We start from the raw sequence: 139,193 nt of genomic DNA, 5'->3' as shown, positions 1-139,193 counted from the left end.
AATGTTACAAACAAAAATAAAAAAACAACAGCCCATTTATACAATTCCAGAAAATAAAAGCTTTAGCTGATATTTTCAAGAATTGTATAAATAAACATTTGTTATGAAGATCCGCCATAAGAGTGCTGATGGTCGTTGAGGGGACACATCTTAATGCGTTTAACTCATAGCAAAGAAAAGCAAGACATAGGCCTACAAAGAAAACCCCACAAAAAAATCCTACCATTGGCAAAGCCATTGCAAGCGGAACGCATCAGGCCTTGCACGACTCACAAAATAGTTAGGCTACAACTTGACGACACAAACTGATAAGAGCTTTCAGCGAAAGGGCTTATTTTTAATTTTATATCAGGCTCAGGATGTCATCACATTTATTACCGTACCGTACCTCACTTATTCTCACTGCGTTATGCAAGAGATAACACAATCGATCGATACCGTTTTTAAACTCTGCGGTTTGACCCGACCTTGAATCGATCTGAGAACTAGGCAGTGACGTAATACCAAGGAAGGGCGAGGGCCCAAAGGGGAAATTGCCCCCAATGTAAAATTCCTTGCCACCTCTTGCAAAATGCAGCTAATAGGCTAAAACGTTAATCAGGAAAAACTGTTTATAATTAGAATTCTGTATTTCATAGAGCAGTAGGCAACAATAGTTCGCTTTTTTTAACTAGATTCGGTTGAATAGCCTAATATAGGCTAAGCTCAGTAGCGTAGCCAGGAATTTTGAAAGGGGGGGGTTTTGACTACCCAGCGGCGGGGGATCTGGGGGGCCTCCCCCAGAAAATTTTGAAAAATTACTTTGAATTTGGTGCATTCTGAGAGCATTTTCAACAAAAATGTGGGTACGAATATTCCTGTAAAATGGTGCTGTCCGGTAGCATAGCAAAAGAATAAGATCATGTTTTCTTCGGCATTTTTCGGAAATAAAGCTAAGTCTCTGTGTTTTCTTGTTGCTAATTCCTGGCTGAGATGTTTTAATGTTTGGTATTGGCAAAACTCGCTCTTTTAATGCAGTTTTGTTTAAAATTAGGCAATTTTTTTTTAGACTGAAAGCATCATTCTCCATATCGTGACGTCACACGCGTGCCAAAGGGGGGAGTTGTAACCCCCAAAACCCCCCCCCCCTTGGCTACGCCACTGGCTAAGCTTATAACCGTTTTCCTTGATTCAGCTGAAAAAATATGGCACAGCAGATCACAGATGATGATGTGTTATCTTGATTCAGCATATTCGTTCATTGCGTCGCTTTTCCTAGAAACTATCACTTGCATCACTTTTCTTTCATTTATAACCAAACCAAAATCAGCAAGTGCAATTCGTATGACTGGGGGCGTAGTCAAACGGAGCAATAATTGTCCACCTCCCCCAAAATATTTTTGTAGCCTATACTGTCTATGAACCGACTTACAGACTGTCACTTGTAGGCTAAGCTATTGAAAAGCTGTAAAAAAAAAAAAAAAACTTTCCCATCTCTATTACAGCATTAATTGACAAATTTTTACTACTGGTTTAGGCTGAAAGGACTCTCAGAATGCGCAATTTCAAAGGTTTTTTTTCAAACATTTCTCGAGAGAGGCCCCCATCTGGGTTTGCTACCGTACCGTACTCATTTACCTTTCATGAATTATTTTGCTGGTTACGCCCGTACGTAGCCTATGACCAAAGCTTTACATGTCAAAAGCTTTATCGTAAACTATGGTTTAACGTTTATAGCCTACTGTCTTTGTTTATGAAAATAGCCTAGCCTACGTTTACTAAAATGTTGCCCCCCTCTCTTGAAAAAAAACTTGCTTTTTTCTCCCACTCCTTATAAAATGGTTCTGGTTATGCCACTGGATCTAGGCTATCACCCCAGACATAGCCGTACGAGACCAAACCATTATGGGGGGGGGGCAGAACGTAAATTTGCCCAAATCTCCCAGCTAGAAAGCTACGTATATTACACGTTGATGTTTGGTTGATTTTAGGTAGTATGGTATCTTAGGTAGAATTCAGGTGTTATTAAGGAGTTTGTGTACACCAACAAAAATTTACTTGTTTAAAAACATTTTTTTAGAGACATATTTTACCTATCATTTAGTATGACTAGTGTGTAAATATGATTCTAGAAGTTTTATCAGGGATTATTTTGTGAATATAACTCTTGCGAAAATAACACCTGTTTTCCACGTATATTACACGTGTTCAAAATCCTATGATTATTTGACTAATTTTTAAGGTATAGGCCTATAAGGTAAAATCACACCCAGAAGAGGGTATACAAAAGAGAAAAAATGTTTACCCCAGCAGAAGGATGTTTTACAGGAATTTTTTGTATGTTGATTATATGTTGTTTCCACGTGTATTGCACGTTTCCATCTGTTGAAAAGTAACACGTGTTTTCCACGTATATTAAACGTGTTCAAGTTCTTTCGTTCATTTGGGCAATTTTTAATCTGTGTTAGGTAAAACTACCTCCCAAGGACGGTATAAACAGAAAGAATTCTCCACTCAAGTGGATTGGTGTCAACCACGCTCCTCCGCATTTTTTAGGATATAAGTTAGATTATGTGTTTTTGTAGGTGTCTTTACACGTTTTTATTACGTTATGTAAAAAGGAAACTTCATGACATTTTTTAGTCGCAAATTAATGTGATCTTTTAACGATAGTTCTTAGTGTAAATTTAAGTGGTCTCGCTTACTGATATTAAACAATTACTTACTAAGGTTTGGTACGGTAGCCACTTTAACAAGTCGAAATTCTGCCACTAATAATGACTAGAATGAAACCGCCAATCAATCATAAGCTCCGGTTTAAGTGACGTAAAAATGGCGAAAAGAAGATGATACAAAGCAAATTAAGTGATGGATTTTTTGTCAGCTGGTTGGCTTAGGGGTTAAGGTTAGGGCTAGAAAGTAGTCATTTCATTGACGCGGGTTCGATTCCCACCACTGCTATTTCTCTTTTTCTTCTCTAACTCCAAATAAAGTTCAAAACAAGCATTAACTCTCCGAATGAGTGCTAGAAGGGTCACAACTGGACAGTAGCCTCTTATAACAATATGTGTTACACAAATGTGTTAATTAAATACAAATGTGTCAAATTGTTGATTTCAGATACGGTGCGCGGAAATTAGGTAGAATGTGGGTGTAAAAACACGTAAAATCCACCACCAAATACACGTGAAATAGTGTCGACACTTATACGTGAATTATACGTGAAAATTAACGTATAATCCACGACCCAAGGAACGTAAAATCTACGTGTCAGATACGAGGAAATTAGGTGTAATGCAGGTGTAAAACACGTAAAATCCACCACCAAATATACGTGAAATAGTGTCGACACTTATACGTGGATTATACGTGAAAATTAACGTATAATGCACGACCCAAGGAACGTAGAATCTACGTGTCAGATACGAGGAAATTAGGTGTAATGCAGGTGTAAAACACGTAAAATCCACCACCAAATATACGTGTAATACACGTGAAATAGTGTCGACACATATGCGTGTATTATACGTGAAAATTAACGTATAATACACGACCCAAGGAACGTAGAATCTACGTGTCAGATACGAGGAAATTAGGTGTAATGCAGGTGTAAAACACGTAAAATCTACCACCAAATATACGTGAAATAGTGTCGACACTTATACGTGTATTATACGTGAAAATTAACATATAATACACGACCCAAGGAACGTAGAATCTACGTGTCAGATACGAGGAAATTAGGTGTAATGCGGGTGTAAAACACGTAAAATCCACCACCAAATATACGTGTAATACACGTGAAATAGTGTCGACACATATGCGTGTATTATACGTGAAAATTAACGTATAATACACGACCCAAGGTACATAGAATCTACGTGTAATACACGTGAAATTTCTAGCTGGGCTGCACGCTTTTATAGAAATTGCCCAAATATTATGTATGCGGTGCATGATAACAGTGAAGAAACTAACATAACAAGATCACTAGCTAGATAGAATTTCTTACCAAAGTAATCAAAATAGAACAACTGAATTCATCTTGGAAGATATCTTGCTTGTGCATTGCTCAATACTTCTGCACTTTGGCATTGTGTAACAAAATTGAACAGTAATGTATAATGTGCTGTGCTGCTTGAGGTTCGCCACAAGCGCAGACTGGTGAGTCACACAAACCCCAGAGAAACATGTTGTACTTGAAGCAACCAACACCAGTAGGGAGGCGATTTAGTCAGACACTGTTCAAGTTGTTACATACTTCTTCCTGATCATTTCACACACAATTTTCAATAGAAGTATTATTTTCTGCTTCCTGGCTTAAATCCATAACTATTGATTCTTTGTTTATAATCCCGGCAGATAATCCTTCCTCATGCAAATTATGATCTACTGTTTCTACATTTCTGGCAGATGTCAAATTTACAGTGATGTACGCGCATACAAAAAATATTGACGCGTCAGCGTAAACGCAAACGTTCGAGCAAACATACGCCGTATGCGTCAACGTAACTTGTAAAAAAAGTTGGCGGCGTCAGCGTCAGCGCATACACTAGCGTAAACTCATTTTGTTTGCTATAGGTGCCAAACATTCACACGGTATAAACCACTCGAAACAAACAAGTTTTATTTTGAATTTCCACGCAGAAACACTAGCATCTGAAAGTGTTCATCTGACATTTTTCTGTGTTTTGGTTCCGATATGTCTTTGCCCATTGAAAACATTTTTTCAACTGCAGCGCTGGAAGGTATTGGCGTGTTGTAGAGAAAAAAATACAATAAAAAATATGCGTTGACGCTATGCTCTAAAAAACCGCGAAAACTTTACGGCGTAGCCTCAAGCTCAAACTATCCAAAAAAATGTGGCCGCAAGCGTTAGCGCAAACAAAAAGTCTACGCCGCAAGTATGCGGCGTAGAATTTGCGGCGTATACGTACATCTCTGCAAATTTACAATTGATACATGAGTGGCCTCAGTATTTTCCACATCCTTATCAGTGTTTGCTTCATTAGCAACCTCGGCTATTGTTGATTCTTCATTTGCTCTAAAGCTTGTGTCACTGCTGGAAACATTCTGAGCTCTTGTTGTACCGATACTGAACGTTAACTGCCGTTGCTTTGGATCTTCATTGACTTGAATAAATTTAATGTTATACTATCCTCACCGTGTATCCTCTTCAGGTGTTCTTTTTTGTAATCAGAGTAAAACCTTTTTTGCACATTGTACATTCTACCTTATATCTGTACGATCTTTTTCTAGAATCCATTCTGCTTATCTTAACAATAACTTATCTGTATTAAAACACCTCATTGAGTATGCAATGCATTCAAGTGCTTTAATTAATTCTCCATTGTATAAAAATTATGCCAATGAGGTAATATCAAAATTACAGTAAGATAGGCATACACATCCAGATATAATGTTTTAGGTATGTTGCTCTCCAGTCAAATTTCTGCAGTATTGCAGGCGCTTGCTAACTGCTGACATCAGAACCAATTAAAGGGCTATACATCTGCAGTAAACTATAGTACGGTACACATATCCAATGCGTGTCATCGTGCAGCAGTAACTGTTAAATGCTTGAGCTAAAAACTATAAAAATATGCTTTCTACATCATCACAAGAAGCACTTTTTATGCATGCCGCTTGCCAACAATTTTTTGCAACCAGAAAAAGCAGGCCAAGTTAATGCAAACAACTGGATCTGTCTCCACAGAACAGAAGTCAAGATATTAATGAAAAAAAGTGGAGCTGCCATGTTTCACACAAGATCTTGCAAAGCAAATATTTTGCCAACTTGCATGGCAGGTATTGAGTTTGGAAAGCTTTGAAATAAATTAATATATTATGATTGGTTTGAGATTATATATTTCAGCAGTAGCATTTTAAATGTTGGTGAAATTAACATAACACAGTTGCATAAAAAACTAAATATATATATTTTTTTTGGGCGCAACTGCATGATTTTAATTTGGATAGTTTTATAAAAGTAACCAAACAAAGCTAATCAACACCACAACATTAACATTACATTTAACAGGTATAACATTTTTTTGTTAAATGTTGTGGTGTTGCTTAGCTATGTCCGTTTATGGTTAAAAAACTACCGTAACCTCTCCACTCGAATTGTTTTATAAAAGTATTCACCAGATTTATATAAATTCATATTTTGTAGTTGCCCAAATCAAGATGATGCATTTATGGATGGAGCTATGCTCCGTTGAGCTCTCGGGCTTTAGCGGCTTTGGGTGTTCCTGCTCGTGGGGTAGCAAAGGTGGCTAGAAAAGTGGCCTCCCTCTCAATCGAAGGTTCCCTCCGTGTCTGGAAAGCTTGGAACGCCGGGCTCACTCGTGGAGGGGCTACGTCATAGAAAAGACGATTCCAGCGATCAGAAGCTCAATTTTCCAACAACAGAAGCTCTGCAGTAAGCATCCGAGCGCGCAAGACAGCAAACCTCAAAACCCGCCAGTAATTGTGTGACGTCATAGTATGTTAAATCCATTGTTTCATTATCAATTTACCTGTAAACAATTGTTGTTTCATCAGCATGCTGCAGCTCAATGAAGAATACAATCATCATCAATAAAATAAAATAGCAATATATGAATTAAGTATATATTGCATATCGTGAATGGACTCATGTCATCTATCAATGACGTAATATCATTAACAACACTGGATCTGTATTTTCATATTTCAATATTTTAGACTATCACACACTACCTTCTCCCGATACGCTGCTCTTTCCCGCTCGGATCAACCTCGCGTTGCTTTTAACTCATCGATAAACATGATTTCCTGATCAACTCGATGCAACCTCCAAAGTTTCATCCCACTATTCTATATTTTTCCTGGTAACGTAGCCTAGTCATATCTACGCTTCGATCGCTAGTGCCCCCGACCCATCTGGGCGAACCTGCCTCAACGTCTGGCCAGTGCACATCCGTGCTCGTTGGTTCAACGTCAACACTTTTTCGGTAGGTAAAGCATACAATATATTCCCACTTACCATCTTTTTTTTACACCAATTAATTGAGCCTTTGCTCCAGATTTTATATAATTTTCGTCTCCCACGAGTATTCAAATCGTCCTTGTAGTCAAGCATCTCTTCCTCGTGGGAGACCCCAAAGTTTATCCGGTCTGCCTACGGGCAGACCGGGTATAGGAGTTAAACGTACCTGTGTTACAGTCACGTGATGGAGACGTGGGCGCTGCCTGGCTTTATAAAACTTCTGTCGCCCGGCCCGTCGTGAGCTGACCTTTTTTGCGTTTGCAGAAAGCAAAGCCCGTTTCCCTGGCCCGTTCCGCCATTCTAACTTTTGCGGACGAGTCGCACAAAATTCTCGATCCACACTTTCCTTCCACAGGTACCTTGACTCCCCAGCCTGGCCCCCGCGACCTAAGCTGGTGGACTTCCCTTCCGGGTGCATCGCCACCCCATAATCACGCCGCTCCCCGCCTCCACGGGGCGTGGCAGGCCGGTTCTTTAAAGTCTCTGACCTGGCTATGTTTATTGTGTTCTTCTCGCCGTGTCAATTATTTTGTACTCGTGCGTCGTTGATCGAAATAAAACAGTTCATCATCATTGATGCCGAGGCAACTGCATTATGCCAATTTGGGAAGTTTTATAAATAGACCAGAATCAGATAATTTCATATTTTTTTGTTGCCTAAATCTATACGATACAGTTATGTAAATGGGAAAAATTAATGAATTTTTTCATTTTGTGGAAACTGCCTCACGCTAATTTGGGCAGTTGCATAAACAAACTAATCAGTTTCATCAAATAATTTCATGTTTTCAGCTTCCCAAATCAACACGACGCAATTGTGAAAATTAATAAAATTAGCTGTATAGCAAATTTTGCGTTTTGATTTGGGCAGTTTCACAAAAGTATTAGAGACATATTTTGGTGGCTGCTCAAATTGGCATGATGCAGTTGGTTAAATGTATTTCGTACTACAGTTTGATCACCATGCAATACAATACATCAATACGGGTGTGTCAAATGAAAATTTTGCGGCACATTTCTTGTGCAAATAAGAGACTGTACTTAGTTTGATGGGTAAAAGATATTAATTTATAGTTTTTCTTAAGTCATGCAATTTTGTAGCTGGCTGGTAGTTTTATGATTCTTGGGGCCAAACCGTTCCTTCCAATTTTTTGCTAATGTAGTGATGCGTTCTACCATGTTCTGTTTAAAACCAGAAAAATTACATTTATTCTGTAGTCTTCGTAAAGAGTTGAAAAAATCTTCATCCAGCTCGTTGAGACGTCTTAAACGTACACATTCACTAAAAACAATAGACTGGAAAATATGTGGGGGGTGAAAAGTTCACCGGTAAGGCCCCAAGAATCACAAAACTACCAATAAACGCACAATTTGGGCTTCTTCATTTTCCACTACCATGAAACTTACTGCCAAAGAAAAAGCCCTACAACCGACAGCATGCATTGTTTATAAAAGACCTCTCACTCTTGGCAACACCCTGACCAACTACCGTTCCATTGCACTTTCGGACAATCTTGAAAAGACACTCGGCTGTTCTAAACCATGTGGACATTGTGCTTTGTGCGGTAATTTCCGGAACCATAATAAAAATATGGTTCCTTGGACCCGGGTAATACAATCTAGGGATAGTGTAATCAAACTTCGGCAAGACCTTAATTGTAGCGACTACGGGATATATGTTGCCTCCTGCAAACTCTGCTCGGAACAATATGTTGGCCAAACCTCTAATCGCTTTTCTACCAGGTGGTCCGGCCATAGGTCTGCATGGAACACTTTTGACACCAGTCCGGGGGGTGATAAGGCGGCATTACTCAAACATTACGCCTCCTGCCACTCTTTGTACATAAACACAAAACTATCTATTGCAGACTGTTTCACAGTAACATTTGTTGAAAAGCCACCCGTTGCAGATTTGGACATGTGCGAAGATAAATGGGCATCACTAATCAAATCTTCGATTAACATTAAGAGAATGATTTTGCCTCTTGTTAAGTAGAGGTTTCTGATCGCTGGTCCTGCTTTTCCAGCTTCATTTTATTGCGAATTTATCGCTGCGCTATCTTATTGATTTGCACTTAACACTTAGGTCATGGACCCATTGATTTTGCTATGTTCTGTCACTTAGTTTTATTTTGACATGCTATCTTCACACAGTTTCATTTTGTACGTATTGCTTTAGCCATTCGACTCTCATCAACCTTGGTTTGTTTTTGCGCATTGTCATCATTATTTTGTCATAGTAGTTAGATTCGTGTAGTTTAGTTTAAATATAGTTTAAATTTGCCTATAAATATTTTACGCAGCCAGTTAATATTTACGCAGTATTCTACCAGTTAGTTTTGGCAGTTAGTCTTGGTCAGTATCTTAGGCTACTGCAGATTCATTTATTTATTTATTTAGTGACAGTTTTTAGGTTTTGCTTTCTTATGTTTGCTTTTTAGACACTAAAGATGCTCTAACGTTAGAGCGAAATGCATATGCCAATAGGGCTCTGCTCATTTTCCATGTATTTTGTAATAAAGAATGATTATGTTGTTTTTTGTTTTGTTATGTATGTCTTTTAGTTTCAAGATGTTCATTTTGAAAAATAAAAAATTAGTGTGAGCATAGTAGTGTGAGCAATTATTCTTATAACCTTTTTTTGTAATTTTATTAATGGATCCAGTAGGCTACATTGTCACAGGGCTATCCCCAACTTGCTATACAATATTGCAAATGACAGTAAATCAAAGCGTGATACACATCTTTTAAAGTGTCTGTGTTGACATAATTTCTGAGTTTTAGCATCGCCCATGAACCTTTTGCTACTTTTCCGCAAATTTTGTCTATGTGATATTTCCATGTTAATTTGTTATCTATGTAAACGCCAAGGTATTTTATTTGATCTTTTTGTGGAATGCTTGTGTTACCAGTGTTAACGTTAAAATTTTTTATTTGTTTTTTATTTGTTATTAGCATGTATTCGGTTTTTGAGAAATTTAACGATAATCTATTAAGCTTCAACCAGTTGTAAACTTTTTGCATTTCTGCATTCACATTGTTCTGCAAATTTATTTCACATTTGTCGCTCATCGTTAGATTGGTGTCGTCTGCAAATAGTTTAACATTCATGTTTGTTGAATTTGGTAAGTCATTTATATAAAGTAAGAAAAGAAGGGGTCCCAATGTCGACCCTTGGGGCACACCGCAGGTAACCTGTCTTGAGTTTGAAGAGATTCCCTTGACGACCGTGTGCTGTAGACGATTGCTGATAAAGCTTTTTAACAACTGTAATGGAAGGCCCCGAAAACCATATGTTTGCAGTTTCTGTATGAGAATAGTGTGATCAACCGTGTCGAAGGCTTTAACTAAATCAAGAAATACAGAGCAAGTTGTATTTTTATTATCTAGGTTAGTTAAAATGTTATCACAAACGTTTGACACAGCTAACGAAGTGGAATATTGTCGTCTAAATACTAAATCCAAACTGATGTGGTGTGATCAGGTCTTTTTTTGTTAGATAATTGTACATTTGTTCGTACAGGCATTTTTCGAATATTTTGGTGAAAGGGGACAATAGTGATATGGGTCTGTAGTTAGAACAATTTTTCCTGAAGCCACTTTTAAAGATTGGGGTAACTTGAGCGACCTTTAGTACGTCAAGATATACACCTTTATCGATGCACTCATTGAAGAAGTTGGTGAGGAAAGGGGCGATTATTAGTGAGGATAGTTTGACAAATTTTATAAGAATTCCATCATGTCCTGTACTTTTAGAGACAGAAAGATTATTAAGATGTTTTAATGGTGCACGGTCGATTGGTCGACAAACATTTGGTCGACAGGACAATTGGTCGACAAGACAGTTGGTCGACAGGACGTTAGGTCGACGACGATTCATTTTAGGGTTAGGGTTAGGGTTAGAGTTAGAGTTAGAGTTAGGTTAGGGTTAAGATTAGTTAACTAACCCTAACCCTAAAATGAATCGTTCTGTCGACGTAACGTCCTGTCGACCAACTGTCTTGTCGACCAATTGTCTGTCGACCAATTGTCCTGTCAACCAACTGACCGGGTACCGTTTTAATACATCTTCTTGATTGACAGGTTTTAGGAAAAAGGAGAATGGGACACTTTGCAATTTCAGTAATGAGCCAGGAGACGGTAGAGGGATTTTAGATGCCATGGAAGGACCAATTTCTGTGAAATAATCATTAAAACAATTATACTTATTTGTGCAGGGTCAGATATTTTTTCATTGTCAGTGCTAATTATTTCTTCTGGTATGTGAGCTGTGTGCTTATGTTTGTACTTGATGATGTCATTTATGATTTTCCATATTTTTCCAATGTTGTGCTTGCTTTGCGTAATAATAAAACTGTAATGCATTTTTTTTGCTTGCTCTTTGGTATGAGTAAGTACATTTCTGTACTTTTTGTATGTTGCTTATGCAGAAGTGTTTGTTGGGTCTTTTATTTTTAAGTGATACAGTCTGTTTTCAGTTTTGATGGAGTTCAAAATTCCTTTTGTTAGCCATGGTTTGGTCTTGAGTTTTCTTTCTCTTCGAGACAACAATCGTAAAGGAGCATGCTTATTTAAAATTTCATTAAATGTGTTGATGAAATGACAAAATTTACCATGAACTGAATCATTCCTTTTGGTATAATGGTTGGGCAAGCTATTTTGAAGATCACAAACGAATTCATCAACAACAAAGTTTTTCATATTCCTTACTTTTTGTGTATATTTTTCTTGTTTAGGTTTTATAGAGTTTACCACAACTACAATCGGAAAGTGATCAGAAACATCGTGAATAAGTCTAGGCATTGAATGTTATTTGTTTGGTCGTTGCTGTAATGATCGATTAAAGTTGAACTTGTGGAAGTTACAACACGGGTTGGGGATTGCACTAATTGATTGCAGCCTAAAGAGAGAAATGCATCAGTGCATCACAATAATTTTTTATAGCAGAATTTTTTGTCTTAGCTAGCATATCAATATTAAAATCACTACATATGTAATATTCTTTTTTGAAATTATTTAACGAATCAATGCACTCAGAGAATTTGTTTTGAAACTCAATTATATAAATATAAAAATATAAAAATAACTATTGAGTTCAAGGTAGGCTAAAGTGTGAAATTAATCACAAAAATTTAAACACCAGTAGAAAAGAGTAAGAAATCAGACAAAGAAAAAAAACTTCCATCTTATATGTAGAACTTTTTATATTTCAATAGGCTACTTTAGCGTGGTCCAACTGCAGGCCTGCGGGCCAAACTTGGCCCGCATGCTCCGTTATTTTGACCCTTGAACTGATTGTCAGCTTTGCTTTAATCTAGCGCAGTGGTTCCCAACCTGAGGTCCGTGGATCCCTTGGAGGTCCGTGAAAAAGCATTTGGGGGTCCGTGATTACCTTGATGAATTTTGACCTACCCATTCTTGGCAAAGCAAGCGATTATTGTTTTGCAACCATTTATAACCACTTACCTTTGCGAGGCAGGATTCTGATCAGCTCTTGTTACAATAAAAACTAAACATCGAAATCGTCTGGATGTTGAAGATGACATACGTGTTGCATTGTCAAAAACTCAACCAAAGTTTAGTCGTTTAATTCAGGAAAGGCAAAAACAGCCCTCTCATTAAATTTGCTTACGTTGAAAAAGTTTCAGCATGACACTATGGGTCACCTTAACATTCAAATACTGCTGACATTTCTTGAACAATTCATTTTCTTATTTGAGCAACTGTTCAGCCTGATATTTGCCGCAGGAGTCATAGCGGCAATGCAATATGACCAGAGGTGGGCAGTAACTAGTTGCAAAAGTAACTAGTTACTTTTTGAGTAACTGTAACGGTAACTTCGTTACTATTTTCCAAAAGTAACGAAACGCGGTAACTAGTTCCTATTTTAGCACTTTTTCAACAGTTACAGTTACAAGTTACTTTTGTATTGAAATTTTTGTTTCTAATTGCCGTCCATTTCTCTGCATATGTTTGTGTCATGCTTTATGCGTGTTTGCTGCGCGTTGCGCAATAATGCATTCTTCTCGCAGCTGTATCTGAGCAGCACTGCCCATGCGCGGCGCTCTTGGTTTGTGATCTTAAGGAGCAGGATTGCCATATTGGCGAATTCATCTCCAAAATCCAGAAATCTGGCGATTTTTTAAGACGTTTGGCTTCATATTTATGGTTTGGCGATTTGGCTCTTTTTTGGCGCTTTTTGAGAACTGATTTGGCTAAATTAATTGCTTTTGGTGATTGATCAATATGTGACTTTCTATGCAATTTTTAGCAAAAGTGTTTGGCAACACTTGATAGCTCAGTTCATGCTTGTCGTAGCCTATAGCTGCCAGAGGTGTACAGGAGCCGTAGTTTTGGAGTATTTAGGACCCGGAGTCTCGGTGTTACGTTCACTGTTCGCAACCTTATTACATCATTGTTTTTTCGATTCAAAATCGGAAATCGATGTCTAAGTAACTTCGAGTCATAGCAGGAAAAACAAATTATTTCCTTTGTTTCGAGCATTTAAAGAAAATATAGTTTCGGGAGAGAGTTTGCTTTTTTGTACCAAAGACAGGAAAAACACAACAATACCACAGGGTTGAGCATTACAACAATATATTTTACATATTTACAAGTAGTTTAACAGTCAAACGTTTTCGGCTTAACTTAAGCCCTCATCAGGAATCTGAAAATATGTATAAATTGCAAAAATCTAAACCTTTTGAAAGTACCGGTAACTAACTAACTGACTATAAGCATCAAGAAACACGCAACGATTATAAGCAATAGTGTGGAAAACAGACAGACGGAAAACAAATTACATTAGGAAAAGGCAACTGCGTAACTAGAAAAGAATTTGCACCACAGGGTGCGTGATAGGCCTATATCTAATAAATATTGAGCATGGATGCGCCTCCCGCAAATAATTGTTTGTTTAAATTTGGATTACAGCGTTTATGTTGAGATTTATGAGTAACTGAAAGTAACCAGTAAATGTAACTAGTTACATTTTTGAAATCGGTAACTGTAACGGTAACTCAGTTACTATTTTGGCCAAGTAACTGTAACTCAGTTACTTTTGAAAGTAACTTTGCCCACCTCTGAATATGACACAGTATAGTAGTTGAGGAGCATAGTTATTACAATAGTCAGTAGTATGTTAATTGAGTTTCAAGCAAAATTTTGGTAGGGGTCCGCAGAATTAATAATTTGTCTAAAGGGGTCCGTGACAACAAAAAGGTTGGGAACCACTGATCTAGCGTGATCTAGTAATATCACTTTAATTTTTGTTTCTTTGTTATTGTAATTGACAAAAAAACTTTGTGAATAATCTTTTGTGATGCATAACAATACCACTTTGTTCAAAAATTTTTGCTATGGGCGTGAGAGTTAATACACACTACACAGCCCCCCAGAACTTCGACTCCAATTAGGTGAACTTCAGAACGATCCGTTTTTGCTGTCAAAGAAAATGGAAAATTCTGCAAGCTTTTAGAAGTCAGTGTCAAAGGAGAAGTTTCCCCTTTTAAAAAATACTCTTTTGAACCTGTAGGGCGTATAGGCCACTCGATATTTGGAAGTAGGCTACATACATTTGCGAATGAACAATATCAGAACCAAAAATCGAAATCAACTTGGAAACGAGGCTCTTTACGCTTGCGTTCGCATGGCCACAACTACGATTCTCGTGGATACCAACGCTATTGTCTAAAATTAAAATTTAAAGTTGATAACGTTAAAGATAATCCCCCTTTTAGGGTGAAACAAGCTGTAGAAATTTGAGAGTAAAAACTATATTCCATATAGGCTATGTATAATTTGCCAGCAATAAGCCTATAAATCACTATTTAAAAACATTGGCCCGCAAGATAAAAAAAAAGTTTTTGGCCCGCGATAAAAAGAAGTTGGACCACGCTGGGCTACTTTATTAACCACATAACTTATTATTATGAAAGCTTTATAGAATAGAATGCCAATCGATAGTTCTATTTATTTTTTAGGGAAAAACATATCAGCACGGCTAAAGCCCCCATCACGTCTATCATCTCAACAACAAGACAACTGGCAACGTGTTTCTCTTGATTGAACTAGATCTCTTCCGATATGACTACTTTCCCATAGCCTACTTGAGAGGACACGGATCGGAAACTTATGCAGGACACAAACACTGCGATTCAGTTTGTGCTAAAAAATCAATCACAATAACATTTTGGGCAAACTTTTTTGGTAGGCACTTTGACATAGGACAGTTTTCCTTGCGAATCAGCTGATTTCAGTCATGCCATTCAGCACGTGATATTCTGACCGATCTACTCGAAAGATTTTTGATACAAAGAAAATTAAGTGAACGTATCTCCACAAGCAGCGTGGCCTCATGGGTTAAGGTTAAGGCAAGAGAATAGTCATTTCGACTACGTGGGTTCGATTGCCACCTTCTGCTAATGTTCTTTGTTCTTCTGCAACTGAACTGAGTGCAAGAAGGATCTTAATGCTGTAATCAATTGAGTTTATAAGGAAAATTGTCCTACCTTTCTTAACCAATGCGCCGCGGCGCAATGGTGGTAGCTGGTTCGCACGGAAAACTGTCCTATGTTAAAGTGCCTACCAACTTCTTTGCAGCACGAGATTCTGGATTTCAGGCGCTCTGATTAGCTAAAAATTATCCTTGAAGCTCCACCTCTTTGGTATTTTACAGCAATTTTTGAATCTGTTGGGGCTGCACCTGCATGGAAAACAGCCCCACCTAACCGAATAACCTTACAGACTTTTTAAAGTTAGCTTTTATTTCGCAGAGTAGCGATGAGCCATAAGTGTTAGCTGTAGAGCTAGAGTATTCAACAGGTTATAGGAAGTGCTAGAGCATCTCAAAATCATTTGAACTTTGTATGCAACGGCTAGGCTAGTCAAGACTAAGCTCAATAGCCTACGCTAATAGTAAAGTTTGTCTCCAAAGCAATAGGCTACTGTTGTTTTTTTTTAAATACAGCTTAGGAATATATCAACTTTTCAACAAAGTTTGAATGCATTTTTTCAAAATTTGGGGTAAAAGCATGCTCACAACGCACAAAAATTAATGCAATTTTTCAAATTTTTCTGGGGGAAGACTCCCCAGACCCCCCGCAAAAGCGTTTGCAGCCCCACTGCTCACAAACAGCACCAGCCGCCACTGGACATTAAGATCGAAAATCTCAACGTTGCGCACCAATGCCTTTGTAGCCTACTTGTGTAAAGTTTTGTCACAGATGCTTTTGCAGTCTGGTGTAGCAGGTAGATTTGAGCATGGAGTGGAGTCGGAGTTTTCCCGTTTTTTTTAGAAAAAGGAGTGGATTCGAAGTTTCATTTTTCACAAAAGTTTTCGAGTTGAGTGGATTCAGAGTTTAGTCTACCAATTTTTCATTTTAGTGAAATAAGCCCGGCTAGCCTATATACTTTTGTTTGTTTACAAGATAATTCTTTGCAATGGCAGGACTTTGCAACTCTTATGAATTCTGACTATTGAATAAAATTAAATCAAACTGTTTACCAGACATTTGATTTAATTTTATTCAATAGTCTGGTAAACATGATGCGCTGTTCTTATTCTTCTTCTTCTTCCTGCGTTTGGGGCCGCTGCATGCCACGTTGTTAAATCCAGACACAGCAGCAATTGATTATGTGCTCGCGTTGTTAGGTTCACATATCTATCCTGGGGTCGGCAGGCCTAGGCTATAGGGTAAACGACATTTGTTTTTGTTTGTTTGTTTATCTTTATCCTGCATTGCGGAAAGCGGACTTGAGCGCTATGCATCGGTGTACGCTTTCCGACTTAGACTACACCTGACCCACGCTGCAGCCGACTGCAATGTCTGTTTCCGGTTGTCTACTCTACTTATGACCATGGCCACCTGGAGATGCGGCCTGATTTGTCACATTTTGCAGATTTTGATTACAGCTACTGCTAGTGTTTGACTGACATTTTTTGAGATGTTTTTACTTTTTGCGGTTTCCTAATGTTATAAAACTTTTTGTGGCCTTGGGGAAGCAATAGCAAATAAGAAAAAGTAAGTTGAAAAACGCTCAATCAGACTGTTATTGAAAAATTAACAGTCTGACTAAAATCTTCAAAATCCAATTTTCTTTGTTTTTCAACATGTGAGGATGTTAAAACTTATTGTGTCATCTGGGGAAAAGAGTAAAGAAAGCGTAAAAATATAATTTTCAGAAAAATTTATTTAAACGTTCGCCCAAAGTTAGAAAAACCTGGAAATTTCTGCAAAATGTGACAAATTAGGCCATATCTTTAGGTGGCCATGTTATGACTTAAATTTGGTACTGCCCATTACTTGAAATCAATCACTGGGTAGAGGCAATTATCGTAAAGTTTCTTGCTCAGAGAAACAACAGCAAGTGCGGGTGGCTGGAGTCGAAAATGCAGGCTCTCGACTGCGAGCCCAACGCGCTAACCACTCTGATAATGGGGTATGCAGTCTGAAAGTCTGAGCCATGCACAAGATGGTGAGTCGACAATGCCCCATTGAATCATGTTATTATTGAAACGGCCTACCCAAGTTTGCAAGCGATTGAGCTTAACTCATTCTTTCCGAGGTAGTTCTGCTTCAGGTGGTGTATTGGTATTAATAAGGACTTAATTGAATTGGTCTCGCAACTTTTTCCATTCATTGTTCCAAACTACTGTTTGTAGAAATGTGGAAGTTGGAGTTGCAGAAGTGCGAAAAAAGGGCGTCGAGATTCCAAGCGCTAGGGACCTTTGGCAGGGCCAGATTTAGCTGATGGGGGGCTCGGGGCACTTTTAGACCGGGGGGCCCCCGTGCAAAAAATTTTTTCAAGCCTACGGCGCGTAAAAACCATCTCTACGTCTACAGTAGCATCAGTCCAGTACTGCACAGCATTTTGTAGAAACTTTAAAGGTCAAAAGAAATAAATATAACACAAAATCACATTTTTTTCCACATAGAGGGGCCCTTCAAAAGTCGGGGGGCCCGGGGCAACTGCCCCCTTTGCCCCCCCTAAATCCGGGCCTGGCCTTTGGAAGTGTGAGTTAAGGGAACTGGTTAAGGAGGACATATACCTTATTAGAGGACATAGTACCGTAGCTTGTAAAACCAGACTAGGCTACATACGTAATTTTCCTACGTAATCTATAGCGCGGGCAATGTTTGATAGGCCTACTACCAACATATTAGTTGTTTTATACGAATGTGGTTCGGTATTCTGCCATGCTTAACAGGCTTGCTAGTACGCCCTGTTAGCTCAGTAGTTGAGGGGCCAACTTAATTAAGATCAAGTGGTAGCCTACTGGTTTGGCTTTCCAGGTGTGCGCTTGACCAACTGATTTCAGGACTGCCTTTTATTCAGCGGCATTTAGTCGATCTAGGTTGGCTAAGCGTAGCCTTTCCAGCGTCAAAATTGCTCTGCAAGTATGCAAAGCTGTCAGGAACCTAACCGAGGCTTTGTTAGTGCTAGGATAAAAATTCAAATCCAAAAACCAAACACCAATATTGCCAGATTTAATCACTAAAATTTGTACTTTTTTACTTACCGGGTAACGTTTCTCTTTGCTGTGCGACAGTGTTATAAATTTGTCAAGTTTTAAATTTTTACAGTAGTTTATTATTTATTTGCATCAGACACAGCTGTGCATATCCAAGACAAGGAAACAATGCACAGGACAAACTGCATATGCACAAAAATCAAAAAAACACTTTTGATGTCGTCAGTTTGAGAGCTCACTGAACATTTAGGCTTAAGCTACCGTACTGTTACCATGACTGTTACCGGTATAAACTCTTGTTCCAGACAATTGTTCACCTAATCAAACGTCATATAAAAACCGTTCAAGTCTACTGAATCTTACGTCATGGAAATTTCTAAAACATGAGCCAAAATTGCACCATCGTTCGTAAGACTTGTGTCAAACCTGTTTAAACCTGTTTCAGTTGGAAACCTGTTTAAACATGAAATATTGCGTCACACTACTGCTGACGTGCCTTTGAGTTATCACAAATTTTTCTGATTCATTCTTGAAGTTGTTTGTTGGAAGTCGGTCGCACATTTAACTGGTTTATTTAGTGCTTGCTAGCTGGACAAATTTTCCGTCTTTTATCCAAGTAATCTGTTCTGTAATGACAGTTTTAGAGGTGTACGGCGTTGCATCTCGATTTCGGTAGCCGCGGGCTAATTTTACAGGAATACACTTATTGAATAGACGTTTCAAGGAGTGTTTCTTTTTCGGTCGATACATACAGACGAACGGATTTGGGAATCTTATGTTACAATTTTCCCACGAAGAGATTATGGTTTACCGCTGTGACCATAAAAAATAAAAGACGATTTTTGTCAGTTGGTAGGTCAAGAAGAAATTAAAGCAAAAAAAAATAAAAGACGATTTTTGTTAGCTGGTTGGCCAAAAAGCACTTGAAGGCATAAAAATTAACGACGTGTTTGTTGTCAGCTAGTGCAGAAGAACTACTTAGAAGTACAAGAAATAATAAAAAAAGATTTGTTGGTTGGTAGTCTACACTCTTACAGAAGCAAAGAAAAGTAAAGACATTTCTTCTCAGTTTGGTACTGAAGAAAAATAACTTTGACATTCATTGGCAAGAAAGAAGATTAAAGACAATCCATCTGTGCTTGTAGATTCAAGTGGAAGAATCCAAGCAAGTTTTGTGGACTTTAGGACTTCATACCCGTACAGCTACGGTATCGTGCATACAAATTCTTTTTTGTATTTTTACGGTCTTTGCAGTTAAATTTTTTATAACTACTGTAGCCTAATAATTTTGTGTGTTTGTATAACTTAATTTTTTTAATTGTTAATTTAGCCCCAACATTTAATATGTCTACACTCGGTGGCGACAGGGACTCGACCGCCGTAGACTCGACTGAGTTTAAGCCTGATGATGTTCTTTGCGGTCGGGCAGACCATTCTGGGGAGGGACCCAGTAACGATGAGGCTAAGTCAGTTCGAGAGGCCCGGCATCTTAGAAGGGATATTTTGACTGAAATTGGGAAACTTTCTGTAGCCCTAGGTTCTTTGAGTGATAAGTAGGAACTGTTAATTTTTAAATCTAAGTTATCTACTTTAGAAGAGGAATTACGGCATTTCCATGCTCTTTTGACTAAAATCTTTAACTCTGCAATCTTGGCAGAACTTCGTGATAGGGTAGATCCCGAATTTAACTCGTTAAAAAATAACTTTGAACAAAAAGAAAGTGAGTTCTCAGATATGTTGAATGCTGACATACATCCTGAGGATAGCGCCTCAAATGTAAGCACTAGGATGTCTAGGACTTCGTCTCGGATAGTGGCACAAATTAACCTGCAGCTAAGACGAGAGGAGCTCCAGATACAAGCTGAGGCCGAAGCGAGAGCTGCTGAGGCTGCCGCGAGAGCTGAGGCCATTCGAGCTGAGGCTGCCGCGAGAGCTGAGGCCGAAGCGAGAGCTGCTGAGGCTGCCGCGAGAGCTGAGGCCGAAGCGAGAGCAGCTGAGGCCGCCGCGAGAGCTGCTGAGTTCGCACTCAAAGACGCTCAGTTGAGGGCTGAACAACGTAAAGAGGTAGTTTTAGCTGAATATCGATCAGAGGTGGGCTCTCGGCGTAGCTCTAAGAAGGGCTCTTCTAGGCATTCCAGAAATGAACATCAATCGCAGTTTAATTTACATAACCTTTTCCAAACGCCCGTTCAACCTGTGAGTGGACCAGGGCAATCCACACGTTTTCCAGCTGTTTCAGGAGGTCTCGGGGCCGCGGCTAAGGGTCTTCCGAATGCTGTAGAGCCAAGGTCTGCGAATTACAACCGAACTCCTCCCCCAGAGCGTACAGGTCACGGGGCCGCCATTAGTAGTAATGCTTTGCCCCCTTCACAGTTTTCTGCGCCGCTAGGTTTTGATCGCTCAACTACACGTAATTTGGGTGGTTGTGAGAGGCGTATCGCGTCTCCTGATTTTAACGTGTGTGAGGATTGTGATCGGGCTGTGCACGTGACTGAGCCCACTCAGCCCCTTAAGGGATATGGCTTGTCTTCTCCCGCTAAATCGAGTTCTCAACAGCAGGATTGCTTTTTTGAATACCAAAATAGTAGGACGTTTTTCGATAAGGCGGCCTTGATTGGTTACGATGGTAATAATATACCATTTATCTTCTTTAAAAATCGTGTTACGGCCTTGATGGCAGCTTCGCCCTTTAAGGGGACTCGTTTGACTTTGTTACAAGCAGCTTGTGTTAGGACAGCTGCGCAAACGATTGCTAATTTGGTTTCTGACACCCCTGGCTTGTCAGAGGAAGACAGGATAGAAATGTCGTTAGCTCGCTTGTCCCAGCGTTTTGGGGTTCGTGGAGGTCTTTTTGCAGAACCAGAAATTAGAAAGTATCGCTATGGTAGCAAATTGACTTCGACCTCTTCCAGTGATCTGAAAGAGTTTAAAGATGAATTATCGCAGTGTTTGCTTTACGCGCAAGCTTATGGTCAGCGTGAAAAATTGGAAGGACGTTTTGTTTTGGATTTGGCTAAGCGACTCCCGTTTGACGCTAAGCAGCGTTATCTTGACTTTTTAGGTGATCAGTATGGTGGCACTAATGAGCCTACTTTTCAGAGTTTGTTCGATTTTGTTGTACGAGAGGAAACGCGTAAGTCGACTGATTTTAGCATTATGCTAATGTGCGATTCTGGTGAGTCGCAGCATTTTAAAAAGTTTGGCAAAGGAAAATTGCCTTCATGTCCGGTTAGGCAGACGTCCGTAAAACCCCACGATGATGTGATATCAGGGAGTTCGCAGTACTCGACTGTTGTTGGCGCACCGCGCGGTGGTGAGGCTAGACGTAAAGACCTGCCGGCATGCATTTGTTGTTCGTCACGTGGTCAAGTTGAATATCATTTTTTGTCTAATTGTAAAGAATTTTTGCGCTTGACACCTAAAGATCGGAGAGATGTCATTGTGAAAGCTGGCAAATGCTTGAATTGTTTGCGCCAGCATATGGTTAGGGATTGCGTTCATGCAAATAACTGTTGTAAGTGTGGGCCTAACAACGATAGGAAACACTATTTTCTTCTGCATGATTTTTATGTGACGTCACGTGATTCTCTGGATTCGGTTGGGAAAGATGATGCTCGTGCCAGAGTTCCTGTGTGTAATGTTAAGATTGGAAATGTTAAAGCAGCCTTTAACCGCGTTACTGCTGCTCGTGTTTTGAATCCAATGACTGGCAAATCGAAGTTGGTGTATTGTCAGCATGATCCTGGTTCGCAGTTGACGTTTGTTTCGAGTGATTTGGTGTGTGAACTTGATCTTAAACCGTACGATAAAGCGTCGTTTAAAATGGATATCCTGGCTGGTCAGAAACCTACTTGTGCTGACCTTGTCAAACTCAACATCCAGTCGTTAGAGACAGATGAACTGTTTTGTGATATAACCTCGGTGGTTAACCCAGCTTGGGCTGATGATGTTAAAACTTTACCGCATAAACAAGATTTAAATGGTTTCCGTCATTTTCATGACGTGAATATGTTTCATTTGAATGATTGTAGTACTGTAGATGTACTGATTGGCAACGACAACGCTTATTTGATGTGTGCAAAAAAAGAGCGTGTTGGTGAAAATCGTAGTGAACCACATGCTTTGCTCACTCCTCTCGGCTGGTTGGCTTGTGGTGGTAAGTCACCCTTAGATGAAAGCGTTGCTAAAGTGTGCAGAGTGCAGACGTCTTCAGAGTCGGATGTCATCTCTGGCTTTCAGCGTAAAATTGAGTCTCGTGATATGGAAATAGCAGACCTGAATAAAGTCATTCAGGATTTGACCTTGCAAAATGAAACCTGTGAATTGTCTCGCAATGACATTTTGGCTAGAGAACTTGTTGAACCGAATATTGAGTTGAAAGATGGTCGATTTGAGATACCTGTTCCGTTGAAGGAAGATATTGATCTACCTAACAATTTTGTGTTGGCGTCAGATAGAGTTGCTGCTTTAAGGAAGAAGGCTTTAAAACAGGAAATGTCAAGGGATTTGAATGGTATTTACCATACTTTGTTACGTCACAATTAAAAAAGCGCATTGTTTACGATGGCAAGTCTGAATTTCGAAGAACTTGTCTTAATGATGTAATGTTTTCGGGTCCTGACGTGTTAAACCCTCTGGTAGATGTCTTGGCTAGATTTCGGCTTGGTAGATTTGGTCTCATGGCTGATGTGACTAAATGCTTCTTTCAAATAAAGTTACCTGAGTCGCAAAGGAATTTGTTTCGTATATTGTGGTTTGAAGATGATGACCTTGAAAATGGTAGGATGGTACCATTTCGTTTTTGTGTACACCCTTGGGGAATAAAGAGTAGCCCGTATATCGCTTGCTTGGCTATAAAGAAAATGATCGAGCAGAATCCCAGCAGTGCTGGTGAATTGACTCTCTGCAATATTGCAAATAATATGTACATGGATGATTTTATATTTTCGGCTGATAGCTTAGAGCAGTGGTTCCCAACTCGTTTTTAAGGCGACCCATTTAAAAAAAAAATTCAGTTCGCTAAAATCTTGCGACCCAAGCAAATTGTCGTAATATTTTAAAAGCCATACAAGATTGTGTTGCAAACAAACAGCACTACAAAAGCAGTAACTTTTTCCGAAAATAATATGTTTATCAAATCATTAATGAGATAGCTGTGCTGGCTTGCTGTCAGTGAGTTTTTGAAATCGAAGCGTTATTTTGCTTTGGCATAGCCGCATGTCAGCTTTAAATTTCAGCCGGTTTCGCTGTTCAGTTTTCAATACACACATGGCGCTAAATCCAATCTTACAAAGCCAAGTTGTTGCAAATGGAATCTGTTTTTGAAACCCTAATTGTGAAACTGTGGAATACACTTTGTAGCCTACATGGAAGCCCAAAAGTGGATGTTTGCAGAATCTTTGGGGTATTTGTCTTTGAAGGACGCAAAAGAAATACGGTTTGCTACTTCTGTCGTTATGTCCATAAACTGTTCTGGATGGAACATGGATACATGGAAACATGGATGGAAAGTTGAGGCAGATCTTTTCCAACCAATGGATCAATTATCCAATCATTTTAGTTATTAAGTGTTAGAGATTCTCCATAGTAGTGCACAAGCTTTTTGGCAAGCTGTTCCAGGTGTCTAATTATCGCTTGCTTAATATCAACTTCATTGCCACAGATATATTGCGTTAGCTGAGGAAATATATCGTACTCATCTCTGGTGACATAACTTTTTCAGAATATGAGTTTTTTGTGTTAAGCAGAAAGTTTTGCGGCGCGATCAATCACTGTAAAACCGTTGCCTTGCATATATAAATTTAGAGAATTCAGAGAGTCAAATATATCGGCAAGGTAAGCAACTTTTGCCTTGGAATCTTCTTGCAAAAACTTCTCGCTAATCTCACACAGTTCTGTTGCCTCAGGAAGATAGCAATCTCCTCTCGCAAATTACAAACTGGTTTCAGGACACGACCTCGTGACAACTATCGTACTTCTGTGTGCAACAGCAATGCTTGATAATAATCAGAATCCACAAAGACGAAAACAAATGCCGATTTGGTGGACTTGTTTTGATGAAGTTTACACACTTCACATCATTCAACACTTCGTGCAGCTCTTGAGACAGCTTTTTTGCAGCAAAGGCCTCTCTGTGGAGAAAGTAATGAGTCCATACACCACTTGGGGCTTTGTCTTTGATGCGTTTTACCACACCAGACTATGCGTGATCCAACGTGTGGAAAACTTTGTCATAGTTTGTCCGACATAGCGTTCGTGAGATATAGTGCACGTTACAATATATATCCCGTAACTTTGTCAAGTTAATTTATGTTTGAGACTGAAATTTTTTTTGGGTTTACATTTAATAATAATAATAACAATAATAAAAGCGAAAATTATTAAAACTTCTTGCACTGCGATCATGCTACAAAGCCTTCCGATGTCTCGACATGAAACGCTTCTTGACTTGTGTGTATATTTTCCAGTTTTGTGATCGATCTTTTCACGTTTTTAATTTTTTTTATTGTTATTTCTTTCGCCCAAGATACAATATGCCTGAAAAACAAGCGAACCAAAAAAATTATCAGGCGACCCAACTTTGGGTCGCGACCCATGAGTTGGGAACCACTGGTCTACGCGACAGAAGTTTTGGATCGCTAATGGTAATGCCTCCGTGAAGAGGTATCTTAATGATTGTGGTGTATGTGCGATTGAGAAAACACGGCCTATAAGGCAGCTCATGTCTGATTTACCTTTGTCTCGCACAACTGCGCATAGGAAACCATTTTTTGATTGCGGCTTAGACTATCTTGGACCTTTAACCTTTGTTGAAGGTAGAAGTCACAAAAAAGCTTGGGGACTCTTGTTCACATGTATGGCATCTCGCGCTATTCATGTTGAGCTGGTTACGTCATTGTCGCTGAGTGATTTTTTACTTGCCTTTACAAGGTTTACAGATTTACGTGGGCAGGTTAATGCTATCTATTCCGACAATGGAAGCACCTTTCATGCAGCATCTAATAAGTTACCCGAGTTGATAGAATCAGCTGAATTTCACAACGCCCTGAGACAGAGAGATTTAACTGGGAATTTATACCTCCGTATGCTCCGGCGCAAGGTGGCGCCTGGGAGGCAATGGTTAAACAATTTAAAATTGCATTTTTTCACATTTTGGACTCTTCAATTCGTAAGCCCAATTTTATTGAACTGCTTACGTACACAGGCAGTGCCGTTCGGATGGTGAACGAACGCCCTTTGGTACCTTTGAGTGACGACCCTAGGGATTTTACTGTCATCACCCCTGCCTCACTTTTGACCCCATACTTAGACCCATACTGTGCTGTTGGGCAACCACATGATCGTGACTAATTAAGAAGGGATTATCGGTTCAATTTGTCACTTTCTCAGCAGTTTTGGAGTAAATGGATCGATTTTTACTTGCCAGGTCTTCAGGGCCAGAAAAAATGGCTAAAAATGGCCGAGAATTTGGAGCCTGGTCAACTTGTAGTGGTAGGTTCTCTCCAGGACATTGGTAAACGTGGGAAGTATCAACTTGGGAGGGTGCATGAGGTAGTTCCACAAATTAGGAAAGGGAAGCCTGTGGTTCGTAGAGCTAAAGTTGCCGTCTGCAACTATGATGAGAGTACGGGGAAAGTGAAAGTAGACTATGTGTTGAGGGATATTTCGTGCCTCGCCCCCGTAAAGAACACCTAAGTGTTAGGGTTTGAGCCTGGTTTTGTCTGCGGTGGCCGACACTTGTCTGAGCCCAGAACAGTCGGTTATTATCGCAACCATGGTATATAGCGTCATTTTTTGCGTGTACCTACTACCTATGGTACCAATTTCATGTATCGTCGTGTTTATTCTTATTGCTGTTCATTCTTTGCATGCCCTTTGCATTTGCGTATTAACTTAAACGTGAGTGATTCAAACAATTTGTGTATCATGTGTTTTTATTCATTGGCTCACAATTGTCGTCAATTCTTTTTTTAGTTATGCCATGTCAGACTGTCATAACTAGGGGCCGCTATGTTCCAGACAATTGTTCACCTAATCAAACGTCATATAAAAACCGTTCAAGTCTACTGAATCTTACGTAATGGAAATTCCTAAAACATGAGCCAAAATTGCACCATCGTTCGTAAGACTTGTGTCAAACCTGTTTAAACCTGTTTCAGTTGGAAACCTGTTTAAACATGAAATATTGCGTCACACTACTGCTGACGTGCCTTTGAGTTATCACAAATTTTTCTGATTTGTTCTTGAAGTTGTTTGTTGGAAGTCGGTCGCACATTTAACTGGTTTATTTAGTGCTTGCTAGCTGGACAAATTCTCCGTCTTTTATCCAAGTAATCTGTTCTGTAGTGACAGTTTTAGAGGTATACGGCGTTGCATCTCGATTTCGATAGCCGCGGGCTAATTTTACAGGAATACACTTATTGAATAGACGTTTCAAGGAGTGTTTCTTTTTCGGTCGATACATACAGACGAACGGATTCGGGAATCTTATGTTACAATTTTCCCACGAAGAGATTATGGTTTACCGCTGTGACCAACTCTAGTATTACAAGTACGCTATTCTGAACGACAATCAGATAACATTAGGCCCCGCATTAGTTCTGATGTGAAATGTTTTAAGGAGTGAGTGCAACGGTTCTTCTTTTGCGTTGTCGCTATGTAGACTATCAGCGCACCCGTCAACAGATAAGTATTATTCAGTTCATCTTGTTTTTACTTCTGATCATCACAACAAAAAATAGTGTATGCTAAAAATAGCATAGGTCTAGAAAAAAATTAGAAGCGACAAAACGCGGACGTCATAACGTGCATGATACCTTGATGATACCCAAGCAGGACAATCAGTAGCCTACATGGCACGGTCGCAACATCTTAAATAGGCTACTTAATATTCGTTACTTGATATTTACGGACACTGACATAACGAGACAAATTTTGCAATATTTTAAACGAATCATTGTAAGCAACACGTAATCCTTTTATGAGGAAGATCTAAACTTGTTTCATAACTGTGCGATCAATCGGTTGAAATACAATACTTTTTACAGCGTGTGAGCATTTAGTAAAGTGAGATTTGCATCCTTGCAAAGATTTTCAAATATTAATCTCTGTGTTTTACCAAATTACCACAGTGAAAAGTTTAAAAAAATTTTAAATATTTTTAAACATGGAAAAAATTGTCTTTGTTCAAGAAAAAACAGTCATTGTAGCGAAATACTATATTAATTGATTTAAAAAATGCTTGTCCCCCACTTTTTGCAGTACATTTCATGCTTCATGCTTCACTTAGTTTACGTCACAGCAAAAAATTACATAATACCTTTTCTCTTCCTGAATCTTGGGTTACATAACTCTAAAAATTGTTTCATAAGGTGGGAAGGAATTAAAAGCACTGAACCAGTGCCAAAAATGAAAGCTCAAGTAGGTTGATTTATTCTATTCTGAACAAAAATGGCTGAAGTGTCCTGTCTGAAACTGAACATATCGCTAGTAATTCAGCTGGTCACAAATAAGTTTAGGTCAGTCAAGTGCATCCTCAGCTGAGGTCTAGGTGGCTTGTTAAGCAGCTCACTCAAAAAGCTGGCAATTTTGGGCAGATCTTTTATTTACTTTGTGTATTGAGTAAATATTGTTTTTGCACCTGTTGCAAAGCTTCATTTTTAGTTTTAACAACTTTGTTAGCATATGACGTACTGTAATCTACAATAATTATCAGTCTTTGCGGCAGTGTTAATTATCTAAATTCTTGTTTATTACTGTAAAATTAAAAAAGAAGCTAGGCCAGTGTATGTAATATTAATATGCTAGGCAGTAGTTTTGTAATGTTAATAAGGGTACGGTATCCTAGTGTTTGATTACTGGATAAGACAGACTGCTTAGACTAGTTAAGAACAATTTTTAAAACAGTAATAATTTATGTCATTTGCTGTTATATTATATCACTGCTCATAAAATGAAAGCAGCAGTCTTTATTTGTATAAAAAATATAGGCTAACAATTTTTAAAATGAACAATAACAAACTAAATAAGTACGGTATCTCAGGCCAAGCTGCTTTGATGATTAATCAGAATGTACCTAACTTAATATTGATTATTATACCTATTTTCTATGAGTCAAGCGTTTAGTTTATAAACACTACCTGCCTTTAACGTACTACTGTTTTAATAATCTATCTACTCTTATACATTTAATTTTCAAAATGGATTATTGCATTTTTTTATAAATCAGGTTACTACTGTCTGAGTGTGTATTAAAGAAAATGATAAATCGTCATACGCACACATTAGCTGTTAAAAGGAAACTGATGAATACAATTACAGTTTTGCAACAATACACTGAAGGCTATCCAACTCTGAAATCTGTCTTGAACAGCATTATTAAACAGGTGAGCATTAAATTTGACATTGTTTGGCATAGTTTTCACTGGATTTAGCATTGTAGCTGTTGACACTAAAAGGTAGTGGGTGACCAACTTAATGTATAAATGTAATTGAATCTAATTTGAATCAAATCTAATCTATTTGAATAAGTTCCTTCTGATGTTTCTATTTAGGTGAAACAGGCTGTTAAGTTTTTAGTGAACTAGTAACTAATTTTAATGTAATTTGCTTTGCTTGGCATTGAGCACTTTTTATAGTACCGGTACCATATTAATAGTGTTTATTGTTTAATGTATAATATATAATATGTCTTTCACATAGATAGTTTCAGAGACAACTGAATGATTTGTTTAAAAAACAATATTGCTTTTTAACCTGTGTGGGGTGAAAACGAGAAGGGAAAAAAGGACTGAAGACTTGTTGGATATGCTAGAGATGAGAGAGACCATAGACCAACTGGCAAGGGCAAATGGAGTAAGATGGTATGGACACGTGATAAGGAGGGAGGAAGGAAGTTTTATTAGAAAGGCACTAGATCTAAAGGTGGATGGGAAGAGGAAACGCGGTCGTCCAAGAAGAACGTGGAAACAACAAGTGAAGGATGAATTTAAAAAAGTCGGACTGAAGGAGGAAGATGCAAGGGACAGGGTGAAATGGAGAAAAGGGATTAAAACAATTGCTGCGCGGAAACAATCGGCCACCCCCACTAGTGGGGAACAAACCGACGATGGATTATGATGATGAACCTGTAAAGGTTCCCAAACGATTGAAGATAGCTGTAGATTGAAATGAATAAATGAATATAGCTTATGACTAGTAGTCACTTATTGCTTAAGTTGAGTAGCCTAATCAATACAACCTTGTGTTGGTGTAGTCATTGTATTATATTGTTTTTATAGATTTCTCCATTTGAAACTACATTGAGCACAACGACATGCAATCAAACGATATCACTGCTTACCAGACGTTTATCAGAGTTTTTGCTCAAAACTTATGGAAATGTGGATTTACTACAAAGTTAGTGTAAATTGTAAAAAAATTAATGCATACGATTGTTGCAACTAACAACTTTATTTAAGATTTTGTTCATTAAAGTTACTATGCTCAACATAAGATATTTGACTATCTTTCTGGGACAAAAACCATAGCAAGATATTTTATTATCTATATCAAAAAGTTAATTTCATTTTTGCAACTTAGGTTCTTCATTGACCCTTGATGACTTTTCGTGCCAGCGGTGTTGTGAACTTTTGTATGAACCTGTCACCATTCAATGCGGACATACATTTTGCAACAACTGTATCCATGAAAAGGAGATGAATGAATGTCTTGTTTGTGGTATACCAATCATCCAAGAAGAATTAAAATTTTATAGGTAAGATAAATTTGCTATGCTGCAAATATTTTTGCACACATAGCTACTTATCAAGGTTAAATTATATTAGTGAGTTTGACTTGAAACAGTCATAACAATTGTGAATAATTGGAGTAAATACTTGTTTGAGGAAAAAAGGATACAAGAAAATAAAGCTTTTACATTTTTGAAAGTATTGTTGCAGCATTTTGTTAAAGTATTGTGTGCTGTGCATTGAGTTATAATTTATTGTTTTTACTTGATGTCAATAACAAGTCATTGCTACTTTTAGAACCAACATAAATTTATCCAAAGTCTGTAAAAAGTGGTGCTCAGTGGAAAGTGCGGGAAGAGCTTTGGTGATCAGAGGCTTACTTTTTTTTAATGATGAGCAATATCAGGAAGCCATTGAAGAATTTACCAATGCTTTAACTTTTGGTAAGTACACTTAAACAATGTCTGAAAAAAATCAAACATATTTTTTAAAATGTCCTTTATTTGTGGCATATTTATTTGGTCAAAGTTTTAAAACAATGGAAGTGTTTGCACAATGCGAAACTGAAATGAAAGGTTGCGATTGTCAATAATCATTCAGTTTTTTTCTTTTGTTACTTTCAGCACCAAATAGTCATGTTGCATTGCTACATCGAGCTGAAGCACAGTTATTGTTAGGAAATTTAGAAGCAGCCATTGATGATGCAAGAAGAGCAATAGGAATATCCCACAAATGGTCAAAGGTACATAACTTGATTCTATCTTTCAACCAAACTGCATTTATCGAATAAAGTTTGCAAAACAAAGTCGAATCGTTACTGCTCCATTTCAATGGCCTGGAATAATATGTACTTTGACTGTTTCATGTTTACTTTTGTTATTTGCAATCTTGTATTACAGTTTATTCAACTCAGCCACAAAGTTTTTTTTAAGTTGATCTATTTCAGTTAATTTATTTGAATTTAATTACAAGTTGTTGTCATCTTGTAATTTGCACTATTGATCTTTTACAGTCTCATTTTATAAAAGCTGAAATCTTGTATCGTCAACATTCCTATGAAGAGGCTTTGTTTTCCTATTTAATGGCGTTGGTTCTTGACCCAGACAACCCTGTGATCACACAAAAAGTTAAAATTGTAAGTGAAGTGTTTGTGATGCAGTACTGCAGTAACATTTATTTTTTTATAGACTAACAACGTCTTATGTTTTCTAAAAAAAAAACTTTTAAATTATTCATAGTTAGGTTGGGATAAATGAGTTGCTTGACATTTTTTTAAAAACTTGTTATTGTTGATTTGAAACGTGACAAATAAATTATGTTATGGATTTTGTTTTGCAATGACAGGTTTATTTTTTTCTAGGTTATTTGCAAACTCGTCTCAAGTTTATATGAAGATTTTTCCCCCACATCAGAAGTTAGAGAAAAAAAGCGCACAAAAAGCTCATCTCCTGTTCATGACGTGGAAAAACCAAAACTGCCTCGCAAATCGAGCATTAATTTTCACAAGGTTGAACTGCAAAGCCACAAGCTTCACTTTGAAAACCCGGGTCTGGGTAAAAGTGAAACAATGGTTTCATCTCTCTGTTCCGTGTCAACCCGCAAAAGAAAGTCACAGGAAAAAGATTCATACGTACCCTACTCGATCGTGGATGTCGCGCACCAACGTAAAGGTAATTTCATTTTTTTTCAATTTTTCACTCAATAACTTGTTGACTTTGTTGTGTTGTTAAAACTATTTATAACTTTTTTTTGTTTCCTTAGAAACACAACACTATTCTCCTTTGTTGGATGAAACCACGTCAGCACTCGACCGAATATTTTTTTCCCGCCTCACCTTCAACGGTGAATTTTCCTTCAGTAAAAAGGGTGAGCTCCCACTTTATATGTTTATATCAGTTTGTAATTATTTGATTTAGTGAACTTTAAGGACAGTGTTACATTATATTATTTTGTAATTTGATAGAACTGAGTTTTATGACAGTTTACTGATTCCGACTTTGTTATCTCCAGATTCCGAGCCTTTACCTCGCCTTATCGAGTCGTCGGTCATCGACTCAACGGACTTTGAGTGTAGCCTTTGCATGAGGTTGTTTTACGATCCAGTGTGCACGCCGTGTGGTCATACCTTCTGCCAAAGCTGCATTGAGAGGTTTGTTATTCGAGCAATCAGTTTTGCATCACATCATCTACGGTATTTAGAAACAACATAAAATTTATGCCGAAACATTCTGTGTGCCTTAAGATTAAGAATCGTTCAGAGTTAATGATAATGACGAATTGTTGTGTACTTGTAAAACTGTGTTTTACCAAAAAATTGCACGCTTAAATATTTTGAACAGACTTCGGCAAAATGTATGATTAACGTTTGTTATTGAACAAACATCTTTTTCCTGAGTTTTGCTGGTTTTTTAATGCGACATTTGTCTCAAAACTGCGTCTTCTAAAAAAAAATCCTTGTTAAAAGTTTTGTAACCATGCTCTAGTTTTTAGTTAAAGTTCACTCACAGCTAATTTTCATAAGAGAATTTGACCAAGATCTCTTTGAATAAGTGAACGCTTGTTCAACGATACTTTCTGTAGTATACGACCACAGACCGTTTCAAGCATTTTACTTCTTTTCCAGGTGCTTTGACCATGGCACACAGTGCCCTCTATGCAAACAATCCGTTCGCGATTACTTCTCCAAGTCGCTCGGCGTTGTCCATCCTAACTGTGATTACGTAACCAACGCAATTGTCAAACGGTACTTTCCAGTTCAGTACGAAAAAAGAAAGAAACAACACGAAACCGAAATATCTCAACTCTGGTGAGGTTCACCGCTATGTCAATTCAGAGTGCTTGTGCGGTAAAGACTCAGTAAACTAACATTTCAATAAGTTTTAATACTTCGTATTATTTGTACGAACGGGTCGGATATATTATAACTAAATTCTAATTATTCTTTTTATTGTGTTGATTTAGCGAGACCCAGCCGATTTTCGTTTGCACGCTTGCCTTCCCTGCCGTTCCTTGTCCTTTGCACATATTTGAACCCCGGTACAAGCTGATGCTTCGTCGGTGCTTAGAATATAACAACAAGGCATTCGGCATGTGCATGCCGAGTGGCAAGGAATCACAGAGGTAATAACATTTTCTAGCCAGACAAAGTTACCTTTGTTACATCTTCTCAACACTATTGTTGTTTCGTTTAGAATACTGAGCTATGAACTACCTTGGTTGAAATTTGTAAGGCTTGTATTGCTTTGCGAAACTTTTGAATGGCTTCGTCGTAACACGATTTCAATGCAGTTTTGAAACATAACATTAGTTCAATGTTTTTTCAACCTTTTGTTTTCAGGCACGTTCAAATTGGAACACTGTTAAAAGTGCGTAATGTTCAATACTTCAGCGATGGACGGTCCGTAGTAGACTGTGCGGGTATGCGAAGGTTTCAAACTGTTGAAAGCGAAGTTAAAGATGGCTATGTCGTAGCCAAGCTCAAGTACATTGTTGACTGCAAAGTTGAAGACCCCGAGGCTACTGCAAGACTTTGTACTCAAGTGAGTTTGAAATATCTTTAAGGAAAAATGTAGGTTAAGCTACTGCTCACATTAGAACTGTTTTTCTTCCAAGTGTGCTTTTATTTGCAGACAAAAAAATCAGTGCGCAAAAAATAGGTAATGTTTCATTTTTTAAATTCAAGTTTGCTATGTTCTGACCTGATCGCAATAGTTTAACATATTTGCTTATCTCATACACCTAGTTTTTGTACAGCCAAATAGACGGAGAATGTTCAGCCCCTCAGGCATTTTCCCATTACATAACAACCGAACGGTTCACTGACTTTTAAGTTTTTTGTATAATGGTTTCTTGCTTCCAAGCTTGAATGCAGTATGAGTTGCACAAGGCCGCTTGGCTGTTCTTTTGTTATCCTTATTGGGCCTTTGAAAAGCTGATTGTTATCCAAAAAAACGTTTTGTCATTGACACTAATGACAACGATCTGGCGCTAGAATCGGCGAATGCAGCGCCGCTTGTGTTTTGGGCTCAAAATATAATTTATACCGGTACCCCTAGATGTGCTTTTTTGAGATATTACTGATTTGTCGTTAAAAAGCTTAATCTGCACTGAAAGATTTGAAAGTTGTTATTGCCTGAATTTCATTAAAAAATGACACGAATCATCAGCCAGATTTAGCGCTTTGTTTCGTAATGGTTACTCGACGCTGTCATAGCAACATGAGAAAAGCAAATCGCTTTAATACCGTCTTAACTCACACCGCATTATCTCACTCAGTTGGATGAAAAAAACTTCAAATGCGCAACACACGGTCTGTTACATAACATTGACATGGACGTATAATGAGTCATTGCGAACCAGGCCCATCAAAACACATTTTTTCTTGATTCAACGTCAGCAAACGTTAAATCAATGTTCAATGACAAAATTTGATATTTATTATTAACAGCCATAGCACCCTCAGATAAACTTCTGTTACAAGGCATAATTTTAGCGATGAACACAAAAACATCGTATGTTAAAATATCCTCAGGCAAAGCATCTTATTACGCAACAGATTGTGACTCAATCGGCAGCTAAGCATGCCATCGCCTCAAGGCTCAGAACAAAGACATATGCATTGGCGATCAACCATCGCTCTAGTGGAGCTTGTCATTTTGGTTTAACGCTGCTTTTCTCTACGTCAGTATAACGTCACCAGACTGAGTATTGTTTCAATTGGCGTAAAGAGTCTTGGTTTCACTTAGCTGGTTGTTTAGATTTAACTGACCTGTTTATTTTTCAGGTTTACGACGAGTCTCGACAGTGGTTTGACGATTTGGACGCGACAATGAAAGAGAACATTTTGAAGCACTTTGAAACTTTTCCTTCAATGGACAATAATTTTAATGTGAGTAGGCGGCTGTGCCATGTTGTCACAGAACTTAGATCGAAGATAACAACCCGCAACTTGCTTGGAGCGGAGTTTTTGTGCTCTCCGTAACAAAACCACTCGTATCCGAGTGCAAAAATATATTTCAACTATGGCTGAGCTGAAGCTGTCAACAGCGGATTTTTGTTAGCTCGCACTGTGCAGTTGGCTCTTTCATCGTTTGTGACACGAAAAATCTCCATCACATTTAAAATTATGTGTTTAAATTTTTTTTATCATGTTTGTATTTCGTACTCTTCAACGGAGAAAAGACTAATGACAGCATTCCATCTGTCGCTCTAACAAGAATCAACTTACTGTTACATCACTGTCGTCTGATAGTTTGTGTGTCCTTTCGATGGCGCCTTCCTTGGCTTACGTAACTTTTTACGTAACCATAAAAATGTCATCAAAAGTGGTAGAACTGCTCTTGTGTTGGTGTATCTCGGATTGCTCCTTTCATAAGCACTTTTCTTAGAAGCTATTCTTCAACATCCCTCGGGATATCATATTCCGTTTGTCGTGATTTTAGCGTTAACTCTTAGTTACGATAAAAATTTTGCAAAGCAAACAATAAGAATGTTAAACTTCACTACTGTTTGCTTTTAAATAATTAATTTATTTTTGTTTTCTGCAGTCCGAAAACGGTCCCGATTGGTTATGGTGGGTGCTGGCCCTTCTTCCTGTTGAAGACCACATCAAAGTGACCATCTTAGGAAAAATCTCGCTCCATGAAAGACTTGTAGTCATGCACAGAATATTTACATGCCTTCAACGAAGAAAAGCAAAATAAAGTCTTTATTATGTTTTTGTTTCATTTTTTTGATATTTGTGTAATCTTCCAGTGATTTGCATGTGATTTGTATTTTGGTAAGTGTTTCCAATGGCTTCTTCCTTTCAGCGAACGATGCTTTTTTTAAGAACACGCTCTTATCAAACGTATTGCTTGTTTCAAAAACATACCGGCAGTTCCAGCTACCGTGACACTGTTTGCCCGCGTTAAATGGTCGTGTCTGGCAGGTACGTGGTTCGACACTCCTTGAAAGCAACGGTCTCACGCAACCTAGCAGTACATACCATAGTTAAGGTGAAAACAATACTTGTTTGTCTTTTGTGCCATTTTATTTTTTATCTTCATCATTGAGTATTTGTTTCCTAGACAGCAAAACTTGTCATTTTTACATTGATTCAACGTCTGCAGACGTTAAATCAATGTAAAAATGACTGATTTTGCTGGCTGGGTCGTTGTCAATTCGATCCAAGCTGCACCATGCGTTTTCGTTCTGATAGCTTTACCCGTGCCCACTCAAATCCCTAAAACGCCTTGTTTGCTAGTATGCCCACACCAAATAATTTAACATTGTTTTATGTGAAAAGAATAACTTAAGGATTATCACAAATACACATTATTCAAAGTGATGGGTGTTGCGATACACTCCGTTGTTGCATACTTCAACTGAAAAGCACGCAGCGGAAGTTTTGTTCATTGTTCTTCAAACGATTTTGCATACATGCAAGTTTGTTTTCAGCTGCAGTTCAAACAGGGATTACTTTATTACTTTCTCGAACAAGGCAGTTTGGCTACTTGAAATTCCACGGTTTAGTTTACAATTGGCGTCTTGCTTTCCCCGTGCAATTGTTTTACGTTTAAAACCTTCTGTGAAATAAATGTCAAAAAATCTTATGCTTATGATTGGTTTGCATGGTGTCGCCGCAAAGTCAAGTGTATTGGCTGCACTCGCCGAAAAAACTCCTTACGTAACCGATAAGCATCTGGATCTGTTTTAAGATATCCATCTCAAGAGTACAGCCTCAAGGCTTGACAATGTTCTTTTTATATTCTAGTTTGCATTTCAAATGCAACTGCTCTTCGCGGAAGACGAATTTATTTCAATTTCTAGGTAAACACGTTGAAGATTCTTCACAGCGTAGGCTATGCATTAAAAAAATAAATATAAATGAACTGCAAGACTTTCAACATTTACAAGGGTGTGAGACGGAGTGTATTGTGATAGCTAAAAATTTCGGTTAATTTTCTGAAGAAAAAATCTTAATTGCGATTGGTTACATAAGTGCTACACACAACACACGTGTTGTTATCACAGCCTTAGATTACCTGAGGAGTGGTTAACCATGAATTTGTTTCTATCCAATATATGGATATAACTCTGTTGACTGGACTTCGAGAGTAGGAGCTTTTCGGCAAGTTTGATGACTTTTCCCTTAGATTTAGAGGCTGCTTATGAAGCCTACACTCTAAATTGGTTCGAATGCGCCATCAAATTACTTAAAATATTGACTTTTATTTTGATCGATCCGTTGGAAAATTGGTTCAGTTATAACATCTGTACAGCAGATATTTGAACTCTTTTGGATCATCATATTAGTACCAGAAGCTCAGTAGCGTTAACCGGAAGTCCATGGGGTAACTTTGGACTACAGCCCCGAGTCTTTTGAGAGGCTCGTGGTGCAAGACAACGCCGCGTTCTTGTTCTCGCGTATCTTCATGCAAGACATCTAACCATGGACGTAGCTATAGTAGCCTAGCATCTGGACGAAGCCAAACGCTACTGCCCAAGATGAGGCTTGAAAAGGATTGCCATGTTGGCGGTTTTAGCGTTTGGCGTTTTTTAATGTATTTGGCAGGCTATTTTGAGCTAGGCATTTTGACATAATTTTTGTTTTAGTGACTTTTTATATTTTTTTAGCATTCTAAATAGTTTTGTCAATTTTCAGTAGCCTATTTACAAAACATCAGGTTTGAAAAAGCAACTTTTTCGAATTCAATTGATGCTTTTCATAATGTTGCATTTGGGCTGATTTTGTCAGCAGCATGATTAGCCTATCATTGTCTAAGGCAGGGATGTCCAACCTGCGACCCGCCGGCCACAGTGCGGCCCGCCTGAGATTTTTGTGCGGCCCGTTAATCATTTTCACTCTAAGTAGTATTTTGAACTTTGAATCTTAGCCTAATTAAAATGAACCAGTCAGCTCTTCGGGGCGCAGTAAAGTTTGAAAACTTTCCGCGGAGAACACACTCTTCCTTTATTTTATAAAGAATAGGCCTAACGTTCATGTAATGAATTTAATAAATTAGTTAATTTGTCCAGAAAGCCATTGTGCATGTGGGGCAGCACATATTGTTGCGAGCAGTTAGTTTCATCCATAAAAAACATCAAAACTGAAGAAAGAAACAGACTGACCGACAAACACTTAGCAAACATCCTAAAAATCAAAACAACGTCCTTTCATGCAAATGTTGATAACATCTTAGCTGGAAAACAATGTCAAAAATCTCATTGACTTTGTATTGTAGAAATACAGTTTTGTTTCTTTCTCTCTCTCTTCATCCGTTCAGTCGTTTACGACTCTCGGTCACTCTATATGTCATCTTTCTCCACATCTCTCGATCCCACGCCGCCTCCTTCAATTCATGCACTTCCATACCACTGTCATTTACGATTGTGTCAAGCCGTCTTGTTTTTGGGCGCCCCCTTCCTCTTCCTCCGCTGACCAAACCAAGCATGATGTCTTTTTCCATTGATTTTCTTCTCATTATGTGGCTAAAATATGAAAGTTTCTGCCTGACGATTCTAGCTTCTAGGAATATGTCCGGTTTTTAATTGTTTCTTTATGTACCCATTTTTCTTGAAGTTTTATAGGTTCTGCGCCCATTGAATTAAGTTGCAATGTGGCCCACTATAATAAAAGGTTGGGCATCCCTTGTCTAAGGTGTTGCGAGGCGACAGTATCATACTTTAACCTGAGAATCCATAAAGAATCCCAAATTTCTTAGATTTGTCGTTATAACCGCCAATATGGCAATCCTTTTTAAGGCTCATCTTGGACTGTAGCGTTCGGCTTTCAGTTTAGATGTTATTATAGAGACTTCTACGATTCTAACCATACCCTGGAAAGGACTTTTTTTTAAGTTGTTCGCCACCTTTTCTTAGAAGTGTCCAAATATTTGCTTGGGACAGAACCGATCTTTTTCTCTCAATGGCCTATTGGCCATGTAGACTAGAAGCCAGTAGAAGCCTACCAACAACAAAATAGCCTATGGTCAAGGATTTAAGTAGCCTACCGTACATTAAAGGTTGAATGGCAAGATTTCACAAAAGTATAAACATAACTCATAAAAACAAATTTTAAAGCGTAGTGTTGTGTAACAGATTACAAAATAACTTTCTTATTATCAGTGTAATTGATTTGCATAGAAAAGTTGAGTAAGCTTTTTAAAGGATTGTGGTTATAACTAACATACCAATCAAACGGCAAACAAACCAAGCGTTACATAACAACACCTGTTACTCATATATGTGAAGAGTACAAACGAACCGTGGCATACGTGATAACTGATAACTTGTGATTTAAGTTGATTGTGCAGTTATTTTTATGCTTATCATCGTAAAAATAACTGTAAATTTTAAACAGTATAATAGCCTTTGGCTGAAATAAGGATTTGTAAGCTTGCTTTGTTGTAAACAATTTACTGTGTGTATTACATAACTTATCGTTACGTAAGCATAAACTATTTTACTTATCGACTTTTTACTGCGGTTGAGGAAGCACAACTCTTCTCAAGTTAAAGCGTGTGTGACGTCAAAATGGTCTTGAACTGGCCTAGTGTTTAGCTTTTCTGAATAACTTGAAAATGCTGGATGTGGTATAAACTAGGGTTCGGGGATATAGATTAAAATTAACGATGGAGCTGGAAAAATAAACGTCAATGTAGTTGAGCTAACTGTTGCGCAATAGGCCGGGTTGTAAAAAATGATTTCATAGGCAATGCTCAAAGTTATAAGATAATTTAACATTACGTAGCCTACCCCTACAGTTGTCATGATGTGACATCAATTTCAATGCTTAACAGTTAACACTACATTCAAAAGTATGATAGGCCCTTACCTATTTTTTCTTGTTTTTAGTACCCCATCCAGGCAGTGGCGTAGGAGCATATGCTGCCGCCCCTGGCTTTCGTTGAAAATGCCGCCCTAAGTAGACTGCAGCAAATTTTGAAATAGTTTCATGTTTAAGCAATCTTTTCAATAAAAATAATTACAAATAATGTGCCACGTCTCAGAAGTTCTATATTGCTTGAGAAAGAAGCCTCACTGTCTCAGCGTTAAGGCCAAAAATAAAAGACAAAAAATGGACAATAAATGTATTAGGCAAATAAAAGATTAATAGCCGCCTCAAAATTGAACTTTTCGAGCTTTCGCCGAAGCAAAATCAGCGATAATATCTTCCAAATCAAGTTTTTGAACGTAGTCTCTTTCTATAAAAAAAATCGATAGAGCTGATAGCCGATCATCATTCATGGTAGAACGTAAATACGACTTTATCATTTTGAGCTTTGAGGTGTGCTAGCTGTCTCTTTGTAAATCATTTTCTTGTTTTACTTTTTATTTATTTTTGTATTACTTCATTTCTCGTGCTGTGTGCACTGTGCAGCCTCATTTTGCCGCCCCTTGCAGCCTGCCGCCCCTGGCGTAGAGCCAGAACCGCCAAGTGGCTGCTACGCCACTGCATCCAGGAGAGGCACTTGATCACCTGGCTCCACAAAAGAAACTAAAAAAATAGGTCTGGGCCCATGGTCTGGGCCACGGGTCGGCAACCTTTAGCATTGAAAGAGCCATTTGGTCTCGTCTCCATCAAACTAAAACCTGCTCGCACCATCTAATTGACTGTTTACAGCAAAAACCTAACGCTTACAGAAAAGCCTTTTGTTCGAGTTATTCTCTTCTTGCATTTAGCTATTATTTATGATTAATCAATACAAATCTATTCAAGTAATGTTAAAATTAAATATTTAGCTACAATATTTAGCTATACTGACTAGCTACAAATTACCGTTACTAGCTGCAAAGCAAACCGTAGCTACAAAGGTAAAGTGTTGCGCCTCCTTGTCGCAACTATTGGGTTTTTGATTATTGCACTACAATGGTTTAATTGTGATACGAACTAGTACAAAAAAAGTATCACGTGAGCCAGAGTGCAAAGATAAAAGAGCCGCATGCGGCTCCGGAGCCGCAGGTTGCCGACCGCTGGTCTATAGTCTAAGCCTAAGGGTCTCAAACTCAAATTGCTCTGAGGGCCAAATGAATACTTGCAAATTAACCCAAGGGCCGTAATACCTTTTTGCATTGAGGAAAGTTAAACCTGTGTTCCTGGCCCGTTTCGCCATTCTAAATTTTGAGGATGGATTTCATTACTACATTTCTGGTGGCGGCGAGATGGAGTTCACATGGCAATACAGAGTGCTGACAACCCACAAATCCAGCTTAGTTTTGTTGACAGGGGCTACAACCTACGAGAGGTAGCTCGCTTTTGAATTGTGACCTTCAATGATTTCAAGGTTTTTAACCTTTCCATGAAAGCCGAAAAGTTGAAGAAAACGCTGCACAGGTTTTTATTGTGTTTGTGTATTTGCTTCAAGTTCATTACTGTATGTCGAAAAGGCAACTTTTGCTTTGTCGTAGAAAACCAACTCCTTCCTCAATGACCTAGGTAGTGGGATGCTTCCCCTTTTCATTTCAGGTAGTCTCACTTCTTAAAAGGTATCTTGTTTTGAAGGGTTAGGATTGTCATTGCTACTGGACACCAATCAATAGCCTCTCAACAGCTGCTCTACACAAATACGTTCAGAACGTACAAGCAATTTTGAAGTAGGCTACAAATGAGCTAAATGTGAAGATCTGAAACAAGAACCCGAAAGAAATCGAAATTGCAACTGTGTGGAAAAAACGTTGACTTTCAGTTCAGTTCAGTTTATTTTTTGTTTTGTTGGCGAAAAAGAAAAACACAAAATTCAGCTTCATCATCTACGAGTATACTGTAGCTTATATAGACAAGTGCTAATGTGACTGTTTTGATTCTCTCTTCTCGCCATGACATTATGTAGGCCTACTGTATTCTCGTCAAATGATTTTGGGTAAACTTACGTAAAAAATTTAACTTACATAAGTTCAAATAAGTGAGCTATGTTGATACATAATTGGTCTAGACGATTTTGAAACCCCAATGAAATCTTTCAGTAGTTTACTAGCTTTAGGCGTCATCAAACTACTGCACTCCTGAAAAAAGCTTTGACTTTTCAGCAAAGAACCAGCTTTAATGGCCTAGCCCTAGTGGGTATCGCCTTCGGCTCTAGCGATGGTAGATCTGAGATCGATTCCAGGTCGGTTAAAACCGAAAACTTCAAAATTGCTAGCGATTGTATTCTTTCTGGCATAACGCAGTAAGAATAAGTCAGGTAATAATGTGATGACCTCGAAAAAAACTGATATAAAATTTGAAAATAAGCCTTGTCACTACAAGACCTAGGCAGTTACTGGACTTGTGTTATAATAAATTATTATCTCGATTAGAATTTTCTTTAGAACAGTTGAAACGTTTTTTGTCGAGATAAAGACATGTTTTTTCCTGACCGAAGTCCTGCAATTGTGCATTGTACTACCGCGATGATTTTGATCATTACTTTTATGGCATTTCTCTTAAAATAAATTGATTTTCTAAAATATAGCTTCTGCCAAGTTGGCCTTCCTTTCATTTTAGCATAAGATATGTAAGCTACGGGCTACGGTTGAGCCTACGCTGGAATATAATGCAGAAACTGATATTCCTGTGAACCTCCCTGTTAGAGCGACCTGCAAACCATTTTGTTTTGGGTCAACAACACGATCCAAAAAAATGAATTGATACCTGTTGACTTCTCTGTGTACAATTTTGAATAAGCAAGTTTGTGGTGACAAAGTACAGTCATGCTTGTCCAATTTGCTGATTGCGAATTGAACTTTGTGCACGGACTATTTTGTGCTGATAGTAAAATCATCTGTGTTCTTAACAGAGAGATTTTCCGATGAGCGCATACATTTAGTGTTTTCGTTTTGACAATTCTTGTAGTAGCATGACAACAGCACAACATAAAACTGTTAAATAAATGAAAAATCGAAAATACTGCATGTTTTTTTCAAGCGGCTTAGAGGACCCTCCACATATGGTCGTATAGGACCCTTACTTGAGGGTTGTATGAACCACTTTGGAGGACGCTACATTTTGTGCTCTAGGGACTTCCACTTCCACCGGAACATGCTTAAAATCCATAAAAGTATGAAGATTGTAGGTAGGAAGATATACGTAAACTTTGAGACGAATCTTAGACACTAAACAAAAAATATATGAGATTTTGTAAAAATCGGCTCGTAGGTCCCGTCCTTCCCCTACAGTAGGCTACTTCAATTATTGCGTAAAGTTTTAACGATACGCAATTGGAAAAACTAAAATTAAGAAAAAAACTTGTGTTTTTAACTGAGATGTGCGAAGTTTCTCTAGTATACTGTAAATGGCAAAAGGTTGCGGGGCACTGATTTAGAAGGGTATGCAATAAGCCTGCATCATTGGTTCAAAGCTTCTACGAAATAGTGAAGCAGTCAAGATTGCTTCCAAAAAGGTAGTCTTAGTCTAGCCGAGTATTGCCGCACATAGGCTAATCATCTCAAATTATGCGACCTATAGGGCGACGTTTTAAAAAGCACATTAAGAAATCTGAACGAATCATTACGTTTTATGTAACAATAGAACAATAGAATATGTAAAGTCTAACTTGTTTTCAAGGGCATAAAGTTGTGATACTAATTCGTTGAACTTAAACAGGCTTCATCCGCATAAAAGAAATACGTGACAGCACACCGGTTTTCAGCCTAACAAGCCTTATTGATGGGGTAGATGCACTGGTTGGTAATCATCGCGTAGATATATTTTAAAGTTTGTTAAGAAAGTGCACATCCAACAAAAATGGCCACGTTACGCCACCGAATGATATGCATAATGTTAAGTATATTCCCTCAGTCTCCTAAAGGTTCAACCATTTGGTCTTTTGTCACTTCATTAGGTCCATTGAAGAAACCAAAAATCATTGAATAACGACACAATTTCGCTCGGCTTGTAACAATCGAACTTGTCAATTCTATCCAATTCAGAGATATCTAAAAATAAAATAACAACATCAAGAGAGAGCGTCTCAACTATAATCAGATCTTCAAGCCAGTGGGCTTAAATTACAGCTGGTCGGTTTATTTTAGCTCAGCCACAACAAGTAATTTAGTGCTTTTCATATTGATTTAACATCTGCTACCGTAAATCAATGTCAAACTAAAGACTGATTTGCTGGCTGTAGGACATCCTGTTACAAACGTTTTATCAGTGATCATAGTGTTAATAATAATAATCATAGGTAGGCTACTTTTAAATATTTTTCCGTGTACATCGGTACCCAGAGGATCTTTTTGAGAAACGCTAGAGTTCCTGTTGGCGAGTTTGTAAGTTGTAGGTGGATAGACACAGAATGAAAGAATTTTATCCAAAAACAGCACAAAATTTCCTCAAGAGCACGCTTTTCTCCTCCCGCTTCCTCTTGCATATTTGCATGTCAGTTCGCCTTTGAATGCTCTTTTGCAACTATTATTTTACACCGTTGCAATATCTCACGATGTTGAAACGATGTAAAAATGAGAAATTCAGCAATTTCACCAATGTTTGAACACCTCTATTACTTTCACAACAAATCGAGTAGCAACGTAGCAGCATTGAAACGTCTGTGAAACTTGCAAGTAGCCTACAGTAGAACACACAAACAGCTTTTCTCAATCTCTTTGTTTTACATTTTCTGAACACATCAACAAACAACAATTCAGAACTAATCACTCAAAAATTGAAATAAGAGTGTGTCCACTTTTAAAAGTGAAGCAGATCTAATTAAAAATGTGTAGATTCAAATTGCTACTATGATGCTATTTGCTAAGATACCAGTTTCTCCTCGGAAAATTTGCTCAAAAACATTTTTTGTTCCAATTTTTTCCTATTGTGTCTATCCACCTGCAATTTACAAGTTCGCTTCCGGTAGTCCATCAGCTTTAACATTTTTAGTAATGGTTGTTTATAACCTACCTGCACGTTGCAACCATCAGTATGATACGAGATCACGTTTGATGTAGGCATAGCGATAGCACAGTGAAAATGTAGCTTCAAAAAAAATTGTCAAGAAAACATCAATTCGAAACACTACACTACGGATGGATGGAACATTTGTAGTTTTGAATAATTGATGATAAGGAAATAATATCAATGTTTTGTCATATGTTTTCTGTTTATTTGTTTTTTCGCATAAACAGAGGAATGAAATCCAGTGGGCCATAAACGCTTTAGTCTTTGTTTATATTGGTCCTTTCTGAAACAATTTGATGGGGATCGATTCGATTTTTTTTTAGCATTGAGCTAAATATACAACTCATAAGGCAGCACAAATATCTGTTGGTCATAAAGTGCTTATAGTTTCCTTTGTGTTTAATCAAATGAGGTGTGTAACGTGCTCCTAACAATTTGTTTGCTATGTGTGCTGTAGGCTAAATGGAATAAGGCAATGAACCATCTGGCAGACCTCTATGAAATCTCCATAATATAAGATTGTGTTAAGTGTGCTTTACCTGAAGTCAAATTATTGTCGTTTTGCGGATTCTGGATGTTCTTTACAATCTAAAAACAAAAGTATTTTGTTAGAGCAAATAGTTTACCAGGAGGTTTTGAAAGGGTTTACTACTCAAATTGAACAACATAACTCAAAGACAATTCAAAGTTCTCGGTCACATCATCAAGATAAAATAATTCGAAAATCGTTATCTTAGCGGTCACCTTTTCGAGATACGTGCCCGTGGCAGAAAACGACTAATATTTTTATCTAATTTCATGGCCCCCTCTAGTATCTGTAGTCGGCCATGCTAATTTTTAACAAAATAAATCATTAGCCCACCAAGAAGACTTGGGGGCAGTGTACGACATAGGTAGGGCTGGAAAAATTCCGAACTGATCATCTACGAGTTCATCAAAAGCCGTATCGACTATGATGCAATCATACATACGGTAGCCTACTTCTCGAATGTACGCCATCGTTTCACTATTTTTTTTTTTAACAGCAATTAATAATTTTTAAACAATACCCACAGTTAAACAATTTAATTATACGATTTGAAAATTTAACAATTATTTTTTGATAACATGTAGGCTATGTGTAAATTCGTGATAACCTTTTTTTATGACGTTTGCAATTTGTCGTTTTTATCTTTGTCTAGTCTAGATCACTGTTATGTTCTGCCTATATTGTTTAACGTTGTGATGGTTAGCATTGATGCTGATAAATGATAACAAACCTTGCTATTTAAGTCAGCTTTTTGCACATCCGGAGTTTGTGGAGGTGAAGTGGTCATTTTTAAGTATATTTCTTCTTTTGATACTCTTTCTAGTCTGCGGAGACAGGGCAGACTTGATCGGATATGTTTGTTTCCTTCTTGAGCATCACGGAGTTTGGGTCTTGTTGAAGGAAATCCATGAAATGGTTAAATCAAGTTATTACAGTAGGTACACAGCAGGCATCATTACCGTAAAAGTTTAAAAAGTAAATTTAAAATGTTTAAAATGTATTTTAAACCGCCAAGAGTTTGGGTAGCGGAGTTGCCTTTGGCTTCTCGAGTAGGCTATGGTTGATTGGTTTTGAATTTTTACCCTCGGACTGACAAAACCTTGATAGGTTATTCCTGGTAGTTTCGCAAACTTGTGGAGGTTCTTGACGCAGGGCCGGTGACCGAGATTGGCAGAGTGAAGTTTTCCGATTGTTGAAGTGTTGTAGCCGGGAGATTATTCCATTCACTTGACGCCGCTGAATGGAGAACAGTCCAAAAATGCGTTGCTCAACCGCACACCCCGAGAGCCGAACCAGCGCCGCGTAATCTTGAGCCGCGCGTAACCACTGAGCTAACGGGGCATAATGTTATGTAGCCTGGTAAATTCAATCCACAACACTTTTCATTAGGTTGTCATTTATTACTACGTGACTGTGTGCTTCCCCTTGCTTTTGTTTTATTTTTTGCTGTTTGTTTTTTGGGTTTTGTGACCGTGTTAACTACAGACATATAGCCTGTTTGCTGTTTCATATAATCTTATACTATTCAGGCACGTTTTAAACCTATCTCTAAAAACCACTTTTCAAAAAATAAAGTTGCTTCTCGCTTGTTTTGTTACAATATAAGGCAATTTTACACAAAAAGTAATTTTCAAGGTAGCGGGCTGGGGCTTGGGTGAAAATTTTAATTTTTTTTCTAGAGATCTTAGAATGTACTGTTGTATCCTAAAATCCAGGCTAAAGTTTAAATTACAATTACCCCTCCCCCCCCCTAATAATAAGCAGATACATAAAAAATACTGGTTACTAAGTTTACCAGAGGCTCTCTTCTTGCAACGCAACTGGCATAAATTCTTACGAAATGAAAACTGAGAATAACTGTTCAAAGATTGTGGTAGGGTTTAGTCAAATTTTCAATAGGCCATTAATATTCTACTCACTTGAAGATAAATTGGTTCAATTTTGATTCATTCCGAAATCTTGAAATTTCCATTTGTAAAGCATTTTTATCATCTTGTAGAGATTCTACTTCTTGTTTTAAACTTTCTACTTTATCTGTCATTTCTTTATCCCTTTTCTGCATAGTTAATTAATGTTTGGTCAAATAGGTCATAGGCCATCTTGGGTATATGCCTATGGGCCAACTACAGTCAAACATTGAATGCTTATCAAAATATCTTAAAATGCGTGTGGCCCATTCACGTTCCAACAAAACAAGTTTTTTCAAATAATTTTGACAATGTTATGTCAAAGTATATAAATCCATGTAGTATAACTTATTCTCGAGTAAAAATTCTAAACCTCATTTCACATAAATCATTGCATTGTATTTGTTCTCGCGGATCTTTCCTCCACAAACTAAAAAAAAATGATGATGTCATGGTTTGCATACTGTAGGCCTACCTAAAGTCAAAAGTACACAAATAATCTGCCTTTGCCAATTGGCTCATTACTGAGTCAAGTTCCGGATGTACAGAATCACAATGGCAATAGATAAAAATTTGATATAACAAAAATTTAATAGAAAGTTTTCTGAAGACAACGCTAAAAACCCAAAAAGAACGTATAGCCTACTCTATATTTCACCACTGCTTGCTCCGTTGTGAAAAATTGTCCACACACGCCAGGATGATGTGTAATAGATTGACCAACAAGTTTAAACTAGGATATTTTTACTAAAACTTTAATACAAAATTACTAGCTGAACCGCCACTCACCTTATAAAATGTTATTATGGGTTCCGTTTCACTCTCCAGTTTTTTTAGTTTTTGCTCTAGATATCGCGATTTGACTTCTGGCTTTTCGCGAGCAACTTCTGCTTCACGACGAAGCTCTTGCATGGCTGCTTTGTTCGTTGATCGTTCGTTTTGCAGTTGTGTCGTCAAATGGTTGGTGATCCTAAATGTCAAAATCGAAAAACTATAGTTTCAGAGATTTTTTTTTTCAAATTTTTAGAAAAACTATTTCTTTAAACGTGTCCAACACATTTGGCATTCGATTTGTTTTTCGCAGAAGCATTATTATTGCACCTCGCAATGGGCTTAAGTTGTAAGCGAAACGTCCTTGCTTTTACTCTTATTTTGACCTTATAGATCTGCAGACTACAGTATGTTAATGGTAAGCGACACATTGTATCGATGTAAAAAAAAAACGATTTCCCTTCAATAGACTCCTTTTTAAGATTAGCTCAATGGAAAGCAGCACAGACGAAATAACAGCAAAACAGGTCTATCAAGTCACCGTGCTACCTTTTGTGGAGTGAAAGCCGATGAAAATAATCACAAAGTAGCCTTTTGGTAATAAGCTACTGATAAAGTACAAGCAATTCTACAGTTGCTTTTTTCCATGCTATAAGGCTATTTCATTATCAGAATTCTAAAACGCTTGCTAAGGATAATGAGCTTGTTTACCTACTACACTGTCATTGCATCCATAAATGAAAACATTTAAAAATAAGAACTTATTTTTGACAATGCATTTGACAAAATTGATGATAGATGATGATAGCCATTAGCAACATATTGATGAAGTTTGGACCATCATTTTTGCTTACAAAAATTATGCAGTTGATTAGAAACAAAAGCATTTGAGTTACTATTTTATATCGATTGCTTTCTGCAAAAAATAAAACAAACAAGAAATAAAGGTAAAACATGTTTCCGGCAACTTACGTGCCTTTTTCTTCTTTTAATCGTGCAATGTCTAACTTCAGTTTTTGTACCTCGGCTTGGTGTTGTTGAGCTGATGCTAACAACTTGTCGTGCTTTAACCGCCAAGTTTTAACCAAGCCAACCAACCTCGCCCTTTCTTGGATCTGAACACAACAATATACGAATCATTGAAAATGATTAGTATATCCGTTAGATGATGATGTTAGTTAGATGATGATGATGTTATGATGATGATCCGTTAGGTGAAACAATTTGTAAAGGCTTCAGATAGTAATAACTATATTTGATCGAATCATTGAAAATGTATCTAGCTAGCCTATAGTATTAAAAATGAATTTGCGCGATATCGATCTATTTCATATATACATAATCTCAGTGGCGGACGGTGACCGTTTTTAGGGTGTTCACTTTTTTTCGGCAGGTTTTGAACTTACACTACAAGATCGCAGTTTGCACAATAGCTGTTCATATAATATCAAAATAAACTGATGTGATACGATATGCAGAGTCACTGTGCAACTCAAGCATGTGTTCAAAACTTTTTAAAAAATGTGAACACTCAAAAAATAGTAACCGTACGACACTGATAGGCCAATAGCAAGAATAGTTCAAAAGGGAACACAATTTTCTTGTTTTTTGTTCTGTTTTGTTGCTATTGTGAAATCGAAATAAAACTAAACTCCCGAGAATGTCAAAGCGGAGAAAGTGCAGTAAAATTCAAAGTGAATGCGTCATGTATCATGTTTTTTCAATATGTTCATTACATGGTTCATTATCATCCTTTTAAAGAATTTGGTAGTGTGGCGTATAGGCTTAACTTAAGGTTGTTGCCAGGAGGATGGATGGATAGTCATTTATTTTTGTTTTTATTTATTTCATTTGGTCATTTAATTCAAAGCAAAATCCAATTTCGTTTTCGTTGTTTGATACATTTTTTTGTATTAGGAGTTTCGTTTCGTGTTTAATTAAGCTTTAAAATGACGATTAGTATTTCACCAGAATGAGACTATAGTTTCAAGCACCTCTGTATGAAGACAAGAGCGCCAGATTTTGAAATGATTTTTTCCTCATCGAAATCGCACAAAACATTATGTTCAAGTCAATATAAAAAAGTAATACTCGTCCACACTTATTGCGACCAATCGTTTCAAATATTGTGTAACTATGCCTCTCAAACTTTAGATTCGATGCTTCGCAAGTTTACAACATACAATTGTTAAACAGGTCTTCGCTTACACCACGTTAAAAACATTTTATCCAGTCATTTGAAGAAATAAAACTTGACATTGACCACATTACTCTAAATCGTACGTGGCAACAATTTAACTCTTATTTTAAATTGCAATGCAATATGAACTATCTATACACTCATTCAGCCTACCAAATTAAAACTATGAGAGGTTTAATTTAATTATAGGGCAATGAAATTTTGTTACGAAAGAAAATTTCACACTAGAGTGTGGCGCCCTTAGAAATTGCAAACAACTCACAGTTTGAGAACCACTGTGGTATAATTTTGTGAGAAACAATTTTACATTACCACAAATAGATAGACAACAAAGTACAGGAATTTAGCAATAAATAGAATAAATTCAAACATTTTAAGCAAAACTGCATGTTTACCTCAAGAAAAAATAATCAAACACATCTTAAGAACCAAGTTTTTTTTAAACAAGTATCACTTTTAGTAACTTACGTAGGTCTGATTTTCAGTAATGTCTTTTGCTATAGAAAGTTTAGAAAAACGCCGAGACATCGTAATGTCTTACCATCATCGGTATATCTTGGTGGAACTAAAGAGCCCAACAAATGAAGCGTAGCAGCCTATAGTCTAAGTTTATGCCATGCTTCAATTTGTTACAGTTAAGAGTTGCGACTATTCAAAACTAATTTATGGTTAAAACAAAACGAAACTCTTCCATAAACAATAATCTAATTCTAAATTCAGTTAAAACAACACATTATGCATCGAAATAAAACAAAGTGTCGAAATATTTGTGTGTTAAACAATCGTAGCCTAAGCCTAATTCGCCTACTTGAAACTTTGTTTCGTTTGTTTTGAATTTCAAACAAAGTTGCTTTTCGTTCAAAATGAAATCGAAATATTTCATCGGAATTGACGAAAAACCGAATCAAAACGGTGTTTTTGTTTCTTATGGTAACCTAGTGCTCGATTACTAAGTCTACTTCGGGACTATGCAGTATTGAGATTATTAAGAAGGGTAATGGGTGTTAACTAAAACATTACTTCGTCCGTTATTGCTCAGTGGGCCGCATTTTTTCAGCTGGTGAGCACTCTGGCACAACGCAAAACACCGTTTAGGAGCAAAGTTCTGTTTTTTGGCAAAACACTTTTACTGGCATACCTAAAAGTAGACACGAAGATTTGGAAGATTAGCTTGCTCGCCTTCTCGTCTGCTTTAATCTATGTGTATCATGAACCACCAGGCGTAACCTTGGATTTTTACAACAAAAACGTGCATTGCTTATCTATTGTCAAGCAAACGCATTTTTCTTTCCAAATATTTTGCACTTTTTTAATCTTGAGAAAACTGATCAACACCTTTTTCTTGCATAGCCTAAACTTGTTTGTTTTTCAACATTATCGCATAACCAGGTGCTGATTCTGGCTTATCCAACAGACTATACTTTCGCTTTCACTGGGTTATGTTTACAAGAAGACCTGGATATTTTCATAAATAATTTATTACTGTGGAGAAAGTATATTCACAAAAATTACAACCCTTATGATAAACTTACAGTTGTTACAAATGTTTTCACAGACGCTCCAAAACCGTTCTGGTTGATTTTCCGTTGCGTGTATGCTTACAACGCATATACTGAGCCTATTTGATGTGTGGCAGTGGTAGCCTACTGCAGTGATGTGGTTAATCGGGTTTGACTTTTTTTTCGCTTACTTTCTTTATAATGATGATCTTTTCCAATCTATCGCGCGTCATGAGTTCGATTCAATTGTTCTTATCTCTGATCATCACAGCGAAAATCATAAACTATATGGCAAAAGTTTAAAAAAGGTGGAAGCGACAAAACACAAACCGTACAAGTTTCTTGAGACCGAAATTAGCTTACCAATATATGGAACTATATAGTTGGTTGGTCTTGAATCTTTATCCTCGGACTGACAAAGCCTTGATGGGTTATTCCTGGTAGTTTCGCATACTTGTCGAGGCTCTTGATGCAGGGCCGGTGACCGAGATTGGCAGAGTGAAGTTTCCGATTATTGAAGTGTTGTTGCCGGGGAATTATTCCATGCATTAGGTGCCGCTGAATGGAGAGCAGTTTTGAGAATGCGTTGCTCAACCGCACACACCGATAGTCGAACCAGCGCCGCTTGATGTTGAAAGGTTAAGAACTACATTACAGTATATGTAATTGCTATGAAAATCGACGGTGATGCGTTATCAAGTGTTGATGTTCGTGAAGAGAACACATCTTGATGCGTTTAAGAAAATCCCAACTAAAGAAATCCTACCGAGTGGAAGCCCCTTCAAAACACACCAGGCTTTGCATGATTTGCAAAGTTATTACAGTTCGAAAACAAGTTTCAGTTATGTTTCAGTTATGAAACACGGCAATATGACTATGAATAACATTATGACCTTGCGAAAGTACATTCTTACTCAGGTGGTGAAACAGTTACGTGTAACAGATAGTAAGCGTGCCGTTATGCAACATTAGGCTACGTTGATAGTGTGTTTGTTTTTACTAGTAAAAAGTTAAGATATAATAATGGCATGTCATAGCCTGTGCTAGCAACGAAAGAAATTTGGATTACGTAATGTGTTTTTTTATGTAGGCCAATTATGGTTAATATGGTTTATTAATCAAATCCGGTAGCCTACACCCTGTCGAAAAATAGTGCCATCACGATGCAATCCAAGACGTTGATAAAAACAAATGGCTTTGTTTAAGTTTAAATTTGTAGCTCAACTCTAGCCTCCAGCGCACAGTTATGTATTTGAACAGGATTTACGAAATTTAATGCAACGAGTAGACTAAACTCTTTCACATAAGACATTAATTTTTTGTTTCTCGGCAGCCTATTGTAGCAAGAATTGACAGCGATAGACAGCTCAGCCTTGTGCTGGTAGCCGGGAAAAACGCTCCTTTCTTCACATTTATTTATAATCGTATACACAACACATTGTAACAACATAAAACGAAAACATTAGTGGTCTACAAATGATTGTTATACAGTAGATACACAATATGAATTAATTAAAGTTAATAGCTACAAGTAGTTAATGAAAAATAACATTCTGGATTGTTTTATCAGTTATATGCACTATGCAGTATACTGTACATATAGTTTACATACCATGCAATAGCCTACAAGAAATAAAAAACAACGGTCCTCTCATGTTTATTTTGTGCGTGATTTCCAATAATGTTAACGATGTTGAATTGCTCAGCAGTTATAATGTGGAATCGGACCAAATATAAGTAATTTAACCACTTCGTGTTTCGCAATTTTTGAGGATCTATTTCAAAAGCACCAAAATGTTCAGGGTTCCATTGCTTTAACTTTCATCGTACATTTATAAAATTGTGAGCTTTCTTTGAGAATATCATAAAATTTAAAACGTTTAGCTGCAACTCATTTTTCACACGTGAAACAAAGGATAGATTGCAATGTTGACAAAATTTCGATTTTCTACAAAATTCTTGAGCATTTATTGAAACATATAGAGTTACCTTCGGTCTACAAACTATTGTTGATCGTATTCGGCAAAAATCCTCTCCTAGTTTTACTGACAATCCAACAAAGACATTTGGACCGCACATTACATCTGCTCTTTGATAAAGAAAAAAATGTTTTTCACAAACGCTCAGTACAAGTGGAAGCGATATGAGCAACTTCAGTTGTAAGAGATCGGTGACCAGTAGGACACTTTACCAGTGGGACACTACCACTTTCTTGATTCATGGTGAACGTAAATGACTAAAATTTTCCGTGTGGAACCGAGATACTTTGGTCAATGTTGTTTAGCGTAGTTTAATGGCAAAATTTTTTGTATTTCAAGAATGACATCAAAAAGAGTTCTTTTTACTTCTTGAAGTAAATAAGAGTGGTCGGATTTCTTTTACATTTTTGGTTCAACAGTAACTTTGTAGGAAGTAGTTTTTAGATTGAATTAATTTTTGTAACTTGTACTTGAGACATTTTGTTCCAGGACCTGTGGGACAGTATAAACGTATACAATACATAATTACATATACAATATGCTGTACATAACACAGTATGATAATGTTAACAGTTTCTTCTCTTCAAAAAAGTCATGGGACATTTAAACAACTCCGTTGTGTATTCTGTTTTGTTTTTTAATAGTATTTGTTTTGTAAATTTGAGAGTTTTAATGAGTCAATCCATTAAAACTATTCATTTCAACGTTTCTTTGATGTAAAGTGTCGAAATAATGCCTTGTAATTCACAAATGCATGCATGCATGAAAGCAATGTAAAATCTCTATTTTTATTTGAATTGAATGCATTTCTGAAGTGTCCCATTGCTCCCTTAGGTCAAGCACGAGTGAGACACTTTAGTGCGGCATTTAAAACTTAAAAATAAACATCAAAATAGTAAATTTTTTTGTTGAAACATTTTTAAGATGTGAGTAAAAGGTGAAACTTTATAAAAAATGTGGTTTGGTACACATTGTTCGTAAATTATTCGAGTTATTAAAGCAAAAGCTATTTTTGTCCCACTGGTCCCTGGCCTCCCCTATAGCCTAAGTGTGTAAAACGATATTGAATAACAAATTGATAGCATACGCAAAATTTTGTATTTTTGTTTGAAGGGAAGGCGCATGATAGCCTGCCTAGCATATACGAAAAATCACACCGTTTCTTAGTTTAAATATACGCAATAAACATTTAGGCTTATTTCTGTTTCAAGCTGGCTAATTCTACATCAATATTTCCTCCTCTTTCGAGGCTTTTTTCGCAATCAATGAGAAATCCAACTCCATCAACAACCATTTGAATAAGCTCCACCTCGGTAAAGCCAATTCGATCAACATTGGAAATGTCAAAAATGCCATTGACGAAAGTTGAGTCGGTACAATCTGGTGGATAAAAAAAATTCAAGCAATTGACTTCAGCATACAAATTAATGGGATGCAAAGATTAAACTGGTGATCTGAAAATAGGTAGGGTAGAGTACTTTAGACTTTATAGGCAAGCGTGCTTACCAATTTCTTTCTTTTGGAGCCGCAGCTTTTGTAATGCTTCATCAAATTTGGAGGTTTTGGAAGTACGTGGTATCTTTAAGCGAACACTAACGCTTAAACTTGTTCCCAAATCGCTTGGGCAGGTCGCAATATATCCCAGATGAGGATTTGACATAAATTCTACTTTATTTTCGTTCATCAACTTCTCCATCTGCAACAACGTAGGCTATTGAAATTTATGATACTGAAAACCCAGTAAAAGTGCAATGACAGTGTAGGTGTTTAAATTGAATTTTGACAAAAACCAAAACGTCGCTATGTGATCTTGACGGACAATGACTTCACTGCAACCTATGTACTGATTTAAATGTACTGTATCCACTTTAAGCTGTCAAGCTAGCACCGCATTACTGAAGTCTGAGGACTTCAGTAATGACTGAAAAGACAACCGAGTGATCTTTTTCGGAGCCTGTTGCGGTGTAGATTCAAAATCTTTGTAAAAATTGTGTGTGCTGGGCGCCAATGAGCTTTTTTCTTTCTTGCTGGCTTTGTGTAAATGACCATACGTGATGTTGTGCCAAAGGTTGCCTTCAGTGATTGAATGGAAGACAAAAACAAATCACATCGATCTCAACATAATTTTGTACGACTGGTATCAATGAGATGCCTGGGTCTGCCAAACGACTCCTTCCTTAAGAAAGAAAGACATTACGTTACCTCAAGGAAGGAAAAGTTACTAGCAAGTTCGTCGACGAAAAAGGTAGATTTTACCATAAAAAGCAAATAAAAAGATTTACCTCTAAAAAAAGAATCTGAAGTGAATGAAAAAAAAAGTAAATCAGAATAAGACTCCAAACTCTATACCGTGTTTTTTTTATAGTTCCCAACCCTGCTTAAAAGATTTCGGACTAAAGGCTGAGAAATCGTCTCAAGACCGGATCCAAAAGTACCTTTTGAACCACCACTTAGCGCTGCGACTGCTCAGAACTTATGTGATATGTTTTTCGCTGAGTGGTGTAACAGATCCTTGCTTGATGTGAAGTGGTGCCATACAGAAGCAGACTTCAAATGAAGCTCGGAGTGGAAGAAGAACTCCTCAAGACTCCAAAGTTTTATTTCCAACACCGGCCCCCACACAACTGGTTTGCTTTTGTCAAGGAAAGCTTGGGTGCGGCGCAACTGCTTACGCACTGGCGTCGGACTATTCCGCTTCAACATGCTCAAATGGGGGATGGCTCCATTCGCGATCTGTGAGTATGGCAAGGAGGAACAAACCGCATACCACACCATCTGCAACTGCGTCATTTACAATGTGCCAAATGGTGTGCGTGGTCTGCATGAACTGGATGACGAATTAATTCAGTGGCTGCTCAACATCTGCTCAAACATGTAGACCGAGTCGCCGCCACTGCTCAAGGGTGGTAAAAAGCATTGCCCCTCGACCCTTGGAGTGGCGAAGAAGGCTTATACAAAGAAGAAGACAGATTCAAAAGGATCCTTCGCTGTTCCAGCGCAGCAAAACTTTTATGCTGTTATTTTACCTGTACCGGTATAATTAGATTTCTTGACAAGAATTCTAAGGAAGCTGAAAGTGTTTGAATTATTTCTTTGCGTATTTTATCTATGATTTGTCTTGCTTAACAGTCTGCTGGCTTGATGAAAAAAAATTCTTTGTTGTGTCAATGAAATACTTAGTTTTCCATGTTCACACACGACAAGCGCGACACTCACTTTATTGCATTGCCAACAAAATAATATCGCAATTTCATACATGTAGGTAGGTAGGCTATGTCGTCTTATCCTCGCAAATGTTGCATCGTTTGTGAGTAGCTTATCACGTTATGTAAGTGCATGTGCACGTAAGCAGCAAATTAATTTTGATGTCATCACTTTTGATTTCTCATCAAGGAACAACATTTTTTCAATACACCGTAGTATGACAGTAATTCAAGCAATAGCCTTCTAATGTCCTTGACGATTTCGGACTGTTTTTAAAGATTTGACTACTTGAGACATTATCAGCAGGCTCCTTATCTTGATTGCTAATTGATTGTTTGGCTTCATAGTCGAGTGGTGAGAGCGTTGTTACGACACTCGAAAGAACGCCGGTTCAACACCATTCAAGAGTAGGCGATTGTGTTTTTGGCAGGACAGTTAAATGCATGTCTGATATAGGATATACTTTTATTTGACAATGAGACAAGCCTATATATTTAATTTATTTCAACAATACAAAACATGTAGGCTATAAATTTTCAACTGTTTTTAACATTAAAAATAAGTGAGGTGCATGGTCAATGGTTTTGTCTTAAGATTTCATACCAGTTGAAGACCGGTACACCATCTTTCAAAACCTTCGTGGATATTGCCGTCGTTTTGCACAGAAATTATTCGAAGATGATCTTTTTCATTCATCCAAACTAAGAAGTTTTTCCCGTCATTATGCCTAAAATTGCATATTATGTGTCAAATATTTCAAAAATATCGATTTTATCGTATATTTATATAATATTCCTTTGAAATGAGCAGCAATAATATAAAAAAAATTGGTTTTCAGGTAACCTCCATTCATTTTAGTAACAGCCATTAGGCTTACTAAGCTCATGATACGGTAATGTGATTCCGTGCTTAGTTCAAACAATTGTGTTAGTAAGTTTTTGTAAAAAAACTGCTTCTGATTTTTTTTTCGGTAGCCTATCTGCTTTAACCAGGTATTAAAATACAATGCAAAAAATTTTTCCTAAAGAGTTGACCTCAACAATATAATTTATACAAGCTACCGTTTTGTCAGTCTAAAGTGTTTTATGTCAAGTGTTTGTGCTTGATGTTGTTGTCAATTAAAGCAATAGAAGAATATGTTATGGAACGCGGTATAGTTAACCTACGATTCACCACAATCATTTGCAAAAATATGAATGTTAACCTACCAGATCCCACGAGCATCTGGCCAATCACGTCCTAATCCTGACGAAAGCTCAAGGGGAGAAATAGGCTTGTCGAAAAGAAGGTGATCAGCAACCAGCTGCTCTAGATGTTCATTGGGCATATCCTTCAATGGAAAATACTTTCCCTTCATATTTCCATTTAGTTTAGCCAAAGCTAAGAAAGAGAAAATACATTAACTGCGTGACTGTTATGATCACCGTTATATCACAGCTTTAATATGGTTGTTGCTGTGCGGCAGTGGCGTAGCCAAGGGGGGGGGGGGGGGGGGGTTGGGGGTTACAACCCCCCCCCCCCCTTTGGCACGCATGTGACGTCATGATATTGAGAATGATGCTTTCAGTCTCTACGTCTCTAAAACAAAGTTTGCCTAATTTTAAACGAAACTGCATTAAAAGAGCGAGTTTTGCCAATACCAAACATTCAAACATCTCAGCCAGGAATTAGCAACAAGAAAACATATAGAAACTTAGCTTTAATTCCGAAAAATGCCGAAGAAAACATGATCTTATCCTTTTCCGGACAGCACCATTTTACAGGAATATTTATACCCATATTTTTGTTGAAAATGCTCTCAGAATGCACTAAATTCAAAGTAATTTTTCAAAATTTTCTGGGGGAGCCCCCCCAGACCCCCCGCCGCTGGGTGGTCAAAACCCCCCCTTTCAAAATTCCTGGCTACGCTACTGCTGTGCGGTATGTGCCATTGTACCATTACGTTGTCACTGTTTATTGTAACAAAACAAACCTGTCTATACTTTTGACCTGAAACAAAAATTATTGCTAACTCTTGTGTTTATTTATTAGATTTACTGAAAATCTTGGTAGTTCTAAGTTTTGATATAACTTACCTTCACAGGCAACTTTCACCACCAGTCGCCTTTCCGCTCTACTGCAATGAGGAAGAAGACAAATTCCACGAATATTGCGTCCAGCTTCAATCCTCGTGGAAAGAGCGTACTTTTGATCCAAGTTTGTACTGCCCTGTTTTTATTTGTAAAATATTGCATTGCATTCAAAAATTAAAGAAAATATAGCCACGGAGATGTTAATTTGAATTAAGTATGTGAAATTGACTTTATCATAAAGAACGTTTTAAACAGCTACAGCTTGTTTTTCTCGAACACAGAAGTTTCAATAAACGACCTAGTTTTAAAAGGAAGCTTTTCCGGTGGCATTGAGGCAATTTTTTATATTTATAAATAACTCATTATTTTATAAATAACGTGTGTTGTACTGTAAGTTAAGTTATGGACCAGTTGGACTCTTTTCAGCAAATATTTCTGTGGAATACGTAACACGACCCGTTATAGAAACAATAAGTAGCCCATGACATAACTGTTCGTGAAAATTCGAGCAAGAAATTAATAGTTGTATTTTTACCAGACTTGTATTTAAAAAAAGAGAAAGTAAGTATAAACCATAGACACCTTAAATAGAAGGACTCGTAACTCGCAATCCCGGGTTTTTAAACTTGGGTCCCAAAATCTTAAGACTAGTATGCGTAATTTGCGCAAATTGCGCATGCATGACTATGACTTACTGTAGGCTACTATAACTAACTGTTGCTAAATCTATTGAAAATATCCACAACAATTGCAGTTAACGAGCAAGCAATGTTTGCCAATGAATTGCAGCACAAATAAATGGTTTGTGATGAAACAGTTGAATTAAGAAGTTGGTCAGCAGCGTAACGAAGTTTGAAACCGTCGAAAGCATGACAAAGAAATGTAAATTGCAACTAATTGCAACGCTTTTCACAAATTGCAACTGAGCACAATAAAAAACTTTCTTTCATGAAAGAGGCGAAAATGCATGTTGCACGCTGGCGTGATATTGAAGCACTCTACAATGAAGATCGTAAAACAGCATCCGTTTAACAAAGGTCACATACACAGCTGTGTAGTAGGGTGGAGTGAAAAAAACTTTTTATAAAATTTTTATTAGCTTGGGGTTGGAAAACTTGCCAATAACTATTAAAACTAATTGTGCAAATTTAGAATGTAATCTGACGAGAGCTTGATCTGCCACCAGCCACTTGAAAATTTACCATTGGGCCATTCCGTGTCAATTCACACAGTCAAGAAATTCAACTTAATCAATTTTTCTTAAATTTTACACACCTTTTCACTATCTTATATGATGAACACCTGCAAAATTTGAGTAAAATTTATTGAGAAACACGAGAGTTATAAAGCATTTAGTTTGGGGGGGTCTGCCGAGGGGGCACAATTTTTTACTTTTGGCCATGTTTGAGGTCCTATTACTGCTTAAGTAAATTAGGTAAGAACCTAATCTTTTACAGGTGATAGTACTTCTGCCAAATATTGAAAAAATAACATCGTTCGTATTGTCACTTTAAAAGGTCAAAGGTCATAGACATCCAAATGTGGCCGTTTCCAGCTCTCGGTTAAAATTTTCCAAAATTTTAAAACCTTGCTAAGACCCTATTTTTGATTGGTTTTGGCTGAAATTTAGTAGAAATGTTGTTTACAGGATTCTCTATGACTTTTCAGTGTAAATTTTTACTGGGGTCATGGGTAACCGGGATATTAAAAGGACCTCTTTTTTGCTTTTTGTCATTTCGACCCATGTTTCACATTAAATACCTCCCAACCCCTTTAATATTTTGGTGTCCGACGTTTTCTTCGTAAACAGTTCTTCGTAAAGCAATTCTTCGTAAGCAATTTTTCGTAAAACAATTCTTCGTAAAGTTAATTCTTCGTAAAACAATTCTTCCCAAAGCATTTATTCGTGCATGCAATGGAGATTTGATGTATACGAAGAAATGCTTTACGAAAAATTCTTTTACGGATTTCATTTCACCAACAACTGTTTACGAACAATTGTTTTACGAAGAATTGCTTACGAAGAATTGCTTTACGAAGAATTGTTTACGAAGAATTCGCCTATAACCAATATTTTGTACTGAAATTTTCTCAGTTCATAGATAATCCTGTAAACAACATTTCTACTAAATGTCAGCCAAAACCAATCAAAAATAGGGTCTTGGCAAGGTTAAGTTTGGAAAATTTTAACCGAAAGCTGGAAACGGCCACATTTGGATGTCTATGACCTTTGACCTTTTAAAGTGACAATACGAACGATGTTATTTTTTCAATATTTGGCAGAAGTACTATCACCTGTAAAAAAATTAGGTTTTTACCTAATTTACTTAAGCAGTAATAGGACCTCAAACATGGCCAAAAGTAAAAAAATTGTGCCCCCTTGGCAGACCCCCCCCCAAACTAAATGCTTTATAACTCTCGTGTTTCTCAATAAATTTCACTCAGATTTTGCAGGTGTTCATCATATAAGATAATGAAAAGGTGTGTAAAATTTAATTTAATTTAATTCTTGTTCCATTGACTTAAGTAAAAAAAAACACCCATTTTTGCCAAAATTGTAATATTTTTGCGACTAATAAGCTTCAAAAGACCTTTCATTGATATTTTAGAACAAAACAAGTGTAAAAAATGGAATCCTTGCCCCCCAAAACCCTGTAAAAGACATCAAAAGCAAAGTTTTAGGAATAATTTATACCACATTTTAGATGGACCCAAGTTTGGATTTGGGACCCAAGTTCTAAATACCGAGCATAGCAGATACTAGTCCTTCTATTTAAGGTGTCTATGGTACAAACTAATTAAAAAAATTAAAACTAATTAGAAAATGGTTCAAGAACATTACCTCGTTACCAAAGTTGTATTATAAAACTAATTAATTTTCCAAAGGCAATGTAACTTTGGTTTTGAATAACAACAATATATTTGCGTTGAGACGAGAAACAATGAAAACATTACAGAGGCATTTATCAAACGTTAGCCTATGCAGTAGGCCACAACTGTGTAAAAATCTAAGTATAAGCCAACTTGAACGTTATGGCATGAAGATTCCAAATCTCCAAAAACTTGAAAAGTAAAGCTTTACCCCTACAAGAAATTAACAGCTGCCTGCTTCTGCAACTGACGAAAACAAATCGTCAGCAGCAACGAGATATGTTGCATTTGGTTAGTATAGGCTACCCTTCGTCTCTCGGTGAAAGATATAAACTCTGGGCCAGGTGACATGTGAAAGCAAATTACCTTAAGATGACTTGGATCGATATCAGACTTGTGTGAATCTGTCTTTTTAAAGCAATTGTGCTTCGATTCGATTATCGGATCAAAGAAATCCGCAAACACTTTGTAGCTTTCTTCGTCTCCCGCGACGCAGCCAACTGCTGTAAGATCCCCTAAAAAAGAAATACTTTGACAAGAAAAAGTAAACTTTACAGAAATCAACTGTAATCAACGAACAAATTGTAACGAAAATGAAAGGGCTGAGGTAAGTTGCAACGTAGCTTTATTTATTTTTCGGCTGTTTATACTGCTGCATGAATTGACGGTGATAGACACATGTTTCGGCCATGAAGCTAGGATCCGTATCGTACTACCAATTCATGTCACAGAATTCTCGACCGTTGCTCAGTCTTGTGCTAATGTCAAGTAGATCGCTCTTCTCACACATAGCTCTTTTTATTTTACAGAAAATATCATGAAAATTGCAGAAAAAGAAGCTGAGATTGACCATTCCTTTAGCAAATCTACATTAGCCTACATTTAGCTTGAAACAAAGCTCTTTTGCTTTTCTGCACTGATTTTACAAAACGATTTGAAATAGCAAAAGTTTTTAGTGAATAAATAGCCTACGTATATAAACTTTTAGCCTATGCGTTAACTTTGATAACATTACGTGCTGTAAAGTGTAAACATTTCTTGACAGGACTGCAAACTTACATAGAGCCAAATATACACTGTTTTTTTGTTGCCTATGTATTGGACAAGTTGGAACTCCAATGCAAGGTTTAGTTATCACAGTTTGTTTTTGAGGAGTCCATTTCGTAAAAAAAGTGTGGAGACGGTGTCGAAATTCTCTGAGACAATTTCGCACAACTACTAACGAACTTGTGTCCGATTTATTTGTCGAAGAATGTTGTTCAACATCACTGTTAAGATTCGGTGATCTTGAATCACAAGTTTGTCTTCTCGGTAGTGCAGTATCTTGCAGTCTTCTTTTTAAGCAAAAATACTCTTCTACGTGAGCTTCCGAAGGCATGCGATTGATGATGTGTTTGTCATTATTAAGGGTGGATTCTACACGAAAGTTGAATGATGGTTTGTTGGCTACAGGAAGTTTTGAACAACAACTTGCGTGAAAATCAATTTTACAGTTTGTGCATATTTGAAATCCGTGATTGTTGTAGAACATAATTAAAAGTTGAGAGTTACTTGAATATTACACAAATTATGTCTAAGTGCTAAAATTATTTCATTTTATACGTTTTTATAATATCTTGTGATAAATCTTTGTAATACATAAGCATTACTTAAGTAGCAGTTCCAAATAGAGATTTAGAATAGAGTTTTAATTGCATCAGGAGCAAACTATATAATTGTTTGATCTGAAATTTGATTTTACGACAGAACCTTTTGACATTGAACCGCATTGAACCCAAAAGTTTACGTTCGGTATTAGTCGGATCCAAATTTTAGCGCAGATTTTGAAATGGTTCACAGCAAGTACAGCAATTGAACATGACTTTATAAATGAACAGAAAGTAGAGTGAATCTCATAGGTAGAACTTGGCTAGAATACGACTGATCAGACTCTCCACTCGATACCAAAGCAGGTGCCCAACAACTGCTTCGAAAGTTTATTTAGTGCTTTGAATCATGGTTTGGTTGGAAATCTTTATCCTCGGACTGTCAAAGCCTTGACAGGTTATTTCGGGTATTTTCGAATACTTGTAGAGGCTTTTGACGCAGGGCGGTTACCGAGGTGGTCAGAGTAAAGTTTCCGATTGCTGAAATATTGTTGCCGGGGGATTATTCCATCCACTAGGTACGCTGAGTGGAGAGCAGTCCTGAAATGCGTTGCTCAACCGCACACCCCGAGAGCCAAACCGACGCCGCGTTATCTTGGGTATAGGGCGCTTAATCAGTAAGGTAACGGGCGGACGGCGCTTAAACCTTGTTGGCAGTTTGAAGATTCTTCTAGTGATTAATGGATGGTGGATATACCTTACATTTGGGTAGGTTTACGTAGTGAATTGAACACTCGCTGCTTAATCTTTTCGTTTGGTCGTTCTCAAAACCAGGCACCTATTCATGGCTGTCGGAGTCGGAGGGAACACATAGTGTGGTGATTGTGTGTAGACTGTAGAATTGGGAACTACTCGCCAGCATCTACTAAATGGCCGAGCTGATTGTATGTTGCTGAACTGTGCGTGTTAAGCAGAAAATCCCTTGCTGTTTGATTTTATTGCTTAATTTAAGTCACCCTAAACACGAAACCACCCTTTCCATAGGCTTACTGACATTATTGTCTCACTATTTATATTGCAGTAGCCTATGCTATTTCTTCTAATAGAAAAAATACAAAATCGGACTGTTGAAACTGTAGATACCTGCATTTGTCATCAGATATTGTTTAGAATCGGCTACTACGCGGGGAAAAATACTTTAATGTTACTGTACATACCCTCATCAAAAAAATTCTAACTCATGCTTTGTAATCGCAGACTATTGTCTATTAACGTTGCTACAAATTTTCCAACATAATGATTCTATGTTATATTTATACCTTGCTCACTACATACAGTTTATTAAAATTTACGCTTGAACAACAACAGACAAGTGATTTAGTGTTTCATAAAATCATAAAACTGTTTTCTCCAATACAATAGATTCTAAATTTCTAAAACAAAAAAATCGAATCAATCAGTTCATGGCATGGCAATATCGATCTGACTAAGCACTTTGGCGATTAAATTTTTTCCATTGACATCCTTAGTAGGGGAAATTGAATCGATATAACATAACATGCCGGCAGTGCTGATTAATGTAAAAAGACAGCCACAAGATTATAAAAGGTATTATCCGGAACAGAAGATGTTTGTAGATCAATCATTCAGCGGAACGGGCTGAATCTGGCCTTGGTATAGAACTATAGATGAACCCAAGGTTGTTTAATACGTAAAAAATTATGATAAGCTGCTTTTTAGATTTCATATCAATATTTTCAAAAATATAGAATTGAACGCACTACGGCAGAAAGTTGCTTCATCAATATTACAACGCAATGTAGCCTACTTAACCGGAACGACGGAAATCTATTATCGAAAGTATATAAAGCTTTATGGCCTTGGCACGCAGGCCTCATGCCTATTTGAACACAGTTGGAAAAGTTATTGTAAATTTCGTCTCGCATTTTTGTCTCCGCTGCTTCGACTTTTTGTTTACTGTTGGAAGTTTTTTAAGTAATTTAACGTGGAAAGTAGCCGCTCAAACATCTTTTAGCTAACCTTTAAAACAATGTGTGTTTCATTTTTTTCTTGCCTTCAACCGCACTGCAGTAGGCTATATAACTTTGTAAATTTTATTTTGCATGTTATTCGCTATGGGCGCGTTTTCATTGTGGGCAAAACGTCAGTGAAGCAATAAATGAACCTGTTTGTCGTTGCTTTTACTTTCATTAGATGAAGTTGCAAGTAGGGTTAGAAACGATAATTGCCCTGATGAATACCTACCCTTTTCAATATGTAGAAGTGCGCCCAACTGACTTTTTGCAAATTTAAATAAATTCTTTCATTGTTATTATAAAAATATTATTGGTATTATTGTAATCACATTGCAGACAAATGATCACATAGTACACGCACAAAACAACAAACAAGGAAACATTGGGCAGTGTGTATACTGTATAGCAGGGGTGTCCAACCTTTTTGGCCAAAGGGCCACATGTAGTTTACGAATGGTTGCGCGGGCCACTTGAGTATTTACTGCTAATTTGTAATCTTAAAAATGACTGTCTGATAATTTCTAATTAAAACCCTCACACCCAAATTCTAATCTTAGAAATGTGTTTGTACATTTTATGGGTTATATAAGAAGAGTGAAGTTGGTTTTAAAGTGGTTTAAGGTTTTTAGTTGAAAGCAAGCCAGCAGCAAAGTTCAAAAAAATGGCAAATTGACAATTGACCCTTCTGATGTTGCCGGAACAGCGGAGTTGCGCGTCCCGTAATGTATTGTCCGGCTGTCCCTAGGTTCATCTACAAAAAACTTGCTCGCACAAGTAAGTGCTGCCGAATGATGTCACGAAAACTGCCAATCTATGAATCTTCTGATCTTTTTCTTAAGAAACAATTTTTTTTTGTAAAATTCTAGCAATAGAAAGTTTTGAACTTCTCTCGCTAAAAGCAAGAAAATACTGCTGATTGACTGACTCTTGAAGCACCAGTAGCCTACTATTGTGTGGAAAAGGGTGGACGTAACAATGTGGAAAATGTGATGCGTAACAATGTGCATTGTGATACAATAAAATTAACTTGAACAGTTGCGCAGTCCAGGGTTGTCAGATTAGTTGCAGCCTTCCCTTCCAGATTGCATGTCAGTTTGATTCTAATTATTCTAAAGTTTATTCTAGACATTTCATTTTAAGTCTAGAACAAAATACCATTAAATACGCAGTGTACGTTGTAAATATACAAGTAATGGCAAGAATCTTCCTGTTGAAATGAAAATATCCCTGTGATAAGATGGTGCCAGCACATTTTTTTTATGAAGTTTGTCGCTTTTGTTCGCCCCATTTTTATATCTGTGCCTGCGTACTTGTTGAAAAAGTTTGTCAAATGATTAGCAGTGTTAAACGATGTATCCTAACAAATGAACACAGTAAGTTAAAGAGCAACTGTTTTTTCTTTGTATCATTAGAACTCTTGAAAAATGTACGTAGGGTTGCCTCCTGCTGAGAAACCTTGCCCAGTTTTTGCCCGTTCGTGTAAGAGCTACCTGTAAGTTAATAGCTGTTTATCTGCTAATAAATTTCATACGAATATTACCCTAAAAGTGTTTCCAGAAAGCACTATAATCCATTATTTGAATGTAACTTTGCAAAAATTTTCCGGGGGGCATGACCTCGGACCCCCCTAGAATACGCGTACCTTCGGCACGTTATTACCCTCCACGAGTTTTATTGTTTCCGTTCAATGCCTTGCTCAACCCACCAGGATACGCCACTGCGTAGAGCCATATTCTTCCTACAATAAACTTCATGTAGGCTACTCTTGGATTTTAGAACTTCTTATCTAACTTCTTCGATGCAACAAAATATGAAAATCAATAAATACCGTACTTAACAATAACTACGGTGTAACAACCTCAAAACATAACAGATTAAAACTAGTAAACTTAACATACATGGAAATATAACCCAGTGTTAGTGTGCGGAAAGTCCTGTCAGCTAACTGGGTTGCGTCACATTTCTCACAGACAGGCGTTCGCGCCAGAGAACGTGCAATTTAGCAACAAAGTTTCAAACAAAGTGCAGAAAGTTACCCGCACGCGTTGCAGCTACTAAATGCAATGAAAAAAAAGACAATTACCGAAACAATCTAGACTTGTCTAAACAATCCCAATTTGCTTCTAAAAATTATTCCAGATTCCAGACATTTTTTTTCCCTACTAGACAGTTCGTTTTGATTCCAGATCTGGAATCAATTATTCCAAACTGACAACCCTGTTGCGCACCCCATGCACTAGGGATTCTAGAGTAATAGAGAAAGAAAGCAAACAATAGGCTAAATGCCAATTTATCGGAATGTAAGTTCGCCATAAATTAGGCTACGTTGGCGATTGAGTTGATTATATAATATATGTCATTTCGAAAAATATCACGCGGGCCACGGGTTGGACGCCCCTGCTGTATAGTTACTAATAATTTAAAATAGAACCTATTGATTATAATATACAGTAGGCCTATCAAGTATTCAGATCTGCAAAAACAGTCCTATGTCATCAACGATATTATCAGATTGTTACTGAGGTAGGCTAAATGATGAAAATATAACTATCAAGCTTAAATTTACTGTGTAGCTAACTGCTCCAGGCTGCTGCTGAGCTGAGTCGGAGTCTGCCTCGCTTTCTGACCTAGTCTTGTTCCGAAACGATCTCTGTTCCATATATAGAAAGCTAAAACCTTAATTGCTAAGGTAACAGGGATCAGTAGTCAGTAGATGTAACAGACAATATATTTCGCACTTGCTATAGTGCATCGTCAGTTCTGATAAAGGGCAGTTAAAGCCTACAAGTAATGGTTTAAATCAGCGTGGTCCAACTACTTTTGACTTGCGGGCCACTTTACAAAAACGTGACAACTTGCGGGCCATTTCCAATAAAATGATAGTGAGAGCGTAATCGAAATTGTTAAACAATAACAAATATAAATTTATTGCAAATCTCTATCAGTGAGATGCCTGTGGTCGAGGTTTCTCTGGATCTGATACTATCGTTTCTACATCAATTTCAATGTTAGTGGTAGCAAGTCGGAGACTATCTTCCGGTGTTTCGTCTATCATTCGATTTCTGTTTTTAGACTTGTCTTGCTTCATTCTAGAAAATATACTCTCACACATGTACTGTAGGCCTGTGTGCTTCCAAACATTGAGTGCATTTTTAATGCAAAATTTTTCAGTTTGGGAAATCTATCCTTGCTGACTAATTTCCAGAAGCACTCTGAGGTTTCATTTTTCCTTGACAGCAAGAATTGGTTGCACTGAAGCTCGCAGAGTTCGAGCTGAAGTTCTGGTAGCTGTATTTCCACATTAACATCCATAGGATAGGATTGTTATACAAATGGAGATTAGGTTTTAATCTGTCAAAATCTTTAAATCTATTCTCAAATTCACAAGATAAATCCTTAATATCTTTCACAAAACGGAAGCATTCCACTTCATAATCATCTACTACAAGTGCATGCAAAGAATCAAAGTGTGAAAGATCGTTATTTTTCAAGCATATAGCAAAAAGGCGCAGTTTCCTCTGGAAAGCTTCAATGTGTCCAACTAAATGTGAAATAGTTTGCTTTCGCCCCTGCAAATTTAGGCTTAACACATTCAAGTGCATTGTCATGTCTGTAATGAAAGCAAGATTGCACAGGAAGTTTTTGTCGCATAACTGAGTTTGATAGCCAGTATTAGAGTTGCAATTTAAAAGATAGCCTACATAACATGAAAACTGTGGAATATTTAAAGGAAACAAAAATGTCCGAAACACTTGGTAGGCTACATATCAGCCTTTAAGAAGCCCAGTTGTACTGACGAGACCTGATAGGTTGAAACAGTATAAGTCCTGCTGTCTACAACTTTGAATTAAATTTTTGATACTTTTTATCCAAATGCTATACTTGTTCTAATTGAAATTACGTTCTATAACATAGATACAAATTAAATCAATACTGTGAAAGCTCGCGGGCCGCAAAAATTCTATCCGCCTGTAGTTGAACCACGCTGGTTTAAATAACAATACAGTGACGCAATAATGTCAAAACATGAGCGTAAATATTGAAAAAATGCTGAATGAAACCTAAACCAAGCCGGCAGTAAAGTAAAGTACGTATCAAATACATAAACGAGAATTGATGAAAGAGCGGTGAGCAAAGCCTGCAAATGTAGCGTCGTGGCAAACTACAGCTAAGAAAATAAATTATATGCGGAACACGACAGTCAAAGGCAGTGATAAACAAATTAAGCACAGCGATAAATAATTAAATGTAGCGTCATGGCAAACACAAAATGTAGCGTTGTGGAAAAAAGAGTAGGCAAAGACGGCAGTGAATAATAAGGCAGTAAAATATTGAAAAAATACCAAAAATGTAGTGGAGCGTCAAAAAATTAAACTTGTGGCAGAATTAATTTTTGGATATTTATTTTGGCATGTATCCTATGTATCCATTTATCTTCACAAGCATCTAGATTATCAAAATAGAGTTACTTTTCTGGGTTATAGCGGAGACGATTACCCAAACCAACATGTAGATCCGCCACTGTGTGAGTGTAGCCTGCAGTGAATAGACCACAGTGGCTTATTAGAAGGGTAAGCAAATATGCAGTAGGCTACTGCCAGGTCAAAGTCAAGTACGCACAACCAGATGAATTCGCAAGCCACAAATGCATTAAGCATATGAATATGTAGGCTATGTACTGTATGACTATACGTAGCTGCCTTACTTTACGAGTTTACGTCTACTAGACTATACGCCTTACGTCTACCGCACTAGTCTTTGAGCAATAATTACCGCCCTGGCAATCTATATAACTGCAAAAACATTAAATATCAGTTTTGTTAAATCCACACCAGCAAAAGTTGTCAAATTGCCTAATACCAGACATGGCCTAGTTCAACATTTCAAAACAACAGAACCAAAAACATTTTGTTTTCACACAACACCCCCCCCCCCCCCCCCCCACCCCAGAATCCAACCCCAGTAAATCTTTGTGCACGTATCTGCTTTATATGATTAGGATCCGCAAAAAGTCGTAGTTAATTTGTTTTTAAAGCAAAAATGGATCTTATCTGTTTTTGACTTTTGGGCAGTGATGAATATTGCGCATATTTTGTTGCAATGAAAAGGCTACGCTTTTTAGGAAAGTCTTTCCATTAAAAAGTTTTGAAAGCAATCACTATAACAAAAATGCGTAATTGGAAAAAAAATTACGTTGCACTTGTTTTGTAATAAAATTGATTTCGAAATCTTCATTGCAATCGATATGTAGGCTATTGTTATGTGATTTTGGCGATTTAGTTGAAATGTTTATGGAAATTCGGAAGGATACGGTGAGTGAATAAGAACTTCTTTAAACTTGAGTAAATTTCCTTATTTTGCAACCTTGTAGTTAAAAGATGAACGTGGGCACTGGTCGCTTTAGTCTTTAGGCTAGTAGTATTATCGGCTAACCTACATAGCCTACATGTAGTCTGCATAGCCTACGATATTTAACCAGTGGCGTAGCTAGGGAATGTGCCGCCCGGGGCGGATTCAGATTTTGCCGCCCCTTCAAGAAAAAGCATGTGAAAATGAAATGCGTTTTTTTATCAGCATGGCAATACGCAACGTGCTATTTTCAATTTGCGGTGCAAAGTCAGACGAACGTAGCATTATCAGTAGCGTGGCCAGGAATTGTGAAAGGGAGAGGTTTTGACGGCCGGCGGACGAAGCCCAACGGTGTACTCGCCGAAGACGACACTTATCGGCGGGGGGTCTGGGGGGCCTCCCCCAGAAATTTTTGAAAAATTATTTTGAATTTGGTGCATTCTGAGAGCATTTTCAACAAAAATGTGGGTATAAATATTCCTGTAAAATGGTGCTGTCCGGTGACATAGCAAAAGAATAAGATCATGTTTTCTTCGGCATTTTTCGAAAATAAAGCTGAAGTCTTTATGTTTTCTTGTTGCTAAGTCCTGACTGAGATATTTGAATGTTTGGTATTGGAAAAACTAGCTCTTTTAATGCAGTTTCATTTAAAATTAGGAAAACTTTTTTTTAGAGACATAGGTTGATTGCTTTTTTTTGCGAGATTATTACAGTTTTATTATTTATCAATTTTCTCCTTAGTTGATCCAAAAAACGATCTTACTCCGGTAAGTCACTAACTTTTATATTTTAAAGTTAACCCGAAGTTTAAAAAATGTAACGTCATACACGTTATACATCTTAATGAGTGTCAGACAAAAAGCTTTGAGACAAAGAAGTTACTTTATTTCTGATATATTCAAGTTTTGTATAACGAATCACTGGAATCGGGTATAGGCTATAAAAGGTTAGTGCAATTTTTCACAGCTGTAGATATTGCGGTGTTTCCATCGACTGCACGAGTTAGCTGGATACCATGGATACTGAACAGTTGTAGAGCGGTCACACCCTGCTATATGAATTACGAAAGGTCATTATAGAATTATAAAGCATAATATGACACACAAGTTCTTACTCATTTTAAAAGATAAAGCACCAGAATTGCTTTAACATGTCGAATTAGTAGAATCATGCTTACAGCTAACAGCTATGAAAAATTCATCAACACAAGCAATAAGAATGCAAAAAATCATTGATACTGATGAAACTAAAGGGAAAAAGGAAGTCGACGAACCTTTTCACACATCTTGTTAATGACATCCTCAACAGTTGGGACCAATTTTCTATACAGATTAACCAAAGCCAAACCATTTAATCGGTTTTCAGAGGTTGAATTTCTTAAATAAGTTTAAGTCTTCGAAGAGCAGAAAAAGATCTTTCATTGGTGCAAGTGGTAGGCTAACTGGAAGAGTAACCAGAATGCGGAGTAAAATATTAATGTTTGGAAACGTTGACTGCGGGCAAAATGGCAATGCACTTACAGCACTTTTTGGCAAACTGGTTCGGGAAGAATTGAAAAGACATCGATACCACATATACGCAGTTCAGATATAATAGCAAGGGCGTTTATACACGGCAGATCTGCTTCATAAAATTCAAAGAGTGATTCAGTTTTCTCCATTTAGTTTTTCTCAAAAGGGGGGGTTGAAACCCCTAACCCTCCCCACCTTTTGGCTACGCCACTGACCACTATAATTTAGTAATACTGAATGCAAAAGCACAAACACTGCTGCAGAATTAAAATAATCAATTTGTAACCTTTTACAAGGCTACCCAAATTTGAAGAGCATGTTTCCGCCTCTGCTTAATAAAGGCTAGTAGGAATTTTGTAACGTATTAACATCATAACGGCAGAAAAATTCATGAAAATTTGAAACGTTTTTAGATATTTAAGATGTTTTGACAGGGCCGGATTTAGCAATAGGCAGAGTAGGCAGTTGCCTAGGGCGGCAAATTATTGGGGGTGGCAAAATATACGAATATATTACATTGATAAATGATAATACTGTACGTGAATATAATAATTCACAACAGATATATAGGAATTAATAAATCAAATATAGTTATTACTATTTGAAGCCTTTACAAATTGTTTCACCTAACGGATCATCAGAAGGTCTTATGAATAAGACCTTCTGATGATCCGTTAGGTGAAACAATTAGTAAAGGCTTCAAATAGTAATAACTATATTTGATTTAATTCGCTCTGCTTTGCCTTTTTGCTTGGCATTGAGCACTTTTTGTAGTATTAATAGTTTTCATTGTTTTAGGAATTAATAAATATGTTATCACATCACACACATTTATAAACAGTGCGGCAAGTCATGTATGGCAAGTCATCGCCCCTAGAGTACTTCACGTTTGGTTGGTTTTCAACAATATGTGCTGCTTAGCGCTTGTTTTATTTTTCTGTCTCGCTTAGTATGGAGGACTAGGGTTTGTCTGTGCAATTTTTATTAATCTTTGTTCGGTTTGTTTCACTGTTAGTAAATTTAAAGGAGCCTAGAAAAAATGTTTTTAGTCAATGTTAGGTTGATGGAAAAGTTGCAGGCTATTTTGTGTACTTGCCTTGATGCTTAAAGTATGTAAACCATGAATGATCTCACATTTTTGAGGATTAACTCATCTTTACTTGTTTCTACAGACTTTGAAGAAATTATTGATTTGTTTGCAAAAGAAAAAGCCCGCCGCAAGCGATTTTAAACAATTAGTTCATTATACAATGACATTCATTGATGTATTCAAATAAACAGTGCAAATAACTTTTTTGTAAGGAATTGAAAATATAAATTGTAGCGCACCATCGAAAAATTTTTTTTGGGGGGCGGCACTTTTCGTATCTGCCTAGGGCAGCGCTTAGGCTAAATCCGGCCCTGTGTTTTGGACGTTGCCATTCTGTTTGCTTTTATTTTTCGTGTACTTTTGCATTATAAAAAAAAACGTCCTGTCTGAAAGTGCCGCCCCCCAGACGTGCCGCCCGGGGCGGTCCGCCCCCCCCGCCCCCCCCTAGCTACGCCACTGTATTTAACTAGTTTATAAAACAACAAGTGTGGTGAACGAAAGATGCACTCATTTGCTTCAAGCCTTCTGAAAACACAGGCAAAAACCTTAAATATTTTTCCAAAATCCTACCTGGATTGTCCACGCCGGTTTGGATAACATCGTTGATCGTAAAGCCACTGACAGTTTGAACGGAACGCAATTTCTTGTAAAGATCCACTGTGAGCACACGAGACAGGAAATTGTTGTGCTGAGTTAAATCAGGAAATTCTTCTTGTGCGGTATAACGAACGGTATTGCTGTTAGGCATCTTAGCTTGCCAAACCAGACCAATAACGCAGGCACAAATATCAATAATCTCTAAAAAAAGATTGAATGAATGATGCTAAACTGTTCATAAGAAAACATAGGCGTATGTAGTCAACGTTAGCTGCGCAATGAGATATATCAGCAGGCATACTTTGTTGACCTCTAACTGTCCGTTCACGCGCTGTCTTCTCAAGTTTGGACAAAAATAGAAACAGCTTATCAATAGGCCTATCGCGTACGCGTCTCGCGGAGAACGTTAAAGATAAAAAGCGCAAAAACATAGTTGTCTTCGTGTTTGTTTGTTCCCGTTCATTGCAAAAAAAAACAACCAAAATTTTAGCTTTTTAATAATTTTCCATGCAAAAAAAACATAAGTAGGCCATATTTTGTGCCGAAGTTTCCCCTGTTCTAGAAAATCTAGACGAGAAGACCGGGGTTTGTCAAAACACCGGGTTAAATAAAACATTGCTGTTCTTGAACTCCCCGAACACACTTGTCAATCTTTACTGCCTCTTAGCGATTGCCATCCATAATATCCATCCTCCACATTAATTTTTATTAGATTCAGAGCAGGTGAGGGAAAATGAGAAAAGTTTTTCTAATTGTAGGCTACGTAGCCCACTCTACATGTTGTCGCAATGAGAGCAGAAAAACGTGATTAGGCTAGCCTATTACTGGCAGTGCCGGTCTTAGGGTTTTCCGGGCCCTGTGCGGAATATGCTTTTGCGGGCCCCAATGACAATAATCCAATTCAGTGGCGTAGCTAGGTACTTTGAAAGGGGAGGGGCGGCGGTGGCGGCGTGATCGCCAAAGACGACAACCAGCGACGGGGGGGTCTGGAGGGCCTCCCCCAGAAAATTTTGAAAAATTACTTTGAGTTTGGGACATTCTGAGAGCATGTTCAACAAAAATTTAGGTATGAATATTACTGTGAAATGGTGCTGTCCGGTGGCATAGCAAAAGGATAAGATCATGCTTTCTTTGGCATTTTTCGGAAATAAAGCTATGTCTCTACAGTATGTTGAGTCTGGATGCAACCTATTTCGTCCCCTAAAATCGTGTAACAAAATTAAATTTCGACTTATTTCGTCCCCTGAAACGATCGAGAAATTTGAAATGTTTGCGGCAACTCCGATCAGCGATTTCGGCTATGTCGTTTTTTTTTCTTGATCTTTTCAGGGTACGAAATATTCAGGCGACGAAATAGGTTGAATTCGTTGAGTCTCTATGTTTTCTTGTTGCGAATTCCTTTGCTGAATTCACTTGTTGAATTTTTCCTTTGAAAATGACACTATTACTGCATTTTCTGAGTAAATTGCGGGCCCCCTAATTTGCGGGCCCTGTGCGATCGCACGGTTTGCACATCCCAAAGACCGGCACTGTTACTGGACTCCCATGTCTGGGTTAGCCTACTGAGTGGCTCATATGAAGCTGGGTAGGCTAAACAAACAAACTATTGAAATCCTTGAGTGGTCGATAATAAAATTTATTTTAAACGTACCTTCGATTTCAAACCTAAAGTAACTAATCACCAAACTTTCGGGAAATACAGTTTTTATTTGATAAGTTTGAGCAAAGGCGAAGTGTATGTCTACGTCTTGATCAATAAGTTAATCTGGTATAGGCCTGTGGTAGCCTAACCATAAAACCACAGAAAATACTTCCTCTACAGCTGTTTTTTTGTTTTTGTTGTATCCAGGCTTAGGCTACACCTGGTGGTTGAAGAATTAGATAGACGTAAGGCAAGGAAGCCAATCTTCGTGTCCACCTTCAGGCATGCCTTTAAGTGTCCTGCCAAAGACACAGCCGCATGTTCTTGAGCGGTGTCGAACCGGCGCCCTTTAGATTGCCGTTTCAGGGCTCTCACCGCTCGGCTATGCAGCCGACATAGCTGTGATAGCTTACCTCAACTATAATTTTATAACCATTATCTATATCAGGGTTTCCCAAACTGTGGTCGCGGACCATTGGTGGTCCGCGACGACTGCACAGGTAGTCCGTGGCGATATGACAAGAAATTAAACAAATCACACATAACTTATACGTTGTACAGTAGGCTACGTACCCTGTCAAAGATAATTGCCGCAGTTCTTTACAACTTAAATGATTTCGAAAGCTTTTGCTAGTATCCAGTATCGTAAATCTTACTTGTTGCACCTTAGTTGCAGTTAAAAAATTAGAAGCAAAGCAAAAATTTAAAGCATTAAACAGAAGCACAAGAGATAGTGGCACAAAACAAAGCACAATTAGCGCGTTGGGCTCGCAGTCGAGAGCCTGCATGTTCGACTCCAGCCACCCGCACTTGCTGTTGTTTCTCTGGGCAAGAAACTTTACGATAATTGCCTCTACCCAGTGATCGATTTCGAGTAATGGGTAGTACCAAATTTAAGTCATAAGTAGAGTAGACAACCGGAAACAGACATTGCAGTCGGCTGCAGCGTGGGTCAGGTGTACGTCGGAAGGCGTACACCGATGCATAGCGCTCAAGTCCGCTTTCCCGCAATGCAGGGTAAAGATATGAAAAACAAACAAACAAACAAACAAATCTTGTGCTTTTCGCATTACTTTGTTTTGTGCCACTATCTCTTGTGCTTCTGTCTTTCTTGCGTAATCTGCCTGAGTCCTTGTCTGAACAATCAATTAATTTTACCTCTGAAATACTTGACCCGCTGTGCTGTGTAATTTTCAGTTATCATTTTGTTTGAGCGAGGCAGTTTCTCAAATGTTTAGATTTGACCATATTTTTGCTGTGATACTGTATGATTCTTTAGCATTTCTTTTAATAATGTATTTTTTCTTATAGGCTTGAAAAGGGCTATATGACTAGCCGAAAACGTTCGCTTGTTGTTTTTTGTTTTTATAATGTTAAATGTAGTGTTGTTGCTTAGTTATGTCTGTTTAATTGTTTATGGTTTAAAAAATAACTAATATACAGTATTCTAAGTTTGTATACAGACGGTGACGTAGGATTCAAAGAACCCAATTAGCCTAACAGTACGTATTTACATTGATTCAATGTCGGAATATTGAATAATATTCAATCATCGGATTTGCAGAAGGCGTCGTTGGATTTTCAAACAATCGCCGAACAGGCAACTTGCCGAAAAAGGCTCTCGCCGAATAGGAAACTCGCCGAATAGTAGCAGAACCTTTTATAAAAGTAAATAAACAAAGCTAAGCAACACCTTAACATTCCTTTAACAGGTATAACATGTTTTTGTTAAATGTTGTGGTGTTGCTTAGCTATGTCCGTTTATGGTTGAAAAAGTACTGTGACCTCCCCACCCGAATTGTTTTATAAAAGTAGGCTATTCACCAGATTTATATAAATTCATATTTTGCAGTTGCCCAAATCAAGATGATGCATTGATGGATATTATAAAAAAATTAAAGAAATTTTGATGCCGAGGCAACTGCATCATGCCAATTTGGGCAGTTTTATAAATAGACTATGATCAGATAATTTCATATTTTTTGTTGCCCAAATCTAAACGATAGGCCTACAGTTATGTAAATGGGAAAAATTAATGAATTTGTTCATTTTGGGGAAACTGCCTCATTCTAATTTGGGCAGTTGCATAAACAGACTAGGTCAGTTTCATCAAATAATTTCATGTTTTCAGCTGCCCAAATCAACACGATGCATTTGTGAAAATTAATAAAATTAGCTATAGGCTATAGCAAATTTTGCGTTTTGATTTGGGCAGTTTCACAAAACTATAGGAGACATATTTTGGTGGCTGCCCAAATTGTCATGATGCAGTTGGTTAAATGCATTTCGTAGTACAGTTTGATCACCATGCAATACAATACATCAATACGGGTGTGCCAAATGAAAAATTTGCGGCACATTTCTTGTGCAAATAAGAGGCTGTACTTAGTTTGATAGGTAGGCTAAAAGATACTAATTTATAGTTTTTCTTAATTCATGCAATTTTGTAGCTTTTATATAGCAATTTTTGCTCTAATAATTTCAAGATTTTGCCCGAATTCGCGACGTTTTGAAACAACAGAGGAGCGGCTGCCCCCCCCCCCTGCCCCCCTGGCTCGTACGGCTATGATTCGTATTCAGGTAAAGAAATACGAAATCATTTTACTGAAAAATATTATCTTCTCTTTTTTCAATTTTGGCAGGGAAGCGGAAATTTGACAGGGAAATGCTTCCTTTGCTTCCATTGAGGATATGCCCCTGTGCGTGCGATGCTCTAACAAACCCCGCTTATGGGGTTTTGTTCTTAAAACTAGGAACATGTGATGTGACCTATGTCTGAAATAATTAAATTTGCATAAAAAACTGTAAAAGTTGCTGGTCAATTTTTTGAGATAAGTTGCACAAGGAAATGGTCATTATGCCACGCTAAATAAAATTTTTAAAACTCATTCTGAATTTTGGTGGTGTAAATTTTACTAAAATTTGTCCTGACTAACCCCGGTCTCCCCAATAGCGTGATCGTGATGTCTACCGCCGTATGTTGTATTGTTGCTCAGTGTCGTAGGAATCCATTGGATGTTGATGTTGTGAACTTAATCAAGGATGGCATGATCTTGGTGGCCGCAAAATATTGCTACTCACAGTTTTTTGTAAAACTGCGAGTAGACTGCGATTTATTAAGAACGAAAAAATTTTTTTGCAGTTCTGCCTATTAGCCTAGCCTATATTCCCACAATTACACTCCTAAGTCTGTCCAGATAAGATCTATCACATCTCCCAACAACAGAGAAAATAGTTTCGAAAATCAGAGAACTGAAAAGCGTAGAAATAAGTCACAATTCTTTTGTATTTTGTTTGACTTTCCTGTTTGAAGTGGGGTGGTTCGATCAATTTCGATTTGGCTGCTGGTCAAAAGTTCAAGCAAGCTGATATAGAAGCGAGCCAATGTGACTTTAGCAATTTTGCAATCGCTTTTAATTCTCTGACTTTTTTAATCATAGCCTACTTTGTGAACCAGGCACATTAACCAATTTCGGATTATCCAGATCAGGTTTTTTGTTCGGCTAAAAATTAAATCCAATTAAGAGCAGAATTTAGGGATAGGCTAACACTGATATCTAAACACTGAGTAAATACATTCGTGACAGAATTTTTTTTTGAACCCTGGAAGAATCCACATTTTAAGCTCTGGCAGATTGCGGAAAATGGAAATCCGGCTTAACTTCCTGCTGGTTTTCAATGATGAGTCGTCGGTTGGTTGGCTTTGAATCTTTATCCTCGGGTTGACAAAGCCTCTGATCGGTTATTTCTGGAAGTTTCGCATAGCCTACCGTATACTTGTAAAGTCTTTGAACCACTCACGCAGTCCTAAAATGTGTAGCTCAAGCGCACACCTAGAGAGCTGAACCAGCGCCGATTGATGTTGAGTCGGGCGCTTAACCAATGAGTGGTCACAGCGGTAAACCATAATTTCTTCGTGGGAAAATTGTAACTTAAAGTTCCCGGATCCTTTCGTCTGCATGTAATGACCGAAGAAACACACACTTGAACTTCTTTTCAAAAAGTGTATTTCTGTAAAAATTAGCCCACGGCTACCGAAAACGAGGGGGTGCAACGCGTACACCACTGAAAACTGTCACTACAGAACAGATTACTTGGATAAAAGACGGAACCTTTGTCCAGCTAGCAAGCACTAAGCCAACAGTTAAATGTGCGGCCAACTTTCAAACAATCATTTTACGAATGACCAGAATAGATATCAATATCTCAAATTCACGTAGAAAGTAACTGTGACGCAATAAATGAAAGACAATTATGAAGTCATTCCAACAGGTGTTTAAAGCTGATGTAATATTTCCTGTTTAAACAGGCCCAAACAAGTCCAAACAAGTTTGACACAAGTCTATGAACGATGGTGCAATTTTGGCACATTTTCTAGCAACTTCCATAACGTAATATTCAGTAGACTTGAACGGTTTTATATGACGTTTGATTTGTACAGAGATTGGCCGTAACAATGAGCTAAAGGGCAGACAACAACGTCAAAATTTGGTAACTAGGACAGTCACGGCGGTGTTACCAGTTACCAGATGGGGAATATTGTTAGCAAATTGGTAAAAATTAAAGAAATTAAAAAATAATTTAAGACAAAAAATTGACATAAGGGAAATTTTCTGTTTCTAGAAAACTGGAACAGCAACGAGACGTGCCTCCGACAACCAACACATCCGCAGACCGCAGGCCTACGTGAAAACTTTTTTTCGTTTTAAAGATACCAATAAAAGTGTCGGAAAACTATTTCTAAAGTAGGTGAAGACCATTATTGTATTAAAGATTACGTTTGGCACGGCAGCAGCAAAAAAATGGTGGAAAAGTGTTGGTGACATCATAGACTTCTATGGTGACATGCATGATGCTGCGTCTGGGGAATTTGCGAGACCCTAGTGGCGAAATTCCACGGGCGTCGTTCTGGCAACACTGAATCACGCAGAAACATTGTGACCCTGACAATATGGCATGTTTTAGTCCAGCCCAGGCACAAGTAATTCGATTCAGTACTCAGGAGTATCACAGTTTGGAGCCTCAGTGGAATACACTGAAAAAGAGAAAACTTTTATTTCGTCTGTTGCGAGAATAGTGCGATACAATTATAAACAGTACGAATAAAATAACACCATAACAATCTAGTTTCCAATCTATTGTAGGCTAGCTACGTAGATTGTTTTGAGGAAGCTAATTTTACACATTTTGAGTTTGTAAATTACTTTAGGTAACAAAGTGACTATGTTTACACACTTGTTGCCATGGTTACAATCAAGTGTTCTTAGAGTTACGATTAAAGTTAGAAAGGTTTAAGATAACAATAACGTTAGGGTTTTGATCTTTGCCCAGGACTAAAATAAACTTCCAAAATACAAATTTTTGTTTTAAACAGCTTTAGCCTAAACTTTTCTCAAATTAAAGCAGACTTCCTTATCTGGCAACGCTATTGAGGCTATTATTACACTATATACGGTAGTGTAAATGGGGTCCGACAAATTGTTCGTAAGCAATTGTTCGTAAAACAATTGTTTGTAAAATTAATTCTTCGTAAAACAGTTCTTCCTAAAGCATTTTTTCGAGCATGCAGTTAAAATTTGATGTATACGAAGAAATGCTTTACGAAGAATTGTTTTACGGATTTCATTTTACGATAAACAGTTTACGAACAATTGTTTTACGAACAATTGCTTACGAACAATTTGCCTATAACCAGTGTAAATATAGCCACAGCCTTTAGGTAAAGACACAGTATCTCACATGTTTTATTAAATCTGTAGGCCTAATGGAATTATTGCATTGAATTATTTTAAAGGCAAACTTGATTCTTGTAGCCTAAGTTTTTGTGTCTGCTTAATTAGGTAGGCTAGCCTAATACTGTAGAATAGACTGGCATCTGTTGAATGTAGCTTGTCCAGTATTGAGTTCAAAAACAAACCTAATCCAAAAGAAATAGGCTATATAGTTAAGTAGGCCACTGATAATTTTTTGGAGCTGGTATACAAGTCCCCCCTTCTTGGTAACTCATGACAAAGAGGAATTGACCAAAACATGTGGATTGAAGTGTGTGAACAGTAAAGCAAAGGTGAAGTAGTTTCATCCTATGTGTTTGGTGGAGTCCTGTCTTTGTCATGAGTTACCAAGGGGGGGGGGGGGACTTGTATACCAGCTCCAATTTTTCTAAAGCTTTTTCATTTTCTTGCTTACAAAACAGGCTTAATTTAGTCGGTCTATGCCTGTCAAGTTTTGTGTTGACCAATTATATACACTATTTTTTTTAATTTATTTTCTGTATGGTTTGTTAAGGGCTAGTTGAAGTGTTAACTACATTTGTCTGCATTATTTTTGGGGTCTTGATCAATCAATGTGTCCAGCATGTAGCCTATACGGTAGCTCACCCAATTTTTGTAACTTGAAAAGACAAAGAAAAAAAAAGACAATACATATTAGTATTAACATAGATACTGAAAACTGGCAACAGTTACAAAATTATAGGACATCATATATATCATTTATTATATATTCTATATTTAGTGATGTATAAATCATGCAAGAAGTTGTGGCAAATTTGGATCATGTGAAATTTAGCTTGGAATATGCTATTGACCAACAACTGGGTGTGCAGCCATTACCATTTACTGGCATGGATAGTAAGTTTTGGTATACATCATACCTTAACTATTGCATACATCAGAAATTTAGTACTTGTAGGTTTTAAGCCACTTGCGCTCGACGATCGGCAACGTCTTTCCTGTATATCTCTCTCATAAAATCGAAGGCGGCTTGAAACCTACAAGCCCCGAAATTTCTTCTAAGTTCATTCTTTCATAGTACACTTGTTTTCTCTACAGTTTTGCTCATCGTTGATGTTTAACTAAAGCTGACAACCTGCCATATATTATTAAAAGTAACCAAGATGTCAAACTAAACATAAAGTGATGTTTTTAGTTTTTACCAACTTTCTGCTTTGTTATTGACTTAGTTAAATAAAATATGCATCTTAATATTGTTTTTTGTTTTGTTGATAGTTTAATGCAAAAGAGAGTATCAAAACATTGTGGTGTACTGTATAGTAGGCAAAGAGGGCAATTCCTCCCCCTCGAAATATTTCTTATAAAAATTTTACACTTTGCTACAGCATCATTTGGCAAAAGTTTTACCAGAATCCCTGAGTTTTACTATTAATTTAAGATGAAAGTGCTCTTAGAATGCGCAATTTCAAGTTGTTTTTTTAAGTTTTCTGAGATAGGCCCCTAGACTGGGTTTTTTTTTTCGCTGACACTTTTCGGTCATTTGTCCGAAATGACTTGAAAAAATTCGGTCATTTTTTATTTATTTTGGTCATTTTTTCTGATGAAAATATTTCCTTTCAAGTAGCTGATACAAACCAAAATTTGCACTTCCTGACTAGCTACAACATAGGCGGCAACTTTTTATGCTGTATTGATACATAATACAATAGATGAACTAGCGATCGGCAGCAGGACAACATTTTTTTAATGCAAACCGCAACGGCGCAACAGCTTCGCGATAAATAATCACCAGAACGAGTAGGATGCTACAATTCCACACCAGACAAAATCTGTCATTTTTACATTGATTTAACGTCTGCAGACGTTGAATCAATGTAAAAATGACTGATTTTGCTGCCTGCGACATAGCAAAAATCTACTATTTTGTATCGATTCAATGTCATCAGATGTTGAATGCACCCAAAAACAACATAATTTGCTACGTAGACGGAGCGTGCGTTTAGCTTTATGCGCTTGCAAACAGACTCGATGTTGCTTTCGAAAGTCCGAAACCTCTACAGTGAATTGTTGCGGCAGTGAATCGCTCGCTGTGAAAATGAACTTGAAGTCTCGGCACGACGTAACCACCAACCAACGCAGCAAGGGCTGGTGCAAACCGCATTGCGCACATGCGGAATAATCAACGCAACAACGGACTCGCGCAAACTGCATGGCGCACACACGACCGTTGCCATAGAAACCTGATCAAAGGCGGGAATATGCGCATCTTTTGTTTCATCTGCAACACGAAAACAGGTCAGTCATAAAGTTGAAAGCAGGTCAGTCATAAGTTGCGATATTGTAGTGAAAAGGGAGCCATGTCAAGTCGAAAACTTAATCAAACGTCTCTCCGTAACTATTTTTCAAGGGCTGTTTACGGATGTCAGCAACTTTTAAATTTACTCAAGGTGACGTGCTGTTGAATTGATGTAAACGTGAATGATTTTACTTTCAACAGGTACATTTTCAAGCGTATAATCAAGTTAGTATTTGCATTCCATTTTCAAGACATTGTCATTCCATTTACAGTATACCTTTTACTTTTTAGTAAACCTTTTCGTCTCTTGTTTCATGGTAATAAATCTAATTCGTTGCTAAACTTTATGTTGTGCTTAGCTTAAAAGAATCGCAGTTCATCAACCGCTAGCCTACGCAGACGCATGGCATGTGTTTGCTTAACCGAAGTGGTCGAGTTTTGTTTATAATAATTAACGGTAGGTCGAACGTAGCGGTAACTCCGAGTGTGGCAATAAAAGCAATCCTAGTGTGACGACATAATTATGTCATCCATCTGCGTGACATTTTACTGAATTTACGTTGCTGCTGATGAAACACGCTTTCGCCCCCACGGCCAAAAAATAGTTAGGCGCCGTGTTTTATCTGAGAAAACTTTCTTCAACGTTCATCAGCAAAACTCAACCTTGCAACACCGGATTTGACTATATATTTTTCGGACATTTTGACCAAATTGACTATATTTTTTTCGGACATTTTGCTAAAAAATCGGTCAATGACCGATAAATGACCGAAAAAAAAACCCAGCCCCTAGACCCCCTGTGAGTGTTCCGCCTTTGGTAACTTGTTGCCGATGTAGTGGTCCAGAAGTGACCAGAGTTGCCAAATACTTCATTATTATTATTTTTTGAAATAATTTAATTTTTAACTCCTCAAAAAGTCACAGCAACAATTTTGAGCAGTGATTCACTTAACTTATTAATTGAAATAATATGCATTAGTTTGTGAGCAACAAGTTAATTTAACTCAGTTTCAAAATTTTTGCTTTTGTATCCTTTGCCGATGTACCTGGCAGCCCTTGTTATTTCTGGTCTGGCCATAACTTCTGGACTGCCACTCCGCTGTAGCAGTCCAGAAATTACTGCTATTGCAATGCAGTTTTGAAATTGATTTGAGAAAACTTTCAAATGGGTAGAATATATATAGTGCAGTTGAAACTTTTTTTGCATATTATATAACTAGCCTTCAAAGTAAACCGCAAACCTATGGCTGATAAAGTCACTGGCAATGCGGAGAAGTTTAAAGATTTGTCAACATAGTTTTTTCAAAGGACTTCTTAAAAGTTTAAATGAGTTATATTATCATACTTTGTTGATAAGTATCTTGTCTTTGCACACTATGATAGTAAAACTTGATCAATTTAGCCTATTACTTTAGTTTTACCGTAGTATGGTCGAGTATAAGATAGGTCCAACTCGTGAATTATATAAGTCGAACCCCTACTTTTGAGCTGAAAATTGGTGATATTTTTTCTCCCATGTATAAGTCGAATAGCTTATTCTCGACACTACCATTTGATGGTTCATCTAAGTATTGGCATTAACATACATTGAGGAAATTTCAAAGTTGAGCGCAGAGTAACTTACGCATTGGAATAGTCATGTAACACTCAAGTAGTCATGTGTTCATGGCAAAAATAAGTGAACCAGCCAAATTAGACATGCTATTTTGAACAAGGTCTTCCCACTGTGAGATCAATTATCATTCAACAGAACGCATTGTTTTATCAGACGCACGAGAATCAAAATCCGCTCATTAACACATGAAAATTAGCACTTGGCCTTCCTGTATTTAATGGTCTTGGTCACATATATTGCCTATCATTGTTTTATGCAGCTTTAAGGTTTGACATCGACTTCAATGATCATGAAATATTATGCAGGCCTCGAAATTCGTTTTTGTTGACGGCGGACAAACGTGTCCATCTGTCCAATCTGAGCAATTATCTCGGCGGACAAATTAAGTCTCACGCCGGACACACCAGTTTAGCGTCGATCGTCATGCTTAATCGCTTTATCTTGATAATTCTTCACCATTTGAGAACTATACAGTAGATAGTAGATACGGTTTAGAAACCTTTTTAAAATTTCAGCGAAGTCACTCTGAAAGACTTTCATCAGACCAACGGCGTGCGCTTGAAGAGTCAAAGCGCTGTGTAGCTGCTTAATGCGCCGCATAACTGATCAACTTCCACCGAACGAGGTCGTGTGGCTTCTTGCGTCACAATGCTCTGGGCAGGAGTCGGAAAACTTCTATACTGATTACTGACGCTACTATTTTCTGCTGTTCAAAGTTTCACTTTGGTTTTTTCTTTAGGTTTATTTTTGCGTGTCATGTGAGCGAAAGTGAATTTTCCCTGGGCCTTTTCTTTCTTACTGTACTGTAGTAATACCAAAACTTAACAAATTTTGCTGCATCCTTGCTGTGATAGCCTACTCGTATAATCTAATTTTGTAACCAACCTTGCCTTATCAATATTACTCGGAGATCAAAGCCAGACATTGTGACATAAGACTTGAACTAAGTTGGGCGTGATTAGTGTAGAAGTACCGGCACTCCCATCGATTCTTAGCAAAGAATTCACCTTTTTTACGCTGATTCAATGTCATCCATCGTTGAAGCAACGTAAAAATCGAAAGTTTTCCTGCTTGAATGGAAGCTAAGAGATACAGTATTCACATTTTCTAGATGCGCGCTAGAATGCGCGGGAAATTACATTCTCGCAACAATTGTTTGTGCTGTGTAATGAGTATTTGTATTGCTAGTTCCTGTGTTATTTTTCGGCCGACATTTATGACCGATCTAGATGGTACTTCCCGCGGACATCACATGCTATGATGGCGGACATGTCCGGCTTGTCCGCTGTGAATTTCGAGGCCTGCTAGCATGCTCCTGAACTTTCGCAACTAGTTTTTCAAATCATGGATGAATCAGTCCTTCTAATTCCACTGTCATCGATGAGTCCACACATTTCAGTGCATTTCTCCTTTTAGTTTTCACTTCCACTAGGCATGAAAATCCTTTTTCTGACAAGTAAGTAGTAGGCAACCGGGCATGAGCACCAATTTCTGCAAGGCTTTTAAAGCAATCGTCTTATACTCATTACTCAGGGCCAGGGGATTCGAGCAAGCTGACCCAATAACACCCGGAATATCTGCCCTGCTCGCAAGCTATCATCTATTTCTGACGGTTCACTTTTATTCACCCCTTTTGGTTGGTTCATCCGGCTGTAAAAAATTTATTCCCTCTATGGGGTGAACCATTCACCTGAATTGATTAAGAAACACTGATTTACAACACTGACGGTATTGCTAAAAATAAGACAAATTAAGTCCAGTAATATTTTCTAAGACTTACTTCTTTAAATTAGGGAGAAATCTTAAGAAATAAGGATGGTATGGTATCGCTGTTTATAAAGTTCTTCCTGTGTCGTCTGAAGTTCAGACATTGTAGTACACATTGCACAATTCTGGGAGACATTTACACCCATCAAAAGCATACAAAAATTTTTCATTGTAACCATAACCTAACCCAGGGGTGTGCAACGTGCGGCCCGCGGGCCAAATGCGGCCCACGAAGAAAAATTGTGCGGCCCGCGAAGATGTACCAATTTTGAATTGTGTGCGGCCCGCGAAACGTGTTTATAATTTAGTTTAGTCTGGTACATGTGGACAATTCATTGTGGAGTGGATTATCGTAATTTCGCACCTTCTGTTAACCATTTTAGAAATTTCCCACCGGCCACCGCTAATCCGTTGTATTTAATTATTTGGAACGTCAGAGGTGGAGCCCGGCTATTGTCTCTGGCTTTGTCGCCTTTTTATTTCATCTCTTGGTTTAGACCTTTTGTAGAGCCGGCTTGCGTCAAATTTAGCAGTTGCCTAATGTAGGCCTAGCCTATAGGCCTACAAGCAGTTGGATCAGAACAACTTCAGCCTAGCGGCTCATTCCTTGCCAAATTTGTTGAACCAGTCAAAATAGAAAATTTGTTAAAATTAGAAGTAAAAAAGTAGAGGCATTGGAAGAAAAAAAAATTGAAAAAGTGGCAATTGAAAAGGGCAAAACAAAACAATTGAATGAACTCAATGCAAGACTGCAGCAAAAAAACAGTATGCGAATGAGATGTATGGTCACATAAAAGGCTTTATGAACAAATTACGACTTTGGAAAGCCACATACAGACAGGAAATCTTTTCCACTTTCCAACTTTGAGAGACCATGGAATGCATCCTGAGAAGAAAACTGAATTTGCAGACCAACTTGAAAAATTGTTGTAGGCCTATGAATTTTTGCCTCGTTTCAAGGACTTCAAATCTCATGAACATTTGTTTGGTATATTCTCTTCGGCATTCAACACAGACATTGACAAAGCACCAGGTGATATCCAACTTGAACTGATTGATCTTCAAGAGAAAACGGATTTGAAAGCAAAGCACTTAGAAATGAATCTTGGCGATTTTTACCGAAAACATCTCAACCAAGATGACTTTCCACATTTGAAAAAGTTCATGGCTTCAAAAATGGCTCTTTTTAGCTCAGCGTATTTGTGCGAACAATTTTTTCTAAAATGGGCGTCATAAAATCTCCCTATCGATCGGTTCTGACAGACAAACACTTGGAAATGGACTTCGAATAATTCGCTTTATTGGTAGCACTTCCATTGAAGTAAATTTTGAAAAATCCGTGGGGAAAAGAAGCCAGCTGCAAACTTCTCACTGAACTCGTTTAAAGACTGTGTGACAATATATTTAAATAGCAGTTTTCTTCAGAAATTTATACGTCTTAACTTATTATTTCTGTAAGGAGATCCCCTAATAATACTATATGAATAACAAAAAACTACTTTTTTGTGCCTGCAACTACTAGAAATCATATGTCAAATAAACATGCGGCCCGCGGTTTCACCCAGTTGTTTATATCTGGCCCTCCTGTAAAAAAGGTTGCACACCCCTGACCTAACCAATGTAAAGATGACAAATAGTTTTCACCTTTGTTACTTGTTGGTACGGTACTGGATATCATGATTGTCACTTTCTGAATTGTCGGCCATGTGATGTGATCACGTCTTGTATGTTCTTCATTAACAAATTCTGCAAAACAAATAAGTTGCTAATTTGCTTCAACTGTGGATAATAATCCAGTGTTTTTTTTTCGGAATGGCCTGTTTCGGCTATTCCGATTCGGCTAGTTCCCTATTCGGCTACAGTTTTGAATTGTATTTTGTATTTTATTCCACAGTATCGTTTCTTTTGCATTCCAACAAAAAAAAAAAAAATTGAAATGAAATTTAGCGCAAAATGTTTGAACTATTAAATTGAAATGTTTGCTCACATAAAATCGACATGTATCCTACGTCACAGAATGGGTCTGCTACTATTCGGTGAGTCCGATTCGGTGAGTCTGATTCGGTGAGTTTCTATCCTCTAACCCCTAACCATAACCCCTAACCCTAAAACGGCAATGATAATTAGGCTACGGTACCCGATAATTTAAAAAAAAAAATTGAAAAAATCCCCCGTTAAGGGATCGAACTCACCGAATCGGACTCACCGAAACGGGCCATTCCGTCACAGAATAATAGCAGACCCGTTTTTTTGTATTTGAAAAGTTGATTACTGGTTTGTCTCTTTTTTCAGAAAACTCTTAAGTAACTTCAGAAAAGCTTCCTAACGTAATAAGTTGTTCAATAGAAACTCCAGGCCTTAAAACTCGTGTTTTTTCCGGCAGCCGTCGTGGCCTACCGAGAGCTCCTTCTCGGCGGCCAAATCTGCGTGCTTGGAGGCCAAAATACAATAACGATAGCACAAGTAAATAGCATTAAACTTGCAACAATGTTAAAATGATCACTTAGCGTTGTTGAAGTCTGGGCGACGTCCTGCAATAGAATCGTTGTACCACGCATTAAATGCTTTATCAGGATTGTAATCCGGTATTGCGGGACCATCTAACGACCTTAAATTGTTTTAACTGCTCGCAGCTCAGTTAAATTGTTTCAACTGCATACCGCCTTTCATAAAACCTGACCATTTATTCCGTTATGGTGTCACCATTGAGGGAGTGAAGTCACTAACCCACAGCGTTCTCAACTATGAAGACACTTGTTTTACCCACGGATGTCAACTAACCTAGTTCTCCTTTTTAACAACGATTCAATGTCCGACAACATTGAATCGATATAAAAATGACAATTGCCAGCTGATGTAAATTAGCACTTCGGATTAACACTTCATTAAAATAAACATCGGGAATTGCAAACAAGACTTACAGCGCTGGTGATCGCAGCTGGATATATTCAATGCAACAGTAACGTGACTATGATGCGCTGACCTAATTCTGCGTCACTCTTTGATACTACATATTTTCGACATTTAATCCACGATCATTCTATTGTGAAATTAAATAATTGGCTAGAAGAAACCGGCGGCCAAACTTGGCCGACGGAGGAGGTAGCACCGGCGGTCATTCAAGCACTACTTAGCGGTCATGGCCGCGATGGCCGCCGGCTGCTTTAAGGCCTGAACTCTAATGATTATTTAACTGATCAATCTATTCAGAAATACATTTTTTATCATTAGTTTGCACTAATTCATGTTTCACATTCCGGTAATAATATCATTATGTCATGGTGATGAGATTATTTTGTTTTGCTATCTCCATCTAGCTGAAATTGTCATTATTGACAATTTCTGATTTTCTGAGTTTATGTTCAATTTTAATCCATTATGTTAAATGCCGTGTGGTTGCTTGGTTGTATATGTCTGTGGCTGAAGAAAGTAACCTCTTTACCGAAATTGTGTCATTATTGAGGTTTACAATTTTTCATATTTTTATTTTTTGTCGTATCCGGGCTCATGCTTTGTTGTTCGAGATATAGATTAAGTGGACGGGAAGGCAAATAAGCCAATCTTCATGTCCAACTTCATGCATGCCTTGGTTTGGTTTTAAATCTTTATCCTCGGACTGACAAAGCCTTGATAGGTTATTTATGGTAGTTTCGCATACTTGTAGAGGCTTTTGACGCAGTGCCGTTTACCGAGATTGACAGAGTGAAGTTTTCCGATTGTTGAAATGTTGTTGCCGGGAAATTATTCCAGTCCTGAAATGCGTTGCTCAAGCGCACACCCCGAGAGCCGAACCAGCGCCGCGTAATGTTGAGCCGGACCCAAAACAACTGAGCTAACGGGGCGGACTTATTTAAATGTCTAGCCACAGACACAGCCACATGCTCTGTTTCCCTCAGGATAGCTGGCGCCCGCCTGATTCAATACAGCCGGCTGTATTGAACTGGTGCCCTGTTGAATGGCTCTCACCACTTGGCTATGGAGCCGACGTGTTTATCATTATGAGGTTTGCTTGTTCACTGGAATCTATCAGTAAAATATTCTTAGTTGCAATCAAGCATTCGATATACAAAGTTTGCTTACACTGAAAATAGTTACGACCTGATTGCCAAAGCGGCAACACCAAATGCAATACTCCGTTATTTTCTGTGGAGTGATCATTATAACATTGTATATGTATTGTTTTAACGTAGTTTACACTGCAATGTGTTGGTTGTAGTTTTTAAATGAGAAGTTTTATTAAAAAATTTTCAGTCTTGCACTCCTGTTTTTGGTTTTTACAGATATTTTTTCAAGAATGTTTTTTACAAGTATTGCAGTCATTGTCAATGTATGAGAACAAAAACATTAAGTTATGACTTTGGAATCATTTCTTTTTAGAATCTGGAGCACCCGTATGCCACTTTTTTAAACAAAACGTTTGCCAGCGTGGTGCTAACTGTCCCTTTCGCCACGTTCTTGGCAACAAAGCAGTTGTGTGCAAGCATTGGTTACGTGGATTGTGCAAGAAAGGGGATCAGTGTGAATTTTTGCATGAATATGACATGAGCAAGATGCCGGAATGTTACTTCTATGCCAGATTTGGTAAAGCTTTAATATTGATACACTTAGAAATTTTTTGATGGTTATGGATGCAAAAAATCTAGATCAAAGTTAAAAGTCATTCATCTTGTTTAATATGTTTGTTTTATTGTACAAATTACTTGCTCAAGCTTCACAAAAAAAATACAATTTAGCCTATCTTATCCATTTGCAAAATATTGGAAATTAATTAACGTTATTTTTTGGAGAATGTCAAGCTTAAGCCTTTTTCTAAACTGAACTACTGTATTAATTGAGCTGCTGTAAATTTTACTGTACTGATTATAAAGTTAAAGCTTTGGTAGAGAGTTTGCTTTGTTGAACCATAGAGAAATAAAACATAGTAACTTTAGCGGGTTTAACATACTTTATTTCACACAAAATATAACATAATTAAAATAAAATAAACTCAAACGTTTTCGACACGTACATGTGTCCTCATCAGGAATTAAATCTTATATTATATATATTCTTAATTAAAACAATGAAAACTATTAATACTACAAAAAGTGCTCAATGCCAAGCAAAAAGGCAAAGCAGAGCGAATTAAATCAAATGTAGTTATTACTATCTGAAGCCTTTACAAATTGTTTCACCTAACGGATCATCAGAAGGTCTTATTCTATTTGAATAAGACCTTCTGATGATCCGTTAGGTGAAACAATTTGTAAAGGCTTCAGATAGTAATAACTACATTTGATTATATTCTTAATTATATTCTTAAATCTTATTTTCAATTTATGTATTGCAAATTTAATTCCTGATGAGGACACACGTACGTGTCGAAAACGTTTGAGTTTATTTTATTTTAATTATGTTATATTTTGTGTGAAATAAAGTATGTTAAACCCGCTAAAGTTACTATGCTTTATTTCTCTATGATTATAAAGTTGTATTAACAAGGATTCGATATCCGAAATTGCGATCTGCAAGATGATAATTTGAACTTTGTCGCACATTTACCTTGAATGTTAATTTGTTTGTTTGATGTTATTTATTTATATTTTGACCATCTTCAATTTCAAAGAATCACTATGTATTTTTTCAGGGCGCTGTGACAACAAGGATTGCCAATACCAACATATAGACCCTGCTGACAAAATCAAAGATTGCCCTTGGTACGACAGAGGCTTCTGCAGACACGGTAATGTGTTAAACACTCAGGCAAACTATGGCTCGGGGGCCTAATCCGACCTGTTGGGTCTTTTACCGTAATTCAACCGGCCAAATATTGGTATAGATTTGTGTATCAACCAATTCATTTTTTTCTGGTATGATATGCAGTAAACCCCACAAACCAACTGTAATCTACAATTAATTTGCCTCAGTGCTGCCAGCCATGGCTGAATGGATTTTCCCTCAACCGCGTCGAAAAGTTTCCAATTGCAATTACATTTTACCTGCGGTTTTTCATTTGGTGACGTCTGGCAGGACTGAGCTACAGTGCCAAGCTAGTAAGGTCAAAAAGAGTTAATCTTTTGATCCGTTGAAAATTTGTCTGTAAAAGCTGTACTATTATTATAATACGTCTGGAGAAACTCTCATTGCTCGAAACTGTAGCTCAGAATACGATGTCTCCGAATGGGTACCTCTAACTACCCATTGTCAATGTTACAAAATGGTTTTAACTAAAAACAGTATTTATTCTATTGAAGCCAATTCGAAATAATATAAAATCAAAAGAATCAATATCACAACCTGGAACTGCTAAAAAGTTTCTGCAACTAGGAAGCAAAATTAGCCCAGCTAGGTGAGCAAACTTCGTGGATTTGGCAATCCTTCAAAATAATCAGGCATTGGCAGCATTTTCAAGAATTGGCAGACATTTTACAGGGCTGTTGGACCATAATCTTAATACGAACCCCCAATCGTAACTCAAACCGTAATCCGCAAAACTAGTCTGATTGGAACTGGCAACTTTGACAATGCCGAAAATGCTTGGCAATGCCCGACAAAAGGCGACGATGAGTATTTAGAGGTGCCGCTCCAAGTGTTTGCATTTTTATTACTACTGTAGTGTAACTAATATGTATTTTCCAATGATTCCCTTGGTTTTTACTTCACTCAGTATATTTTTTTAGGTGATCCTCAAACAAGCAAAAGTTTTGTAAAAAATAACAACAGTTTTCTTTGACAAAGTAGAATTTCTTGTTTAGGTGCAATGTGCAAGCATCGTCATCGACGAAAGATCATGTGCATGAATTATCTCGTTGGATTTTGCCCGGAAGGTCCGAAATGTAAATTTACGCAGTGAGTAATTTAACTCTTGTGTTATTTTTTTCTTTGCAATACTTTTAGATTTAAGTTGCACAATCGAAGTGTTGCAATATGCATTTTCCAACTTTGTCATTGAAATATACACCTAGTCACTTTCATACTTTAATCTGCCGCTTAATCAATTTATAAACTTCAAATGTATAGTGCCAGTACTCTTTTTATAGGTAATGCGTTATTCATGCGGATGAGTATTTAATCTGTAAATTAAGGCAAGATTTACTGTCATTCCTTTGCTGTGTGTCAATTGTTGGTTCACATTTTAGTTTTTTTGCGACAAGGCATCTATAAATTTTGAAAGACCATGTGAAATGGTAAATACTCGCTGTTCTAAAGTGAGTACTCAGCCTTGTGCTGCCGCCAGATAGATCGCTCTACGCTAGGGGTGTCCAACCCGTGGCCCGCGCTGTATTTTTTGAAATGACTTATATTATCAATTTAATTGCCTTCTACGTGGCGAACTTACATTCCGAGAAATAGGCATGTATTGTTTGCTTTCTTTGTCTATTACTCTAGAGTCTGTAGTACACGTCCATTTCCCGTTAATTATCTCCTGAATCGTAAAACAATCAACCCAACACCCAATAAGGCTTTAAGCTGGCACCAAATTAATGGTCCTTTGTTTGAATTATGACTTCATTATTAAGTGGTAAGAATATTGACTTACAGCTAGTAACTAACAAATTTTAATAGTATTGCAAAGGATATTAATAGAAATAATCACTTCAAGCACTTTATCCTGAGCTTTAGTGTGAAGGCTATGCCTGTTTGTTGTAAAGAAGTTTCTCAATTCTGCCAGTGATATTAGAGACTTAAAGAGGCACAAGCGTAAGTCATGCTTCACATTAAGCCATGATCGAAGTTTGCTTTTTATGTTTAACATGCAAATCCTTGCTCACACAAGTGAGTACTGGGGAATATCAGCAAGGAGTTCAAAACAACATCAGATACCATCACACTCATCTTCGTTCAACTGCTCGCACCTCGTGAGCAATCCTTGAACCTTGACAGGCAAGGCCTATGAGAGGGGGGTACGGCGTACCCTTGAGGGCCCCGGCCTGTGTTTGTTGGGGGCCCGAAATTGTGATTTTATAGTTCACGCGCAAAAATGTTTGGTTAAAACCATCTAAACAACTAAATTCAAGCATAAAAGTGGTTATTTTTTAGTCTTGGGGGGGGCCGTAATGTAGCAAAAGGGGCCGCAAAGGTAATTGAATGCATTGCGAGCAAGTTAGGGGCCAAAGAGGTGATTTGATGCTTTACGTGCAAAAATGTTCTGTTAAAAGCACCCTAAATTTAATCATAAAAGTTGGTTATTCTCCTGTCCGGGGGGGCATAGTGTAGCAAGAAAACCCGGGCAAAAAGCCCGGGTGTTTTTTGTTTTTTTTAAACTATTTGAAAAAAGGTAGTTTCACGCTTATTTCACTTCAAAATGAATTTTGGAGCAGGAGCCGGAGTCAATACTTTCGGAGCAGAAGCGGATCCGGAGTAAAAAAAAGTGACTTCGTTCACCTCTGCTAGGCATGTGGTGAATGCAAAAGTTAATAAAGAAAAGTTATTGGTCAGATGATTAATTTGATTATGTTTTAAGTAGATGTTATGTTTGAGCCTTGGTAGAGAGCTTGACTTGTACTAGATACATGTAGGCTACCACTCAGCAACGTTAACGCATTTAACATTTTTTATTAAACATACAAAAAAACAAGAAAAAAACTACTAAATCCACCGTTTTCGACACCCCGTAGTGTCCTCATCAGGAATAATTATCGGCTACATCGAAGAGAAATAAATAAATGAATTTGAAAATTTTACATTAAAGCTGTAGCCTACAAGCGACACCTCTCAACAGCAGCATCAACAACTGACACACGAATTCAATGCAGGATACACCACATCATAAGCACAACACAAAACACTAAACCTAATAGTTTTATTGCAGCCTGATACTATTATTGCGCACAGATATCCAATTCTGTAGTAAAATGTTGTATGGTGTGCAATATGCCTAAGCAAACATCACACGTTTTGCCCAAGACAAAGGGGGCCCGGAATGACTGTTCGTACCCTTAGTGAAAATTTCTCTCAGAGGCCCTGTTGACAGGTGTCTGTGACATAACAATACCACAAGGATTGTACTACGAAGAGAAATCAGTGTGCAAATGGTTATTGTATCGTCGCACACTCACATATAATAAGCTTGCTGGCAAAGCCGTGGATTTTGCGTCACAATAACGCAAATTCAGGCAAAATGCACGCACTATTTTCAATCAACATACATTTTTCTCTAGAATAGGATGTTAAACAATAGCAACACATGAAAACTTAACTGCCATCCTAATACCGCTAGAGATTTCCTTGTGAACCTCTAGTCTAGGGGTTAGCGAACCCCAGATTAAGAACCCCTGCTCTAGTGGATGGGTGCAAAACTGTTTAAGTTAATATTATTGCATCATAATGCACATTGTTACACATAACATTTTCCACATTGTTAACTCCACATCCTTCTCACACAATCGTACTCGTGCTCAGCGGCGGCTGGTGAGTCCTAGAAATGGGGGTGCTGCGGACTTCCGTGGCCTCTGTCACTTTACATTTTGGATGTAGATACGTTGCTTATTGCATGACATATTAAATTGAAGCAGTTTTTTTTCCAAAGATGGGAAGTAGACCAATCCTAAAAAGTATCAGTTTTTTAGTGCCTCCCTATTTGCGTTCTTTTGCAACTAACATAATAATACTAATCAGCGACAATGTAAACTACTAATTGGTTTATAGCGTAACACTTTAAGAATGCGTGATTTCACAACATGAATGCGGATTCAAACTGGTGTCGCTATCTTTTCACATTGCCTTTTTTCTCAACATTCGTCTTTTTGCAGTGTGCTGCTTCAAACACAGCACATCGCTTTCCTATTCGCTTGTACAGGCAATTCTTGCGCAAAATATTTCACAGCACGCAGAGTTTCCAAATATAATTTACTCTTATAACAGTCTGCAATTCTGTAAACAGAGAACATAAAATACATTTTGGGCACAAGAAACGCTATAATATTTGAGAAACTTTTTGTGAAAACTTTCATGGGAGTGCTGCAGCACCGCAGCACACACTAGCGAGCGGCCCCTGCTCGTGCTTCTAGAGTCAGTCAGTCAGAAATATTTCTTGCTTCATTGAACATCTGATATCAGAGACTCGCGCAAAACGCATTTAGCATTGAAATATCTTCTGCACTCTGCAATGATACAATAATGTCTCTAAACTAAAGAATAATATCAGAGGATTCACAGACTGGCAGTTTTCGTGACCTCATTATTCGGCAGCATTTAAGTTACTTGTGCGAACAACTTTTTTCGCAGATGAGCCATATGTCAAATCCCGTGAGATCACTAATTTCTGACATCCATATAGAAAACTCGCTTCACATCGTCTATCTTGTTGAATATCGCCAAACTTGTTAGAGAGAAACAGTGCAAACTTCTCAAGATTAGAATTTTGGTGTGAGGGTTTTAATTAAAAATTATTTTGACAACCGTTTCTAAGATTACAAATTAGCAGTTAACACTCCAGTGGCCCGCGCAATCATTCGTAAACCGCATGTGGCCCTTTGGCCAAAAGGTTGGACACCCTTGATCACGTTAAAGGACATTGGAAAATGTTTTGCTTTATATTTGTAGTGCTCCGTGGGAGTTACCAACAGTTGAACCGAAAATCATTAAATGCACCATCTGCAACGAGATAGGACACAAGTGCACAGTATGCCCTCGTCGGAACACATCGGTAACTGGCCACCTCTTTCCATTTTGCTTCAAAGAAGCCTGGTCTTCAATCCCGAAACATCAGGGTCGACCGGTTGTCTGCAGCGACTCCTTCACTTCTATGTCGTTGGCATCTTCAATGTTTAAGTTTGTCTGTCAGATCTTCGTTAGAATACGTCCGTATGCAGTATCACATCTTAATTTGTAACCACCCTCGAGCGATGCAGTTTCCACTGTTTTAAATTTTTTGTTTATTTGCCTTTCGATCATTTACTACAGGGATTATTTTAGTATGAATTTTGCATACTTTGTGATTGCCCTGCAATGTCTTTGTGTTCTTATATAAGAACTATTTGCATGGTTTAAGCACATAAAATGTGGTAAATGCTGCTTTTTGTACACGTCCAACAATTATTCTTTCTGCTTTAGCCTAATCTATGTAATTGGTGTAGCTCAGTGTTTAAACAATTGCGTATTTTTGTTGAGTGGAACATGTCAAACATATCGTCAATGTCGACTCAGTTCGAGAATAGCTGTTTTTTGGTAAGGCATATCACGACATGCATGAAGGTGAGCAGGTTTGCTTTCTCGCCCACAGAATTCTTTAATCACCAGGCATAAGTCTGGAAACGATGAAAAAAAACTAGATAAGTTACTTATTCTTTATCATTGTGTGTCAACAAGAAATCTTCCAAAATTTGTTTCTAAGCGACGAGTTAAAACGTGTGTTACTTTCGAACACTGATCAGTGTTAAATCGACCGTATTTTCTTACATTTTGTCATGCTCTTCAGGATCATCACATGGATTTCAATAACTCAAACAATCCATTTGGCATGTCTAAAATGGCAACCACTCCACTAAACGTCTCCAAGGTAAATTCAGATACATCTTTTTCAGGCTACTTTCTTGTTTGATATCTGTGCTAAAGTGAGTTAGTAGGCTACTGTATTTTGAAAAGTGCCACAATATCGCTTTGTAAATGTTTGTTTTATTATGAAACAGCTCGTGGACGACTTATTTCAACAACGAAATAACCAGCGAAACAATTCAGCTGGAATGCTGCCCAGACAAGGCAATGTCAATACTCGATCCACTGCTGACCAGAACAGCAGAGACTTTAGCCACATCACTTGCTTCAAGGTAAAAGAGTCATTGTTTTTTTTTTTAATTTCTACGTATGTTGTAGACTACATTAAATGTTCTTCACTACAGGCGCTATGCTTATAGCTGTGTATACTGTATATATTTACGTACGTTGTTACTTTTGTTATTTAGTGCGGACAAAAAGGCCATTATGCCAACCGTTGTGCAGAATTCACCGGATTGCTTGCAGCTTCCGGTCTTCCATTTCGGCCGAAAACATGAACTGCTGCCGTGATTATTTCCAACAAATAAAATGCTGTACAAGGTTTTATTTATGCGGACCATCTCCAAGTAACGTTAATACTTTTGTACGTTATTTCTTCGTTGCTCTGAGAATCGCTTGCTCTTTTCAACAAAAACAATGTTCTCCGTGACGTTAATTAGCGTCTGACAAAATATGGATTGGTTTGCAACGAATAAAAGCAACAACCACTGCCTGATCTCTCATAAGAATGGTATTATGTACTTGTCGTACAGGCTACACTGATTGACATTGCTAATTGAAGAGAATAAGTTGTGTGCACTCGCAAAGCAAGACAGTATTTCTTTGACCGTATAAACTACGAACCCAAGATGCAGTCGCAAGTGGAGAACATCTAGTGCTGGTGTAAAAATAGCACTCCCCGCGTGGTCAACATATCTCCCCGTGGAGCGTGGTGAACCAGCATAAGAAAACTAATTTAAATAGTGCAGTGTGGTATTTATTTTCCGTGTTTTAAACGTCTGCGTGACGGTCGAAAGGACTTCGGTTGGGCGCCACTTCAGCGCACGCTGTGTATCAGCAATAAAATGAAACGGTTAACTCGATGGCGATACGTTCCTTCGCTGCTTCTAGTTGTGGGTGCGATCGCCATAGGTGGGGAATAGCACGCTACATTTTTCAGTTGAGTACTGCTTCTTTTTTCACTAAAGCTGTATGTAGATTGTAGATACCTCTGGTGATTACAGTTTATTGTATGTTGTCGCAATGGACGCCAAATATAATACAGTAATCTTTTATGATCTGCAAGTAGGACCCCCCCCCCCCCCCCCGCATAACCAAACTTGTCTGAACCTTTTTTGCACACAAGGAACCAAACATGTCTACTGTATACTTGACCACGCATTTCAGGACTGCTCTCCATTCAGCGGCACCGAGGTGAATAGAATAATTTCTCGGCAACAACACTTCAACAATCGGAAAACTTCAATCTGCCAATCTCGGTAAACCGGCCCTGCGTCCAGAGCCTCTACAAGTATGCGAAACTGCCAGGAATAACTATTAACCGATCAAGGCTTTGTCAGTCAGAAGGATAAAGATTCAAAACCAACCAACGACGTCTTGTGCAAATAACTGAAAGCAAACGTTGCTGATATGAGTGAAAGAGTTTATAAGCACAGATACAGTATTTAATAAACGCTGCCACTCATTAACTCAAACATGATGAAAAAATTAACGTTACCGAAACGTACTAAAAGTTGAATGAGTCAGTTTAGGCATAGCGTTATTAATGAAATAAATGCAATTGGAGGCAGGATACCATATAACATGTTCCATAGGTTAGTAGAGTTACAATTTCAAACGCAATATAGGACACTAAGTAGTAAGTACTGCAAATCAAATTACTCTTAACTATTAACGCTTGTAACAACGACATTGGTGAACGCTTATTGCCCTGAATATGTGCATTGTTATGATCATATGACGTGATGATTGGTACTAACTTACATAACGGTACAAATCGTTTTCAGTTTGCTATAAGCAGTTACGCGCCAACAAAACATATTGTTAAATGTCAAGACAGGACAATTTCAAAAGTTTTCGACGAAGCTTTGTGCTACACAAGCTGGGTAGCAAAACTTCTGAAAAAAGCATTGTTTATTTGCCTTTCGCAAGCAAGTCGAAAAAAGAGACTGCAGAAACAGATGGGTAGGACTTATTCAGCTAGTAAAAATACATTGATTCTTCAGTACGCATGTATGAGTTTATTCAATATTGAAATGGCCGGTTTTAGTAGCTGGGTATCAACTTTGCAGTACAGTCCAGTATTCAGTTGATACTGCTGACATCACCACAATTCAATTATTAAGTTATAATATAAACCGGGATGGAAAACGTGGTTTCAGTGAGAAAGGTCGTGGAAGAATTTGGAAAGAACATAGGCTATGGAGGTTGATAATCAACGAGGAAAACGATTGGGATCAAAATGAAGAAGCCGACGTGGTAGCAGGTCCATTAAAGAGAGTAACTCACGAGGAGGTGCCGCAAGCAACGAAGAAAATGAAATCGGGGAAGGCTCCTGGACTATCTGAAGTCACTAATATACGCGCAAGTGGAGAGACTGGATTGAAAGCAATGCAGGAATAGTCCAGTCGTTGAAGCGAAAAAAAGGGTCGAACCTTGACTTAATTGGTGTAAAGCTGAAACTTTGCACATTGCTTCTGTTGATTATGTACATTGACCAAAAAAAATCCCCGTGAAAATCTTTTGGTGAAAAAAAGTTATCCGCTTTTTTTGAAAATCCGCCAATTTTTTTCTCAAACTGGCGGATAAACAAACTTTTCAAACAAAAATTTAAAAACAAAAAAAATTTTCTACAAAAGATTTTCCAAAAGGTTTTTTCTAGTAGGCCTATTTAGGCTATCATCAAGAATAATATATTAAAAATCTAGGAGAATCAGAGCACCGGAAAGTTGTCATTTTCAAGATGGCCGACAAAACAGTGTAATGACAATAATTCACTTAATATTCATGCTAGAGCTTTAATTCTGGCGTCTATCCCTAAGCTTAAGGTGGTAAAGAATTCATTAAAACAATTGAAAATGAAATTAACTCATTAGTTTAATGGAAAGACTTATATGAAACAAAACCAATAACGTGAAACATTGGCTGTACAGGAATGGCAGACCACTTATTAAGTTATTTACATTCAGTTGAATACTGAAAAGTTTGGGTGTTCATTAGGACAATTATCGCTTCTAGTACTAGTTGCAACGTTCATCTGATGAAATTGAAAGTAAAAGCTACAACAAACAGGATGGTTTATTGCTTTACTGACGTTTCGCGCACCATGAGAACGCGCATCCTCAGAGCGAATAACATTCAAAATAAAACTTCACAAGGTTATATACTGTAGTGCGGTTGAAGGCAAGAAAAAATAACAGATAACTTAAAATTGAACAACTGGCCAATGATGTGTGAGCGGTTACTTTCCACGTTAAATTACGTAAAAACCTCCATCAATTAGTCCTGGTCATCATCTTCATCCAGTAATGACTGATTGTACGTATTGTTACAGGCATCAAGTTGCACTGTCCACATGATGCGGTACAGGGTAGATTATTCTGCCTACAGCTCCACCTGGCAGTGCTACAGCCAGTTGTACAGTTGCTGTAGGTTCTATAAGAGGGAATCTGGGTCAGCATCCATGTCCGACTCTGTTGTCACAAACTGACTGCCTTCCAGTTTCCAACCCCACCCGTAAGTTTCCATATCACCTCCTGTCCTAGCCAGACCATTATTTGGTAGTAAACCCTTAGACAGTGAAATTTTGTCGATGACTCAGTAGGTGGTAGGCGTTCTGGGCGTTCTGGTAGGCGTCACAAATGATTGGGAAGAGACTACTTTTTTATTAGTAATCTGTAGCAATGACGAGAGGGAATCCGTCCGCGTGCCCCCAAAAATCACAACCATTGCTTGACAATCTTTGTTCACAATGGATGCTGCTGTCTGCTTTGGAAGAAGGAAGTAATTGGCACAGTCTTTCAGAGTAGCAGCACCCTTTACCAGCTTGTGAAAGACAAATTGCTTATCAACACCAAAGATTCTTGATGCTGTGTCACATCCAGTGTAGGCATGTAGAAAAAGTAATTGGGAACATAATTCTTCACCCATCACCGTTTTCAGTTCGTTTATTTGATACACTTTGTCAGCATTTTCCTTGTCGGAACGGAAATATAGATCTTTGTTTGCTTGTTGCGCATAATGAAGAAGCAGGACCAACAGATCTGTGTCTTCTTCAATCAACGTTGTCGAGTATCACATTACATTAACAACAGTAGCCTTCACAATCGGAACATCAGCATCCCCTGGGACATTGATCACTTTGCAGCCTTTTGACTACCCCGAAGTGTTTTACTGATCAAGTCGATCATTGTTCGTTTGTTTATGCCTACATTAACGTCATTCTCGGCCACAACACCATTCACAATATTCCTCAGGGTTTGATCCTGAGAAAAAGGTACATAACCAGCCAGTGATGTATTCTGCGCTTCAGGATGCCTTCTGCGCTTCAGGATGTCTTCTGCGTCTTCAGGACCGAGATTGAGTGTCGGTTGCGTAGCGAAGTGGTGAGAACGTCTGCGCGACGTTCGAAAGGATGTGGGTTCGACACCGCTCCAGAGCACGCGACTGTGTCTAGACACAGACACTTAATGGCAACCCAAAATAAGGAGAGAAGCTGACTCGAAGACTAAGCCTATATGTCACTTCGCTGCCTCCTGTCGTCTGTTGTAGGCTATCACATCTGTGATCGCAGTGTCATTGTATGTTATGTATCGCCTTGGGCGCAAATGAAACACGATTATTATTATTATTTAGGAGTGCGTCTGTGCTTGGATAGTGATCATTAACAGTTGGAACACCATTATTGATGAGCCTTGCCGCAGTTTTAACTATTTCTCTCTTTTGTGACTTTTCATCATCCTCATGTCTTGTTTTTAGGTAATGAGATCGGAGGATTTCGGATGTCTTCTCTCTCATAGTGACAATGCAATGAAGGCCCTGACCTTCAGCTATATAAATAGATTCACCACACTGTTTCTATAATTGGGTCTTCAGATATTTTGATCCTTAAGGAAGGCAATCATCATTTGCTAAAAACTCCTTCATTTTAGATCTGAGGTCTGATATCGTTAACTGTTCTTCATCATTCCGTTCAAGATGGGAACACATCTTTAGAAATGCCTGGTCCTGTTCCTCATCCTTAGGTCGCCCAGATTTTAGACGTTTTGCCTCAGGTACTCTGCCGCATTGCAAGGGTACGTTAAATCCACATATAAAATTAACACTACAAGAATGATGGTATAAACAGTCTGCAGCATGCAAATCGCTACCGTAATATTCAATACGACCTTTCATGGCGCATGACCAATTGTCAGAACGTCTCTCACAACACTCTAATATAGTCCTTGCAAAAACATCTGTTTTAACAAAACTAAAGCCAGGTCTGTCCGTGAGAACTCCAGTCCCACAAAACAAACAATGAGTCTTACTGTGGAAATTGCCATCAAAAATTCGAACACTTTGTTTCCCCGTGAGGCAGGACCCACTTTCCTCTCTGTTCGTCTTAAGCTGCAGTGTATATCGATTGGGTTGGTATAACGTTTACGACAGTCTATGTGTACTTTTCGACCAGCTGTCGCAACAGTATTGTCCCCTCTATTAGTACTAGCAGCATTAATCCTATCAGCACCTTTTTGACGCAGTATAGCCTACTGGAGGCTCCAGAAGCTTGAATTTCCTTGTCACAGACGGTAATTTCTTTGCAGGCATTTTTTCTGAACTCTTTTTCCGTGTATCCGTAAACTTCCTCCGGCAATCACGGTGGACCAAAACTTTGCCAGTGTGAAATAATTGCAGTATAAAATTTACTTTTAAATGAGCACCAACACTAACTATAATTTCATAAAAATTGAATAATTCAGTAATTGTATATTTAATTACCATACAGTAATTGAATACAGTAATTGAATTTCGAAAATAGCGGATAACTTTTTTTCACCAAAAAATTTTGACGGGGGATTTTTTTTTGGTCATTGTACATAATGAACAGAACCAATGTGCAAAATTTCAGCTTTACACCAATTAAGTCAAGGTAAAACCCTTCAACGACTGGACTAGAAATCAGTCAACGTGTGTTAGGTGGAAAAGGAATGCCAAAAGAATGAAAGACAAGCGTGGTGATACCCATCTTTAAGAGAAACGGTGATGTAATGGATTGTGGGTCATATAGGGGAGTAAAACTATTCAATGAAGGTGGTGGAAAGGCTGTTGGAGAATAGAATAAGATTTGTAGTGAAGCTGGACGAGATGCAGTGTGGATTTATGTCTGGGAACGACATATGCTGTTTTTATTTTGAGAAGGTTGCAAGAGGAATATCGGGATAAGGAAAAGAACTTGTATGCTACATGTGTTTCATGGACATAGAAAAGCCGTTTGAGTGATGGAATCGGCAATGAGAAAAAAGAAATACCAGAGGCACTTGTGCAAGCAGTAACGAGTCTTTATGACGGTGCAAGTACGAGAGTTCGCGTTGGATCTTCCCTCTCAGACGAGTTTTCGGTGAAGGTTGATGTACACCAGGGTTCTGTCCTCTCTTTGATCTTTGCCATTGTGATTGATGTGTAAGAGAAGAGTCATTGATGGAGATACTGTACGCCGATGATTTGGTTTTAGATCTGAGAAAGAAACTTGAGAAGTGGAAGGAGTCGCTTCCGTGTAAAGGTATGCGTGTCAATATTAAAAAGACAAAGATATTAAAAAGACAAAGACGTTTTGCCTCAGGTACTCTGCCGCATTGCAAGGGTACGTTAAATCCACATATAGTCCCACAAAACTCCAGTCCCAGTCCCACAAAACAACTCCAGTCCCACAAAACAAACAATGAGTCTTACTGTGGAAATTGCCATCAAAAATTCGAACACTTTGTTTCCCCGTGAGTGGAACGTAAGTGGAACGGAAGATGAAACCACAATGAGTAAAATCGACCCTTGTGGCATATTTGGAAAAGAGTAAGGGAAAATTCTGTTATGGGTACGAAATGCAGGAAGTGGATGCAAAGATGAAGAGAGTGACATGCAGATCCGAAGATGGTTTTGAGTGTGAAAGATGCAAGAAGATTTGAAAAAGGAATAGTTGGTCCTGTTGAAACGCTGAATGATAAAGTTGAATCAGTGAATGCCTTTTGCTATCTAGGAGATAGATTGAATGACAGTGGTGGTGAAGTGTGAAGCGGCAGTGACTGCAAAGATAGGATTTGATTGGGTGAAATTCAGAGAGTGTCGAGAGTTGTTATGTAGAAGATTTCCGTTGAAAATGAGAGGAAGAATTTATACTAGTTGCGTAAGATCTGCAATGTTGTACGGAAGTGAGACAAGGTGCTGATGACCAAAAGGAATACCAAAGAACTTATAAACTTGCTTGGGTTGAATGAGAATGTTGATAAGTTGGCGAAGGCGCATGGAGTGAGGTGGTATGGGCATGTTTTGAGAAGAGATGAAGATGATGTTTTGAGAAGAGCGCTAGAGTTGCAAGTGGAGGGTCGTAGAAAACTAGACCTAAGAAATCGTTAAAAAGGCAAGTTGTCGAGGAAAGCAGCAAGGTGAGCTTGACAAGAGAGGACGCGTTAGATCGATGTGGAGGTAGGGTGTGAAGGCGATTGCGGCACTTGGAGGTGAATCCGGCCACCTTCGGTATCGGGGACATCACCGAATTAAAATTTAACTACTACTAATTGAAACATATTAAAATTTAGCAATGTAACAAAACAAATTATACAAAATGCATTTATTCAAGAAGAACAGGATTGTTGTCAAGATTTTTAATCTTATTCCAATATTTCTTCACTTCAACACCTTCCCACGTTGCATTGCTGAGCGGTTTAAATATCCTACCAACAATACAAAGCATGTTATTAAGTTCTGTAATTTTACCCTGATGAAATTAATACAATTGAGATCATTCATATCGGACAACGAAAAACCATCGTGTCCAAGATACAGTACAATACGTTCATCGCGAACTTCCTTAACAATAAGCTGTACCAGCTTGCTTGCCAATCAATTCACTTGTTTGGCGACATGCGCCAATTTTAGGACGTTTTCAAGTTCAATTTTTTTAGGATATGTATAATTTTTGGGTTGAAGTTCACGGGTCACGGCGCTGTTTCTACTCAGCATTTAAGGATACTGTTTAGAAGCTATACTTCAAAAACTTACTTTTCCATCACTTCGTCAGAGACTTTTTGTTCGTGTTCACTGATCCCTTTCTTCATTACGTCAATATTTGTATCAAGATTTTTCAAACTGCATTCCAAGCGAAAATTAATTAATTACTTTTTTACTTCACGCAAATAACTTCAATATTTTAATAAGTTTAAAGACCACAATGTAGCCTAATGTAAAAATCGTGATATGGGATTTTTAATGCTCGCAATCGAATATATATTGGCATTAAGAAGCTACCATCTTACCCAGCTACATAAAGTTGTCATTTTTACATCTTATCAACGTCGTCAGACCTGAATGGGTGAAAAATAAGCACACAAACTTAACTTATGATTTAAGCAACATAAATTAAACTACAGCTTAAAATAATTTTAACTGAACGACAATTATTCAATGCAATCGGAATGAAGACCTTGCTGTTCCAATCAGTGTGGTATCCACCCCAGGTTGTTGCAGGGAAAAGTGAGTGGCGATCTTTGCGATATCAACCCCGCGACTCTGTGAGAACAAACATAATTTAGAAGACACATCCATCGCATTATTGCATAAAAATCAATGCGATAGTTATTTGACAAAAACTGTAATGGGTGACTTTGGTTTTCTTGCAGCGCAACAGTTGGATTTTTAAGTCGTTGCTGTAAATGTGTCAAGGTTAGAATAGAAATAAAAATTTATATTAAATAATATTGAGCGTAGTTTTTGTTTATCGTATCCAGGCTTACACGCGGTGGTTGAAAATTTAGATTAAGTGGACGGGAAGGCAAGGAAGCCAATCTTCGTGTCCACCTTCAGGCATACCTTCAAGTGTCCTGCCACAGACACAGCCGCATGCTCTTGAGTGGTGTCGTACCGGCGCCCTTTCGATTGCCGTTCCAGTGTTCTCACCACTCGGCTATGCAGCGTAGTGATTTAGTTAAACTAACAGGGTGACGAGGTTCTGACATCCAAACGATCACTTTGTGTCAATGACTAGGGTTGTAAAGGGGTGGAAAGTTTCCGGGAATTTTGGAAACTTTCCTAGAAACTTTTCAGGAATTTTGAAAGACTCGGGAATATTGGGAATTTTCATTTGGCATTTATTATGTTTAAAACATTTGTTAAATATTTCATCAATTAGAAAAAAATATCAAAAACCCAACTTAAGCATTTCTTATTTTCTTTAACTATTATAAATATTAATTTGGTGTTAATTAAGAATGAGGCGTATGCATACTTTTTCAATATTTCAAAAAAATACTGATCATATTTGGGAACACTCACACCAAGGTCTGCAATAGGCTCGCAAATGAAAGGGCGGAAAAACTAGTATCAGTCAGGTCAAACAAAGTTTGGCATTGTTTGAGCTCTGTGAAGACAAGTCAACTCAAGTTGAAGTTGACTCTGAAGTCGATGACGCTGCCAGAACAATCATTAGTACATCACCTGAAGAAGCCGTGCCGGAGGAGATGCTAACCGGCAGCAACTAGAACAACGACTTTGTAACTGACTCAGTAGGCCTATTGTTTTTCTTTGCAAAAAAACAGATTGGTGATGAATCATTTTTGGAGTTATTAAACTAAACCATGTGTTTGTATGTTCTTAAGTATTTTAGTTATACATAGTCCTATTATTCTAAACAGTATAAGGCCATTATTTTCCTATTTCAACATCAAATTAGATCGTTTTGAAAGTTTCCTAAAATTCCCGTTAATTCCCAAAATTTCCATGGAAAGTTTAGGCTCTGAAAATTCCCGGGAATTTTGCAACCCTATCAATGACGCTGGACGAAAATATTCATTTAAGTGAATTAATGACTTGTACGATTGAAAACTAATATGTCAGGACAATACAGAAGCTAAATCACGAAAGAGCTATGTTTTTATTTGAAGCTTTATTCAATAACAACATATTTGGCTTAACCATACAATATGACCAGGCTTTTAACACAGCTCATTATGATTGAATAATGGGGGGAAATGAAGTAACGGAGGCCCTCATATCCATTCGTAACTCGTCTATTCTGATTGCTTAGCTAAAATATAGTTGCAAATTTCTCATTCTGTAAATTTAGGTGTGAAAATTTTGGCAGATCTTGAAAAAATGATTCTGTTGACTAAAGACTAACTCTTCTTCCAGTCGTGCTTTTCAAGGATCTTAGGGTCAAAGGTTTATTGAAAGACGACACTGGTAGTTTCATAATCTTGTGAAAATCTATCAAACTCGTCTAGAATTTCCATTAAACCAAGCTGAGTTTTGACCCAAATGAAGATGGGTTTTAACAAATTTGCCCAAAGTTTAATGGTTGTGTTTCTGTTGCAGGGTTGATCGGTTTTAAAACCTGGTTTAAACCAGGCAGTTTTGACCACCTATTACTGGTCAAAACCCCTTCAGTGTATGAATCAAGTTGCTTCTCAATTGAATTAAAAATATTACCCTCCATGTTTAGTAATGATGTTCAAGTATATTTTGTTTTGATCAACAATAACCTGAATGCAGGATTTGGAACAAAAAATATTCAATTTCTCTGTTTATTTTTGATATTTCAATCAGTTGGTTATTTTAGTTATTGAGAAATTTCAAATTCTAAAAATAAGTTTCTGATAAACCAAAAAATGCTTGGTAGAACGATGAACCATTTGCACAGCCAACTGAAGTACAAGAATTTATTCCAACAATTTTTTTTTATGAAAAACATTTGCCATAAAATTTGCGCAACATTTGCCCTCCCGTTGCGTAGCACATAAGACGTAGCACGACATGTAATTAAGGTAGTAGTCTTCACGCTGTTTGATGTCTTGTTTTTGGCGGCGCTGAAACAAGAGAAGAATCCAAGATAAATATCATCTTTCGTACGAATTTTACAGGCAGCCATCTGTGGCTGCCTGACAGGTCGGTATTGGCGGCCATTAATGAAAGTTCAGGCGGCCATGGCCGATTGGCCGCCCGCTATTTCGAGGCCTGCATATCAAAATGGTCACAACTCACAACTGCTTTTATATTTCCTAAATAGCCCATAGCTCAGGTAGCCGACCATTCACTACATAAATATATTTTTCTGGGTTTTGACCGGTTTAAATCTAGTTTTTACCGGTTAAAACCAGGTTTAAACCGCTTAGAGATAAACCCTGTTCTGTTGGACAACGATTAAAGCAAAAATGTCTAATAACTAGTAACTACTGTACAATCATTATTTGACTGTCAGTACTTACCTGACAGTATTCAGCAGCTCTTTTGCATTCTCTGCGTATATTCTCGCCAGCAGGATGCCAAGCAGCAGGGCCACGATTTGTCAGCAGACCCATGGACAAGATCGAAGCGTTAATAACCCCGATGTCTTTCGACTGCGTTAAAAAACTATTAAACTTTTATCTTCGAAGCATCAAAACTCACAAACAAAAATGTGCTTAGTACAAATATTTTCAAAATGCGAGTGACAGAAAGATATTCCGATAATAATCAAGGCTTGAAACTAGGGCTGTAGGGTTAGGAGGGATTTGTGCGTGTCCGGAGTAGGAGTCGTTAAAAAAGTCATACTCCGACTTGATACAAATCGCTAAACGATAAAAATCTTGTGTTTTGGTAGCATATATCTGCGAGTGTTTGAAAATATATGCTGAAGTCACTGTATTGCTCACTCATGCGAATCGTTGCACCAGGATCTTGCAGCCTGTCAGCTCTGCACCGAAAGCTTGTGCAGTAGCAGTGAAGAAAGCAAACTCTTTCGACTAGAAATGATCAAGCATCAAACACATTCTTTTCAGTCAGATCGTACGGCAATGGAAAAGAAGCGGACAAACGCAAAGATTCAGAAAGCAAATCACTGATTATGACATCCTTCAGCGAAAACACGGAAGACCTTTGAGCGGAGTTTATAGCAGCAACTTCATGAATCGTTCACAACTGCTAAATTGCATATCAAACAAAGTGAGAATATGCAGAGTAAGCATTGTGGGAATGCAAATCTAATCAACACATGACATCCAAAACAAGCTAAGATATCTACTGTTGAAAAATATTGTCATGATAAACGCAAAAATATGTGAAATGGTCAAAACCTTGGATTTATTGCTAATGGAAGCATATCACAGATATTTTTACTTTTTAAACATTCCTCGTTACATTAGGATCAAATGATCAATGAAATCTATTTAAGTTCATATACTTTTTCTTGCAAGTTAGTTTGGAATCTTTGGATACTGAAACTAGAATCAATCGGCAAAATTCAACAATAACATTATTAACACAACACCAAACGCTATTAAATCCAAACTAAAGAATGTGAAACCCGCAATCGCTCAATCCACAGCATAAAATCTTTAAATCACCAAGAATTCAAACGCTACAATTGTTGTAGAAATAAAATGATTGATTGCATGTGGATGAAACAGTAAATCTATACAGTTATTAATTGCCTTAATCATTTTACCAATTATCAAGTTTGTTCGTCCGTGATAAAGCTACATACAGCGAAATTCAAGTTAAAATAAAGGTCATACCTGCAAATACGGTATATAATCAGACAAAGAGTTGTCATTCATTGAGCCGTGGCAGTATGTCAATATAGTGTCGATTTTTACTGGCGACCTTTCGATCACTGTTCTGCGAAGTATGATACAGAATACAAATATTACGGCAACGCAGAAGCGATAAAATTATAAAATTGGTCGTTATGTGCAAAATCACCTTCACATCAAAACCGCTCGAAGTCAGCCGGTATCAGTTTTTTTTAACTGCTTGTAGTATATAACCCCAGGGGAGTGCAACGCAAAAAAAACTAAAACGAATTATAACTACGTTCAAACAACGAAACAGCATTTCTGATTGCAGTTAACTACTCACATATATTCTATATGAAAAGTTTAGCACTTGATGATAGCTTCCGCAAGAAGGGTGGCGAGTAACTTAATTGTTTATGCCAGTTTTCACTGTTACAGTCTTGATATTATTATTGTTGACTCAGCTTTGATGATGTACTGAATAGTTTTGTATACGATTGCTGCATCCAAACTTTGGAATACATGTATGTTGTACATAGATCGCTATGGTACACAACAATACATTTTTCCAACACTGGGAAGACCGCAGCAAGCAGGAGGCGCCAAGAATTGTACGAGATCGTACCCTTACATAATTTCAGACGAAACGGCTATGCTGTGCAAGTCAAGCACTGATGGTCTACAAAACATTTTTAGCCACCCGCATTCCGTAACCGCCATGACGATGTGCTGTATTATGTCTATATGATGTAGCGATTCATAAAACTGTTTACCGAAAATTTTCCATCGGGTATCCAGTGATGCCAATGTAGCGAGCCTTTCCCGATTCCTTGATCTTCTGGAGTGCTGGTAGTGTTTCGTTAACGATCACATCAAGGTTTGGGGCGAACTCCATGTCGTGAATCTTTGAAGACCAGTTCAAGACAATGACAAATCTTGTATTATCATCTTAACGTCAGTCTATATTCGTTACACGCTGAGTTTACGGAGACCGCCCCGATAGCTCAATTGGTTAGCCCGTCACTTCTGGAACGAAGCTTCAAGATCAAGCGGCGCTGGTTCGACTCTCGGGGTGTGCGCTTGAGCAACGCACGTTAAGGACTGCTCTCCATTCAGCGGCATCTAATGGATGGAATAGTTCCCCGGCAACAAGACTTCAACAATCGGAAACTTCACTCTGTCAATCTCGGGGACCGGGCCTGCGTCAGTGATTCAAAGCCTCTTCAAGCATGCGAAACTGCCAGGATTAAGCTCTGCAAGAAGCATTCCCAGTCCGAGGATAAAGATTCAATCAATCAATCAATCAGTAAAAGCATTTGAACACGACGAGTCACTTCCCAGATAGCAAAATCCGTCATTTTTGCATTGATTCTGCAGACGTTCAATTAATGTAAAAATGACACAATTTGCTGTCTGGGTTACCTGAACGACATCCACGTATTCGGCATTGAGACGCTGCAGACTTTCGTCGATTGACCGAATAACACGTTCAGCTCGAAAGTCGAACATTTTTTTAGGATCTATTTCATAACGACCAACTTTTGTGTTGAGGTAATACGCCTTTCGAGGAATATCTTGCAAAATCTAAAACGCGCGATTTAGTTCCAAAAAACGTAACGTTACAGTAACACCGATTACATATCGCCATCATCAATAAAATATTTAAGATTAAATCGAAATGGACCACGACTCATGAGTTCAGAAGCAGTACACCGTGATGAAAACTCTTAGCCAGCAGTGATTGGACTGACCAGTGACCACTCGTCTGAATGGACATTAAATCTGGATTAGAAGCATATTTACTCCATCGCGAATGAATATTGGCCAACATGCCTTTGTCACGTGTTCACAATTGTTTTACCATTACAGTCAAACTCAATAATCAATATCATTCGGCTTTCAAATGTTACGATACAAATTGTACATACTGTAAATCAAATAAACGATATTAATTGGTAACCAATTGGTGTGGATTACATAACAGGCATTCAGTTTTGACCTGATATAATCAAGTCTCGCAACATCAGCGTATTGTGTCATAAGGATTGCGTCTTAAAGACTTGTACTGAAGAAAATAGTAATTAGAAATTGCAGCTGTTCATACCTTTCCAAGGACTTCTTCACTTTTCCCTTGGCCGTACCATGGAGCAGTGTCGATCATGTTCATGCCATATTTCAATGCAGTTTTAACTACATTTTTCGATTCATCTTCATCTGTTTTTCGATATATCCCACCAATAGCAGTACCTCCTAACAACGGAAAGCATTAATTTGATTCCTTTGTTATACATTCAGCTTTAACCAACTTTGAATATTCAAAGCAATACTCTGACAATCAGCTTACAAGGCTAAACAAATGCTTCAATAGCGCCATGAAAATATGTAACCAATTGCAATGCTGCAGTAAAAACAAGTAACGAGAAAACTAGAATGAAAAAAAAAGATTTGAACTACTGTCCCTAGTTTCAAAGCAGGCAGTCTAGGTCGTCGTCGTGTGAGCATCTGGGGCCGAGATCAATCATTTTACCACCCCAGATGCACGATGTTCTCGGACTACACTAGAAGGCTACTAGAGAGCAGCCAGTCTTTGGTTTTATAATCCAAGACGCGCGGCCCTTCTACTCTGTTAGGTGGCTTGAAAATGGTGCAATCGTTAATGATGTGGTCTGTAGTCTGTTCCTCAGCACCACATTCACAATAGGAGGAAGAGGCCATTCCCCATCGGTGCATGGTTGAACGGAAAAGTCCGACGTCCGTGCGGAGACAGTTGAGGCGCACCCGTGCCTGTCTTTGTAGTGTCAGGCCAATGAGGCGTGTGTCGACGTCGTGGATAAACGAATGGAGTCTGGTGGTACTTGACTTCCATTTATGGTCCGGAGAAATGTCTTGTCTAACAGCCTTGTTGATCAGAAGTTGAGCGGCTGGCACGAATTGATGTCTTGATTTCAGTCGACGGAGATGCTCTTTCGGGGAAGCAGAGACCTTGCCGTGACTAAGTTGGCTGAGCTCCAATGCCCATCGACCGAGAGACAGAATGGCTTCTTCATGACGAAGCTCAGTAGGTTGCATGCCAGCAAGAATGGGGAGATTGTCCAATGGTGTGGGACACAGGCATCCGGGACACAGGCACGGGCAGGACACAGGCATGAGCAGGGCACTGTTTATGGCACAGGCATCCGGGATACAGGCATGGGCAGGACACAGGCATGGGCAGGGCACTGTTTATGGCAGTGTCGATTTTGTGGCAGTGAGCACTGCGGCACCAAACACTCAAACAGGTATACACTACACAGTATTCTGCTGAACAGTAGACAAGGGCTGCTGTACGGAAAGTGTTAGCCCTCGCTCCCCAGTCGCCAGCTGGAGCCTGCTAGGTGCTTAAGTAGTGCATCGCGCAATGTCAGTTTCTTGCGCAGACAGTGACACTGAATGGTGGCGGTATGTGAGTGATCTGTCTAATGTCACTCCAAGATATTTTGGTTCTGGGCAGGACAGAGATTTTCCATTGTTCTGGACATGTAGCATAAGATCAGCTTCCCGATTGTGTAGATGGAAACCTGCTGCCACAGTTTTGGTTTTGCTGAGTTTCAGTCGCTAATTCTGGAGATAAGCTAAGAGGGTTTTTATGTCCTCGTTCAAGGTGTCTTCTAGGTTTTGCCATGACTTTGTGGAATGTAAAATTGCCAGGCCGTCCGCATATGTGTATTTTGCGGAGACCGTGGTTGGCAGAATGGCAGGTCATTGGTGTGGGACGTAGGTATTGAAAAGTGGAGCTAGAACCGATTCCTATGGGACATTTTTCAGGTGTCTCAATCTGCTTCACCTTGAGTTGCCAGTGGTGAGGGTAAAGCTTCGATTCCTGACAAGTTCCATGATCATATGGACTATTTGTCAGTCTGGAAGCAGGCGAAGCAGCATACAAGTAACACCGTGGTGCCATACGGTGTCGTAAGCACCTGTGATATCTGGAAAGACAGCGTGGGCCTTTTTTGTCTCAAAGTAATTATCAATGTCTTGGGTCAAGAGTGTGACCTGATCTATGATGGATTTTCCGCGCCGGAACCCAGCCTGCTCTCTTGGAAGGAACGGGTCGATAATTGGGTTGACACAAGCATAGATCAGCCTTTTGAGGATTTTGAAAGGAACACAGAGGGATATTGGACGATAACTTCTTGGATCCTCTGGTGGCTTGTGAGACTTAGGGATCGCAACTACAGTACTTCACCAGACTTTTGGGATTATGAGGTGTTACATTCTAGGTGAAAATCACATTTAAAATAAACGCGATTGCGTGTGATGAATTTCACAGAGGCAGTTCAAATTACTACTGTATCTTTAAATCTAGTAATAGTCTAAACATTAATAACAAAATTACTGAAACATCCACATTCCATCACAATAATTAAATTGTTTTACAATCAAATGTTGGGAATATTGAAAATTAGTCCAGAAAACAGCTTCATCTGTTGTAGTGTCTTTGCTTTTAGTGTCACAAAAAAAATCATTGGCAAGTGAATTTGTTGATATTGTGAGTGAAATTGTTTTTATAGTCTTGTTGAGGACAAGTGATTAACATTAAATGTTCTGTTGGATGGTAACAGCTATGGCAATATTATCCACAAGCCATGCCAAACGCAAGCTATAGCAATCAAAATCACAAGGGTAAGTTAATAATCAATAAAAAATCAACCAGGTTTTGTAACTACAAAAATTTATTGGTAGAGCTTTCGCCGCCGTGAAGGCGGCTTCATCAGTACTCTATAAAAGCACAAATAAATTAGCATTCAAAAAAGAATATGCAAAAATTATAAAATACAAGGTAACACTTCAAAAGATAACGTTTGAACCATAAATAAATAATAATTTAAATTAAATGTAAACAAAGTCTAGGTTTGAAATAATTTTAAGCTGACTTGAAGCTTTCCGTTAACAATTTAAATGCTGTTGTAAACTTGTAATACCAATCTTCCTTCTACTGTACCAGCTTAGCAACGTAAAAAATAACATAAAAAAGCAATGGAGTTATGATGTCATAAAGTAAATTGTAGCATACAAAAATTACATTTAATTAAAAAATCGCAAGAAGGGGGAAAGCAACAAAAAGTGAGAAGTACGTTGATTAAAAGTGTAATTAGTCTTTCCTATTTAAACCAAATGGTTCAGTGGTGTTGAGGATATTAATCCACCACGTTTCTTTTTCTTTTCTGTAGGTTGTTGTCTTGCATAACTTGTCGATACCAAAAACTTGAAAATTGTGAATATTGTGGATACTGTGAATACTGTGAAATTGTGAATACTGTTGTGAATACTGTGCTTATGGTCTTTCGCTACCATCCTGTTTGCGCCATAATCTAACCAACAGTTGTACAATGCATTGTTTTGACAATTACATTTTACTCTGATTATATGTTAATATATGGCGCTGTTAAAACAAAATAAATTGACTTGACTTGGTCAGGTTGGTTAAAATGAGCAGCAACGGTGTAATCAACTTTTTTCTTTTTGATACTAAGTATATGTTCTGATATCCTTGTTTTTAATTTACGGCCGGTTTCACCTATGTATTGTTTGCAACATTTCGAACAGGATATTAAATAAACAACATTTTCTGAATTGCAAGTGATGTGTTGAAAAATTGAAAATACTTTTAAGTTATCGGAATTGTTGAAGGAGTTTGTAGTGATTGAATATTTGCAAGTGGAGCAGTTTTTTCTGTTACAGTGATAAAATCCATTTGGTTGTGTTGTGTTGAGAAGAGGTTTCAGTTTCGAATTCATCAAAATATCCCGTAGAGTGGGACATCGTCGATAAGAAATTATTGGAGGATTTTTAAAAATTGAGTTTAGAACAGAATTGTTTTTCAAGATGTAATTAAATTTAACAAAAGTTGATTTGATTTTGGGTAGGTGAGGATCGTAGTTAGTTACAAAAGGGATTGAACACTCATTGTTTAAAGAAGATTTGTGTTTGTAGGATAATAAAGACATTCGGTCCATGTTTTTTGCACGATAAATAGCGCGATTGGTGGTCTTTTCACTGTAACCTCTTTTTATCAAATACATCTTGAGAAATGCGAGGTGAAAGTTTAAAAATTTATAATTAGAACAAATTCGACGAATGCGTATGGCAAGGGAATAGGGAATGTTGTTGATGACGTATTTGGGGTGGCAGGATGTAGGCAAAAGGTAAAGATGGGCATCAGTTGGTTTACTGTAGAGTTCAGTTTGAATTTTGTTATTGATTATGTGTACTGTGGTGTCAAGGAAGTTAATTTTTTCATGAGAAGATTCATATGTGAATTTGATGGTGGGATGAAAATTGTTTGAAGTTTGAATGAAATTGGTTAAAGCTTCTTCTCCTTCTGTCCATATCATGAAGATGTCATCAATGTATCTGAAATATTTGAATGGTTGATTGATAAGAAGTCCTAAAAGTTGTTGTTCCAAATTAGCCATGAAGCAGTTCGCATATTTTGGAGCCATTTTAGTTCCCATGGCAGTGCCGTTAATCTGCAAGTAATGTTGATTGTCGAATTGAAAAGAATTATTTTTTAAGATGCAGTCAATAGCTTGTTCAGTGTGTTTAATTAATACTTCAGATGAGTTGATTGTTCGAAGGAGGGTGCTTACTGCTTGTATGCCATCAGTATGGGGAATGTTTGTGTAAAGTGATGTAACATCCATTGTGACGAGTAAGGAATTGTTGGGGACAGAATCAATTTTGTTATTGTAAGTTAATAATCTGAGTCTTCATCAGCCAGTAATGCCACTGCAAGCAGATCGATGGCCTCCACATATGTTTCCACATCATTCTGTCTTTTACTGTTCTCTTCCAGGTGATGCCAATCTTTTCTTCAATGTCATCCTGCCATCTCCTTTTCGGTCTTCTTCTAGTTCTTAGTTCTTCTTCTTCTGCTTCTTAGTTCTTCTGCTAGTTCTTCTGCAAACACATCATTCTGTCTTTTACTGTTCTCTTCCAGGTGATGCCAATCTTTTCTTCAATGTCATCCTGCCATCTCCTTTTCGGTCTTCTTCTAGTTCTTTTTGCATATCTGGGTAGTAGTCTGAGTAGTAGTAAGTTAATATAATACAGTTTCTGTGGACCTTCAATCCTGGTGCACATCAACAAGCCGTAGACCTTCAGTGATATGACATTAACACGACACCACTAAAATGATCACAATCGAATTAATTACATTCATTTTAAAGTAGCAGCATTGAGAAACTTCATCATCACCGGCCATGCATGAATAAGGCGTCGATTATCGTGAGTCTTCACAACGATTGATTGTCCATAGTTCTTATTAAGTGTAGAAACTTACAAATAAAAAAAACATTATGCCTTAAATGATCTCTACTGCATGAAAAGGAGACAGTGATAAGATCAGGATATCATCATCACCACCACATTAATGCAATGCACATTTTTATCACATAGTACATCCCATTTTTGTTACATACCAAATGTTAGCTGTGAAGCTATAATATCAGTATTTCCAAGTTGCTTGTAGCTGATCTCTGATGACAATGTTTCATCATGAAATTCAGGAATAAAAGTAGGACTAAAAATACAGCAAAATATTAGCACTAATGCAACTTCTTTAAATATGTCGAACTGACTAACAATAATAATTATGTGTATGTATGTTTACATATATTTCGCTTGATATCACTCATTTCTGATCCTTTCATTGTTTAAAATGGATTAAAATTGCAAAATAAAAATCCTCTGACAAATTCATTACCATGGGAATTTTCTCCTGCACTCGTACAGTTGTGGGAATTATGCAAAAGAAGAACGTAGAACTATACTGTGATGAAAATAACATGTTTCAAGGAATTAGAATGATTGTATTGTTAAACAATTGGTAGTGGGAAGGAGAAAAGAAAACCAAAAAGGAGATGGAGAAGTTACAATAAAGAGCACATGGAAGCTATGACATCTTTTCATAGCATACTGGTACATTCAATAGACTAACATACTATAGGCTAATTAAAGTCTGGTGTGAGGAGTTAACTGTGGACATACTACAATCCTACATATTATACTACAATTATTTTCTAAATCATTAAATTTTACATACAAAACAAAAGTATACTTCAGCTAAGTTCAATCACACAAACTTACATGGTGGAAGACATACTGGAAATGTCAGAAAGATCCTACACTACAGTGTTACAATTTTGGGAGCTGGTATACATGCTCCGGTAGCCACTTTAACAAGTCGAAATTCTGCCACTAAACTTGACTAGAATGAAACCGCCAACCAATCATAAGCTACGGTTTAAGTGACGTAAAAAATGGCGAAAAGAAGATGATAGAAAGCAAATTAAGTGATGGATTTTTTGTCAGCTGGTTGGCTTAGGGGTTAGGGCTAAAAAGTAGTCATTTCATTGACGCGGATTCGATTCCCACCACTGCTATTGCTCTTTTTCTTCTGTAAATACCAAATAAAGTTCAAAACAAGCATTAACTCTCTGGATGAGAGCTAGAAGGGTCGCAATTGGACGGTAGCCTCTTACAACATGTTCTGATTGGTTGGCGGTTGCATTGTAGTCATTCGCAGTGGCAGAATTTCGACTTGTCGAAGTGGCTACCACATGCTCCCGCCTTGGTTAAAAAGGCAATGACGTCACATAGGAGGTATCCACCAAAAAAATAGTGGAAAAGTGGGGTGAAATCAGTCAACCATGACGATAAAAAGCATGCAAGTGTCCGCTTTTACTAAATTAGTGGTAATTTGCTTGTTTCTGCTTCGATTTTAACAATTGAACCAGCCCTGCAAAGCAGAAAATCTCACCTATGCAAAGCAATGTAACACAGGCCCCAAAAACACCACATATCTCCTTAGAAAGGAGTTAAACTTGACCAAGTTTAACTATTTATCCGAAGAATACTTTTAAAGATACTAGCATTTAATCAAGAACATATCTCTGTCGTTTCTGCTTCGATTTTTACAATTGAACCATTGCTGGAAAGCACAAGCTATCGTCTACCCAAATAAAGCTAAGCCAGACCCTAAAAGTTAAAAATATTTCCTAGGTAAAGAGTTGAACTTGACCGAGTTTAACCATTTATCCGAAAAAAAAACTTTAAAGATACCAGCATTTAAAGAACATATCTCTGTCTATTTACAAGCAAAAATTGACGTTGCTAGCTTTTTCACAAAGCGAGCAACCCGGCTTCAAACACAAGCAAATAGCGCCGATGACTAATTGCATTTCTGAATCGAAGCAAGTGTACAAGCTTGACACCCGTGTTACATTTATTTTGATAGATGAGAGCTTGTGCTTTCCAACAATGCTTCAATTGTTAAAATCAAAGCAGAAACAAGCAACTTACAATTGGTTTAATAAAGACATATAATGATGGTAGACTGGCGGAGACTTGTAGGCTATACTTTCTTCGATTCGGAAATGCAACGAGTCATCGGCGCTATTTGCTTGCGTTTGAAGCCTGGTTGCTCGCTTTGTGAAAAAGCTATCAACCTCAACTTTTGCTTGTAAATAGACAGAGATATGTTCTTTAAATTAGCGTTGATTAAATGCTGGTATCTTTAAAGGGTTTTTTTCGGATAAATGGTTAAACTCGGTCAAGTTCAACTCTTTACCTAGGAAATATTTTTAACTTTTAGGGTCTGGCTTAGCTTTATTTGGGTAGACGATAGCTTGTGCTTTCTAGCAATGGTACAATTATAAAAATCGAAGCAGAAAACGACAGAGATATGTTCTTGATTAAATGCTGGTATCTTTAAAAGTATTCTTCGGATAAATAGTTAAACTTGGTCAAGTTTAACTCTTTTCTAAGGAGATATGTGGTGTTTTTGGGGCCTGTGTTACATTGCTTTGCATAGGTGAGACTTTCTGCTTTGCAGGGCTGGTTCAATTGTTAAAATCGAAGCAGAAACAAGCAAATTACCACTAATTTAGTAAAGGCGGACACTTGCATGCTTTTTATCGTCATGGTTGACTGATTTTACCCCACTTTTTCACTATTTTTTTGGTGGATACTTCCTATGTGACGTCATTGCCTTTTTAACCAGGGCGGGAGCACGTATACCAGCTACCAATTTTGCTCATTGCATAGCTGAAATTAGAAATATGTTTAGATTGATTATCAAAGAAACAGGATATGAACAATAGCACACACCAAACTGACCCATATTTTTAAAATCATTTTTGTCTCTCAACTGACTTCTTTAATTGGTCTAATTCGGTAAAAGAAAATTGCAATAAATCTGCATTGCATTCTGCAATTCTCCTCTTCTGCTAAGTGCTAATCTGCACTTGTGACAGTGTTGCCAGAAGTAACCAAAAAGCAACTAAATTGAATTTCCAATAAGCACAGACGTTCAAAGAAAATATATGACAAAATCCAACATTTTTTTGTGAACATTGAATTTCCAAGTATCGCATCCTTTGGATCCGTAATTAGGCTTCTCTCTTGCACCGGCTTCATTGGGTGTGTAGTTGTTCTGTGACCTCATTTTTTGCATATTAAAGCACAGAAGCTTCGAAAATTCCAGTTAGACCGATCCATCGCCTAGCAACGCTCAGCCAATCAGAGCGAAGGAGAGCAAGCTATCTTTCTTAGCCCACTATCTAGCATTGCTTTTTATGCAGTTTCCGTCACATTTATGCTGTGATTTTTTAGAAGTAGAATTTTCTTCTGCGGTACTTGCAGGTTTGACAGCAAATACCTATTTGAGATGTCTTAAAAAACTTAAAATCGGAAACCTGCTGCAAATAGTGCTTTCAAAGACACAGTTTAACTGGGTTGTTAGAGCCATGCAGTGTTATCAATGGTTTGAATAGTTGATCAAATTTTTATAGAAGAAGTTATATAGCCTGGATGGTGTGCTGTGCTGCAACTGCTACGTTGTTTGATTGAGTTGTTACAATTCACTGGAGTGAAAAATTAATCTAAAGGCCAAATCTTTTAAATGAAACCCATTTCTTAGCCTGCAAAGAGTCAAAAGTGGCTGACTTTCCAAAGACAATTTCAAACATTTTCTTTGCATTCTTTGTATTTAATGGCACTTGTGGTATTTTGCATCAAAAAATCAAACGGGGTTTTAAAATGCACGTGACTTAAACCAGTATAATATGCAAACAATTCACTAACAGGAGAATTTAAAATGGATCTTGCATTAAAAAATGACTCTTCTTGCAATTGTAGCAAAAGAAGAGATTGCGATTCATGTTGCATTTTTAGAGCACAAAGTTCTTCTTTCAAAGCTTGATTTTCAGTTATCAGCTTGTATGATGCATTATTGCGTTGCATTATGCATTGCATAATGATGCAATGAACAGTGAATGAGATGACCATGTAGCCTACAAAAGAAGCAAAAAAGTATTTCAGAAGCACAAAATAATAGCCTAGTAGGTTATAATTATCCATGACATCTCATTTAGTCATTTTGCAATGGGTTGGGCTATGGTTTATTTCTTGATTTGTATGAATTAATTAGGCTACTGGTAGCTTACGGTACGCTACTAGGCTACCATTGGTATTATATGTTTCAGTTCATTTTTTTATCTTATGCAACCATTGAATTTAAACAACCATAGTTTACAGGCTATGCTTTCATTGCTGAATCATGCAAGCTGATAACTGAAAATCAAGCTTTGAAAGAAGAACTTTGTGCTCTAAAAATGCAACATGAATCGCAATCTCTTCTTTTGCTACAATTGCAAGAAGGGTCATTTTTTAGTGCAAGATCCATTTTAAGTTCTCCTGTTAGTGAATTGTTTGCATATTATAGCCTACTGGTTTAAGTCACCTGCAATTTAAAACCCTGTTTGATTTTTTGATGTAAAATGCCACAAGTGCCATTAAATACAAAGAATGCAAATGAAATCATAGCAGTGAACCACAGCTTTTAAACGTTTTGGTTGTTGTTTTGCTCAAATAATAATCGCTCTTTTAAGTCGTATATTTTGTATTAAAAGTAGCCTACTTTATTAACTGAGTAGGCTATTTCAATTAAGTTACCTAATCTTCAAAAAAAAATTGAATTTACTGCGAGGGCCTTAGCCCATTTACTGCGGGGCCAATTGAGATGAGCTGTCGAAACATCATGGTCAGATTGATTTGCCCAAATAACTGAGCATTTCTTCCCAAATTAGCGACATTTTTTTCAGCTGGAGAGCGGCTGCCCCCATTTCCTATAACTACTGTAGGCTATAGTATAACCACCAGACATAAGTCTTGAAACGATGAAAAACAACCTAGATAAGTTAGCCTACTTATTTTTTATCATTGTGTGTCAACAAGAAATCTTCCAAAATTTGTTTCTAAGAGACAACTTGAAACGTGCGTTTGGCAATGTGGCCTAGTTCCTTCGTAAACTTACCTAAATTGACGTATTTTCTTACATTTTGTCATGCTTTTCAGGATTAGCCTATCACACGGATTTCAATAACTCAAACAATCCATTTGGCATGTCTAAAATGGCAACCACGCCATTAAATGTTGACGTCTCCAAGGTAAATTCAGATAGGCCTACATCTTTTTCAGGCTACGTTTGATATCAATGATAAAGCAAGTTATAGAAGGCTAGTGCATTTTGAAGTGCCACAATATCGTTTGTAGGCCTAAATGTCTCTTTTATTATGAAACAGCTCGTGAACGACTTATTTCAACAACGAAATAACCAGCGAAACAATTCAGCTGGAATGCTGCCCAGACAAGCAGGCCCGTAGCCAGCCGGGGGCCAGGGGGGGCCTCGCCCCCCCCTGAAAAAAATTTCGCCCTCCCTGGCAAAGTTCCAACATTCTCGAGCAACAGCTACAATTGTAAGGATTTTGCCCATCTTTCCCGTTGCAGAGCTCCAACCTAGGCCCAATTAACTACAATTGTTTTGTTTAGTTAACAGCTAAGATGATTAAACAATTTCGCCCCCCTCCACCCCCTCCTTTGGCAACCTCAACATGTTCAATTCAACCAAGGCCAACACGTGTTAGGTTGGTAGAAAAATTGTCAGAAACTGTGCAAAATAAAAATGTTTTGAGAAAGAATGATAACCTAACAAAGAGGGAATGGTTTTCCAGCAGGCCTACAAACCGGTACAAATTAGGCTATTTGATATCAGCTGTCGCTATTCTCAGTACCATATTCTAAGGGTCAGTCACGTCAGTGATAACCAATTTGTGCATTGATAAACCAAATTTGTGCAGAGATAAATCGCAAAATGTGCAGTGGTAAAGCAAGTGGTTTTTGAAGACAACGCATACAAAATATAAACCGTAATCTTTTAAGCAGTGTTTATTTTTTCTCTTCAATCAGTGTAAATAAATTTTGTTTCTAGTTTTCTAATCGATAAAGTGTTCAACCTTGCAGCAGATATTGCTACATTTGGATCTAGCACTGCCGTTTGTGAGTGTGGATTCTCAGTGTTAACAAGGGTTGACGCTCCCACTAGACGGAGCATGTTACAACCAAAACAGGCAAACTTGGTGCTTATAGCCTTTGAACATTCTGTATCGAAATCTATCGATTTAGACTTGTTTGTGAGACGGTTTGCATCCAAACATCCGCGACTGCAATAGACTAGCTCACGGGTGTATAGGCGGAATGTAATCACATCTATCAAAATCCTCGGCACTATACAAGGGCGCGGGAAGTAGGGGTGCTCAAGGGGCTGCAGCCCCCCCTAGAGCTATTTCAGCCCCCCCTGGAAATTTCGATAATTGCTTCAGCCCCCCCTAGAAAATTCTGACAATTTCAGTTACATAACATATTTTCAGTAATCGTGTTGCAAAACGTTTTTCTTGGGTTTTATAATGCTCCCGATTCGAAATCGGAAACGTTGTTTTCGTGTATTAGCCTACCGATTTGTTTTCCCTGCTGAATTTGCCGATTGAACGCCTTCAAGGCTACTGTCTTGACGGTGCGCGTATTTGTAAAACCTACTGTTGGACGGCACCATAAGGCGAGATTGACCAATCAGTCAGCAGCAGTCAGCAGCAAGCGATTCACACTTCTCCCAGGAGGAGAAAATATCTCCTTAGGAGAATGATGTTTCTCTAACCAATCGGAAGGCAGCAGTGAAAGGTTGTCGGCGCGAAAAGCAGTGGTTGAAAACTGTTCTCTGTTGAATGCGTCCTGAACAGAAAGTGCAACAGCTTTTGAGTTTTTTTTTGCATGAAACATGTCATTTGGCTATGGAAATTGTGTAGTTTTGAGCGACAATAAGGATTCGAGGGAGGTACGAGTAGAGGCAAAAACGGAAGAGGAGTGGAAATGTTGGTTGCAGGAGTACAGTAAAAGCTCAAACACTGCATGGAATGTTAGGACAACGTATCCTAATGTTAAAAGATTTGCGTTTAGGAAAGACTACATATGTCATCACAACCAGGCGTTCAACAAAGGAATGCAAAAAGTCAACACAAAGTAAGTTGTTGCAGTTAACCTATATAGTTCTGTAGGCTATTATCACTTTGTTGAATGATTGAATTGAATCTTTATCCTCGGACTAGGAAAGCTTCTTGCAGAGCTTAATCTTGGAAGTTTCGCATACTTGTAAAGGCTTTGAATCATTGACGCAGGCCCGGTCCATTATCCTCGGACTAGGAAAGCTTCTTGCAGAGCTTAATCTTGGAAGTTTCGCATACTTGTAAAGGCTTTGAATCATTGACGCAGGCCCGGTCCAATTGTTGAAGTCTTGTTGCCGGGGAATTATTTCATTTTCATCCATCAGATGCCACTGAATGGAGAGCAGTCCTTAACGTGCGTTGCTCAAGCGCCCGCCCTGAGAGTCAAACCAGCGCCGCTTGATCTTGAAGCTTCTTCGTTCCAGAAGTGATGTGCTAAACAATTGAGCTATCACGGCGGAGTTTTGAGTTTTGTTACAATAGTTTTTAGAGTTTTCACAATCAAAAAACCTGCACTGAATTTGAATAGCTTGCAATAAAATAGCCTAGAATAAAAAGTATGTACAAATTCAGTTTATGAAGATAATTGCAAGGGAATTTATCCTACCCTGCTTCCATTTCATTTAAATTTCATGTGTAATATGCTCCATTTTTGTTTATTTTAATAGGTGCCCTGCAAAGATGAGTGTTAAGATCAAGCGCATCACAACTGATACCAAAAAGAAAGATCCAATGGTGGCCTCTTTTCCTTGTTTTGTTACTTTTAAGGAAAAACACAACCACACTTTGGAGTCATGTGCTGCATTAGAGCAACTTAAAATTTTGCCTGATACGAAAGCAACTTTTTTTAGATATTTTCAAAGTGGATTTACTGCTGCTGAAGCTTTGTCAATAGAACAGTCAAAGCTTTCTGCAGCAGGGAATTTGTCTGACATAGCAAATAGCCGCATGAACCCAAAGCGTGACTCCGTGTATTACTGGTGGAGGTTGTGGCGCCAACAATCATGTGGTACATACACAGGCGAGAAAATGTTTCAATGCATCAAAGACTTTGCACAAACATTGCAATCAAAAGTGCAATTAAAGGAATTTGGGAATGGTTCGCTTGTTTGTGTGGTTGTTACCCCTTTGATGGAACGTGTTCACGAATGCAACAATCTTGTGAAATGATTTTTGTGGACTCCACATCTCATTTAGGCAAGTAAAATCTATGCATCTTCAGTTGATGCAAAGTTGGCCGTCTGTATATATCAGGTGTTCCCAACGTTTTTTACCCAAACTCTACTACACTTCGAATCTGTTAATTGCATACCTAATTGTTAATGATTAAACAATTTCGACTGCACTTAACTCATTCCACTTTTTTCCAAATTCATTTTGATGACATCACATGTTGTCTTGTACGTTTCATTACAAGATTTTTTTTCATTTGTAGACCAAACAAACGCCACTCTTACTGTTTTATTGTGTGGAAGTCCTATGGGTGCTCTTCCGTTGGCCGTGATCATTTCCAGTGGTCAAGATGAGGAATGCTACACAACTGGTAAACATAGTAGTGATGATACTACCACAATCATTTCTTTGCAAGAACTGTTAAAAAGTTTCAAATTTTGATAGACCTGGGGCTATATGGTACTTAATTATATGCTTATAATTAGAGGCCTATAATTTATTCCATTCATTGTATCAAGTATATACAATTAAAATGAAATTACATAAGGAAAACTGTTGCAACACGGTGTCTTTTTAGGTTTTACAACTCTCAAAGATATGCTTGGAAACAATGCATTTTATGGGAAAAAAAGTCCACAGGTCATTATGACAGATGATGGGAGAGCAGAAAAAAATGCCTTGAAAGCAGTATGGCCTGAAGCAAAACAGCTTTTGTGTTCCTTTCACATTTTACAGGTTTGTATGCTCAAACCCAATTTTTAGACAGTGCTACAGTTTCTAAAATAACCACTAGTTAGGGCAATGTATGACATATGGTTCCTTACCCCAAAAACATTGCAACAATAGGTTTTTGAAGGGATTTGATTGGTATTGGGTGTCAGTATTGACATATTCAAAATCTTAAGGTATCCAACTTCCGGAAAGTGGTTATTTTCAAGATGGCTTCCAAGATGGCCGCCAAACCATTAAAATAACAGTAAATTGACCATACCTCGGTCATTATATCACCAAAACATGTAGTTTTAGTATCTATATCTAGGTTTTTATACCCTGTGAAGTCAATGAGACCATTCTCAGAATTGTTGATCTATCTGATAGCCCAGTGGTTCCCAACCTTTTTTGTTGCGTTCCTCCCTTTGCCTATTTTGGAACTATTCATTCCTCCCCATATTACTAAAAACAAAAAAGGGAGTCTTAAATTTTAGAAACCCTAGAATTTTAACTAAAATGGTTTCTCTAGAATTCCCCCAGATTGTAATAGACACCATTATGTTAGGGTTCTAAGACTCTTTCCTCATTCCGATCGGAAGTAAAAACGGGATCAGGGACCGCACAGCCGGCGGTCTATAAAAATTACCAGATATGCCAGTTTTTGGTTTGGCTTATCAAAACCATCGTGTCGATCATCCTCATTCTGCGCAAGCGGAACCCAAGGTATGTGAAGGTTTTTTAGTGGCGTGTTGGCCAGTGGCGTAGCCAGAAATGTTTTTTTGGGGGGGCCAAATATTTGATGGATCGAAAGGAACAACAAAGTGTTTGATTAAAAACATCGCTACCTCATGTGCAGTGGCGTACCCTGGTCGGTTGAGCAAGGGAAGCAATAAAACTGGTGGGAGGTTAGAGCGTGCCGAAGGCACGCGTATTCTAGGGGGGCCCGGGGGCATGCTCCCCCGGAAAATTTTTGCAAAATTACACTAAAATAATGGATTATAGCGCTTTCTGGAAACACTTTTAGGGTAATATTTGTATGAAATTTATTAGCAAATAAACAGCTATTAACTTATTAAATGTAGCTCTTGCACACGAACGGCAAAAACTGAAATTCCTCCCCTGAACTCATGAAATTCCTCCCTAGGGAGGAATTCCTCCCCGGTTGGGAACCACTGTGATAGCCTATAAATTCAATATGGCTATCCAAGATGGCCGCCAAACCAATAAAATAACAGTAAATTGACCATAACTTGGTCATCACATGACTAAAACATATAGTTTTGGTGTCGGTATCTAGGTTTGACATGACCGCATCGTATGAACTCTTTATGCTTGCTTAGTTTACCCAAATATATATAGAAATTCACCGGGTTTTTGAATAACCAATACATTGTTATTGCTTATTTTTAATTGTTTTGGCAGCCATCTTGGATTGCCATATTGAATTTATGGGCTATGAAATAATTCAACAATTCTGAGAATGGGCTCATTGAGTTTACAGGGTATAAAAACCTAGATATAGACACCAAAACTACATGTTTTGGTCATGTGATGACCTGGTCAATTTACTGTTATTTTCGCCAATGGTTTGGCGGCCATCTTGGAAGCCATCTTGAAAATAACCACTTTCCAGAAGTTGGATCGCTTAAGATTTTGAATATGTCAATACTGACACCCATTACTAACCAAATCAGTTGAAAAACCTTTTGTTGAAATTTTTTAGGGTCAAACCATATATTGCCCTAACTACACTGTGAATCCATGTCTGTCATTACGTGACATCACAAATTACTTTACAGACTGTTTGGCGGTGGCTCTTTGCAAGCAAAAATAACATCGGGAAAGAACACCGACAAGACTTAATGGCAGGTTTCAAAAAGGTGTTGTACAGCAGCAATCAAACTCAGTACACAGAGTCATGCTCTGCGTTGAATGAACTATGTGCACGCCTTCAATACCATGGTTTCAAGAGGTACATTAATTTACTAGTTTAAGAAATTTCAGGGTTAAATCAGTCAACCCCTTTGTGAATTGTGATTTCTCTTCATTTAGGTATTTAGATACCAATCTGTTCACGAGAAAAGAGCAATGGTGTCATGCCTTTCGTCAAGATAGCTGCATCACCAGGGGAAGCAACACAAACAACTGTTGTGAAGCAACAATTAAAATCATCAAAGATGTTGTCTTCAATAGGTATGTTTCCAATGGTTGTGTAACTTGAAGTGTAAAAACGAAAAGAAATGTTCATAGTAGCAAACAGCTCTGTCTACATCTAGCTGCCATACAACTAATTAATGCAATCGCATGTGTTTTCAGGTGCAAAGCATACAACCCTTGTCAACTGTTGCAATTCGTTGTTGAGATTTACAGTACTTACTTCTCAAATAGAATACTAAGCCTTGTTTTTAATAAGGCAAAACGACCTACCTTAAAACTGACAGTCCTTCCAGCCAGTAGCATCACAAAAGTACACACCGCTTCTGGACTATACGAAGTTGGAAGTGAAACTACGGAAGGGCGTTCCTACATTGTAGATGCTTTGGTAGGTACTTGCTCTTGTCCCATTGGCATATGTGGAAAATTATGCAAGCATCAGTCCAGTGTTATTTTGCATGAACAACTGACTCCAAATCATATGTATAGAGGCACGCCTGAAGAAAAGAAACGGTATGTGTATATTGCCCTTGGAGATACACACAACATCAGTTCGAGTTTCTTCGAAAGCTTAATGTTGTGTGGTGGTGACAATTCTTTGGAAGAAAGTAGTGAAGCTGTTTCTGAAGGTAGTTCGACTGCTATTCAAGCTGAACACTCCTCTGGGCAGGAACTTGCATTCGAAGAAGACGATGCAGTACGTAGGCCAACGTGCGTGGATGCTACTGTCGTGAATGAGGAAAGTCTTGAGCGAACGATGTCACTACTGAAGAAAAAATTAGGCTATGCACTTTCCTCCAAAGAAGCAACAGAAGCTATCCAGAAATTCAATTCTACACTGGAAAAGATTAAAACTCCCTCTCAGCTACTTTCGCTGTTGCATTCTTCACATGCCAATGCCGTCCCGTTTAAAAATTCAGGAAGAAAAATTCAGTGCCAACCTGCCTCCATATCTCGACGTCCACAGGGAGCCCCAAGAGGAGCTGCTCCACTTGGAAAAGGACGAAAGCCTTCATGTCTTGCATGTCCACCTTCCAAACGTCCTAGAAACCTGTCATTTAACATTAGGAAAAACCAGCCAAATGCCACCGGACATTAATTTTTACGCTTTCCATCAAACCAGGCAACAATGAGCGACTGGCAATCGCGACACCCCCCTTTTCAGGGATAATATGCGTGTCTGTGACCGCAGGGGACCTGGAGCCAGCTTAGGTGGTGTACATGATGTTCTACTGTATATACATCCCCCTAACACCACATTATCGGCATCTTATAAGGAACTGACTGCATCAGTTCGTTAAAAAAACAACTAAACTGAGTGCACCAGTTCCAAGACATTGAAACATTACAATGTGCTTTTTGCGGTCGGAGGTTCTCGTGGGTTTCCTTTCGAGTTGCTATTCTTAATTGGAAATAGAACGAAAACAAGATAGAATTTTTTCAGTTCGCGACCCATTTTTGATGCAAGTTTTATTGCGCGACCCACTTTCAATTCAAATCTTATTGTGTGACCCACAATCAGTTACATTGTATGACATCTTTATTATGGGCGTACGTACTTTCTTACTATTCTTTATTATGGCATCTTTACTACTGGCGTACGTACTGAAATAGTTAATGCAACATAACACATCTAATTGTTAAGTATTTGTTACATTGTTGCATAATTGTTACGTGATGATAATGCAATAATTTCCCGATCTAATAGAAAACAGGGTGCACAATTCATGAAAAGTCAACAAATGAAGTGAAGATTAGTGATGGCGAAGTAACCTACTGTTGAAGACCAAACTGCGGCTTGTGAGATCCATAGCAACGTCGGTATTTTTTAGAAAATTTTAACATTCAGCAACATTTAGAAATGCTTCGCGACCCACCATTTGGGAAGCACTGTTTTAGATGACCTTCAATAAGTAGCTACTAGGAGGCTATAGGCTACTTTCAAGCCTTAAATGGATTTGAAATTCGCACGTAGGGTGTAAGCCAGTGATTCTCAACGTGGCCCAGGTGGTCCACCTGGAATTTCTGTTGGTCCACAGAGAGTTCTATAAATCCTTGATAAAAACGTTCTTTAAAATTGTATCATTTACTACAGTAAATTATGCAAGGACTGCATAGTGCATACAGGTGAAAGAAAGTTATGTAGCATGTGTGACTATGATTGTATGTCAGCGTGACGTAATAATCAGGTTTAGCCTCCTTCGTGATTTTTGATCAATTTTTCTGGAAGTACTAGATAAGCAAAAGCTCAGCAGTTTTTGAACTTATTTTACTACTTAACGAGGAGGCTATTGAACTGTTCAAGGCATAAGTGAAGTGCTGACAGGCCTAATCAATACATCAAATGTTGCTGTAATTGTTGTCGGTGCACGAAGATTGCGCTTCTTCATTCCTGGTACAAAGTTTCTTCAGGGAGAGTAGAGCTATTCGCTGTTCCAATTAATGTCAATTAAATTATCTTCAACGTCACATGTTACATTTTTTCAGACGCTAAATGAAGAACTGCATCCTGCAGTGTTTTCAAAGTAACCAAATGTTAGAAGCTCCTGTTGCTAAGAAGGCAAAACTGAGACATTACCATGACAGCACCAGACACATACTTGTGCATGATGTTTTGTTATAATTACATTTGAAAATAAAATTATGTGTATTCAAGTAGTTAAGGTTGAGTGTGCAAACTAAGAGGGTTTGCTTATAATTAGTTCATCACGAATTACTTTATTAAAGAACTAAGGTTGAACACGCCCTTGAGTTTTTTTACCTATGCTCATTGTGCAATACAGTTTTGACTAGTGGCGTTCATGAGGCGTCAACATAGCAAAGTGGTGGATTGGATAATTTTTTTTAAATATGGTCCATGGGCTAAAAAAGGTTGAGAGTCACTGCTGTAAGCTACATTGGATAAGTTGACAAACATTGCACTTGCAGCATTAGGCGTAGGCCTCCGCCCATTCTGGAAACTTGTAAGGAAAGCTACTTTTACGTTTCGGCAGCAAACAATACTTCAAACTTACTGCGAAAGTCAGGACTAACATGGGTATTGACAGTTGAGTTGATGGGCAGGCAAATAATAGGCCTAATTTTAAGTGTTTCACAATTCATCCACGGTTGCCAGGTATTCTTCAAATTCTCAGATATATTGCGATAAGATTTAGCTCAATACTTGCACGTTCAAATTAGGCCAGGATTTCCAAAATTATGATCCATCAATAACAAAACAGTAGCATTGTTTCAAACAAAACCATGCCAATCGAAGCAAAATTTGTTGTTTTGGATTTGTTTCAAAGTATATTCTTCGTGCACCTGGCAACTTACTTCAGACTCAAACATCACTCTTTCTCGGAGAAATTTTCTCCTCCTGGGAGAAGTGTGAATCGCTTGCTGCTTTCTGATTGGTCAATTTTGCTTATGGTGCCGTCTAACAGTAGGTTTTACAAATACGCTGACGGTGCAGCAAATACAGTATGTCTGGTTGCTAGAAGTGAGTGCGGGCCAAACTTAAAGCATTATGCCCTGGATCGGTATACATTCACTGCAGTAATCATGCTCTCGATTTGATTTTGCAAGACGTTGTAAAGGAAGCGAGGCTTATTGCCGATGCCTTAAACTTCGTTCAAAGTGTTGCAGTTGTAATTCGTGAATCGTCTATGCGTAAATCTTCATTCATGTCGCTTTTTGGTTCCGATGAAGTGGCCTGCAATTTGCTGGGCTTGCGTCCTACTCGTTGGTGCTTTTGCCTCGCTCGTGTTGTTAAGTGCTACCCTACCCTGTCGCAATGACTGACCGACATGACAGAAGATATAGTGCAATGCGAGCAGTGCTGTGTTAAACCCTTTGTGGGCCCCGGGGCCAGAATAATTTTGGGCCCTCTATCGTCAAGCAGACCTATAGTATTGTGTATACTTTCACTGCACTGATATGGAAATGTGGTTCACTTCAATAGACTGTCTCACCAGTTTAGAAAACAACACAAGTGTAAGTAACCGCAAACACAGGTCTATCATTTCTTAGCTACACCTTTGCTCGGAATGAAAGCCAAAAGTGTTAATAATTTCTAATAAAAAAAATCCTGGCAATGGAGTAGGCCTATAGTGACGACACGGTAATACCACCGTACCGTGCAGAATTTTGACTGTTTGAACTTTGCGTCGCGGTACCGCGATAAAATCTGAGGATAAAACCAAAACTGAAGAAATTATTAATTTTCATTTAGATTTGGTCATCTGGTCTGGTAACATTATTGTTTTTCACAATTTTTATGGTTTATCTGGCAACACTACTTGTTCAGTCAACCAAGGCAAAAACATTGTGATTGTGATTGTAAATTTTAATTTGTAAACAAAAGCAGTGTCAAGAGTTTTGAGAATCAGGTGTTTAATTATTTTTATGTAACATTATTTTATTCCAAGGCAAAGCTTTCATTATTTTATGCAGGCATTCAAGTTAATTAAAGTTTTTAGGGTATGGTAGCCTTGGTTAGTGTCAAGAATAAACACTTAAACAGGTCACTTGTGAAAGAATGATTTTTATTTTGGATCAAAGCAATTTCAGTGGGCTACCATACAACTTGTGATATGCCAGGCCTATAAGGTATTTGAAGATAAGAGAAATTTCATGTGCATATATTCAGAAAAAAGTAAATACAGAAGAACGTTTAGCTGCTAAAAGTATCCAGCATTCAATAAAAAGCAACTCAGATGAGCTATAAAAGGTGGATAACAAGTGGTGCAAGTTCCTCAATTGCCTAAATAGGCCCTAAATTTTTTCCAAAACTTGCTTTTGTTTAATAGATTCCCTTGCATTTGATGTGCACTTGCACAAGTGCACTCTTATTCTTCATGGTGCAGACTGCAGAGGCAGTATGACATTTCGAGATGTTTTGCGTTGTAGTGTATGGGAAGACATGTGCAGTGCGGCAGCGGACAGTTTTTTTTTTTGCTCGTGACATCACTAGTCAAGGATATTTATAATTACGGTAGTGTAAATGTTAAAAATGAAATGATAAATCATAAAATAAATTGAATATATAGGTACGGTAGCCTATGTGAATTCACAAAGGGCCCAACTCCATTTTTTTTTTCATTTCACTTTTTGTGCTTTCCGATTCCTTTCAATTAAAAGAAATTGAATACCGGTATGTGAATTCAAGAAGGGCCCTCTAGTATTTTTTTCATTTCACTATTTGTGCTTTCCAATTTCTTTCAATGTCTTGTAAATTATACTAAAAAAACAGCCAAATTTTTCCAATTCCAACATATCGATAAACACATAAAAAAAACCTACCAATATTTCCATTGATTTTGAAATGGGCCCAACTAGCCTGTGACATCAATTACACTTCAACTTCTAAATAGTTTCTCCATAGAATCTTCACCGAGTGAACTTATTAGGTATGATGCTTCTTACCAGTAAGCATAAAATCATTATCGAAGTTTCACCACAAAAGTAAATGACCAAAATAATTAAAACGGTTGTGCAAAAACACTTTGTGGCAATTGGGCCCTTCTTGAATTCAATATTCAATTGCATCCCACCGTTATATATATTATATGTTAAATATATTTCTGCAGATCATGTTACCGGAACTAACGTTGTCGCATTTTAACTTTCTTTTAAGATAGTAATGGTGTTTTTAGAGAAGTTTTAATGTAGTAAGGGCCCAAATTTGAGATATTTTAGTATAATAAGACCTAAATCATCTTTATAATGGACAAGTACACGCAGTAAACTTTAGAAAATCAAAAAAAACTTCACTGAAACGCAAATGTCTGTTATTTGTGGGCCCCCTGAGATGGTGGGCCCGGGGGCCGGGCCCCCCTTGGCCCTCCCCTTAACACAGCACTGAATGCGAGGAGACGCACGTGCAAAAATATTCGGCTTTGTAAAACAAGTACGCACGATGCGGCTTTATATTGCGATTACCTGCAGTGGTGAAGTTTATCAGCCTGCAGAAGCAGTCGCAAGACAGCTCCAAAACAAGAAGATTTCTGCTTCTTCAGTTTTGGAATCCATCACCATTCTCCGCGAACGGATCAAAAATCTCAGAAAAGATGAATCCATTTCCAAGCTTATCAATGCAGCGAACGTCTTTACGTTTGCCGATAACCTAAAAACGCCAAAGGATCCCCGAGTGGGCAAAACTCCAGCAAGGTTTCGAAACACAGAAGAATCCGATGGTTTGTTGTCTGCGGGAGAAAGAGCGTGGAAACGGTAATAGGCTACATTGAAGCCCTTGATTTGGTTCAAGCTGAGCTTGATCGAAGATTCGACCAGGCGGATCTGCTTACAGCAGCCAACAGATAGAAGGCCCTTCTGAGCTGTGCAAATGGTGAGGAAAGATCTGATAGGCTACTGAGAACAGCTTATCCGATGCCATCAGAAAAGATCGCCTAAAAACGGAACTTTCCTTGTTCAGCGAAGTTGTAAGTGGAAAAACCGCAAACTCCGTTCAAAAGGTTGCTGAGATACTATCACAACTAAATCCAGGACCGGATTTAGATGATGGGGGGCCCGGAGCACTTTTACATCGGGGGGCCCCCGGCGAAAAACTACTACGTCTACAGTAGCATTAATCCTGCACTGCACAGAATTCTGTAGAAACATCAAAGGCTAAAAGAAAAAAATAACACAAAATCACATTTTTTCCACGTCGGGGGGCCCCCTTCATCCTCTGCCCCCCCCAAATCCGGGCCTGACTAAATCCTCAAACACTAGATCTTTTCAAAGAATTGCGAAAATTTGTGGAGCTCTGCCTTTGCCTCCCTGCATCATCAGAACGTTCTTTCCCTGCTCTAAGACGCTTGAAAACGTGGTTGAGAAGCTCAATCACACAAAAAAGACTTAGGCTACTCATCTTGCGTTGATGCATGTCCACCAAAACATTTTGGACACTGTCGATGTCAAAAAACTCATGACACAGTTCATAGAGAAAACACCTGAGCGAAAAGCAATCTTCGGAAGCGTGTGAGAACTCACTTCCACAAACTATCGTTTTCAAATCACTTTCTAATTTGTACGTTTTCATTTGAATTTTCTGAACAGTTGCTTTGTTGTTGCCGTTTTTCATTTGTCATAATTTACAATGTATGTGTTTTGGCGTCGTATCTTACACCGGAGGGGACCGAATGCTTATAAGCTACTACCACTTTTAAATGTTGACCCATATAAGGGGGGTCTGGGGGGCGAAGCCCCCCAGAAGCTGACAACACTACGGCATCTTCAGCCCCCCCTAGAGAAAAATAGTTCCCGCGCCACTGGCACTATAGCTTCTTCGAGTCAGTTAAAGTTTTTGCTCATAACCAGTGGCGTAGCCAAAGGGGGGGGTCTCTTTATGTCTCTAAAACAAAGTTTGCCTAACTTTAAACGAAACTGCAAAGAGCGAGTTTTGCCATTACCAAACATTCAAATATCTTAGCCTGGAATTAGCAACAAGAAAACATAGAGACTTGTAGCTTTATTTCCGAAAAATGCCGAAGAAAACATGATCTTATCCTTTTGCTATGCCACCGGACAGCACCATTTTACAGGAATATTCATACCCACATTTTTGTTGAAAATACTCTCAGAATGCACCAAATTCAAAGTAATTTTTCAACATTTTCTGGGGGAGGCCCCCCAGACCCTCCGCCGCTGGGTGTCGCGATAAGCAAAACTCGCCGTCAACCCCACCCCCTTTCAAAATTCCTGGCTACGCTACTGCTCATAACAAGTAGCCTAACGCTATTTATAGCCTACAACAAGTCAACAATTGCTGTGTTATGTTGGTCATTGTAATATGGTTGCCGTGATTTAACTAGCGGATAAAATAAGAGACCAGTGTTTAGGCTTAACACTAATCTGATATATTGCAATTTTTGTGGATACCGGTATTTAAGAGGTTAAAATGCCAAAATCATTTAAATTTGTTTGGCCCCCCCTAACAAAAAGTTGGCCCCCCTAGCTCTGCGGTCTGGCTACGGCCCTGCAGACAAGGCAACGTCAATAGGCTACTCGATCAGCTGCTGACTAGAACAGCAGACTGTAACTATTTTTATAGCTGTGCATACATTTATGTAGGCTGCGTTAGGCCTATCTTTTTGGTATTTAGTGCCGACAAAATAAAAAGGCCATTATGCCAAACGTTGTGCAGAATTCACCGGATTGCTTGCAGCTTCCGGTCTTCCATTTCGGCCGAAAACATGAACTGCTGCCGTGATTATTTCCAACAAATAAAATGCTGTACAAGGTTTCATTTATGTGGAATCATCTCTAAGTAACGTTATTACTTTTTTACGTTCTTTCCGCTTGCTGGCCCCTAGAAGCCAGAGGACATTATTTTTTCGCTGCTAAAGATCGCTTGCTCTTTTCAACGAGAACAATGTTCTCAAAGTTAATTAGCATCTGACAAAATGTGGATTCGTTTGCAACGAATAAAAGCAACAACCACCGCCACTATTTCATTGCGTTTATTTTAACGTGTTTTAAACGTCTGCGTGGCGGTCAAAGGGACTTCGGTTAGGCACCACTTCAGAGCACGCTGTGTAACGGCAATAGGGTGGCTCGTTTTTGAACTCTTTTTTTAATTCTCTCGGGGTAGTGGGGAAATGGTGCCAATGAGTGAGAAAACACTCATGACAAAATTTGAGATTCGTAACAAATTGTCTTCAGCCTCCTCATGGGACTCAAAAATCGAAAAATGGGGTCAAAAACGCAATTTTTTCCAAAAATATTTTTAGTTTGGGTAGATAGCCTACAATATTGTTTAGATATATCTAATTAACTTAAAAAATAAAATTGGAGTCATTTGAACTATTCCTTCAGCTTCCTCACAGCTTCTAAAAATTTCGATTTTGCTGAAAATTTTGCATTTTTGTTTGTGGTTACATAACTACAAACTTCGTCATTGACGTAAATTCAAATAAAAGACGTCACTTTTTCCTACCAAATTAACCCAATTTCATTAAAAAATGACGCAACAGCTCAGGGCAGGTCTATAAAGAGAAATGCAATGACGTTTTATAGTTGGCAAAATGTGTAGGGCTAACGCAATTATGTATTAGGTAATCACAAACAAAAATGCGAAATTTTCAGCTGAAGGAATAGTTTAAAATGACTCCAATTTTTTTCTTAGGTTAATTAGATATATCTAAACAATATTGTATCTACCCAAACTCAAACTATTTTTGGAAAAAATTGCGTTTGTGACCCCATTTTTCGATTTTTGAGCCCCATGAGGAGGCTGAAGACAATTTGTTACGAATCTCAAATTTTGTCATGAGTGTTTTCTCAC

At 37.9% G+C, this 139,193-nt stretch overlaps 4 protein-coding genes across 8 annotated transcripts; 2 read left to right on the top strand and 2 right to left on the bottom strand.

Moving 5' to 3' along the window:
• Positions 1–27,822: 27,822 nt before the first annotated feature.
• LOC145775520 (LON peptidase N-terminal domain and RING finger protein 1-like) lies at positions 27,823–36,786 on the top strand. Of its 3 annotated transcripts, none has more exons than XM_082586814.1 (15): positions 27,823–27,884; positions 28,693–28,849; positions 29,744–29,861; positions 30,045–30,219; positions 30,491–30,636; positions 30,817–30,935; positions 31,206–31,328; positions 31,554–31,863; positions 31,955–32,059; positions 32,204–32,342; positions 32,817–32,999; positions 33,155–33,313; positions 33,531–33,732; positions 34,977–35,081; positions 35,740–36,786. In XM_082586814.1, exons 2-15 carry the CDS (start codon positions 28,724–28,726, stop codon positions 35,893–35,895), a joined length of 2,166 nt encoding a protein of 721 aa, XP_082442940.1. In that variant the 5' UTR covers positions 27,823–27,884; positions 28,693–28,723; the 3' UTR covers positions 35,896–36,786. The 3 variants fall into 3 exon arrangements, with proteins under 3 accessions (XP_082442940.1, XP_082442938.1, XP_082442941.1); XM_082586812.1 differs by having other exon boundaries at positions 27,846–27,982; XM_082586815.1 differs by lacking the exon at positions 27,823–27,884 and adding an exon at positions 27,948–27,982 and having other exon boundaries at positions 28,785–28,849.
• An 18,341-nt stretch (positions 36,787–55,127) lies between these two features.
• Positions 55,128–74,399, bottom strand: LOC145776121 (creatine kinase B-type-like). The gene is made up of 8 exons (XM_082587525.1): positions 74,222–74,399; positions 63,307–63,495; positions 62,446–62,594; positions 59,212–59,344; positions 58,345–58,516; positions 57,740–57,863; positions 55,439–55,628; positions 55,128–55,312 (listed from the first exon to the last, which is right to left on the bottom strand). The coding sequence occupies exons 1-8, from the start codon at positions 74,397–74,399 to the stop codon at positions 55,128–55,130; spliced, it is 1,320 nt and encodes a 439-aa protein (XP_082443651.1).
• A 5,651-nt stretch (positions 74,400–80,050) lies between these two features.
• Positions 80,051–120,262, bottom strand: LOC145775199 (uncharacterized). Of its 3 annotated transcripts, XR_014290132.1 has the most exons (11): positions 119,640–120,262; positions 118,973–119,073; positions 113,617–113,762; positions 112,935–113,096; positions 112,286–112,416; positions 111,513–111,615; positions 110,226–110,357; positions 107,450–107,535; positions 107,029–107,115; positions 88,945–89,046; positions 80,051–80,925 (listed from the first exon to the last, which is right to left on the bottom strand). XR_014290132.1 is itself a non-coding variant. In XM_082586442.1 (10 exons), the coding sequence occupies exons 1-10, from the start codon at positions 119,651–119,653 to the stop codon at positions 106,598–106,600; spliced, it is 1,065 nt and encodes a 354-aa protein (XP_082442568.1). In that variant the 5' UTR covers positions 119,654–120,262; the 3' UTR covers positions 106,347–106,597. The 3 variants fall into 3 exon arrangements, 2 of the variants coding, with proteins under 2 accessions (XP_082442568.1, XP_082442569.1); XM_082586442.1 differs by lacking the exons at positions 80,051–80,925; positions 88,945–89,046 and adding an exon at positions 106,347–106,700; XM_082586443.1 differs by lacking the exons at positions 80,051–80,925; positions 88,945–89,046; positions 107,029–107,115; positions 107,450–107,535 and adding an exon at positions 109,672–109,826.
• On the top strand, positions 82,402–99,490 carry LOC145775200 (cleavage and polyadenylation specificity factor subunit 4-like). The gene is made up of 8 exons (XM_082586444.1): positions 82,402–82,519; positions 91,678–91,881; positions 92,927–93,022; positions 94,035–94,128; positions 97,825–97,927; positions 98,699–98,779; positions 98,910–99,047; positions 99,183–99,490. The coding sequence occupies exons 1-8, from the start codon at positions 82,417–82,419 to the stop codon at positions 99,270–99,272; spliced, it is 909 nt and encodes a 302-aa protein (XP_082442570.1). The 5' UTR covers positions 82,402–82,416; the 3' UTR covers positions 99,273–99,490.
• Positions 120,263–139,193: the final 18,931 nt, after the last annotated feature.

The sequence above is a fragment of the Aplidium turbinatum genome, chromosome 8 (assembly GCF_918807975.1).
Source record: "Aplidium turbinatum chromosome 8, kaAplTurb1.1, whole genome shotgun sequence".
Lineage (NCBI taxonomy): Eukaryota > Metazoa > Chordata > Ascidiacea > Aplousobranchia > Polyclinidae > Aplidium > Aplidium turbinatum.
Note: the sequence above shows the minus strand (reverse complement) of the source record. Positions and strands in the feature narration are given on the sequence as shown.

Bases quoted from the DNA above. Each gene is read 5' to 3' on its own strand.
- LOC145775200 (XM_082586444.1), top strand. From the start codon at position 82,417: ATGCAAGAAGTTGTGGCAAATTTGGATCATGTGAAATTTAGCTTGGAA. The intron at 82,520-91,677 runs GTAAGTTTTGGT...ATTTCTTTTTAG, and splicing joins ACCATTTACTGGCATGGATA to AATCTGGAGCACCCGTATGC. The intron at 91,882-92,926 runs GTAAAGCTTTAA...GTATTTTTTCAG, and splicing joins TTACTTCTATGCCAGATTTG to GGCGCTGTGACAACAAGGAT.
- LOC145775199 (XM_082586442.1), bottom strand. The intron at 113,097-113,616 runs GTATGAACAGCT...CGCGCGTTTTAG, and splicing joins GTGAAGAAGTCCTTGGAAAG to ATTTTGCAAGATATTCCTCG. The intron at 110,358-111,512 runs GTATGACCTTTA...TTTTTAACGCAG, and splicing joins ATTATATACCGTATTTGCAG to TCGAAAGACATCGGGGTTAT.
- LOC145776121 (XM_082587525.1), bottom strand. From the start codon at position 74,399: ATGCCTAACAGCAATACCGTTCGTTATACCGCACAAGAAGAATTTCCT. The intron at 58,517-59,211 runs GTAAGTTATATC...TCTCTTTCTTAG, and splicing joins GGTGAAAGTTGCCTGTGAAG to CTTTGGCTAAACTAAATGGA. The intron at 55,629-57,739 runs GTATGAAATCTT...ACGTTGTTGCAG, and splicing joins GGTGTACCGGTCTTCAACTG to ATGGAGAAGTTGATGAACGA.
- LOC145775520 (XM_082586812.1), top strand. From the start codon at position 27,915: ATGGCTGAAGTGTCCTGTCTGAAACTGAACATATCGCTAGTAATTCAG. The intron at 30,220-30,490 runs GTAAGATAAATT...TGCTACTTTTAG, and splicing joins GAAGAATTAAAATTTTATAG to AACCAACATAAATTTATCCA. The intron at 32,060-32,203 runs GTGAGCTCCCAC...TGTTATCTCCAG, and splicing joins ATTTTCCTTCAGTAAAAAGG to ATTCCGAGCCTTTACCTCGC.